Genomic DNA, 121896 nt, shown 5'->3' on the forward strand with positions numbered 1-121896 from the left:
TTTCCTGCTATATTTATATTCTACAAGAATCCAATCTGATTTTAACTTCCTAAATCTTATTTTTTTCTTCCAATGTTTGGGACCTATTGGGTCATTCAAAGTTCCCTTACTTTACCATCCTTGTCCTTACTCCTTATCAGAATATGCCAATCCTGAACTTTGGTCTTTAAACAATTCCCACTTATCAGATGTGGACCTTGACCAAAAGCAGCTGCTCCCTGTCAATACCCTTTACCTCCTTTCTATCCCGTGATAGTTTGCCCTCCCCAAGATCAAATTTTATCCTTACTCAAAACTATCTTAAACACAATAAATTTGATCACTATTCCTAAATTACTCATCTTTCACCTGGCTTGGCTTATTTCCCCAAAACCAGGTCCAGTATATTTTCTCCTCTAGTTAGAAAATTCCAGATTAGCCTGATGCTGTTTTAAATGTATTCATTAAACCCAAGTTCATTGCTTTGTTTTTCTACAGACATTAAACTATGAGAATGCATTGCCAACAGTGACAAAATTCAGTTCTCCTCCTGAATTGTATCCTCATATGTAAGGAGCCTACAGTATCTCGTGGATATCCAGTTTAGAGCTGCTGCTTTGATTCTGAATCTGTCCCATTGAGTACAACGGTAAAGTTGAACGTGATAAAGGTACGGTATCTTAAATCAGAAGATGTGACTTTCTTTCCAAGTGCCTACGCAGTGATCAGCATTAGAGATACTGTCACATTATATTGAATTTGTGAGAAGCAGATAAGGAGCAGGTCTGGAAGGGTTTCCCTTCTTCTGTTCTGGACTATACAGCTTGTTTTATGCAGATAGATTGAGCAAGATAAGCTTTTTGACTTTGGAAGATGAGAGGGGACTTGAAAGAGGTATACAAGATGATAAGAGGCATAGATCCAGTGGATAGACAGGGACTTTTTCCCAGGGTGGAAATGACTAATACAAGGTGCATAATTTTAAGATGATTGGAGGAAGGCATACGGTGAACATCAGAGGTAAAGTGTTGGTTGCGTGGAGACCCTGCCAGGGTTGGTAGAGGCAGATATACTAGGTGCATTTAAGAAACCCTTAGGTATGCACACTGAAGATAGAAGAATGGGCAATTATGTAGGAGGAAAGGGTTAGATTGATCTTAGAGTAAGTTAAAAGGGCAGAACATCATGGGCCAAAGGGCTTGTACTGTGCTGTAATGTTCTATGTTTGTTCACAGTTCTACGCCTTTATTTGCTGGTTATACCCTTGAGGACTTGGGTTGTACTGGTATCGAAAGTTATCAGCCTGTAATATTTACAATGCTTCTCTCTCCACAGATGTGGCCTGACCTGCTGAGTACCTGCAAAATTTGTTTTTATTTCCAATTTAGAGGATCTGTAGATGTTTTTGACTTCAGATTAATAGATTCATTTTGATGTTCATTCACTGATCTGTATTATAAAAATGTCATCAATTTACTGCTAAGTTAATTATCAGTCAATAACATCATATCAAGAAAGAATATCAACAGCGGCTGTGGAGAAAGAACACAGGACTCTTTTACATAAGCCCCATAGTATCCTTTGCATCGATCTATGCTGACAAGAAGGATTTGCATTTAAGATCTCATTGAAAAGCAAAGGGATGTGTGTGTGTGTCTCTCTTACAGTAATTTATAATTTTTAAATATATTGCATTGTACTGCTGCTACAAAACAACAAATTTCATTATATATACTAGTGATATTAAACCTGATTCTGAAGTCACTACAGAGTTTACAAACTAACATTTCAATTCAGTGTAAAGAATACTATCAAATGAAGTGCAGCAATTCATATTATGGCATTTAAAATGTTAATATCCTTCCACTACTTAATATTTCAGGAGATGGACGTCACTATCTAGGTAGTATCATTAATCTGCCTTGGAAGGTTGTTGGTGAGATACATTCCATAAGACATATAGAAACATAGAAAACCTACAGTACAATACAGGCCCTTCAGCCCACATAGCTGCACTGAACATGTCCTTACCTGAGAAATTACCTACGGTTACCCATAGCCCTCTATTTTTCTAAGGTTCATGTATCTATCCATCTCTTAAAATACCCTATCGTGTCTACCTCCACCAACATCACTGACCGCCCATTCCACACACTCACCACTCTCTGCATAAGAAGTTACCCCTGACATCTCCTCTGTACCCACTTCCAAGCACCTTAAAAGCTGTGCCTTCTCGTGCTAGCTATTTCAGCCCTGGGAAAATGACTATCCTCTCATCATCTTGTACACCTTTATCAGATCACCTCTCATCCTCTGTCGATCCAAGGAGAAAAGGCTGAGTCCACTCAATCTATTCTCATAAGGCATGCTCCCAAATCCAGGCAATGAACTTGTAAATCTCCTCTGCACCCTTTCTATGGTTTCCACATACTTCCTGTAGTGAGGCGACCAGAAGTGAGTACAGTACTCCAAGTGGGGTCTGACCAGGATCCTATATAGCTGCAACATTACCTCTCAGCTCTTAAACTCAATCCCACGGCTGATGAAGGTCAATGCGCCATATGCCTTCTTAACCACAGAGTCAACCCACGTAGCAGCTTTGAGCATCCTATGGACTCATACCCGAAGATCCCTCTGATCTTCCGCACTGCCAAGAGTCTTACCATTAATACTATATTCAGTCACCATATTTGACCTACCAAACTGAACCACCTCACCCTTGACTGGGTTGAACTCCATCTGCCACTTCTCAGCCCAGTTTTGCATCCTATCAATGTCCCACTGTAACCTCTGACAGCCCTCCACACTATCCGCAACACACCCAACCTTTGTGTCATCAGCAAATTTACTAACCCATCCCTCCACTTCCTCATCCAGGTCATTTATAAAAATCACACAGTAGGGGTCCCAGAACAGATCCCTGAGGCACACCACTGGTCTCTGACCTCCATGCAGAATATGACCCATCCACAACCACTTTTTGCCTTCTGTGGGCAAGCCAGTTCTGGATTCACAAAGCAATGTCCCCTTGGATCCCATGCCTCATTACTTCCTCAATAAGTCTTGCATGGGGTACCTTATCAGATGCCTTGCTGAAATCTATATACACTACATCTACTGCTCTTCCTTCATCAATGTGTTTAGTCACATCTTCGAACAATTCAATCAGGCTCATAAGGCATGACCTGTCTTTGACTAAGCCATGTTGACTATTCCTAATCATATTATACCTCTCCAAATGTTTCATAAATCCTGCCTCTCAGGATCTTCTCTATCAACTTACTAACCACTGAATTAAGACTCACTGGTCTATAATTTTCTGGGCTATCTCTACTTCCTTTTTAAATATGAACAGATTTAGAACATGTGGCCCATTGAGATTACTCATTGGTTCCAGTCCAGAGCCACAGCTTCTAGTGAAAGTACTAACTTCCTGAGTAGGGAGTTCCAGGGTGAGGAAGAAACAGCAAATATATTTTAATCTCAAAATGCTGCAGAACCTGAAGGGGAACCTGTAGATTGTGGTCCCCCTACCCTATCTTTCTTAGTGATGGAGGTGACATGTTTGGGAGATGTTGGCAAAGTAGCCAAAGTGAGTGGTTGCAGTGTATTTTGTAGATGGCATAGACTGCAGCCTCCGTGCAATGTACTGGAGGGAACGAATGTTGGATGGAGCGAGTTCAGAAGACTTGGCTGCGTATTGATAACCATGTGCAAGTTCTTCAGCATTGTCAAGTGCATCTAGAGCCCAAACACCAAAGGCACTGTCCGCTGAGATCTAAGAACAGGAGAGAACTCATCAGAGGCAGGGATGTGGTCAATGAATGCTGAAAGGGAAACCTGAAAGATCTCACTCATTACTTCATTATTGACATAACCACCCTTGACTCCATTTCACCTGAACCTAGCCGATCAGCCTTTCCTGAAGCACAACATTGAAAAGGTCCTATTCAAGCTCAGAAATAACAAAGCCTTAAGAACTGATGGCAGCCCCACCAAAATTCTGAAACTTAACAGTGAAGAGTTTCAGACATGAATTTATAATTGCTTTGCCCATATCTGGCAAGAAAAGAGACCATTTCAACTGTCATAATTATGGAGATCCCTCCCACAGAATCCTTCTCAACTGCATCCTCCCAATAACAGAGGAGCTCCTTACTTAATCACAATATGGATTATGTCCATACTGGAATTGATACATGAGCATTATTGCCTAACACCTCCAAGAAACATGCAGAGACTAGCATCAATGATTAGACAGCCTTTGATCAGCTCTGCAAAAACCATCCCTGGAGTGGATCTGTAGAATACTCTTCTCAAATTCAGCTGCTCACAAAAATTCATTTCCATTTTATGTTTGCTTCATAGTGGCATCTGAGCCATAATCATAACTAATGGTCTCAAACAGAACCAATCTCAGTGGAAATCAGTATCATAAAAGGCTGCGCCATTGCCCCAAAATATTTCCCAATCATTCCTGCTGTAATCTTGCACCTCAGCTCCAGAACCTTCTTGTGGGAATGGGGTAAGTCTTCCAAACTATTGAGAAACTATTTTACTCCAGAAACAAGGACATCCATTTCTCTGTATTTGAGCTACAGTATGAAGAGAATGCTTGCGTTTTTCATACCTAGAAGTTGAGCTCCATGTCATTAACAGCTTATACACCAATGTATACAAGAGGATGGCCTTACACTCAACATCAATTCACCTTCAAAGCACCAGCAGAGATTTTGATTTATTGAGGTAGTGGGCAGTTGAAGTTGCAGGACGCAGACCTGTCTTGATACTCATTGGGAAGCGTTGATTGCCTCTCTTCTATTTGCTTCTGAAACCAGTGCTACCTATGCCTGACACATCAAAATACTGGACAGATGTCACCAATGCTGACTCCACAAAATCTTCCGCAGTTAATTGGAAGAGTTAAGGACACCAAAGTCAGTGTCTGCTCCCAGGCTGACATCCCCAGAATAGAAGCTGTGATTAAGAGGGAAAGGTTCAAGGATGTGCTCCACATCCTTGTGTGTCTCAGAAGTTCAGTGTGGGAGAAGAACCTAGATTAATTGCCTCACAATCGCTGCAGTGGATCTAATGAAGTGTGGAACCTTTGACTTAAATGAAAGGGAATGGCTGAGAGTTGGTTAACTCAAATTGTGGGAAGACTTTCTAATAGCCTATTAGTTTAAAAATATTCCTTTATAACTTTAGGCAGTTTTCTCTCAAAAATCACTACTTGTAATTTAGGCAATTTAAAATATTTAAAAAAACATTTAAAAGCATAACTTTGAACTTTTCAAAAAAATCACAACCTAATCTCTTGAAATAAAGCTTTTATGATTCAACTACTTAAGTATTTTAGCAATATATTTAAATATGTGCTTGCACATTTTGCCTTTTATTGAAATAGTTTTAATGTCAATAAGATGGTATACATATAAAAGTCTACTGGAGGCTGGAAGCCAGGAAGCAGCCTATCCTGGGGTTGGAGGACTATCTGTGTGTATGACTGAGTGGGTGGATGGTTGTGAGGGAAGAAGGACATGGGCTGATTTTGTTGTTGTTGTTGTTTTGTTGCTGTTGTTATTGCTGCTTATGTTGTTCTGCTGAATATTGTGGGCATGCTATATTGGCGCAGGAATCTGTGGTGTCACTTGTGGGCTACCCAGTTCACACCTTTATGTTGTGTTGTTTGTTAACGCAAATGGCTTATTTCACTACATGCCTTGATGTACATATGATAAATAAATTAATCTGAATCAGAATATAAAATGTATTTCCTTATTCTGATTTCTTAGCATTCAAAAGATCTGCCTGTATTTTTTTCAGTTTTTAGGTTTTATTTTAAGTTTACTGAGCTTCTCCTTGCTTCATAGAAGGCCTATATGTTGTGCAAGACTACATCACCAGGGTGCCTCACCAAACGTTCTGCAAGATCCCATTGTAAGTCGTTATTTTTTCACTGATGTCAGCAGCAACTGCCAGCACTTTCTGTTAATTATACTGTATGAATCGTTTATGTTCAAAGTATTAACATGCTTTTTACTTCCTTGCACCACAATGAAGTTAAAAAGAAGCATATCATTTAAACCTTCTGTAACTATTTTTGCTCCAATTTCCTGAAAGGAAAATAAAATGATATTTGATATGGAGGAAATGTGAAGCTGCCTTTGTTTATTATTTTACATATACAGTATGCCTCTATGATAAAAGTTCAAGTAGGCTCTTTAAATACTGATAAACCGGAACAAAGAAAACTTGTTCTGGATTTTACATGTATATTCCAACTCATTGGAGTTGACATTGAAATGGGTTCAGTTGAAGACAAAATTATTAAATGCCATAAGACCATAAGATGTAGGAGCCGAATTAGGCCATTTGGCCCATCAAGTCTGCTCCACCATTTCATCATGGCCGATCCATTTCCCTCTCAGCCCCAATCTCCTGCTTCTCCCCATATCCCTTCATGCCCTGACTAATCAAGAACCTATCAACCTCTGCCTTAAGTATACCCAATGACTTGGCCTCTACAGCCGCCTGTGGCAAGGAATTCCACAGATTCACCACTCTAGCAAAAGAAATTTCTCCCCATCTCTGTTCTGAATGGTCATCCCTCTTTTCTGAGGCTGTCCTCTGGTCATAGACTCCCCTACCATAAGAAACATTATCTCCACATTCACTCTAAGAAGGTCTTTCAACATTTGATAGGTTTAAATGAGAACCCCCCCCCCCACCCCCTCCCCCATTTTTTTTAAAGTTCAGCAAGTATAGGCCATCAAATGCTCCTCATATGATAAGCCTTTTAATCCTGGAATCATTTTCGTGAAGCTTCCTGAAACCCTATCCAATGTCAGTTGGTATACAAAATGTAGTATGTATTTAAGTGGTTGAGCCATAAAGGAAGCACTTTTTCAAGAGGCTGGTTTATGATTTGTTTAAAGGCTGAGAATGTATAAGAAATGATTTATCAGTCAACCATGGATATCAATGGCAATTGGGAAATGGAGGATCCGCCTTCACACTAAAGACAAAATGGTGAATATAAGTTATGGTCTAATCTTTCATTTTCATTTTGCTGCTTATTCTACTAGTAGAATGTTAGGGAGGTAAGAGAAATTCAGCACCATTTACCTTTTCAAATAATGTTCACCACAGTCTGAAATGACAGAACTTCAGATTCTTGCTTCCTAACATTATGTGTAATTTAAGTGTGTCATTATGGCTCCTATTACCTTAATAGATGGTATTATTTGTAAAAACATTTGAATGTTTTCATCTTGTGCCTTGATGTGTATTGTGTTATTGAACTCATTTTTACAAAGGATAGAAAAATGTGGGACTGCTCATGCTGTCCAGTATGATATATCATGATTCAGAGATAATTGTCAGTTCTATTACCATGAACATGTTCAAAAGATATAGATTTCTTATAATAACACTCTGCTTGGATTTTTTTTTGTGTGAAGTTAGTATTACGTAGAAAGAATCTGAAGTGTTACATTGATAGTGAACATTTACTATTAAGACATAAAAGGAAAAATCAACTGCATTTTCTTGGAATATCTTTGACAATAACTTGTATCTGGTTTTTATTGTGATGCAGGAGCTATTTGTTAAATGCAATGAACCAAGGCAATTATTCAAGTACCCCAATCACTCTAATTATGCACTAATTTTCAAAACAAATTAAACATTCGGTAACAGTATATATGATGAACTTAAGTCTCCTTGTAAATATATTTTCCATTAGTACACTGAATTTCTATCAGACTGTCTGTGACACTTAACTAAAAGGCAAATTATAGACATTTCATGTTCCCTGTATTGGAACCATATGAATTCACGGTCTAATACACAAAGGGTATGATAAATTGGTTTACTATTGTCACATGTACTGAGGAAAAGTGAAAAACTTATCTTGCATTCAATCCATACAGACCAATTCTTTACAAGAGTACAAGGTAGAACAATCAGAGTGCAGATTAAAGTGTTACAGTTCAGACAAGGGGCAGTGCAGGTAAGGCAGTAAGGCGCAAGGTCACAACAGGGTAGCTTCAAAGTCAAGAGTTCATCTTATCGTACTAAGGAACAATTCAATAGTCTTTTAGCAGTGGGATAGAAGCTGTCCTTGAGCCTGGTGGTACATGCTGCAAGCTTTTATATCCTCCACCTGAAGAGAGTGGGGGAGACGAGGGAAGATCCAGGATGGATAGAATCTTTGATGATGCCACCTGTTTTACCTGAACAGTGAGATGTGTAGGAAAGGCCGATGGAAGAGAGGCTGGTTTAGGCGATCTGCTAAACTGTGGCCACAACATTCTACATTCCCTTGTAGAGACAAGCAGAACAGTTTCCATACCAACCTTGAGGCATCTGGATAGAATGCTTTCTATGATGCATTGATAAAATTGTTGAAGGTCAAAGGGGAGTAACCTCCTGAGAAAGCAGAGGCACTGGTAAACTCCCTTAGCTGTGGCATCAATGTGGTTTTATTACCCATGATTATTAAACACTGTTTTATTCATGTATTTTATATCCAAATTATCAGTTACAGCTTCTAAAATATTTGCAAAATTAGGATCACACACAAAATGCTGGGGATACTCAGAAAGTCTGGCAGCATCTATAGAGGGGAATAAGCAGTCAACATTTTGGGCTGCGACCCTTCATTAAGACTGACAAGGAAGGGGGCAAAAACCAGAATAAGAAGGTGTTTGGACAAGAAGTAGTACAAGCTGGCAGGTGATATTTAAGACCAGACGAGGGGCAAGGTGGTGGGTGGCGGGGGGGGAGATGAAATAAGAAACTGGAAGGGGGCAGGTGGAAGAGGTAAAGGGCTGAAGAAAAAAGAATCTAATATGAGAGGGAAGTAGACAATGGAGAAAAGGGAAGGAGGAAGGGAACCAGAGGGAGGTGAGGAGAAAGTATGTGGTGGGAGGATTACCAGATTGGAAAATGGAAAAAGGAGAGTGGAAAATGGGAGGGTGGAGAAATTATCAGAAGTTAGAGAAATAAATGTTCATGCCATTATGTTAGAGGCTACCCAGTCAGAGAATAAGGTGTTGCTATTCCAGCCTGAGTTTGGTCTCATCATGGTCCCTCCATCGATGATACCTGACTTACTGAGTTCTTCCAGTATATTGCATGTGTTGCTCAATAATTCCAGCACTTGCAGAATCCCTTGTGTTTACAAATTTAGGATGGCAACTTTGAACTATCATTTCCAGTAGTCCCCTGAGAACAAATATCTGTCATATTTTCTTATTACATAGAAGGAAGCTATTCTGCACATTGAGACTTTGCTGGGATTTCCATCTATGCCATTCCCCAAAATCTTCTGTAATCAACTCTCTCTAGTATACTAATGACACATCTTACCCTACTATCAACCATTTATATTAGGAGAAATTTACAATTAACTAATGAACAAGCACACTTTTTGCAGCAGAAACTTCATCGAGAAATCATGTAGTGACATGCAAACTCCACACAGGCAGGACTGGAGATCAAGTTCAAATCCAGGTTGTTGGAGCTCTGAAAGATCAGCATTCCCACCTATATCACTGTGATTCTTTTAGACTTTTCTGACTGTTTTGTTTTTGTGACTCAACAATATAAGAACTAGTCGTCAAAGATTAAGGAGTAGCTTTATTTCTCACGTGTACTTTGAAACATGCAGTGAATTGTGTTGATGGCATCAACGAACAACACAGTCCAAGGGTTCTGTTGGGGGAAGCCCACACATGTCGCCATGCTTCTGGCACCAACAGAGCATGCCCACAACTTACGAACCCTATTGCGTACGTCTTTGGAATTTTGGAGGAAGCTGGAGCACCTAGAGGAAAGTCAAGCGGTCATGAAACATACAATTGAATTGACTTTATTACTTAAATCCTTCAAACTCCTTATAGATTGCAGGAATACATCCAATGATCTGTATTCATACTTGTGAGATATTGCCTTTATATTTTTAAAACAGTCATTCAAAAATTGGGTGTAATCTGATTTTTGTAAAATAAGTAGTTTACAATTATGAATTCAACATTTCACCATATTTATCAGACCCATTTATTATCTTATGATATTTTGAAATACTCGCAATTTATTTGTCTTCCTGTTGCAAAATACATTTACATTTATCTGTGTATTTTGTATTAAATAATTGCTGATCCCTGAAATAAATGCATGTCATGTTCTATCTTAATTAATATGTTAATATGTTTCTAGCGTTCTCCGTTTCAGCTTTTTCCAACTGTTTCCAAAAGTCTTTCATGTTACAGCTGGGTACTTTATCCTCAGTGTCTCCTACTTCAGAGGCAGCTTGGACAGCATACCAAAATCCCTGGCTAATTCATTTTTCTTCAACCTCATCTGGCAGAGCTTTTTATCCTTTGCTCGGACTTTCTTAAATGGGCCAAGATATTTACATCCAAGCAGCTGTTTAAATATTTGATGGTCAAGAAATGTTATTTATTTTTATATATTTAGTGACACAGTGGGGAGCAGGCACTTCTGGTCCTTCAAACCACAGTGCCCCAGCAACCCCCTACAAACTTGGTTAAACCTAACCTAATCATGGGACAATTTACAATGGCCAATTAACCCACCCAGCACATCTTTGGATTGTAGGAGGAAACAAGGGTCCTGGAAAAACCACACGTTCCACGGGCAGGACATATGGAGACTCCTTGCAGAATGGCACCAGAAATGTGCTCCAAACTCCAGAACGCCTCAAACTGCAAAATGCTACCATTGCTTGTGTTTCATGACAGAGACATTGCAGAAAATACATGAAACATAGTTACATGTTAGGGATATATATACAGTAGATGTGAATCAGGAAAACCTTTAGGTGCCAGAAATCTGAAATGAAAATGGAAAATACTGGGCTAGACAGCATTGTGGAAAGAGAACATGAGTTGAATGTATTCTCTAACTGAAATGTTAATTCCATCTGACCTTTTTGAAGAAGATTTGATACTTTTTGCATTGTAATACAACAAATAAGATTACAAGGCCAGAAAACCATATAGCATATGAGCAGAATTAGGCTATTCAAGTATGCACTGCCATTACATCGTGGCTGATTTATTATCCCTCTCAACCCCATTCTCCTGATTCCCCGCAAAACCTTTGATGCCCTTATTAAGAACCTATTATCCTCTGCGTTAAACATCCCCAATAACTTGGTCTTCACAGCTATCCAAATCCCATAGATTCACTAGCCTCTGGTTAACTCTATTACTCTCCTAAAGCTTGCTTAAAGAGAGCTACTTACAAATTCACTTTATATTGTTTCAAAAATATGCCAATATTTGTGTTATATTTTCATTATGTTCAGAAAATATGACAAAATGCAGAATTTGAATATTAAAATTGGATGTTAAATGGAACATCTAGTACTTAAAATTAAATGTTGCTTAAAATTAATTATTTCACATAGCCTTTTACTTTGGTTAAGAATCTTCCTGCAGAAACTGACAATAGAGTCAAAGGAGGAACCATTATGGAAATTCTAATGACATTTCAGTTCTACTCAAGCACACCTAGAACAGTCGTTAAAGACTATTTTATAAAATTGTTATTTAGAATTCTGTAAAGCAGTTTCTGGTGACATTTCTGAAAGTAGAGGAGTAAATAATAAATGGTTATATGGAAAAAATGATATGAAGAAGGATTGGCAGGATTGTGATGCACGAATGCCAGCGTTGATTGATGAAAGGAAATTGCCTGTTTCTGTGCTGTCATTTCTACATAATTTATAATTACAATATCCTCTTTCAGATGGGAACTCATTCTCTCAACATTGTTCACTTAATTTACATCTGTAGCCATTCAGAATATTGTAAAAGATTTTCTTCCTTAATTGCTTTTGATATTTGCAGAATAATCGAGTTCTGGCAATAGTGAATGTGAAAATCTGAACTTTGCTATAAACTGACAGCATCAGGTCCTAAAAGGCTTCAGTTTTGTTTTACAATGGAAAAGCATAAAACATGACATATAAACTCATCTACAATATATCACAAACCTAAACTAAGGAACTATTAATTCCTAAAAAAAATCCATTAAAAATTGAATGATAGCTCTACAAAAGATGGTACATTTTTTGTTTAGCTTCAGAAATACCCTCAGCCATTGCATTATTCCAAATAATACAACAATGCTACAGATTTAACATGATCAGCATCACTACAAATCAGTATTAAATGTTTGGGTAAGGGAAAGGCAATATCTTTAGGGCATAGCAGCTCATGAGATTATTCTGCAGAAAGTGCTGGGCAAGAAACTGTCATGACAAAAGTTATTCCCCTCAGCAACTCTTTCCAGTTAACTGAGAACTGTCTTCAATATAGTTTGAGTGGAGTAAGAGTCTACATATAGGCTTAGAACAATGTAACTCTATCTCTCCACCATCACTTGTTGAAGATTAGAAAGATCAAAGACTTCATCTTTAGCCCTGACCACAACCTTTGCTACTGACTCCATCATCAGTGACCTGCTCTCTCATGTCATGCTTCCAAGGTTAGCTGTAACAACCTGGTATGTAAACACCAATACCCTTGAATGGAAAATCCTGTAAAAAGTAGTGGATGCAACCCACTCCATCTCGGTAAAGCCTTCCGCACCACTGCGCACATCTACATGGAGCATTGTCACATTGGGAAACTTTGTCACATCGTGCAAGCAGAATTATCTGCAGCTTAATGTGAAAAAGACTAAGGAGCTGGTGGTGGACCTGAGGAGGGCTAAGGCACCAGTGACCCCTGTTTCCATCCAAGGGGTCAGTGTGGACATGGTGGAGGATTACAAATACCTGGGGTTACGAATGGACAATAAACTGGACTGGTCAAAGAACACTGAGGCTATCTACAAGAAGGGTCAGAGCCATCTCTACTTCCTGAGGAGACTGAGGTCCTTTAATATATGCCGGATGATGCTGAGGATGTTTTACGAGGTTGTGGTGGCCAGTGCTATCATGTTTGCTGTTGTGTGCTGGGGCAGCAGGCTGAGGGTAGCAGACACCAACAGAATCAACAAACTGATTCGTAAGGCCAGTGATGTTGTGGGGGTGGAACTGGGCTCTCTGACAGTGGTGTCTAAAAAGAAGATGCTGTCCAAGTTGCATGCCATCTTGGACAATGTCTCCCATCTACTCCATAATGTACTGGTTAGGCACAGGAGTACATTCAGCCAGACTCATTCCACCAAGATGTAATACTGAGCGTCATAGGAAGTCATTCCTACCTGTGACCATCGAACTTTACAACTCCTCCCTTGGAGTGTCAGACACCCTGTGCCAATAGGTTGGTCCTGGACTTATTTCCAGTTGGCATGATTAACTTATTATTTTATTATTTATGGTTTTATATTGCTATATTTCTTCACTATTCTTGGTTGGTGCGGCTGTAACGAAACCCAATTTCCCTCGGGATCAATAAAGTATGTCTGTCTGTCTGTCTGACTGTCTGTCGCAGGAAAGAAGCATCCATCATCAGGGCAACACACACAAAATGCTGGAGGAACTCAATAGGCCAGGCAGCATTTATGGAATAGAGTAAACAGTCGATGGTTTGGGTCGAGACCCTTCATCAGGACGGGAAAAAAGGCAGACCTTTATCAGCAGATTTTCTCATCTTCATCCATCATCAGGGTCCCATATCACCCAGGCCATGCTTGCTTTTCTTCTGCCATCAGGAAGAAGGAACATGAGCCTCAAGACTCACATCACCAGGTTCAGGAACAGTTATTACCCCTCAACCATCAGACTCCTGAACCAGAGGAGATAACTTCACTCAATTTCACCTGCCCATCACTGAAGTGTTACCACAAACTGTGGACTCGTATTCAAGGACTCTGGATGTCTTGTTGCCTTTTACATGCCGATTCACCACTCTTACTGGTGTGATTCTATTATAGTTATTGTATTTATTGAATATGCCCACAAGAAAATGAATCTCAGGTTTGTATATGGTAACGTATATGAACGTTGATAATAAATTTACTTTGAAATTTGAACTTTGTAGATTGTAAGATATTATACACTGGGCTAGATATTGTTATCATTGCAATTCCATTTGTAATGGCGTATGCATGACTGAATGTACATAAATACATCAAAGACTGACAATTGCTATGCCAACAAGTGTATAATGCATTTAAATGCAATCTTGTACATGAATGCCTTGTTTCCCGCTTGTGCAATTTATTTACTTATTGAGATACAGCACGGCCCTTCTGGCCCTTCGAGCTGGCCTGCAACCCCTAATTTAATCCTAGCCTAATCATGGGACAATTTGTAATGACCAGGTAGCCTGAGCTCCTGGCAGAATGCCACGCAGTGACAGGGAGAATTAAAAACTTCTTCCAGGCAGTGGCGGGAATTGAACCCACATCGCCTATTCTGTAAAGCATTGGGCTAACCATTACACTACTATGTTGACCTTTATCTTCCAGTGTACTTATTTCTGTCATATCTTTTATGTTGCTATTCCCGACATATCATTAGACAGCACTTTCAATGATACTTTCATCTTCTAGAGCTAATCGCTTACAACTCTCATGGCTTTCTGTTCCATTAGAGTGGCATAGTATTACATCTTCCTGTAATGTTACCCAAACAAGAACAAAAGAACAAGATTCCGGAGTAAGGTAGGAGAGTGATGCACCCTCAATAACTCTCAGAGACGGGAGGCAAACGACAGGCTTTTATTAGCTGCAAGAAATGACCACACAACATCCTGGAGACTGAGGGGGGAGCAGTGCCTCCAACCGCCTTTATAGAGGGGTCTGTGGGAGGAGCCAGAGGAGCAGTCAGCAGAGGGGCATGTCCAGACAGGTATATGTAGTTCACCACAGAGTGATTACCTATCATTTCGACATTATATTTGACTGATTGTGGCATCAAGAAACCCAAGTAAAAGTGAAATAATCTGAAATTGCTGTGGAACATGAAAGGATGGAGTGGAGTGTGCGGTGAACTCTGTTCACTGTCTGGCATCACACCAAGCACAAAGTAAGATGACTAAGATTTGGACAGCCAGTGACAACCATCTCATTTAACAAAGGGAGGCTTTCCTGTCAATGTGTGTTAGAAATTCTTTGCCTTTGCTACATGGAAATTCCTTTCCTCCAATTTTTCTGTCTCAAGTTCTCGTGGTTGGATACTTAAATATGAACGTGAAATGAAAATATTGTATAAAAATAAGGACTGGAATTCAGCATGGGAATACATTGTAGTTACCTGTCCTAATTCAATTAACTCCAAATCACTTGAAGACAACTTTTGTAAAATTTACAATTAAGTTTCATGTAAAAGTTGCCAGTAAACTTACTGAACTACAACCATGCCCAAATTAATGAAAGGGTTGCATTCCTGGAAAATGTTGCGCTGAATGATAGTTTATAAATTGGAAAGTCTGTGTGGTATATTATGGGCACTTCAGTACAGCTTTTGCAGAGTGACAGATTTGCAGACATACCCAAGAGTAGCTCTAAGACATACACCAAGATGTTAATGGCATCATTGTGAAACTTGTAAGTAGAATGATTGTAAATCAATGAATATCTGTAACTAGAATATAGAAAAACATAGAACAGTATAGCATGGCATGGACCCTCAACCCATCATGTACCTGTCTTCTAACTTACTTCACAATCAATCTAACCCCTCACTTATATACTGTCCATAACCCTCCATTTTTCTTTCATCTGTGTGGCTACCTAGAAGTTTCTTAATTGTCCCTAGTGGATCAGCCTCTATTACCACACCCACCAGTGCTTTCTAGGTCTGACATCTCCCCTAAACTGTCCACTGATCCCCTTAAAAGTATGTTGTCTGGTATTAACTATTGCCATCCTGGGGAAAAAGTCCTGGCTGTCCATCACCTATAATTTTATACATATCTATCAATTTGCCTCTCATCCTCTCTCGCTCCAAAGAGAAAAGCTTCTCAGATGACATGTACTAGAATTGTTCAAAATTACTTTTTTAAACAAATAATATGTTATCAATAACTGAAATGCACAAGTTTAAGAAACAATGTTTAAGCAAACTGAAATATTTCAACAAGGTTAAATATTTCATGTGATGCAATTTAGTTCTCTCAGTAGTACAGTAGCTCGCTGTTACGAAAGACCTACATTAGTACCGGTTTTCACTAACTAAAGAGGATTTTCGCTTTTATGAGAAAAAGTGCCCATTTTATACAGGTGTTTACCCCGAGAAAGACTACCATGACCGTGAAGCCTTGTGTGGGCAGTTGTGTGCGCATGTGTGTACATGCGTATGCATGTACGTGCCAATTTTTTTCTCCAAATAGATTTTAGCTCACTGTCTTCCTGATTTTGATAAGTGAAACTACACCGTACATACAATATTTCTACTTTATATATGCTGTGTATTTATCATATCATTCCTGCTTTTACTATATGCTCGTGTTATTTTAGGTTTTATGTGTTATTTGTTATGATTTGATAGGTTATTTTCTGGGTCTGGGAACGCTCAAATATTTTTCCCATATAAATTAATGGTAATTGCTTCTTTGCTTTACGCCATTTCGGTTTACAAATGGTTTCATAGGAATGCTCTACTTTCAGATAGTGAGGGAAACCTGTAATTTATTCCTTCACAAATATTCTTAATAGTTGGCTCACTCTACCGCAAAACCGGCCTTTAATTAAATATTGTTAATCAAACAATAACTTGGATAAAGTATTTTTATCTTATATGCTTTGTAAAAATGTTCACCAAACTCTATTTTTTGAATTGAAGAAAGGTATTTGAAGGCAACACATGATTACGAGCTAGTCCCAGATTGGATACAGAAAGTTACAGGAAGTTGATTGGAATGAGCTAAATGGAACATCCCAGATCAGTTTGAATCACCCTGGGTTTGTTTCTGTACTTTCTTCTTCTTGTCCTGAAAGAAGCTTCCATGACTACTGGATGGATGAGAATGAAGAGAAGAAGAAAGCAAGGAAGAGTAAATGTATATCACCATGATAATCCAGGCACCCTAATATGCAGCTTGGTGAACAAGTTGTCTTTTCTTTCTATGATCAGAATAGATTTCATGACTGTCTTTTTGTGGTTCAGATGAGGACTCCAGGTGTGACTATCAAATTCAATACAGTGGTACCAAAGGACATGAATTGGTTTAGGTAGTGGAAAAAGGTAGGATTTGACATCAACTTGGTTAAGAATGAGTTGTTACACAAAATTTGATGTTACTCTTTTGCAGACCACTTTGAAAGTCCAAGATGCCTTTCTGCTTGCTAGGTACTGTAGAAAATGAAATATCAGAAAATCGAGAAAGGTTTAAAATAAAAAAGTTTTTTTGGAATCCTTTTCATGTTTAGTTACTAAGAGATTGGGAGGCTTAGATTACACATGTTACTCGGAGTCTGTTTCTGTATATGTTAACCATTATTAATGTAATCCCGATTTTCTATTATTATCATTGTTATGTTTATCTACTCAAAACTTAATAAAAAAGATTGAGAAAGGTTAGGACGGAAGTAAGAAAGCAACCCGTTTATCATTAGTATAACACTTAACAGTGTAGACAAAAATAGTCATGGTAAAACAAGTGTAATAAATTCGAAAGTAGATTTAGGAACATATTCAAGATTAAAATTATCTGGATTATAACATGTAGTAGAATAGGAAAAGAAAGGAAGATTACTAAGATTCCAGAAGATATCATTTACACAAGTAAGGGCATTATCAAAAACCTGAGAAAATTATCTAAATGCTTATAAATTTATCAGTGATCCAGTGCATGTTACTTATAACCTCATGGGATTTATTTATACACTCATTGTGATCAGCTGTGATCTATGATAAATAATTTATTTCCTCACAGAGGCTATTTATCATTCTAAGATTAAGATTCGTATAGTCATAGAAAACAGTACTTATCAGTGTACTGGACAATGGGATATGATTTATTCACCCAAGGGTATTAGCTATCATCAATGTTACTGAACTGTATGTGCAAAGTATTCCTCCTTTCCATATCTGAAGGTACATAAAATAAAATGAAAACTAGTTTGTTCTAAAATGTACATTTGATGTACATGCTTTGCAAGCTAATGTATAAATATCTGTGGCCATTTATTTAATTCATCCATCAAAATTAATCTAATTTCCTTCAAATAACAGGATTGAAATTGGACAAGTATTTTTCACAAAAGCACCATAGTGACATCTTGTGGCATGAAGATGATGTTATGGACCTGTAGATACAAACGATTTTTTATTAACATACGGTACGGAGCAGGACCTTCCAGCCCTCTGAGCCGCACCACCAATCAATCACCCAATTTAGTTCTTACTTAATCATGGGACAATTTACAATAACTCCCAACCAGTACACCTTTGGAACATGGGAGGAAACCAGAGCACCCAGAGGAAACCAATGTAGTCACGGGGAGAACGGACAGGCTCCTTACTGGCAACTTTTTAAAATCCATTTACGGGATGTGTGTATCACCAGTGGCGGGAATTGAACTCGAGTTACTGGTACTGTAAAACAGTTGTGCTAACCACTATGCTACACCTTGTGCAAGTTGCAGCCATCACCTACAAATAATGAATAAACAAGCATTTATAAAACACTTGGGATGTGCCAAGTATAGTCAAAAGTAATGAGAGATAAATAGATAAATAATGTATTTATAAACAGAAGAGATTCTGCAGATGCTTGAAATCCAGAACAACACACACAAAATGCTGACTTCCTCCCACATCTTCTAAATAGTGTATTTGGTAGTTTCAGTTGAAGGACGTTGAGAGAGCTTCCCTGTTCTTCAGTGCCATGGATGTAGTGTACATCCTTGATAGAAGGTACCTCTTGGTCTAAAAATCTCTTATTGAAAAAAGCTCTGACAATTCATTCCACACTACATCAGTGTGTCAGTCTAGATTACGCACTCAAGAAGAATGAATGGGGTGTGAAACCATGCTCTATTGACTGAAGCAAAAGGTCATTGTAAGGGATTGTTAGGCAAATTTTGTCCTAAATTATGAGGACAGAGGCCAGTAATACAAGCAGGAAGTGACTTTAATTAGTAATACGAACAAAATTAGCTATCTCACACTTTCAAAAGTAACACTTATACTTTAAGGGCACTGAAACAAACAATTAGCATGGGGCATCCTGAGATTTCAACCACACAAGATACAATTATTATTTGATATACACTGGAACCCCTGGGATGGGATCAGTCATATTATCAATGTCGGAGGTATGATGGGAATGCTCGCAGATGACATGAAAATTGGTAATGGTATTGTTATTGAGGAAAATAGCATTTGGTTACAGTTGATAAAATAGGCATAGGAAATTTAATTATGATAGTCTAAAGTGTTGCACTTTGAGAGAGCTAATAAGGGTGGGATGTATTGTACACTATCAATTTAGGGCCTTGGGAATATTGAGGAACTATGAAGGCAACAAAGGTAGTTAAGATGGTGAAGAAGCTATCCCTTCATTAGTAGGAGCATACAAGAGCTGGGAGGTTATGGTACAACTTTATAAAACATAAATTAGGCCACAACTAGAGTACTGATCTAGTTACCATAGAGTGGGAAGGATGCGATTTCTTAGAGAGAAAGCAGAAGAGATCCATCAGGATGTTGCCTGGGATGGAGCATTTCAGTTAAGAGAAAGAGGAGGATCACGCAAAATGAAACAAGATGGTAAGAAACATTTCTGAATATCTGTAATGATAGAAATTGGAGTCTGAAGGCATTAGTTGTCCTCAAACATATTTTGAGTTTTATTAGAGCAGTATAGGAGGCAAGGGAGAATAAAATGAGAGTAAGGGTGAGATAGAGAATTAAAGTGACAACTGAAACCTCAGAGTTATACTTGTGCAAGGAATTCAGCTGTTCTGTAGAGCAGACTCAGATTCTGTGTTTGGTCTCCCCACTGCAGAGGAAACCTCATTCGTAATTATTGAATACAGTATGCTTAATTGAAGGAAGTATATTATTGTTTCATCCAGAAATGGTGCTTGGGATCCAGGACAATGGGGAAGAAAGAGGCAAAAGGACAAGTGCTCCTACATTTGCATAGCAATGTGCTGTGGGTGGAGGAAAGAAATATTAATACAGTGTGATCCAGCGAAACATGAGTGCTGAAAGTAGAGGGGTAGGTATGCCTGGAAGTTACTTTTAAAAATAATTTTCAGAACCTGACCATAAGACCATAAGACTAGGAGCAGAATTAGGCCACTCAGCCCATTGAGTCTGCCCTGCCATCCCAGATTCCACACAGATCCCACACCTGTCTTCTTACCATATCCTTTGATGCCCTGACTAAGCAGGAAACAATTAACTTCTGCCTTAAAAATAGCCACAGACTTGGCCTCCACCATCATCTGTGGCAGAGCATTCCACAGATTCACTACACTCTGGCTTAAAAAATCCTTCCTTATCTCTGTTCTAAAAGGTCACCCCTCAATTTTGAGGCTGTGCTCTCTAGTTCTGGATACCCCCACCATAGGAAACATACTCTTCACATCCACCCTATCTAGTCCTTTCAAATTCAGTAGGTTTCAATGAGATCCCCCGCCATTCTTCTAAATTCTACTGAGTAGAGGCCCAAAGCTGCTAAATGCTCCCCATGTGTTAACCCCTTCACTTATGGCACTAACTCTTACTTTAAACCTATGAACTAGTTCCTCCTCACCTCTGTTGTGCTTCCCTAGATGAAATTCAAATCTCCTGACTACTAATTCTAGATTCAGAATTTAGTTCAAATCTTGGAAACAATTGTAGCCTTAGGTCCAGGGGAACTGCTCCTTTCTAAGAGCTCAGTTAGTTCTCTGTTGAATTGTTGAGGGTCTCGTCAAAGCAGTTGCGGAGTTTGCAGGGTTGTTGCCGTGAACACTCAATTCGGGCTGAGATACCTTGAAGGCTTGACAGAACCCTAGATGTCCTAGGAATATCTCACTTACGTACAATCCGCAGCTATGCTCTGCATTACCCTGAGCATACTCTGGGTGTCAATGTGAAAGGGGGCATGTAGAAGTTGGTATCCTCTACTTGACAGACAGTGGAGTTCATTAGACACTTGCAGATCTCTTCCCTTGCCTTCCTCAGTGCATTGCTTTTGGCTTCAAATTCTTATTCTGATACTTGCTGTAGTTGTTGAGCTGAGCCCAGACCCTCAAAAGGTGCTTGTTTCTCCTCAGCAGAAGGTTGGTAATCCAGTTTTCCTTTTTAGTATTTTGGCTGTAATCATGAAAGAATATTGGATGACAAGACCAGAAGGTGCTGTAAAACCTCAGAAAATTGGCATTCTCTGCCACACTCTTCCTCCATAAGAGCTTGCTTTTTTTTTAGCAGGGCTTCTATCTCCATGACCATGAAGTCAATCTAGTTAGTGTTTTTTTTGTATTGTTCAACCTGGAAGTGCTTCATACAGATGGACAGGGCAGGGTTTTACTTGGCACATTGAAGCTTCAAACATTTCTAAGGTTTGAAACAAATTCTCCTCTCCATGAGGCAAGTTAATTCCCAGAAAAATGAACCTACTGACTCAGAGATACAATGGAGAGCATTCTGACTGGCTGCATCACTCCCTAGTATGGAGGGTCCAATGCAGAATATCAAAAGAGGCTGCAGAGGCCAGCTACATCATGGGCACAAGCCTCCCACCATCAAAGACATCTTCAAAAGTTAGTTCCTCAAGAAGGCGACATCCATCATTAAGACCTTCACCATCTGGGACATGCTCTCCTCTCATTACTACCACCAAGGAAGAGGTACAGGAGCCTGAAGACCCATACTCAACATTTTAGATTTTTCCCCTCGGTCATCAGATTTCTGAATGGTTTATGAACCCATGAACACTGCCCCACTATTCCTTTATTGCATTATTTATTTAATTATTATTGTAACTTGGAGTCTTTTTTTGATGTTGTGCACAAAATAGCACATTTCATAATATATGACAATAATAATAAATCTGATTCTGCTTCTGATTAACTGAGGAGAAGGAACCTTCCTGAAAGCTCCTTCGAATCATTGAGCAACTCTAGATAATTCCAATACCTATAGACAGAGTTTAATCATTCTATGGACTTTTGCCTCAGCCATTGTCAGAAGAACTTGATGTACTTGAGTTAAAATTTTTAGAATGAAATCCAGTACTTGAGCTACATTTCACAGAGGCATAGTTGATTGTGTAGTTCATAAGTATAGGGATTGGAAACCGATTAAGTGGACCTTTGACAAATTAAGACAACAGGCCAAGGGAAGTGACTCACCTGCATGAAACCAAAGCAGCAATAATTCTATTCCAAAGATGTGAATAATGTTGTTTGTTTCCTTTTTCTCCACTCCACTCCCAAAGCACAGATTTATATTAATCCATGGTTGCCAATCCAATTGAATATTTGATATATGTATCTGTGAATTTAGATTCTAAAATCTGCCTATTTTACACTTGTTTCTCAAAATGATTGATTGGATTTAAGTTTATTTTCAGAGGTATAGATTTTGCAGAGGTTGAAAAATCTGATATAACAGATTGGCTCAACAGGAAGTTTGATTGAGATCACAGCATTCAGAATAGATAGGGTATGTAAAATTTTCCAGAGAGCAGAAACCTGGTGTCAGAATTTCATTCTAAACCTTTGGTTGCTGCACCATTACCTCTGATTTTGCCTGCACGGCTTCCTAAACAAAGAAATCAATAGCTCATAGGAGCTTAACATCCAGGGATAGATATTGTATAGAAAAGATGGTTAAGTAGACAGAGCAGATGGGGTGGTTCTGTTGATAAAAAATGAAATCAAATCCTTAGAAAGAGGTGACATTGGATTGGAAGATTGGAAAATCTTTGTGGGCAGAATTAAGAAACTGCAAGGATAAAAAGAACCTGGTGGAAACAGTAATCAGGATGTGGAATACAAATTACAATGGGAAATAGAAAAGGCTTGTAAAAAGGGTAATGTTATGATAGTCATGGGGGATTTCAATATGCAGGTAGGTTGGGAAAATCCAGTTTATTGCTGGTTCCCAAGAGAAGGAATTTGTTCAATGCCTACAAAATAGCTTTTTAGAATAGATTGTGACTGAACCCACTAGAGGAAAGGCAATTCTGGATTGGATGTTGTGCAATAAAACAGATTTGATTAGGGATCTTAAGATAAAGGAACCCTTAGGAGACAATAATCAAAATATGATGGAAATCATCCAGCAACTTGAGAGAAAGAAGCTAAAGTCACATGTATCAATGTTTATCGATATTATAGTGGAGTGAAGGGAATTACAGAGGAGCTGGCAAAAGTTGATTGGAAGGGAACACTAGCAGGGATGATGGTAGAACAGTAATGGCTGGAGTTTCTGGATGGAATTATAAAAATGCTGGATTAATACATCCCAAAGATGAAGAAATATTCTAAGGGTGGAATATGCAACAGTGGCTGGCAAAGGAAGTCAGTGACAGCATAATATAGCAAAAATCAGTGGGAAGATGGGGGGATTGGGAAACTTAAAAAAAAACAACAGAAGGCAATTAAAAGGAGAGAAAGATGAAATATGGAAGTAAGCTAGCCATTAATATAACAGATGATATCAAAAGTTTTTTTTTCTGATGTACAGTATAAAGAGTAAAAAAGAGGTGAGAGTGGATATTGGACTGCTGAAAAATGACACGGAGAAGTAGTGATGGGGAAACAAAAAAAAGGACAGATGAACTTAAGAAGTATTTTGCATCAATATTCACTGTGGCAGACACTAGCAGCATGTCAGAAATTCATGAGTGTTGGGGCAGAAGTCAGTGTAGTTGCTATTACTAAGAAGAAGATGTTTGGGAAGCTGAAAAATCTGAAGGTAGATAAATCACTTGGACCAGATGGACTACACACCAGGGTTCTGAAAGAGGTAGCTGAAGAGATTGTGGAGGTATTAGTAATGATCTTTCAAGAATCACTGGAATTTGGAATTGTTCTGGAGAAATGGAAAAATGCAAATATCACTCAACTCATTAAGAAGGGAGGAAGGGAATTATAGGCCAGTTATCTAACTGTAGTGGTTGGGAAGATGTTTTAAATCCATTCTTAACAACCAGGTTTTGGGGTACTTGGAGGCACCTGATAAAATTGGCCAAAGTTAACATGGTTTCGTTGAAGGTGACAAATCTGTTGGAGTTATTTAAGGAAATAACAAAGGAAGGGAGAACACATACAAAGGAGAGTTAGTAGATGTTGATTACTTGGATTTTCAGAAGGCCTTTGACAAGGTGCCAACATGAAGCTGCCTAACAAGATAAAAGTCCATGGTATTATAAGAAAGGTACTAGCATGGATAGAAGATCAGCTGCCCGGCAGGAGGCAAAGAGTGGAAATAAAGGACGCTTTTTCTGGTTGGCTGCCAGTGGCTAGTGCTGTCCTGCAGGGGTCAGTTTTCAGACCACTTTTTCAGATGTTAATGATTTAGATGATGGAATTGATGGCTATATGGCCAGGGTTGTGGATGATACAAACATAGCTGGGGGACAGATAATGTGAAGAAGTATGGAGTCTATAGAAGGATTTAAATTGGGAGAATGAGCTGTTATGAATGTACCACAGCTCTGAGGGGCCGAAGGGTGCGGGGTAGCCCCCTCCTTTGTGAGAATCGCAAGAGCATTATTGGGTTGGGTCAGAGGACCCAGGAAATGAGAGAGAGAGAGAGAGAGACATGGCCATTGTCTCCTGGAGACAACGTTTGTGGATTGGGGACTATGCTACGTGCAAGCCCTCGGGCAAAGTGGGCTGGTTGAGAGAGAGGGATTGCATCACCCCAACCTGATTGACATCTACTACCCTGCGAGTTAAGATAAAAGAGGGGCTGTAGGGACATCCCCTCAGACGCACCAGAAGAAACGCTAGTGATCCCGTAATAGCAGGAAGCCATTTGAAGGAAGCCATGTGCATTCGGTTCCCTTGCCAGGGAGCTGGTGGCTGGTACCACGGAAAACGACTTGGAACTAACAACGGGGAACCAACTCCCCCGACTCAACAGATTGGCCTCATAAAAGACCCAGGCAAGTTTAAAACCGTCTCTCTTAAACCCAAAGAGCTGCAACTTGAAAGGACAGTGACTTTTATCTTTCCATCAGACAATACAATATCCCCTAGACAAACGATAGAGCTATTGCTGAATTGATGATTATTATTATACCTGCTTTTTTAGATTGAGTATTGACAACGTATATTATCTGAATGTCTGTATTAATCTTATTTTTGTGCCCCTTTATAAATAAAGACTTTTAAAAATAGTACCATCAGACTTCAACGGACCTCTCGATCTTTGCTGGTAAGTGACCCAGTTACGGGGTTCATAACAGAGCAAAGAGGTAACAGATGGAATATAGTGTAGGGAAGTATATGGTCATGCATCTTGGTAGATCAGGAAGAAAAATCAGAGGTACAAAAGTACAAAGGGACTCGGGAGTCCTTGTGCTGGATTTCCTAAAAGTTAACTTGCAGGTTGAGTCAGTGGTAAGGAAAGCAAGTACAATGTTAGCAGTTGTTTTGAGAGGACTAAAATAAAAAGCAAGGATGTGTTGGTGAAGCTTTATAAGACATGGGTCAGACTGTGATTGGCATATTATGAGCAGTTTTGAGCCTATTATCTGAGAAAAGATGTGCTTGTATTAGAAAATGTCCAGAGGAGGTTCACGAGGAAGATTCCAGGAATGAAAGGTTTAACGTATGAATTGCATTTGATGGCTCTGAGCCTGTACTCACTGGAGTTTAGAAGAATGAGGGGGGATCTCATTGAAACCTGTCAAATTTTGAAAGGCATAGATAGATTGGATGTGGAGAAGATGTTTCCTATAGTGGTGGGAATCTAGGACCAGATGAACAGCAACAGAATTAAGGGATGTCCATTTAGAACAGAGATAAGGAGGAATTTCTTTAGCCACGGGGTAGTGAGTTTATGGAATTCATTGCTACAAATGGTTGTGCAGGCCAAATCTTTGGGTATATTTAAAATGGAGGTTGATGGGTTTTTGATTAGTTACGGCATCAAAGATTATGGGGAGAAGGCTGAAGAATGGTGTTGAGAGGGAGAATAAATCAGCCATGATGAAATGGCAGAGCAAACACAATAGGCGGAATTGTTTAATTCTGGTCTTATGTCTTATGATCTTATTAATGAATAACTTCCACTGTTATTTTAGTATGGTTTGAAGTATTTTGGGTTCTGACACTCTTATAATGTTGTTTCATTTCTTTTAACATTCTTCATATGTCCTAACTTTTTTTCAGTTTCAGTGGGACAGCTCCAATGTTATCAAGCATCTTCCTCTCCTAGTCAGGGACAGGGGTAAACAATAAAGTATGGACTTAAGTGGAATGGCTCTCTTGGCAGCACTTGAACTTGTTTGTATCCCCATGCATCTGATAGCACATATAATGTGGTTTCCAGACTGTTTGTTTTAATATGGCCGATTGTGACATTAATTAAATCAAATTAACTTCATTTAATGAATAAGCAATTAACCTGTAAGTGCTTAATGATCCCTTTGGAAGTTGTGATCAGTTGTTGAATATTTAATTCTCCATGAATGATGTATATATTTTGTTAGCTGCATCTTTGAGTTAATTCAGAGTTGCTTATTGATTGATCTCAAGATATGTTGACTTTGTACCTTTCTCTGGACATTAACATTTCTGTTATATCCACTGTGTGATCATGCCCTTCCCAAATGGAGGCTAACATGATTTGCATTACATTTGCTGGAACGCTTCACTTGCTATTATTGGTGGGGGGGGGGGGGAACTGAACCCTTTGCAGCAAAATTTGACATCCACAAATTGATTCTAAATAAACTAACCTAGATATAGCAGAATAGTAAATTCGCTCTTCAGTTTCATGTTGAACATACACATTAATTCACTTAATGTAACTGGATTTTACAGCTATGATTATAAAGTAATGTGTCATGAATACTCCTCATAATTCACCATTTGTTCAAAGCTTATTGGATTGGTATGTGCAGTTGGAGGTTCACAGACATAACAGGCATATTTAATGCCAATAATCTGCACATGTTGGAACAATTTTATTGAAGGACAACCAGTAATACAATAAGTACATCCAGCGTTAACCCATATTGGTAGAGATGTCTTTAATCTAACCCGTGGCTATAAGATGGAGAGTAAAGATATGGAGAATGTGGTTTCTTCTGGAAATAATAAAGTCTTGTAAAGTGGCAAATTGCTACCAGAATATACTGTATATCCTGGTAAAATACTGAACTCTTACTGGAAATATTCTTCTTAAGTAAATTTGTTACTGCAAATGAATTACAAAATTACGTGGAAATATTTAAAGTTTTAAAATCGACCAGATGATAAAAGGGAAATGTTAATGTTTTAGTTTGTGAAGAGAGGACTATAACTGCTACTAGCCCAGTAATCAAAGGTAAGAAAATTGGCATTTAGGAATCTTTGGCAAATAAGCATTTAAGCTTCTTGTTGCAGGAACTGTCTTTCAATAATGGACATCAACAGGAGTAAAATTGCCATATCCCATTCTTTAAATAGAGTAGACAAGATGAAAGTGATTAAATGAAACTTCATAGTAGCATTTTCCTCCTGTCTAAACTGCCTTTTAAATGCTAAATGAGACACAACATTCTAATTGGAAAGAATAATGAATATGTTGGGAGTTGCCTGTAGCTGAGGTTGCAGCTGTTACTGTATTCATTCACATACTATAATCTTCATTCAAAGCCTTTGATTATTGATCAAGACAACATAATAAAAGCATCCAGGAAAACTGTCACAATCCTTTTACTTTTGAAGTTTTAGCAATAACAATCATGCATGGAAATTTAAATATAGTGAAAATCTAAAATTGGATCAATGGTGTTGCATTGTTAAAGATATAGTCTAGTATTAACTCAAAGCTATTAAGCAGCATGTGGCTGAGCTACAGGCCTAAGGTAAACCAGAGATAACCCCACTGAAATAACAAACAAGAGAAAATATGCAGATGCTGGAAATCTGAGCAACACGCACAAAATACTGGAAAACTCAGCAGGCCAGGTAGTATCTACGGAAAAAAGTATAGTTAACATTTAGGGCTGAGACCCTTCGGCAGAACTGGAGAAGAAAAAGATGAGGAGTAGGTTTTAAAGATGGAGGAGGGGAGAGAGAAATACTAGGTGATAGCTGAAACCAGAAGGGGGAGGGATGAAGTAGAGAGCTGGGAAGTTGATTGGTGAAAGATACAGGGCTGGAGAAGGGTGAGGCTGTTGGGAGAGAACAGAAGGACGTGGAAGAAAGAAGAAGGGGGGAGGGCGGAGGAGCACCAGAAGGAGGTGATGGACAAGCAGGGAGATAAGGTGAGAGAGGGAAAAAGGGATGGGGAATGGTGAAGGTTAGGGGGACCATTACTGGAAGTTTGAGAAATTGATGTTCCTGCCATCAGTTTGGAGGCTACCCAGACGGAATATAAGGTGTTGTTCCTCCAACTTGAATAACCCTATTTAAGTTAACCTGCTGACTGTGATTAGTTTGCAGTCATTTGCGCCCGAGAGAAAAGCAAGCTGTAGGTACCTGGTTGGTTGGCAGCAGGATCTACAAAAAAGTTCTTGAAAGAATATTTTATGGAGAACTGAGGATTGTGGGATGTTGGCTGAGGCACTGAGGATTCCTGCTTCATCTAGAACAATAGGTTGACTGTGGTTAAGAGGGCATACGGTGTATTGGCCTTCATCAACAGTGGGATTGAGTTTAAGAGCCGAGAGGTAATGTTGCAGCTATATAGGACCCTGGTCAGACCCCACTTGGAGTACTGTGCTCAGTTCTGGTCACCTCACTACAGGAAGGATGTGGAAACCATAGAAAGGGTGCAGAGATTTACAAGGATGTTACCTGGATTGGAGAGCATGCCCAATGAGAATAGGTTGCGTGAACTTAGCCTTTTCTCCTTGGAGCGATGGAGGATGAGAGGTGACCTGATAGAGGTGTACAAGATAATGAGAGGCATTGATCATGTGGATAGTCAGAGACATTTTCCCAGGGCTGAAATGGCTAACACAAGAGGACACAGTTTTAAAGTGCTTGGAAGTAGGTTCAGAAGAGATGTAAGGGGTAAATTTTATATGCAGAGAGTGATGAGTGCGTGGAATGGACTGCCGGCAATGGTAGTGGAGGCAGATAAAATAGGGTCTTTTAAGAGGCTCCTGGATAGGTACATGGAACTTAGAAAAAGTAAGTACATATTCGGCACAGCATTGTGGGCAGAAGGGCCTGTATTGTGCTGTAGGTTTTCTATGTTCAAATAGAAAGATTTGATTTTAAAAGAACGATTAACTTTAGTGGAAGGCTACTGTGACCCCTGAGTATATGACAGCTGCTTCTCTCATCATTAACTAATTTTCTTTAAGTTTTTTCCACAGGTAGATTACTTTATATGGCTAAAAAATGGGCCTCAATAGAACTGATGTCTAGAAAATTCCAGTGTAAGCACTTCTTGAATTAAATTGGAATACTTGAAACTGTAAAGCACCAAATTTTTCATCCGGTATTTTGGAGCACTGACGTTGCTCTTACTGTAGGGCCTCACAGACAGCCAGTGGGGGATCTTCATGTCACAGCAGTGAATTCATATTTTTCACATTAAGACACTTGTTCATAAAGCTCTTAGTACAATCATTGAATTATACAGTACAGAAACAGAACCTTTGGCCCACCTTGTTGATGCCAAATGCGATGCCTATCAATGCTAATCATAATTACTTCCATGAGACCTATATCCCACTATTCCTTTCCTGTCTAAATACCTTCATTGTATCTGCCTCTACCATCTGATTCCAGCTCATTGTGTCAGGAGTTCCCAACCTGGGGTCCACAGATCCCTTGCTTAATGGCATTGGTCCATAGCGTAAAAATGGTTGGAAACCCCTGCTCTAGATAAATACATTGCTCTGTATAAAGAATTAGCCTCCCAGAACTCCTTCAAGTTTCTCTCCACTCATCTTATTCCCTCCAGTTCTAGACTCCACTGTCTTGAGAATAAGATTGACCGTCCATGCTATTTATGCTGCTTATAAATTTTACAAACCTCTGTAAAGTCATTCTTCAGCCTCCTTTGTTCCAGGGAGAATAAATCCATCCTCTCCAATCTCTCCTTGCAACTACAGCCATCCATTCTAGGCAACATCCCAATGAATCTCTACTAACTCTATTGCTACCAAATCCTTCCTGCAGTGTGACCAGAAATGTACACAATACTCCAAACGGGTTTTAACTAATGTTATGTGCAGCTGGAACCTGACATCCCAACTTGTATACTCTAAGGCAATACACAAAAAATGCTGGAGGAACTTAGCAGGTCAGGAAGCATCTATGGAAATGAACAGATAGTTGACGTTACAGCTATCTATACATTTCCATAGATGCTCCTTGACCTACTGAGTTCCACCACCATTTTGTGTGTGTTGCTTTGTATTTCCAGCATATGCACACTCTCTCGTGTTTATGGTTTTATACGCTTAGCCTCAGCCTACAATGGCTAGCATACCAAATGCCTTCTTCATCAATGCACCTAAGATCCTTGCCGTTTACTCTCTATGTCCTGTCAGAATTTGGCTTCTCAAAATGCACTAGCTTGTACTTGTCTGGAATAAATTTCAGCAGCCAACTTTCTAGCTGATCTATGTTATATATATCTTTGGACAGTGCAATGCAGATCAACTGGAAAGTTGCCCATCCACCAGGGTTTTACATGCAGTGCTGATGAAGAAAACATGCTCTGGGACTAATTTCATTTTTTTGTAATTTGTTAGTGACTATGTTTCCATGATCTTGCTTCTTTTGTCCTTTTACTAGTGTTGGAGGTAGAGCTTGTGGAGCTGGGTGGGGCTTTTGAAGTAATCTTGATGAATTGCTACAGTGCTGCAATTGATGATAAATATACCAAACACATTGCAGCAATGGGTTGAAATTCAGCCTGTGGATCAACACTGATAGCTGCCATATAGCCTAAATGCATTATCATGTACAAGCTGCTCTTTGGAACAATACTAAAGCATGTTGAGTCTGGACTTGCTGAAGAGAGTGAAAGGATAAATGCAGAATGTAAAACTCTTTGTGCTGTCTTTGAGAAACATTGCCAAAGTAAAACTGAAGTTTAGTAATTGATCTGTGCAACAACATAAAATAACTGCACTATGAGATGAACTTTGTATAATGAATTTTACAGCACTGAATTTTCAATGGGACTTAATGCTCGTTATTACAGATTTTGTTTTGGTGTGAAAATTTCACATCTTTATGTTGTGAGTGAAATTGGGGATAACTTTACTCAACTTCACTTGCCCCATCATTGAACTGATCACACAAATCTATGGATTTAATTTCAAGGACTTTTCATGTCATGGTCTCGATATTTATTGCTTAGCTATTATTATTATTATTATTATTTCTTTTGTATTTGCACAGTTTGTTGTCTTCTGCTCTGTTGGGTGCAGTCTTTCATTGATTCTATTATGGTGCTTCGATTTACTGAGTATGCCTGCTAGAAAATGAATCTCAGGGTTGTATATGGTAAACTTACTTTGAATTTTGTTGGCTTTCTGACACTCATGCTGTCCAGGTGGCATCAATAGATCAGTGCCCAAGTTTGGTTCTGATAATTTTTTTTTACCTTGTTAATATTAATAAAAACCAAAGCTGTTCTTTCACAGTAAAATCAGCTTTCAGTACCACAGAAGTCTTGAACTGTATATTAATTTGAAGCAACAGACACATTTCATGTTTCCACTACATTTGTAAGTAAAGTTCAGTTCTGATTCAACCTGTGATCATAGACATCAGATTTTCAAGTGGTTTCAACAGGCTCCCCTGAAAAAGTCACTGACCAGAAATTCAGAAAGCACAAAATAGTTCACTTCAATAGATCAGAAGCAAAGACTTAACTGGGTAAAGACTTTTGACAAAAGAGGCAGCACCAAGGAATGTCTCCCCATTTTTCTGAACTCAGGATGTAGTCCTTGAAGGGTTGCAACCAGAACCTGCAGTCATTATATTACTGGGAGAATTGATGGGTAATCCATGCTGGTGTATCTGTGCAGGTTCCCTAAGAAGAGTGTGCAAAGGAGTCGAGCCCCCGTGCAAAATGTCCTCATGGTGGAAAGTTGCCAGGGACATGCTGAAAGGGCATTAGTGGCTTCTAAGAATGTCTGCATTCTTGAATGGTTTTTATTAAATGCAGAAATGAAATGTATTAAAACAGGTTTCCCCTTTCCTGTTTGAGCTTTACTTGGATCTCTGCAATGCAGCACTGAGCAATAAAGTGCCACGTTACATTTTCTTAAACAGTTCTTTGTAACTGAAATGACTTATTTCTATTCTGGTTGTGTGGGTTCTGAGGCCAATGCCGGGTCTGCAGCACAGATGGGGCAGGAGAAGGTTGAAGGTATTTTGTGAGAAGGAGACCTACTACCATTTACACTCATGTCCTGTCAACCCACAGACAAGGCTCTCAATACAATCTTGAATGCCCCTTCTTCACTTTGAGTAAACATGGTCTGAGGATTCTAAGTAGCAGAGTCGTTGCTCGTTTTCAAGCAGGCTTCAAGAATGTCTTTAATTTTCTTTCTTTGTTCACCTGATAACCTCTTCCTATGACAAAGCTCAGAATAGTTTGTCTGTTTGGGAGTGCCATGCCAGGCACACACATGTAAGTCACTGTGCAATTTAGGTCCTTAGTACTAGGAAAGTAAGCTTGGAAGAGGACGCTAACATAAGTTGATTTCTCATTTGCAGAGATAGTGGTTATATTTTTCCAGTGTTTTCAGGGCAATCATGACGTTCATTATTGTTTTCAGTACACCAGCAGTTTTTGGCTTAATTAGAAAGATTAATACTTGCAGTTCATGTCCTCAACCCTGGCACAAAAAGTATGCTCAGCGGAGGTTTCCTGCCTTCCTACACACTTCTAAGACAACAATCATGATTTTTACAACGTAACTCTCCAAAGGCAGTCTTCAAAGTTCCTGTCAAGTTTTCTGAAGTGGGGGGGGGGGGGGCGTCACCTTGAAGAATACAGGCACCTGTGTGATATTGTACTTGTGTCCCTCCAACAGAAATCACATAAAAATATCTGGCTGACTGACCCAAACTGAGATCTCAGTCAAAACATCTCCAAGTAGTTTCTGCAGGTCTTCCCTCAAAAATCAGTGGCCTGAAAATAATTATGTAAGATCAGCGATTCCATTTTCATTCGATCTAACGTGTCTGGAAGAGAGCAACGTTCAACATGCTAACAACTTCTCTGCACACGCTTTCCAGGAAGACACCCTTTAATCAGCATTTTATTTTTTTGCAGAAGCAATATCTCTACAGACCACCCTCCCACAGGGATGTCTTCATTCCCATCTGTGATCGCAAAACCACAAGTACAAGCTCACACAAGTGCCTGTGCTACTCTGAAATTCAGTTACACTCAGCCCTACTCAACCTTTCCCCAAGATCTTGATAACTTTGCTCGTATAGATATGCTAGGCACGATGACAGTGCTGTTAAATTCATGACTGGGGCGCTGTCCTACTAATGCCAGAAATGTATTTAGTAGGTGTTGAAGGTAAATCATCTCAGGTACCTAGAACTGTTAATTGCGGCCATTGAAGACGGCAACATCCAAGAAATATTCCTCCCCCAGAGGACGGGCGACACGGAACCTCTCCCGGGCAGGGTCAGCTGACCCTCCGTCTGTCATGCGCGGTTCGCCAGCCGCTGCCCGCCTCTCCGCTTCCTGCGAGCGCGGCGGCAGTTCCGGTGCGCACGGGCGGCGGGACCCGGCTGTAGCCGAGGCCGTCGCGTCGCGGTACGGGCGGAGCGGCCGCTTGATGTCGGGCATGATCTATCGCCAGAGTCACCATGAGAGCTGCCTGCGAGAGCCCGCCGCCTCCAGAGCGGCGGCACACTTCCACACTCGCACCGACTCTGCTTTAGGGGATATCATCAACGGCTGCTGCTCAATGGGAGAGGAGGCGGCGACGGCGGCTAAGCCGCGGGACACCGGGCTCCAACTCACTCCTGCCGACTCGCCGGGGCTGTCGCGGCCTCGGACCGGTGGCTCTGCCTCGTCCTCCTCCTCCGCCTCGTCGCTCTCCTCCTCGTCCTCCCCGAGGGAACCTAACACTAACACTCCGACCACTTCTACCTCCACACCCGGGCCCGATGAACCGGGGAAACGGCCTGGCGCCGCACCTCGTCCGGAGCTCAGGACCGAAGACACTAGCGGCGAGGATACCGCCAGCCCAGATCGAGAAACACCTGACAGCCCCGGGCCCGTTGGCAGTGAGACACCGGAGTTGACGGACGTCAGCCTGAACTCCAGGAACTCCCTGGAAGTAAGTCGAAGGCAGAGCGCACCCGAGCAGCTGGCGGACGGGGTCGATCTGCCACCACCAGCACTACCCAACGGCGAGGGAGCCAAGCCCAAGAAGCTCGGCATCGCCGACTACATCAGCAGGTAATGTGACCGAGACGCTTGCTACAGCCTGTCCTGTATCCAAAGGTCAAAGGCTGAACCCGGCGTTCCCTTACACAGGGACACAACCGGCGATGGTTGTCACTGGTAACCTTCTGTTGTTAGCTATTGCGCTAAAAGTTATTGCCCGTTTATCATCCACACCAGCTCTTTTCAGTTAGGTGGCAAGGAGTTAATATACATCGCTGGCAAGGTCGTAATTATGAATTAACAATGCTTTTCAAAAAGCAAAAAACCGAGCAGTGTTTTTTGCAGAAATAATACTGTTGCATCGCATGGAATAGATTCCCTTCTGACAATGTCTTTTTCGGATAATTTCAAATGTTGAGTTCGCTTTCTTTGTTTCAAAGAAATCAAATTGCAGATTAAGGCGTGGTGTAAATGCTCTTGGACATCTGGAGTGAATGGGGTTTTCATCATAAGATCATTAATTTCAAGCCTGCGCATTTCGTCCTCTCAAGTTACGGGACAGCTTTTGGAATTGCTGAATCCAGTCCCAAATCTACAACGTTTGAACGTTTGGATCTACATTGTCTCCTCGTCCTTCTGTATCGTACGATTTTATGACTTCCTTTCTGAAAAAAATATTTTAACTACTTGGCTGTAAAGCATACCCACAAGGTTTATATGTCCTTGTTAAACAACTGTTTAAAAACATTAGACTTCTAGAATAATGAAAGGTGCAATATTATAATCTCTAAATAAATAACTATTTGACGCTTCTAGCAACATTTATAAAATGTTGGAATATTTTTACGACTTTTATAACTAGATTTAGGAAGGAAAACGGAGGTAGTTCAAACAGTACAGTGCAGGGGTCGCAAAAAACTGAGGCTATGGGGTGTGGCCTTGAAGCAAAGAGATTAACGGTTGGTCGATTTCTTTTTAAAAATCGGAGGATTTTCATAAAGTAGATAAGTCTTAACCGATACTACAAACAGAACATTCTCAAAAGGAAATGTATAGGATGGCAGGTTAAAAAATCAATAAAAACATCTACTGAAATTCTATGGAGTACAGTATAAGTAGTCGTAATTAATTAGAAAACAATGTTTGGAAAAAGACAAAGTCAATTCAATAATAACATTCAAAAGTGAATTTAGTCTCTTTTTGCAGTGCAAAATTAAAGCAGAAGGGGAGAAAAATGATTAAGACCAATTAATAACTCTCAGACCTAGCAAGGACCAGCTGTATTATACAACTTGTATTGCATGCATATTAACTTTATTCTAACAAGCAGCTAATAAAATGTATAACTAATTTTCTTTTGCAAATAAAAATAGTTCATCTGGCTCTAAACAAGTGTAATGCCAGCATATATTCTGTTATTTGTTGGCTGGGTTGTTGGATGGAAGCATTGTGGAGACCATTTAATTGTTGGAAAACTGAGTCAAGCCAGTCTACCCACTACAGCATGTTGGCTGGCTGTCAGTTCTGTAACTGCCAACTCTGTGCCAGCACTTTTAGGAACTCTGATGTTTTCTCTTGTACAGTAGTATGAAAGGGGGCAAGAAATCAGATGTTGGCATGTCTGTCATTGTTCTGCAGTTGAACTTGGTGCTACTTGCATAAGGCGTGGAGATGTGGGACTGAATACACTTTGTATCCAGCTCCTCAGCTTCATATCTTTCAAAGCTGATATTTTCAGGGCTGCAATGTTCATTGGCATCGAGTTGTTAATCATCATAAAAATGGGTGGGCAAGGTAGCGTAGCAGTTGTGTAACGCTATTACAGTGTTAGGTTTTGAAATATTTGAAAGCACATGAAGGCCAAAGTCATCATGGTTTCCAGGAGAAATCTTACCTGACAAAACTGTTGAAATTCTTTGAGAAAATAACTGGCAAGGTAGACAGAAGAGTCAGTGGATGTTTACTTAGATTTTCAGAAGGCTTTTGCACATGAGCGAGGTGACCAGGGGCAATACGGTAGCATAGTGGTTAATACAACACTTTACAGTGCAAGCGACACAGGTTCAATTCCTGGCGCTGCTTGGTTTCCTCTGGGTGCTCTGGCTTGCTTCCACAGTCCAAAGGTGTGCCAGTTGGTAGGTTAATTTGTTGCTGTAAATTGTCCCTTGATTAGGCTAGGATTAAATTGGGGGATTGCTGGGTGGAATGTCTCAACGGGACGGAAGGGCCTATTCCGCACTGTCTCAATAAATAAATAAAACGTGAGGCTGCTGAACAAAATATGAGCCTGTGATTTTATAGGAAACATACTTGCCTGGATAGAGCATTGGCTGACTGGCAGGAGGTGAAGAGTGGGAATAAAGGGTGCATTTTTGGATTGGCTGCCGGTGACTAGTGGTGTTCTGAAGGAGTTGGTGTTGGGGCAGCTTCTTTTCACATAATATATCAGTGATTTGGATGAAAGAATTGTTGGTTTTGTGGCCAAGTTTGCAGAAGATACTAAGGTAGGTGGAAGCACAGGTGGTGTCAAGGAGGCAGAGAGACTGCAGGACAAATTAGGAAAATGGGCAAAGAAGTGGCAGTTGAATACGGTGGTGGAAAGTGTATGCTCATGCGCTTTGGCAGAAGGAATAAAGATGTAGAGTTTTCTAAATGGGATGTTAATTCAGAAATAAGAGTTGCAGAAGGATTTAGGAGTACTAGTGCAGGATTCCCTAAAGCTTACTTTGCAAGTTGAGGCAATAATAAGTGAGGCAGATGCAATGTTCGTATTTTGAGAGGATTAGAATACTAAAGTAAGGATGTAATGCTCAGGGTTTTTTTTAAGGTAATGGCCAAATTGAACTTGGAGTGTTGTGAGCAGTTTTGGACTCCTTATCTAAGAAAGGATGTGCTGGCATTAGAGAAGGCCCAGAGAATGATCTCTGGAATGAAAGGGTTAACTTATAAAGATCTTTTGATGGCTCCAGGCCTGTACTTGCTGGAGTTTAGAAGAATGCAGGGTAATCTCATTAAAACTTATTGAAAGGTCTAGATAGAGTAGACGTGGAGAAGGTGTTTCCTATGGTGGGGGAGTCTAGGACCAGAGGACACAGCCTCAGAATACAAGGACATCGCCTTAGAAGAGAGATGAGAAATTTCTTTAGCCAGTGCTGGTAAATCTGTAAAATTCATTGCTGTGGAGGCTGAGTCATAGAGTACATTTAAAGTGGAGGTTGATGGGTTCTTGATTAGTAAAGGTATCAAAGGTTGCAGGGAGGAGGGGGGTAATAGATCAGCCGTGGTAGATTGGCAGAACAGACTCAGTGGGCTGAATGACCTAATTCTTCTCCTTTGCCTCATAGTCAGGGTCTGATTCCTGTTGCTGTCCGTAAGGAGTTTATGCATTCTCCCCGTGACCACGTGGGTTTTCTTCTGGTTCTCCAGTTTCCTTCCACACAGTGTTAGTGCATTGTGGGCATGCTGTGTTGTTGCTGGAAGAATGCAACAACTGCGGACACAATCCTCGACTTGATTTGACACAAACACTGCATTTCACTGTATATTTCAATGTACATATAAATCTACAATACTGTTTTGAATTTTAATGGAAATCATTTCAACTGTTTCCCTGATCAGAGTCATATGGAAGTAGTGTGAAAGGTCATCTAAGAACATGAGCATTTAAAGGCCAGTGTGTGGATGTTGGCACAGATTCTGGTTGTGCTCTGCTGCACCTTGCAGACCAACCACTAAAGCGAAGACAGCAAAAGGTTAGTACAAGCTTGAGGCATGGGTGGTATCCAGTAGATATTTATAGTTGTGCATCTATCAAAAACCTGGTTTTCCCCAATGCCATTAGTGACCTCAGTACGTATTTGGCAGGTTTAAGTTGATTACAAAAACAGTGTGGCGCATGAGGTAAGTAAACTGTATTGTTTCAAATGATAGAGTGTGAATTAATAACTCCAGCTTCCCTGCCCTAGATGTCATTGCTGTGCTGCTGAGAAGTGCTGAACAATGATTAGGAAATGGAAGAAAGTTAGAGCTTGTTGCTGTCCCTTGCTCTGGGTTACTTGTTAATGCATAGCTTGACAGACATTGTGAGATGATCCTTTAAGATTGTGAAAGTTTCTGCCTGTTGTATGATTAAGAGGGCAAAGGAAGGCATTTCATTTTAGAAAAGAAAGGTAAAACACTGAGGAAAAGGCTGTGACCATCTACTTATCTAATACCCTCATGACTTAAAAACCTCTACCCATCCGTCTCCTTCGCTCATGGAAAGCAGTCCCTGTCTGTGGTGCTGTTTAAATGCTAATGAGTTGTCTGGTTGGTCTTGCAGCTTTGCTGTGAAACAACAATGCAGTAGTGAACCCAGTGTGTCTGAGCAGATAGGCAAACTGCATCAGCAATTCTCATCTATGATATGTATAATTAGGTAAACCAAATTTAAACTGAAGTGAATTATTTATGTGGCAGGAATTCACATTTAAAATGCCAGTTACAGAATATCTTTTAAATAAGTATATTTGATAGATGATTCTATATGTACTGCCTAGGTATTTTTTACATATTGAGAAAAAGTGTGGAATGGATCCTTCTGGGCCTTCCAGCCATGCTGCCAACTTAACTCTAGCCTGGTCAATGATCAATTAATCTACCAAATGACTATAGGAGGAAATCGGAGAAAACTTGTACAATCTCCTTACAGATAGTGGTGGGAATTGAACCCTGGTCACTGGTAGTGTAAAGCATTGTACTAACTACTATGCCACCGGCTGCCCTTTTATGTTCAATAGGTAAGCAATCTTTAATCACTCCAGATGTGTAAAACTAATTGGCATGCAGATGTGTAAATCAGTCAATTATATGAATAACAGTATGAAAAGGGATATTTCATAATAGTGTTGAAATCAGTAAAGCATCAGAAAACGGTATTGAAAAAAGTTAAGAAAAATCTGTAAGTTTATAAGCAGAGTCGTAGAATGTGAAGTCCTAGCAAAATATATTTTTGAATCACCAATGATTGCTTCAGCTGACACATGATTGATACGCCTCAGGAAGCAAGTAAAGAACTTTTAAATGGATTAAAAGAGGATAAAAGGAGGGATAACTTCAGTCATGAGGAGAAATTCAGGAAATGTTAATACTTGTCACCTTTGGAACAGATAACTGACAGGTGACTCTATGAGTAGCTGGCAATAGAAATGCCTCTGGGATGGATATAACATCATTTAAAAACATTATTCTGCATTTCATTCATTATCAGCATCCACATTAGCCGTTAGCTAGATGGTGTAATTTTTCCAACCTGTCAAATATCTGGATTGGGCAAATGCAGGTGGTTTTCCCTCAATTTTATTTGAACTTTTCTTTCCACTTTTAGCTAGTAGTTTAACTATTTGATAAACTTTGCTGCTATAACTCGATGTTATTTTTGTTTGCAGTGTATTTTCTGTGGTCAATTTTCCACATAAATGCAAATTGTTTTAATCTTGATCTTAAAAGGCAGTGTACTTTTATTCTATTTGGACTTTGGTGCAGTTTTCAGATGAAAAGATTTCTTTATCAAACTTTTCAATGGAAGCAGCTGCTTTTAATATGCCTATTAGTGGTCCATGACTTGTTAGATTGAAAGATAGATATTACCAAACAATAACATCAATGGAGTTTAGTCAGTGAACTCATGGGAATTTATGCTTCAGATAGCAGTTCTGCGTTTCAAATGTGCAATTTAAGAAATTGGGCTTTCCATTAATAATGGCAAGTAGTGCTATAAACATGTCATCACTTCAGTTTGATCCTTCCATCAACACATTATGCAGTCTAGCTTTTAAGCAAAGTGTGAATTATTTTGTTCAAAGTTAATCAAACACTTCTTGCAGTCCAGCGTAATAATTACAAATTGCTGTTGGAGTGTGCAAAATGTAACTAAAAAAAAATCACAAAATCATTCTCCAAGTTGCCTAGACAGAAATGAAGTGTCAGCAAGGATCTCTGATTTGAGTAAATATCTGTAGCTCTTTTACAACAAATATCTGGCATTCTTCCAGGAATAATACTGCTTTTATGATGGGTGATACTGCCAGTTTAACTAGGTTTCTGATTTCTTGCAGATTGGATTTTAACAGATATAATTATTTTTAAAATGTTGTTAAGCAATTTTAATGCTTACATGTTCCTGAAGCATCTAAGCTATTTAAAAATTGTGTTTTAAAAAAAAAATGTCTTGAGTGTCTTGACTTTCCATCAAAGGCAGTCAAGCTGTTCTGGAATTTGGGGCACAGTCATAAGCAAAATGGCACTGGCGAACCAAGGTGACATTCTGTAGGTGACGAACAATTCCTCTCTTGAATTACTCTCACTGCAATTTGCAGCATGTAATTTCCCTTTAAGCAATGTACTTAAATCAAATTAATGAACTACAGTTTTCACAGTCTCCTCAAGGACTTGACAGGCTTAACTCTCAAACAAGCTGGTACGGCACCTTTAAGCGGGTGACCAAGAAAATTATAAGAATGCCAGGTACAATCTCTAGAAAGCCATCTCATGAGCAAAGTAGCAATTCCGAACCAAACTCGAATCAAGCAAGAGTGATTGACAATTGTGTCAGGGCCTAAATGCTTTTACCTTTTAAAGTAAAATCAAGCGACAAAGGTGACAACAAAGCTTCACTTCCAGATGAGATTAATGCTTGCTATGCTCACTTTGACCATCAAACCAAGGAGGAATCATCATGACCTCCCACAGTTCCCAATGGTCCTGCGATTTCGGTCTCTGTGGCTGATGTGCAAGCATCCTTCAGTGGGTGGGGAGGGTGAACACACGGGAGGCATTCCGTCCAGATGGGGTACATACCAAGTACTAAAGACCTGTGCTGTTCAATTGGCTGGAGTGTTTACCGATATCTTTAGCCTCTTGCTTCGGTGATCTGGCGGTACCCAATTATACCAGTGACTCCCTAAGAATAACATGGTAATCTGCCTCAATGACTATCGTTCATTGGCACTTGTATCCACAGTGATGAGGTGCTTTGAGAGGTTGGTGATAAAACTTATCAACTTCTGCCTGAGAAGCAACTTGGATCTGCTCTAGTTTCTCTACTGGAACAACAGGTCCACAGCAGATACCATATCATTGGTCTTCATTCAACACTGGAAATTCTGGACAGTGAAGACGCATACATCAGAATGCTCTTTATTGACTACAGCTCGACATTCAATACCACCTCAATAAGCTTCAAGGCCTTGGCCTCAGTACCTCCTCAATTTCCTTACTTGCAGTTCAGATTGGCAACAACTTCTCCACAATCTCCATCAGCTCAGGTGCACCACAAGGCTGTGTACTTAATCCCCTGCTGTACTCACTTTACATATACAACTGTGTGGCTAAGCACAGCTCCAATATCATATACAAGTTTGTTGAAGACATCACTGTTGTAGGCCGAATCAAAAGTAGTGACCGCCATGTTGTTCAGCTGCATACCATAAGCTTTGTACACTTTTAGTTGCCATGTTATAAGGAGATGATTAGAGTGGAGGACATGGGAGATTCACCAGGATGCTGCTTGCTGAAGCATTGCAGTTATGAAAAGAGATTGAAAGAAGCTGAAGAGAGACGTATACAAAATTACGATGGGTGTAGGAAGGCTATATAGTAGGGAAGCTATTGCCATGGCAGATCTATCTAAATCTAGTGGGGTTAAGTTTAGTGTAAGAGATAGGATGTTTTAAGAGGTTTTGAGGAAAAACTATTTAAAATAACCCATCTTGTTGTGTAACTTGTCTCCATACTGTGGCTTTAGCAGTTTCATCATTCAAACAGATTGAACTTTTAAAGTGCCAGGTAGCTCAGCCTGCTAAGTTTATGCAACAGCACCTTATCAATACAGTTTGGGCTAAAGATAGAGACTGCCTCACTCAGTATTTAGAGCAGGGGTTCCCAACCTCGGGTCAACTGACTCCTTGCTTAATGGTATTGGTCCATGGCATAAGAAAGGTTGGGAACCACTGATTTAGAGGATTCATGATGTCCCCAGTGAAAGTGTAATAATCTTGATTCTTCCATCTATTTGCCTAATTACTTATATAGTAGGACAGAACAATTAGAGCCATACTAGCCAAGTATCAAAAGGGAGAACTGTGGGATTATGGAATTTTTGTGGGACTTCAGTCAGACCTGATGGGAGTGCAAATTATAGCAAATGAGGAGCCTGCTGGATTGTTCTCTTGTAGGTGATATTCCTCTCAGAGCTGTAGGATTATAGGAATCTGAAAGTTAAATCAATGACAATACAGATGAAAATCAATAGGAATGACTTCATCAACTATTTGGCTTCGAATAGGAATGCTAATTATTAACTACAAGATGAAAAAGAGATAAAAGGGGCCTTGTTCCTAAAATGTTTCATCCCTGCAGGGAGAGGTGGTAGAATGTTAGTACAAATGATCATCAGAATCAGATTTAATGATACTGGCAAATGTCATTAAATGTTGTTTTCTGCAGCAGTACAGTGATACATAAAAATAAAATAATAAATTGCTGTAAGAATATATACTTATAGAAATTAAATAAGTAGCACAAAAAAGAGAAAAAAATAGAGGTATTATACATGGGTTCGTTGTTCATTTGGAAATCTGATGGTGGGGAGGAAGAAGTTGTTCCTAAAATGTTGAGTATTCAGGCTTCTGTAACCACCACCTTGATGGCAAGAGAAGAGGCATGTACTCTTCACAATACATCTGCAGAAATTTGCACAAGTCTTTGGTGACACAGAGTCCCCTCAAAATCCGAATGAAATATAGTTGCTGTCTTGCCTTCTTTGTAATTACATCAATATGTTGCGCCTAGGATTGATCTTCAGTGATGTTGACACCCAGAAACTAGAAACTGCTCACCCCTTCCACTGTTGTTCACTCTAAGGGCTGGTTTGTGTTCGGTTGACTTCCCCTTCCTGAAGTCCCCAATCAATTCCTTGGTCTTACTGATGTTGAGTGCAAGGTTGCGGGTGAGATGCCACTCAGTCAGCTGAGGTTTCTCACTGCTGTAAGTCTCTTTGTTACCATCTGAAATTCGGCCAGCAATAGTTGTGTCATCAATAAATTTATGACATTTGAGCTGTGCCTAGCCACACAGTCAAGGGTGTAGGGAGAGTAGAGCTGTGGGCTAACAACGTATTCTTTATGTGCACCAGTGTTGAATGTCAGCAAGGAGGAGATATTATTTCTGATCCATATTGACCGTAGTCTTCGGATGAAGAAATCAAGGATACAGTTGCAGGAGGAGGTATGGAGACCCACCATTTTGGAGCTTATTGATTAGTACTGAGGGTATGATGGTGCTGAATGCTGAACTGCAATCAATAAACGGCATCCTGACTTAAGTATTGCTATTGTCCAGGTGGTCCAAGGGCAAGTGGAGAACCAGTGAGATTGTGTCCACTATAGACCTATTGTGACAATGGGTAAATTGCAACAAATTCAGGTCCTTGCTTTAGCAGGAATTGACTAACCATTACTATCTTCTCAGAGCACATAATCACAGGTGATGTAACTAGACGATAATCATTGAGGTAGCTCACACTGCTCTTGGGCACTAGTACAATTGTTGCCCTTTTGAAGCAGATGAGAACCTCTGACTACAGCAGTGAGAGATTGAAGATGTCCTTGAACATTCTTCCCAGTTGGTTAGCACAAGTTTTCAGTGCTTTACCAGGTAAACTATTATGGCCTGGCACCTTGTGAGGGTTATCCTTTTGAAAGATGTTCTGACATTGACCTCCCAGGCAGAAATGCTGCAGGATTCACACAGATGTAGTTTTATTCTCCCTTTCAAAACATACATAAAAGGCATTGAGAGAAAATGTGTTTGCTGATCTGCAAGCACAGATAACCTTTGAAGAGATGTTGGTTGCATTGAGTGATTGATTAAATCAAGGATATTTTATAATCAGATACTGACCAAGGCAGATGTGATCAGATACAGAGGCAGGAGTGAAATAGGGTAATTCAGAACTACTTTCTTCAGTTTTCTCCGTTGTCTTCACCAGATTTTTAAATTTTATTTCAAAAGTTGCAAGGGTTGTTTTAACAATACTATGATAAAACATTTCAAGCCACAGTGTTTTTCAACAACACTTTATGAATGCTGTTCCTTTTTTGAATTTGAGTTCTTGTATTTACATGGGCCCCTTCAGCATAGTTTCTTTACATCAGTTCCTCTCTTTCATTTCTTAAATGTAGGTTGTTACATTTATTCATACTAAACCTCACTTTATATCTGTGTTCATGGTGGTATATGTCTATCATCAGATCTTATCAATGTTTGTTCAAGCAACATAGTATTTCAGCTGTTGTCATTATACAGTATGTACCTTGGTTAATAAAGGTCAATCAACGTGCATTTTGAGAGTTGCTTCCTCTGTCCATTTGAAAATGGATTTTGTTCTGACCCTTGAGGTATAACATCTGCCATTCCTTAAAAAGTCCAACAAAGCATATTCTTCATGGATTAACACTCCAATTGTTTTTTTCCCCAGATCCTTTTATACACTTCCTAATTTAAAATTTTTACTACAGTGGGTTGCATTGCCAAATAACAACATAAGATGCCTTGCATACAGTTTATCCACCTTGACCTATGACTGGTATTAGTTCCTAAGGCAATTAGTTTAAGTCAAAGTTGAGAGTTTAGGTGCATTTATTATCAAAATACATATGCCATCATATACAACCTTGAGATTCATTTTCTTGTGGGCATACTCAATAAATCTAATAACCGTAATAGAATCAGTGGAAGACTGCACCAACAGGGCATACAACCAGTGTGCAAAAGACAACAATCTAAAAGAAAGAAAGAAATAATGGATAGAAAGATAAAGAACATGAGATGAAGAGTCCTTGAAAGTGAGTCCATAGGTTGTGGCAACAGTTCGGTGATGGGGCAAGTGAAGTTATCTCTTCTGGTTCAGGAGCCTGATGGTTGAAGTGTAATAACTGTTCCTGAACCTGGTGGTGAGAGTCTTGAGGCACCTGTATGGCACCAGTGAGAAGCCAAACCTAGATGGTGGGTCCCTAATGATAGTGGTTTTAATATGGGCTCTTTTATACAAAAAAAACAATGTTCCAACTTTTGGCTCTGTCCTATGGAGCTACAAATCCTGCAGTGAATCTTTCACAGATGGCAAAGGCATCAGCTGCATCTTTAAATTGCACCTCTCTGGTATGGAAGTTCTTTTTAGAGAGGCAGGTAATCTTAAGTTTTTGACATCCATGTTTCTAGCCAGCATTATTATTTCAATTCTTGCCTCAAGTAAGTTGCCCATTCATCTCATTGTTATTCGTTGAGTTTCTGCATTTAATGCTACTGCTAAATTTGCCTAAATTGTAAAGTGACTGCATCCTATGGGCTGTGAAGCAGCTGGGTATTCTGAGGATATGGTAAATGTTGCAAAAAATAAATGCTTTCTTTATCTCTCATCACTGTTGATAATTGCCCATACATGACACTTTGACTTTGCTTTGCATCCAAAACTAAAATAGGTATTGCAATCAAATAAGAATGTAAGAAAACAATATCTGGAATATACTTGTTAATTGAGCATCCGTAGCCTTTGGGAATCCAAGTTACTTCTCAGTATTAAACACCAAATACCAACCTAAATCTGACCAGTCCAGTACCTCTTCGGTAAAGGACAACAAAAGCAGTAACTGGTTTAGACAAAATACTTGAGCTTGGTTTGTGAATGAAACTATTGAATTCTGTTTTTGATTGTGAACAAGGAAGGGTTCTTTTGATCTATTAAAAATCTGGAAATAGATTTCTAGAAGGTCAAGTAAAATAAAATCATATGTATTTCAGAACCATGCCATCTTTGTAGTTGTATAAATTGCTCATTTGAACGAATTGTTTAAATTTCAGCAGTAATTTGTGCAGTGGTTAACATTTTGAATTTGTTCATCCAAATTTAATTTTGCTTTGCCTGTAGAATCTCCTTTAAGGTATCATAAACAACAAGACATTTCTCAAAGGAGCAGTCACAGCTTGCACAATTTTTCCTTATGGTTTGGCTTGCAGCTGTTTGACTCCAGTTGTGATCATTTCCTGTTACTGGTCTTCCTTTTCCAAATGATTTGTTTTAAGCATCTATGTGAAAATGTTTGGTGATTTTCTTTACCTTCCCTACCATTCTTTTCTGGGTCTCTTAATTTTTATTGGTGACTACCTGTTATATTGTAAATGTACTACTTCTAATAGTTTTATAGAAATATTGCCAGGAAGTTGGATGATTTGTGTGATTTCACACTTAAGTGGGAAAAAAACTGTTTCCACAAGCCTGTGAATTACATCTAAATTTAGTTTTGATTTTGTACATTTCTAAAGAATGCTTTTTATTATTCTGGTATTTGAAATGCCATGCCATAATTGAGGCAGTGATGAAATTGAAGGTTAAAATAATTCATTTTTCTTGGTATAGTTTTGGATTTTATTTTTCCTTTTCTGAGTGTTTGCTTTTACGTTTCCCATGTTAACCACAAGTCCAGAGAGGTGATGAATTTAGTCAAGAAGAAAAAGGAAAAGCTTTGGAAGTTTAGATCAAACGAGCACATGAGGAGTATAAAGAGGCCAAGAAAGAACTAAAGAGAATTGGGAAAGCCATGAGTGGTCCATGGAAAGCCCTTGGCAAGTAGGATTTGGGTGAATCTCAAGGCATTCGAGTCAAGAGTAAGAGGATAACCAGAGAGCAGGTGGGACCACTCAAGGATAAAGAGTGGATCATTTACTTGGATGTGTGTGAGGTACTTAATGAATGCTTTCTTTCAGTATTTACCAAAGAAAAGTATATGGAAGACCTGGAGGTTGGTGCTGTGTGTATAAATATGTTGAAGCATTTGGAAGTCAAGGAGGAGGAAGTATTAGACCTTCTAACAAGTATTAAGGTGGATAAGACCCCAAGACCTGATGGGATTTAAACCAGGTTATTGAAGGAGGCAAGACATGAGATTGCTCGGTCTTTGACCAGTATCTTTGTGTCCTCTCTAGCCACAGGTGAGGTCTCAGGGGAATGGCAAGAGGCTAATGTTGTACTTATATTTAAGAAGGGAACAAAGGAAAATCCTGGGAACTATAGACCGGAAAGTCTCACATTAGCTGTAGGAAAATTGCTGGAGAAAATTCTTAGGGATAGGATACATGAGCATTTTGAAACCTATGACCTAATTAGGGACCGCCTGCATGGCTTTGCGTGGCAGGTCGTGCCTCACCAGTTTGGGTTTTTTGATGAGAAAAGTTGATGAGGGTAGGGCATTAGATGTTGTCTACGTGGATTTTAGTAAGGCATTTGAAAAAGTGTCTCTTGGGAGGCTAATCCAGAAGATTAAGATGCATGTGATCTGCAGTGAATTGGCTGTTTGGATTCAGAATTGGCTTGTGCATAGAAGACAGGGTAGTGGTTAAAGGGACTTACTCGAGCTGGAAGTCTGTAATTAGTGGAGTTTTGCATAGATCTGTGCTGCGACCTCTGCTATTTGTAATGTATATAAATGACCTGGATAAAAACGTAAATGGGTGGGTTAGTAAACTCCACCAAGATTGGTGGAGTTGTGGACAGTATAGAAGACTGGCAAAGAATACAGCACAATATAGATCAGTTACAGATATGGGCTGAGAAATGGCAGATGGCGCTTAACCCAGATAAATGTGAGGTGTTGCACCTCTGTAGGGCAAATGCAAGGTGATGGTACACTGTTAAGGGTAAAATCCATAACAGTGCTGCTAAGCAGACAGATCTTGGGATCCATGTTCATAGCTCTTTGAAAGTGGTTGATAAAGTGATTAAGAAGGCTTATGGAATGCTTGCTTTTATTAGTTGGGGCAGTATCTAAAGACAAAAGTCAGGAGTTTTTGTTACAAAATTATAAAACTGGTTAGGCCACATCTGGAGTTTTGCATACAGTTCTGGTTACCACTCTATAGGAAGGATGTTGAGGATTTAGAGAGGGTGCAGAAGACATTTACCAGGATGCTGCCTGGTTTAGAAGGCATGTGCTATCACGAGAGGCTGGATAAACTTGAGTTGTTTTCTCTGCAGCGTCAGGGACTAAGGGGAGATGTGATACAGGTTTACAAGATTGAGAGGCATAGATAGAATGGACAGAGAGTATCTGTTTCTCAGGGTTGAAATGTCTAATACCAGAGAGCATGAAGGTGAGAGGGCTAAGTTTTTTACTCTGGGAAATGGAGTTAAATGAAGTTTTGAACATCAGTATTTATCAATGTAAAGGTCCTGTCATACAATGGTCTAAGTTGAAAGAAACATTTATAGTTTTGGCTTTAAAACTTAACTGCTTAGTAAGCAAATATTATTTTTAATAAAAAATGGTTTATCTGTGGGAGGGGGTGCTAATGGTATTGAAGCAGAATGATATTTTGTCCCAGAGATCCTCCTTTTTCAGTCATGTTTGTGGCATCACAACAGTACCATTCAAACAGTTTGGTGTGTGTTTTGGACGTCCTTGTATGGTGTCTAAAGTAGATCTGAAAATATGCTCATTTACTATTTGCCACCACTTGTCACACAATCCCAGTAGGTAATAATTAGATAGCCACAAGATCTTGAGCCACCCTGCTGTCCTACCCTAGTGGTCTTCCATTCATTACTTTCCTCTGTTTCCCAGCTAGCTTCAGTTATACATCTCCATAGGCAAGGCACATTATTATACTGCATCCTTTTTTATTTGTAGTTGCAATACATTTTTGTTTTGAGGTAGATACTGCACTGATGAAAATACCTGAGTTTTTTAATCTACTGGACATAATTTATATGTTTGTTGGTCAGATGATTAAAACAAGGGTTGGAGAAATAAGCTACATGATTGTATGGATGGCTTGTGGCCTTTGTTGCTTTTGCTGAATGTATGATCAGCAAAAGTTCACTGAATTAATCTGTTCTTAACTAATACAGAATACATTAGGGTAGAGTGAGTTGAATACCCTAACCATTGTGTTGTATCATTTAAACATCTGTTTTATATATATTTCAATATGTGGTTGATATCTTGAATTCTCTGCCAGAGGAAGTTCTGGAATGAGATGCAATTTCTGTTTGAAAGACATTTAGACAGACATTTGAATAGTAAGGATTCAGACTGAATACAAGCAAATAGATACTGATTGATGCAGATGACACAAGTTGGTATTTGCATAATGGACAAAAGAGCCTGTCCTGTTCTGATTTTGTACAGCTCTATAAATCTAGTGTAGCGGTTTTGTTGTAATCTCAATAATAAGCAAGTCTATTACTGGTGCATTGGGTTTGAATTTACTGGCTATATGATTAGTAAATAAAACTTGTTAGGAAATATTAGATTCTGATTTATGACATGTACATCAAAACATTAGATGAGATGAGTCATTTGCGTTAACAGCTGATATTCAAATGGACACACACACACACACACACACACACACACACACACACACACACACACACACACACACACACACACACACACACACCCCCCCCCCCCCCCCCCCCCTGATTGTGGGCCTCCAGTTCCTGGCCATGGGCTCTCAGACATTGGTCCTCCAGCCTCCAGTTGCTGGCTCCAGACTCTCAGACATCAGTGCTCCAGCCTCTAGACTCTGGCCCTAGACTCACAGATGTCAGTTCTCTGAACTCCAGCCCCTGATCTGGACTTTCAGACTAGCAGACATTGATTTCCCAACCTTCAATCCCTGGCCTGGACTCTCAGTCATCAGTTCTCCAACCTCCTGTCTGTGAATCCAAATGCTTGGACTCGAAGACATCCACTCCCTGGCCCAGAATCATGCTAACTGTGGGGTCTGTACCTCCATACTCACTGACTTCAGGTTCCACCTTTTGGCTTTCTACCTCAAGACATGTTGAGGTCTGGACTTCAGCCTTCAGCTTTGTCCTCTGGACTTCAACCTCTGGGTATTGACCCCAGGACTCATCAATCACAGGTTTGACCTTTTGGGCTTTTGACTGACCCAACCTCAGGGATCGCTGACCTTTGACTGTGGAGTGTTTTGGGCCTCAATTTCCAGACTTGCATGGACCTCTGATTCAGGATTTGCCAAACTGGGAATTTCTGGTCTCAGTGCCTGCTGACCCAACCTCCACAATTTTTGACTTTTGACTGCAGAGTGCTCCAACCTGCACTTTGACATTGGCTCCTGCTCTTATCTCTTCATTCTGTCTCATCCCTGACCTCAAATCCCCACAGTGCCCCCAAACCATCCTTATGAACCTTAAAAAAAACACTTCAGTCTAAGCTGCAACAGCAGATGTGGCAGCTCGGTGCCAACTTGACATGATCTCCTGCCCTGACCTCTATCGCTTTCATCTTTCCCTAAACCCTAACCTGATTCCTAACTCCCTGTGCTGTCCCCAAAACCATCACTACAAATCTAAACACTAATGTCTGAGCCATGACATTTGTATTGATTTGCATGCTCACCCGATAGAGGAGCAAAGTTGAAAGACCAGTTAATTAGATGTAGTCAATTTTATGAGAAAAATTCTAGATTTTGGAAGGAAAATTTTGATAGAAACTAAAGAGTTTAAAAGTTGAGATCCTGGGGTTGGAAATGTAAATGATCCTCATTTCAGGCTGGAAAGGGGAATACTTTAAGACTGAACTAGAAAAGAAAATTTGAACAACAGTAATAAAATGAGTTCTAATTAAGAACAGACTAATATGCTGGTGATATTAAACTTGATTCTGATTCTGTAAAGTAATAAATTGGTTTCTTATTTCACCTAAGTAGTTTTGGAATTCATTGTTGGTGTTTTTGATCGAGCTATGATCCTAAGAATTGCGTAACTGCTTTTTATTCATGTTTTTGAAAGCTTGTGGGATTTGTGAAATTTTGAAATATTCTCAACAGTAAAGCACAATTTCAATTCTCTGTAAATATTTCAGCAGTTTTTAATACCATTTTGCTTTCACTGAGATATTATCTTCACACCTTAACTTGGATTAATTCTGTTCAATATAGAGATTAAACAAAATTGCATGTGTAGTTGCATATGCATGAAAAATTAATGGTGGATTTATTAAGTCAAGGAATCAGATATAAACCACATTTGATCTTTTTATCTTCAAAAGCTGAATACATAAATATTCCTGGGAAGTAGTCATCCTTCTGTAGCATTATGAATTCCTTTGATTTCATCAGAACTGGCTTTCATGTGAGCCGTGTTCTTGCTGTGTGTGAAAACTTGTGCAATACTATTTTTTTTTTTGAAGCATGGTTTTTACAAATGTTCTTCACTGCTTGACCTGAAGCACATACTGCTTCAAGTCAAACAGTTTTGTTTAAATACAGTAGGTCTTTTTTTAAAAGCCTTTTTAAGTATTTGATTGTTACAGATGTGTTGGTAGTCATCCACTCAACTCAGGAACTTTTGTGGCATCACTTCTATAACTAGGACACTGGTGTCTTATATTGAAATCAATGCAAAAGTAATTATCCAGATAGAACTAGAAATTCAGTCTGAAACAACACACAAAATGCTGGAGGAACTTAGGTTAGACAGCATCTATGGAAAAAAAGTACAGTCGATGTTTCAGGCTTAGACTGGAGGAAAAACAACTGAGGAGTAGATTTGAAAGCTGGGGGGAGGGGAGGGAGAAGTTCCAAACGATAAGTGAAAACTTGGAGGGGGAGGGATGAAGCAAAGAGCTAGAAACTTGATTGGTGAAAGAGATAGAAGGCGATGCAAGAAAGAAAAAGGGGAGAGGGGGAAAACCACCAGAAGGAGGTACAGGTTTCCCCCGCTATCCAAAAGTAGACCGTTCCTGTGCAACCATTCATAAGCCAAAAGGTCTTAAAGTGAAGAAGCAATTATCATTAGTTTATATGGGAAAAAATTTTGAGCGTTCCCAGACCCAAAAAAAACCTACCAAATCAAACCAAATAACACATAAAGCCTCAAATAACACTAACATATAGTAAAAGCAGGAATGATATGATAAATATACACCCTATATAAAGTAGAACTATTGTATGTACAGTGTAGTTTCACTTATCAAACTCGGGAAGACAGCAAACCAAAATCAATTTGAGAAAAAAAATCGGCACGCACACGCATGCGCAAATAACTGCCCACACAAGGCTTCACGGTCATTGTAGTCTTTCTTGGGGGAAACACATGTATAGACCGGGTGTCTTATTTTCGTAAAAGCGAAAATCCTCTTTGGTTAGTGAAAACAGTTTCTAATGTAGGTCTTTCGTAACAGAGAGCTGTCGTACATTGAACATTCAAAAAACGGGGGCCATGTGTAACATGAAAGAGGGACAAGGGGTTGGGAAATGATGTGGGGGGGGGGGGAGGCATTAATGGTTGTTTGAGAAATCCATGTTCATGCCATCAGATTGGAGGTTACCCGAGTGGAATATAATGTGGTGTTCCTCCAGCCTAAGTGTGGCCTTATCCCAACAGTAGGGGAGGCCATACATGGACATACTGGAATTGGAAGTAGAATTAAAGTGGGTGGCCACTGGTGATCCCGCTTGTTCTGATAGACTGAGTGTAGGTGCTCAGCGAAGCACTCTCCCAATCTACGTCAGTAACCCAGTCTGAAACTCACATGGCTGTTCATTGTGCAAGGGGTATTTTATCATTTATCCTGTTGCTGAAATGTGTTTTTTGATGAGCAAGTAAAATGCTTTTTGGAATAGTAGCCCAGGATTATGTATCTTAAGAAGACTAATGGAAAGAAGAATCCCACAGTTGAAGAAGAGGCCTATAACATTACATGACAAAACATAGTGAAGATATTTATAAACAGTAACAAATCTGCAAGCAGTCTGACTAACATCCAGCTTGTTAAGTGACTATCTTAAGAAATATTTCTTTGAATTATAGTTTTGAGTGGCATTACGTAAGTGTAAGTTATTTCTTTGCATCTATGGTGTCTTTGTCCAGAAATTATGCAGGGGAAATGTAAATTAATTCCGCTTCATTCTTGTTACCATTGTTTTATAGAGAAAATAATCAGTTTTCTTCCTCTTAACATGGAAGTTGTGAATATTATTTCATCAAGTCATTTAATAGGTATGGCTAAAAGTGGAAGTTATCAATACTTTTCAGCAGGTTATGTAATTGGCATATCTAAATATTTTTAGATGAGTACAAGTTCAAGCCAAAATGTTCAGGTAAGCTAATGGTTAGCTCTAGTGCATATTTATGAAATTATATATAACCAATAAAGGAGCAGTGGTATATTAATGTGTCAATATAGTATAGTGATACTGCAGTTTGTGGTGTATTTGTGCATGATGTTCTTGTCCTTGGTGGTGGAGACTGCACATTTCAGGTGCAGATGGAGTAACTCAAGTGAGTAACTGCAGTGCATTTTGAAGGTGGTGCACACTGCAGGCACATTGTGTCAATGTGGAGGGAATGAATGTTGAGCATGGGGAGTGAGGTGCCCATAAGAATAAAGCAGGAGGGCCATTTGGCCTTAAGCCACAGACAAAATCATGGATGTGTCTTCTATCACAACACTATTTTTTCCCCTTTGATTCCTCCAATACTCAGAAATCTATTAATATGTTTTGATTGAAGCTATTGTCCTCTGGGATGGAGATTTCCAAAGATTTGTCAATGTTTGAAGAAATTCCTCTCAGTTTCTTTCAGTTCTAAATGGTCTTCGTCTAGTTTTAGTCTTCTCAGCTAGGGAAAGCATCATTTGTGCAACTAACTAATCAAGCTTTTCTACAACTTGATAAAGGTAATTTCTTATTCTTCTGAACTCAGAAAATAGAGCCTACTCTGTTTGCCAAAACCTGAGAGACATGCCATCACATGCACAAATCCTCTTGCAAAAAAAGGCCAATATCCTATCTACCTTCTTAATTCCCTGCTGAACTTGCTACATTATTGGGATTGGATTTCTTGTACCATTTGTGTTGTTCAGTTGCCTATTACCTTTCATGGGTAGGTTTGGCAGGACTGTAAATCTGTGCATGTATTAGTGAAGTTATTGTCTTTTTTTTGCTGTTGTGCACCATATGTTTTGGGAATATTTGATGCTGTTACCAGGACTCCCTTCTGCATTCTTCATAGAAACCAGAATATAGAGTCAGGGACATTCCTGGTTTATTATGGTTGAATACATTAAGATTTGAGCTAGTTCCCAGGTCTGTCCCATTTAGACTGATAGCTGGTGTGTGTGCGCGCACAAAGTACAGGCTATTTTTTTTGTCCTTATTGGACCAAGGTCATGTGTCTTGTGCTCACCACCTACTGTAAATTCAGGACTCAGCTAGCTCATTCAAAGGTGGTACTGCCAAGTGATTTATGATATCGTGATCCCATATTCAGATGGCGGTTGTTTGGTCAGTGTTTCAACTGACCTTGTGACATAAGAATAGAGTTGACTTTGAGGGTGGCTAGGGAATGCTCACCTGTTTGTATCCCAATGTGGCACCACATCTGCTGAACCTATATTGCTAGCAGGGCTGAATGTACTTGGGGATTGGTGTTTTCTTGGTGTTCACCTGGCGGAGAATCTCACCTGGTCCCTCAACACCTGCTCCATAGCAAAGAAAGCCCAGCAGCGTCTCTGCTTTCTGCAGTGGCTGAGTAAAGTCCATCTTCCCTCCCCATCCTAGTCACGCTCTACAGAGGTTGTATTGAGAGCATCCTGAGCAGCTGCATCACTGCCTGGTTTGGAAATTGCACTATCTTGGATTACAACACCCTGCAGCAGATAGTGCAGTCAGCTGAGAAGATCATCGGGGTCTCTCTTCCCTCCATTACAGACATTTACAGCATTATGAAGGACCCCACGCACCCCTCATACAATCTCTTCTCCCTCCTGCCGTCTGGGAAAAGGCTCTGAAGCATTCGAGCTCTCATGACCAGCCTATGTAACAGTTTCTTCCCCCAAGCCATCAGACTCCTCAATACCCAGAGTCTGGACTGACACCAACTTACGGCCCTCTACCACGCCTATTGTCTTGTTTATTATTTATTGTAATGCCTGCAATGTTTTGTGCACTTTATGCAGTCCTGGGTAGGTCTGTAGTCTAGTGTGGCTTTTTCTGTGTTGTTTTTACATAGTTTAGTGTAGTTTTTGTATTGTTTCATGTAGCACCATGGTCCTGAAAAACATCTCGTTTTTACTGTGTACTGTACCAGCAGTTATGGTCAAAATGGCAATAAAAAGTGACCTGACTGACTTGGTTCTAGTTGACAGGAAGGCAACGGAAAGCCTTCTCAAATAACTACTTGTTACAACAGTGGTGTGCAGAAAAGCATCTCTGAATTCACAGCACATCAAACCTTAAAGTGGATGGGCTACAGCAGCAGAAGACCATGAATGTACAGAAATGCTCACTGGTCACTTTATTAGCTATAGGAAGTGACATTTGTAGTATTCTAGAATTATTTCCATCCAAAACTTCATAGTCACTTGAAGATTAAAATGAGTTGATTTGTGTGCGTTGCTAAATGCTGTACTAGCTTGCATGTCATATATTTGAACAGACATGTCAATATTATTAAAGCTCATGATTTCATGATGCCCTTTGGACAGCAATTTGCAAGATGTGCCAACAGCTTCATGCAGCCATGTGAGCATTTCTTTATATATGTGACTTTAAGTTAAGGATTCAGTATGAAAGATCTGTCTTATTAAAAGTGATGCAGGCATGGTGTCTCAATTCAATTGAGTGGTGTATCTCTAGAAGGAAACCAATTAAGTATTAGGCAGTTTACTGTTTTTTTATTGTTATAATAATTATTAGATTCTTTTGAGGGCTTCCTAGAGAAAAGGATAAGGTTTAGCCATTAACTGTTTTATTGGCACCACTTGTTCTGGTCCCTGAATTGATTTGCTTAAATGTTCAAATTGACAATGGTGGATCCACAAAGTTCAGTCCCTATTTTCCAAATAGGTCAGGAGAAATAGGCTGCTACAGGGAGGAAATTTTAAAGATATTTTTCCATTCTTTTTTCATGCATATTAGAATTTTAAAGTTGTTCTTTCTTTATATTGGCTTTGCTGGCAAAGGGCCTAGAGAGAGTTTTGAGGAATGATTGCACCAATTCAGTTCCAGATGATCGTTTCAAATCATAGTCCTACCGTGATGTTTAAGGGGCAGGGTGGAGGTGCGTCTCTGCCAAAGGAGTTGTGAGACACTCCTTCCCTCCAGTACCCTGCATGGCAACCTTGGGCAAGGTGTAGAACCTGCTTAGCACCCCCTCACCCTACTCACCCCCAGTCCAGACTGGGTTACATTGGGCATTAGGAACAGGTGGTCATATGAGCAGCTGGTGCATATCACAAGAACTGGTTATGTGACCACTGATGCCAGACAGGCAATCTCAGAAGATTAATGTTAATTGCTGGGGTCACCCATGTTGTAAAAATTTGCCAAAGACAGTCATGGTCAAGGAAGGATCACCTATGTCATACGACATTGCACAGAACGAATGAAAAGAACTGTGCTGTGAGTAGAATCATTCTGGGAATTGCATTCCGTTGTCAACAGAGACTGATATTTCTTTGCAAGAAATTTAATTGTCTAAAGGTGATTCATAAGGAATATTCTTACAATAAAATTTCTCATTTGTAGGCAGGCACAAGGTTCTTGGTTTTCAGCATTGAATCATCTGGTTGAATATCTTGTTACAAAGAAACTTAACTAGCAATCCTTCTTTGTTATTTAAACTACGTCTGTGTCTTTGCATGTGCCAGCACATACTTTTCCAATCCATTTCAATGTAGGTGGTGAAAATATTTACTAGGGCAAGACTGAATACCAATTAAGCTATTTTATTTCACAAGTGAGCTTTAGTGCATCTGTCATGATAGGACTTGCTTAAATAAATCAGTACTGTTTAGAACACTGTGTTAAAGTTTTGATGTTGAAAGACTTTTTTTTTACTTGAGTACAATTTTTAATGAACCTTCTGAGTTTGGTGAAAGCTTTCCCTTGTGTTTTTCTGGTTAAACACCTAACTGACTACATGTGTTTGCTTATCTCATTTTTAAAAATCTCCATGTTCAGAACCTTGAAATTGTACTTGACATCATTTCTCTTGTGCCAGGAACTAGGATCTCCTAATACTTGCTGTTGATAGTGAGAGGCATCATTGTTAATTGTTTACACTCTTTAGGCAAATAATTTTTGAAGATTAATTCACTTGTATTTAACCACTGTTTGACCTTTACTTGTTCCATTATAGGTTGCTTTAAAACAGAGTCCTAATTTTTTTTTCCCCATTCAAATAGTTTCTGTGAAATAATGCCTAAAACATTCTATAGCAAAGGGGAAGGCATTTAGGTTGGAAGTACACCCAGTGGCCACTTTAATAGGTCTGTAGTTTAGTGTAGCTTTCTCTGTTTTTTTTTATTACGTAGATCAGTCTAGTTTTTTGTACTGTGTCATGTAACATCATGGTACTGGAAAACGTTGTCGCATTTTTACTATCCTCTGTACCAGCAGTTATGGTCGAAATGACAATAAAAGTTGACTAGACTGAACAGGAGTGGAACCTGGTATGGGCTTCTGCTTCTGTAGCTTGTCCACTTCAGGGTGAACACGTTGCTCATTCAGAGCTGTTCTTCTGCATGTCACTGCAACAGAAGTTACTATCACCTTCCTGTCAGCTAGAACCAGTCTGGCCATTCTCTGAACTATTACAAGTTGTTTTCACCCTCAGAACTGTTGCTCAGTGGTTGTTTTTTTTTTGTTTTTCACACCATTCTCTGTAAACTCTAGAGCCTGCTGTGTGTGAAAATCCCAAAAAGTCAACAGTTTCTGGGATACTGACACCAATAATCATTCCACAGTCAAAGTCACTTAAATCACGTTTCTTCCCCATTATGAAGTCTGGTCTGAGCAACAAATGAATCTTTTGATTATGTCTGCATGCTTTTATGCATTGAGTTGCTGTCACATGATTGGCTGATTAGATATTTGTATTAATGAGCAGTCGTACAGGTGTACCACTGGCACACGTAAAATGCTGGAGGAACTCAGCAGGCCAGGCAACATCTATGGAAATGAATAAACAGTTGGTGTTTTTGGCCGAGACCCTTCATCACAACTAGAGAAAAAAGACACAAAGTCAGAGTAAGGGGGGGGGGGGGAGGAAGGGAGGAAGAAATACAAGGTAGTAGATGATAGGTGAAACTGGGGGGGGTGAAGTAAAGAGCTGGGAAGTCAATTAGCAAAAGAGATAAAGGGTTGGAGAAAGGGGAAGAAGGCCATAGAAGAAAGGAAAGGAGGAGGAGCATTGGGGGGGTGATGGACAGGTAAGGAGATGAAGTGAGAGGGAGAAATGGGAATGGGCAATGGTGGCCATTACTGGAAGTAAGAGATACTAATGTTCATGCCATCAGGTTGGAGGCTACTCAGACAGAATATTAGGTGTTGCTCCTCCAACCTGAACATAGCCTCATCGCAGTAGTAGAGGAGGCCGTGGACTAACATATCGGAATGGGAATTAGAATTAACATGGGTAGCCACTGGGAGATCCCGCTTTTTCTGGCAGATGGAACGTAGGTGTTTGGCAAAGTGGTCTCCAAATCTATATTGGTTCTCACCAACGTACAGGAGGCTACACCAGGAGTGCAGGATACACTAGCAAATTAAATACCTTTACTGTGGTCCTTTGAAATCTTGTCTACGATGTCATGAGAAACGGGGGAAAAACTCTCTAAATAAACATACATTTTGCAAAGACATTAATCTGTGAAGGACTTTAATACCTTCACCTTTTGGAATGCTGAAAATGAACGACTAACAGTAGGAACTACGGTAACTTTATCAGTGTTGGCCAGGAAGTAGAACACCCATTTTATTCAAAGCTGGAAAATGCTGTAAATACCAGACAAATCATGAAACAAGAAAGGCTAGGTTTTTCAATGATAAATGTTTTCAAAATGCTTTTGGCTTTGAACTTGTCATTACTGGAATTATTTCTGATTACATCAAGATCATGTCATTAATGATGCAACCATTCTGCTGTATTTGACATAATGCAATTGTTGCCTGTTATAATTTTAATTATGATGATTTCCAAAAATTATTATTGGTTGTACTTCAGCCAGTGCATTTGAATGCAGATGTACCTGAGTGAGGTAGTGAATCTAGGTGCTCAGTGACTGGATACATTTCAAGATTCAACATTCAGGGTAGTTTAATGTAATTTCCAGTATGCAAGTGTAAAAATGAACAAAATAATTGTTACTCCAGGTCCGATGCAGTGCAAAAAAAAAACTCTAAGATAAGAAACATAGCAATAATGATATACCTTTACTTGCCTTTTATACCTTTTCATCAGTTAAGCTAAATCAATTAATTCAAATAGTAGAACTATTTTCAAAAGATATAAACATGAATTCTGGACTGGATAAATGCAGAACATTAAACATAAAAGTGTAATAGAGTAATAGAATACGGAACAGAACAGCAAGATACAATGCAACCAACGGGCGAATATGAAACATAGAAGTATCTGGAATATCAACAAGGAAAGAAAATTGACCATTGTGTGATAAAGGAAAAAACTTTTGACAGAATTCACTTCAAGGCTTAAGAAAATCTGCCAATCATAGCTCAAAAGTAAAAATATAACAAAAGCAATAAACACTTCTGCTATACCCCTATTAACATATTCTTTTGGCGTAATAACTTTGTCTGAAACCGATCTGAAAAATTTACAAAGGAAAATAATAACTGAAATGACAAATTTGAGAAAACATCATGTATATTCAAATACACTTCGGCTAACACGACCTAGGACAGAAAGGGGAAGAGGAATAACAGATATTAAAAATCAATGTAACAGTCAGATAAAACTTCTAAGGATATACTTTCATCAACACAAGTGGAAAATAGCACTCCATGCAAGCATAAGAAGTATATATCACCAAACTTAAATGAGACTACAACCCAGAAAAATGAAGATATTATCACTATTGAAGAAAAAGTTAACCAAAGTTAACAATGGAGGTTATCCCACGATGTGAGCAAACTAAATTGGTTGAGGGGGAATTGATAGAGGTATTTAAAGTTCTGAGGGGGATAGATACAGTTGACGTGGATAGGCTTTTCCCATTGAGAGTAGAGGAGATTCAAATAAGAGGACATGAGCTGAGAGTTGGGGGGCAAAAGTTTAGGGACAACATGAGGGGGAACTTCTTTACTCAAAGAGTGGTAGCTGTATGGAACGAGCTTCCAGTAGAAGTGGTAGAGGCAGGTTCGATGTTGTCATTTAAAGTAAAATTGGATAGGTATATGAAAAGGAAAGGAATGGAGGGTTATGTGCTGAGTGCAGGTTGGTGGGACTAGGTGAGAGTAAACGTTTGGCACGGACTAGCAGGGCCAAGATGGCCTGTTTCCGTGCTGTAGTTGTTATATGGTTATAAATGTCTATAAGGAAGTGTTGGAGATCTCTTCCCAGTAGCAGGTTTCCTTGAGGCAACACAAAAAGTTATCAAAAATACATAGTAAAAGACCAACAAATTCAAGATGATAAATATAGAAAATGCCGAGGAAAAACCAGAAGCCATCCAACACATTACAAGATTTTGCAGCAGTTTAACACAATCTGATTACTTACACAGGCATAATCAAGTGGCAAACGTCATTCTTTAAAATCTTGTTTTAAAATACATGCTCATAAATGAAATCACATCTTTCTATAAATCCAAACCTGATCCAGTTTTAGAGTCAGACTACCACAAATTATATTATAACTTATTCATAGTAACTGTAAGGATACAACAGTACAGGATAAACAAGTAAATACAACATATTTAATAGATATAGTCATTCCAAACACGCATAACTTACCAAAATCAGTAAGGGAAAAACACCAGAAATATGATGAATTAAAAGAGGTATTTGAAGGACTTTGGAACTTGAACAAGATATACATTGTTCTGATAGTGATATCTACAGCTGGTGTCATCCAAAGGCACTACACAATAGCATTAAACAATTAGGGCTACACAGTAATATCCATTTAAATCCTCAGAAAATCAAAATGCTACTAGAATTGTCCAAAAGTTCCTAGCACTTGACAAATAAGCATGCTTGGCTACGCCCGTGTCTCAGGTTTTACAACCATAACCCTACAAACTCCAAGCACACCCCGATTAACCCTTGCTAAACCCCCAAAAACCTGATGTCCTATGTCAAGAGGGGCAAGATTCAACGTGGCAAGTGTTGGACCTGGTTAATGAAGGCGTGGGCCAGTTCAAAGTGGCAGGATCGCGTGAAACTGAATCTCAAGTGACGAGATCAAAAAGCACAAGAGGGCTAATTCGCCCACTGCCCGCATAATCTCAACCTAACCCTAACCCCTCAGACATCACCACTCAAAAGTCTGCAGCCTAACCTCTCCCAGCCAAGCATATACATCCACCAGCCCAACACTCAAACCTAATCCTAAAGTCCAGAAGGGGTACACACCCCCACAAACTCCAGGCACTCCCCGATTAACCCTGGCTTCAGCCCCACAAACCCAAAGCACACCCTGATTAACCCTTGCTAAACCCCCACAAACCCAATGTCCTATGTCAGGAGGGGCAAAATTCAACAAAGGCAAGTGTTGGACCTGGTTAATGAAGGTGTGGGCCAGTTCAAAGTGGCAGGGTTGCGTGAAACTGAATCTCAAGTGACGAGATCAAAAAGCACAAGAGGGCCCACTGCCCACATAATCTCAACCTAACCTTACAGTGACACGCTCTTCATTCTCCCGGCCCACGAAATGCCAATAAGGCCCAGATACCCACAAGGCAGGAGAGAACCAGCAAATTAAACCCAAGACGGGGCTCAGAAAAGTAGTCAGTGCTAAACTCAGGTGCAGTTCTGCTGAATGCCCAGTAAACACTGTCAATTTAACCCATGCAATCCCAGGCATACAGAAACACTGTCAATTTAACCCATGCGATCCCAGGCATACAGAAACACTGTCAATTTAACCCATGCGATCCCAGGCATACGGATGCCAGGTAACAATGTTTTAAAAATATCATTACCCTCAGAATTACATGCCTGTCATTATCTTGGTCCCTGGGAAAAACACAAGCAGTGTCTGAGCCGGACACTGTTGGGCCACCTCGGGGAGGATATATAGTGTTTAAAGGCCCGAAACACCTGACGATCCGAGGATGCATTACTGACGATGTGTCCCAGTGCACACCAGGTTCGTTGAACCAAGTGGTGTCGGACCACGATAATGAAAGGCATAGGCCAGATTAACCTGGCTTCACCATACTAGCCCATCCGCCATAGCACCTCAGACATCACCACTCAAAAGTCTGCAGCCTAACCTCTCCCAGCCAAACATATACATCCACCAGCCCTACACTCAAACCTAATCCTAAAGTCCTGAAGGGGTACACACCCCCACAAACCCTAGGAACTCCCCAATTAACCGTGGCTTCAGCCCCACAAACCCAAAGCACACTCTGCTTAACCCTTGCTAGACTCCCACAAACCGGATGTCCTATGTCAGGAGGGACAAAATTCAACAAAGGCAAGTGTTGGACCTGGTTAATGAAGGTGTGGGCCAGTTCAAAGTGGCAGGGTTGCGTGAAACTGAATCTCAAGTGACGAGATCAAAAAGCACAAGAGGGCTGATTCACCCACTGCCCGCATAATCTCACCCTAATCCTAACCCATCAAAAAGCACAAGAGGGCTGATTATGCCCACTGCCCACATAATCTCAACCTATCCCTAACCTATACCCATGATATAAATACAAAAGGTAGCTTGAATGCATGTACAGTACATACACTGATTATATCCAAAAAGTGATGCTAGCTGGACTCGGGAGTGTATGTACATAGATATAGTATTGGAGGTTAGGGGTGAGGAGTGGTGGGTTAGTAGGTGGTGGTGTTGATGAGCTCTTACTGCAATGGGAAAGTAACTGTTTTTGAGTGTGGTGGTCCTGGCGTGGATGCTACGTAACCTCCCCCCTGGTGGGTGTGGGATAAGCAGTCCATGAGCAGGGTGGGTAGGATCCTTCTTGACACCTTTTTATATGTATGTCCTTGATGGTGTGTAGGCCGGTGATGCACTGGGCAGTTTTGTCAAACTGTAGTAGAGCCTTGCTGTGTGCTAAATGCAGTGATGCAGCTTGTTAGGATGGGCTCTACTGTGATCTGCAGAATGACTTGAGTCTAGATGTGTATAGTCCTGCTCATTTCAGCCTCCTCAGAAAGTAGAGTAGGTGAGCTTTCCTGGTTATGTGTACTGTGTTCTGGGATCATGAGAGGTTGTGCAAGATATGCATTCCCATGAGTTTGAAACTGTTCGCAGTTTCCACTGCTGTGCTACCAATGCAAAGAGGGGTGTGAGTGGTGCGAGTGCTCATGAAGTTGATAGCCATCTCCTTTGTTTTGTTGACATCGAGAAGAGATAGTTGCTTGGCAGTAGAGCTCTTCTAACTCCTCTCTGTAGCCTGCCTTATTGTTTGTGATGAGCCCCACCACCACCGTGTTATCAGTGAACTTGAAGATGTAATTATTTGGATGTTTAGTCATTCAGCCATGTGTGAGCAGAGTGTACACAGCCCTGGGGGGCATCCGTGTTGATGATGATCAGGAGGGAGGAGCAGTTGTGCATCTTGACTATCAGAGGTCAGTTGGTTAGAAAGTCCAACACCCAGTTGCACAGAAGTGTATTCAGACTGAGGACTGGTTGCAGCCTGGTATAGAAACCAGTGCTCTTGAATGGATAATCCTACAGAAAACAGTGGCTCCCTCCCCACCATTGAGAACATCTACACAGAACACTGTCGCAGGAAAGCAACATCCATCATCAAGGACCCCCACCACCCAGTACATGTCCTTTTGCACATTGGTTGTTTGTCCATCCTGTTGGGTGCTGTCTTTCATTGATTCTATTGTGTATGCCTTTTAAAAAAAAACTAATCTCAGTGTTGTATCTGGTGATATGTATATACTTTGATAATAAATTTACTTTGAAATTTGAAAGTCTATGGGACAATAGGAGGGATGCTGAACTGAAATCCAGAAACAGCATTTTGACACACGTGCTTATTTTCCCGGTGTATCAGGGCCAGATGCATCTATCATAGAGTGGTTCTGTTGCTAAGCATATTGGTGAGTGTCTATTGTAGCAAGAAAGAAGTCTTTGATGTCTGTCATTACCAGCCATTCAAAACACTTCACAATGATTGGCATTAGTGCTATTGGGCAGTAGTTGTTTATTTCTAAAGATAAAGAGTTCTTTGGTACAGGGATATAGTTGCTGATTTGAAGCATGTGGGGTCTCTGTAGAATCCTTTTCACATCTGCTGTTGTTACAGAGAGTGGCTGGTCACCTGGGAGAGGGGTAGCTTTCATGACTGGCATTGTTACGTGTCTTGAAGTCATACCTCTTGATGCCTAAGACTGAGACATAATACCTTGAGGTCTGGTTTTGAAGATCTGCCAGTTAGTCCATTCAAAACAGCCTTGAAGCATATAAATTGTACAGTGATGGTCCTCTTGTCTGGTTCCTCCACTTTCAGCAGTAGTTGGTCTGTTGTGATTGACTTCATGTAAATCTGGTCAGAGAGGCCAAAATGAGGGCGTGGGATGGCTTTGTAAGTACTGTGCCTGCATGTATAAACACTGTCCAGTCTGTTTGTTCCCCTAGTGACCATGGTGATGTGTTGGTGGAATTTGGGTAAAATGTCTTGCAGGTTAACATGATTGAAGTCTCCTGCAATTAATTATGAAGAGACCATCCACATGTTTGTTTTGAAGAGAGTTGATGGTATTGTAAGGCTCTCTTGGTGCATCCTGGGCATTTGTGGTCTGGGAGATGTAGACAGCATTGATGAACATAACAGTAAACTCCCTAAGCAGGTAATGTGGCCAGCATTTAATTGTAAGCTGTTTAGTTGCCCCAGAACAGTGATTGCTACTACAGATGAGTTTGTGCAACATCACTTGCTAATGTACACATAGATTCTACCTCTTTGGATATCCCAGATGGGGTTTCTGTCTCCATAGAACAGTCAGTGATGTAAAATGTCCATCATCAAGTCAATAAGGCTGTTCATAGTCTTTCATTTTTAAAAAAAATGTGAATATATGAACAGTAGAAAGGAGGGTAATATAGCTGAGACTTTCAATGTCGCTCAAAGAAGTATTTGGAGATTTATTTGGCCCCTTGTTTTGTTAAACTCCAAAAGTGAGAGTAATATGACTTTGCAATTATATCTTTTTTGAATTGTCATCAATATATGTAGGTGATGGCAACTTATAAAATTCACTGCTATATACTGATCACTTTCTTAGCTCTCCACAAACTATGGTAAAAATGCTACCCATTTTCTGAAGTATAACAGTAGATATGCTCTGTTGCTTAATATAGATTTCATGAAGAAGAATAGCCCTTAACTCGACAGTGGAGTTATCGGGGCATCGTCATGACGGTGTTTCCGTAGCAAGCTATTCTTGTTTTTACGAGGCCGAATTGCTAGCTTGACGCTCAACCCGACTTGGATTCAAACTCGGGAACCTTCGCTCCGGAGTCTGGCGCTGATATTATTGCGCCACCAAGCGGGACATAGATTGTATGGATTAACTAATATTACTTAACAACTGTTTACTTTATGCCATGAAGCAGTTGAGAACTACAGTAAACATCAACATGGGTTAATGTAGTACTCAATTAAAACTAGTCCTGTCAGCATCTGAAGAGAGTTTATCATTTTGAATGTTGTTACTTAGAATTGTGGCCAGTGACTTATGTAAAGATTAATGTTCAAATTTTCCAGCTACAGAGTGTGAGCTAAATTTAAACATGGCTATTGTGGCAAAATGAGGTGTTCCTTATCTGCTTTTAAAAACTTCAAAATTGTGCAAGCACGTGAGGTCTTTAAAGTTGTTTTGTCAATAGAAAATCAGTCTTGCCTCTCTGTTGAAGCCTCTAGTAGAATTTTGTTAAATCAAGTTTACCATGGCAAATGGTAACTTCTTGTTATAGTAACGTAACTTGTCTCAGTAACTCGCCATGTAGAATAACTACATGAATGACACATCTTGCACAAATGTAACCACCACTGTGGGAATTTCATGACCTTAGGTAGAATCTGTTTCACTTGGAAAAGCAGTGCATCTGTTGTAGACAGTACTGTTCAGCAAAAGCATAATGTAAAGCTGGAAATAAAGAAAGACGAGGGAGGACAAAACCTTTCATGGTGGCAATAAATATAAATGGTGACTGTTTAAGGAGACTTGGCAGTAGAGTACTGGTGATTGGAAATATTGCAGAGCTTAGTAATGGTGGGGCTGGGGTGCCTGTTGTACAGCTGTTAAAACAAACTAAAAGTATATTTTTGATTTGGAAAAATTAAGTGCTTCTGGTACATCCACCAAATATGTGGCTTAGTTTTGTCAAATTTGTCTTAAATTTTACTGTTTCAAAAATGAGGACTACACTTTCAATGCAGTAACTTTTTTTCTTTTATTCTCTAACTTTAGTAAAAGATGTGAAAACTAACTTATTATGTTGGTACTTGCATAACCTTATGATTTGATTAAATTCTTAAGTAGGGTGTAATGAGTATTGTTACATACAATATGCTATATATTATATAAGTCATAAGAGCAGAATTAGGCCATTCAGCCCATTGAGTACATTCTGATCATGATTGATTTATTTTCCCTCTCAACCCTCCATACCTTATCCCCGTAACATTTGATGCCTTTACCAGTCAATAACATGTCAATCTCTGCTTTAAGTATACCCATTGATTTCCCTCCACAGCTTTTGTGGCAATGAATGTCTCGGATTCACAACCCTCTGGCTAAAAGAATTCATCATCATTTCTGTTCTAGAAGATCATCATTCAATTTTGAGGCTGTACCCTCTGGTCCTGGACTCGCCCACTATTACAATAACAACACAGAGCAGCTATCTTTTTAGGTGAAGCTAAACAGTAGTATGATTGACAATGATACTGGTCAAGAAACGAAGCTGTTAATACACATTGATTGGGCCTTATAACCAAAATAAATGAAAATTGTTAACTTCTGAGCAGCAAAGTAAAAATCACTTAATGAAACAAAGGGAAGGATGTGATGTAAGTACGAGATTGAAATCAATGTTTGAAATGATCCTTTTGCTGGGAAAAATGTTGTTAGAACATTTCTTATCTTTTAATAGCTAATGATTTTTTCTCTAAAAGGATCATTAAAATTGAGTGCCAAGTTTCAGATTTTCATTTAAATTTGATTTAATGCTACACACACAGTTGGAATTTTACAACATCAGCTCTTTAAAGACAGAAAATTGCTCAGCAGGATCTGTGGAAAGAGAATAAAATTAACTCTTCAAGTAGATGCTCATTCATCAGAACAGGAGAAGTAGAACATAAATGAGCTTTAAGGACCAAAAAAGTTATAGAGTATGTGGAAATGGTGGAAAGAAATAAAAGGCTAGGTCTGTGGAATGATTAAATTACAAAATGGTATGTGGAGCTATGTGGAAGAGAATGGTAAAGACATGGGTGAATGACAGAGTTGGTCAGGAAGATATGCAAATCACTCAAGATGAATAAATGTGTGAAATTGCCATCAAAAGAGAAATATGCTGTATCTGACCTTTGTCTTCAGCTTACTACATTGCCAACAGAGCCCACACACTACCTCCAGGATAGTTCTTTCATGGTGTCCTTCCATGAACACCATTCTTGTTCAATTTTTTCTTATAGTGGACACGAGTGGAGACTTTGGCAAGTTCTAGAGATTGCTGCAGGTCTCTTGATGTTATCCTTGGGTTTATTTTCACCTCCATCGTTGCATGTTGTGCTCTTGGTCTGATCTTTGCAGGATGCTTACACCTAGGGAGGGTGGCAACATTACTGAATTTCCTCCATTTGTAGACAGTTTCTCATACTGTGGTCTTTACACTCAGGTCTTTAGAAATGCTTTTGTAGCTTTTTCCAGTCTACAATAAATAAGAAAGATAAGATAGAATTAGGAAAGTTGTTTCGATTAGTAGGTAAAACTAGAACTAGGGGACCTTGCCTCAAGATTCTGGGGAGAAGATTTAGGATGGAGATGGGAAGAAACTGTTTTTCCCAGAGAGTGGTGAATCTGTGGAATTCTCTGCCCAGGGAAGCAGTGAGGCTTTTTCACTAAATATATTTAAGATACTATTAGATAGGTTTTTACATAGTAAGAGAATTAAGGGTTATGGGGAAAAGGCAGGTAGATGGAGCTGAGTTTACAGACAGATAAGCCATGATCTTATTGAATGGTGGGGCAGGCTCGATGGGCCGGATGGCCTACTCCTGCTCCTATTTTTTATGTTCTTATGTTCAGTTCTTCTTCTAAGGTCAAAAGTTGTTTCGATTGAGGCATGCTGCCCATAAACAGATCTTTCTTGAGAAGAGCAACCTGTAACTTGACTTTGCATGTCTTTTTTATAGAGCAGAGCACCTCTACAGCCTGCACTTAAATCTCAACTCGTTTGGGATGCCTGACTCCAAATAACATTTGTAGAAGGCATTACCCCAGAGGTTCACATACTTTTTTGGACCTGGTCTGTGATTGTTTTAATGGTGCACTCAGTATTGACAAGAAGAAGTACAATTGTGTGTTGTTAGGTTAGGCAGATTGTGTTTGTCTATTATTGTGACTTAGATGAAGATCAGACCACATTTTATAAGTAATTATTGCATTAAGCCAGGTAATTGTAAAGGGTTCACAAACTTTTTCTTGCAGCTGTAATTATAATAAAATCAGAATAATTTGATGCCAGCACTGCCGTTTTACAGCTCGCACAACAGCAAGCACACCTTAAATAGGAAAGTCTGCATTTAGCAGCAAAAAAGACCCATTTCCTCAGATCAGCAGTTTCTTAAGAGATCTTGCACTACTTCCGGGATAGTTGCTGGCTAATTTCTTTTGTCTGTTGCTGATATTCAAGTATTTGGGGACATCTTCAATTCTGTACAATACATCGTGAACTGGAAGCAATGTGACAGGTCCTGAAGAACTGTTTGCTCTTTTCTGGGCTCTATAAAAATGTGCATTTTTGAAGGTATTCCATTTGCAAATAATGATTTTGAGAATGAGCAGAAGTTAGCAATCAAATTTAGCTGCAGGGGATAGTAGGAGAGCAGCTTTCAGAAGTATATTCGTCATATCTTAGAATAATTCTTCCATCAAAGCAAAGAACAATGTAAGAAGCCATTTCCATAAGGGTATTTGCATTTTAATTCTTGTGACTGCTACATGTTTAATTTGAAACCGCAGTGGGCCATCAACTGTGATAACCTTTTACACAAATGCCTTACAGGTTAAAGTTGGGAGATACTTGCAAGATCTTGATGTTAAACATCCATGTGAGAGATGATTGCTGTTCAATATCTCCTGAATTAACTGTAGTTCATTTTCTTATAGAAGGGACTATTAGAGAGCTTTTGGCTTTACTGAAATCCAAGCTCCTCATTATACAAGTTGTTCCTACTTAGACCTACTGAAGTCCTTATGAAATCCAGGCTTCTTATTGTATAAGCTACACATACAACATGCTGGAGGAACTCAGCAGTTCAGGCAGCATCCGTGGAAACGCACAGTCAGCGTTTCCACGGATGCTGCCCGACTTGCTGAGTTCCTCCAGCGTGTTGTACGTGTTGCTTTGACCGCAGCATCTGCAGTGTACTTTGTGTTTACTTATTGTATAAGCTGATCCTACTAAGCCCTACTGAATGCTGCACCTAAAGACTTTTAACTCTCTTTATCTAGCTCTGCTACTTGGTGCATTTCAGTTGCCACAGCATTGCTGGGGGCTTGAGCTGTGCTGTTCACCATTTGGCTCTTATACACAGATAAACATATGCACATCATGCATACAACAAAAGCATTGCTGTCACCCAGAATCCAATTACAGTATGTGATATGCTTAAACAATGTTTCTACTGTCTGAAACATTTTGGAGGGACCTTGTGTACTGCTGGGCAATGAGGATGTCTATATTTTTGTAAGCCTGTTATATGTTTAAGCTACATTTCCTTCCCATCATGAAGGTGTAGCTCATGCCTCTCTGGAAACTTGAGGTGAAGGAAGTTGGTAATGGATCTCAAGAGTGAGTTTGATGGCTTTTTAGAGCAGTTTCTTGTTGAGCCTTTTAGGGGATTGGCTGTACGATATTGGGCATTATATAATGAACCAGAGGTGATTAGGGAGCTTACGGTAAAAGAATCATTAGGAGGCAGTGATCACAATATGAATGAGTTGAACTTAAAATTTTGGAAGGGAGAAAGTAAAATCTGACTTATATAAGAGTATTTCAGTGGAGTAAAGGAAATTGCAGTGGTGTGAGAGAGGCATCGGCCAGAATAAATTGGAAGGAGATGCTGGCAGGGATGACAGCAGAGCAGAAAGGGTGTGAGCTGGGGAAAAAAAGAGGAAGGTGCAGGATAGAGGTATTCCAAAAACAAATACTCAAATGGCAAAATAGTACAACTGTGGCTGACAAGGGATGTCAAAGCTAATGTAAAAGCAAATGAGAGGGCATACAACAAAGCAAAAATTAGTGGTAAGACAGGATTGGGAAGCTTTTACAAACCTAAAGAGAGCAACAAAATGAATCATTAGAAGGGGAAAAAAATTGAAAGCAAGCTAGCAAACAATATCAAAGCTTAGTAAAATAGAGGGCTATAGGTAAGGGACATGTTCAGCACAACTTTGTGGGCTGAAGGGCCTGTATTGTGCTTTAGGTTTTCTATGTTTAAATGTTTCTATGTAGAGATTGTGGGGGCATTAATAATGATCTTTCAAAAATCATTGAATTCTGGCATGCTGCCAGAAAACTGTGACGGTCACTCCATTCTCTAAGAAAGGAGAAAGGTAGCAGACAGGAAATTATAGACCAGTTAGCCCGACTTCAGTGGTTGGGAAGATGTTAGAGATAGTTAAGGATGAGGTTAAGGAGTACTTGGTGACACAGGATAAGATATGGCAGAGTCAACATGGTTTCCTTAAAGAAAAATCTTGTCTGACAAACCTGTTGGAATACTTTGAGGAGATTACAAGTAGGATAGATAAAGGGGATGTTGTATATTTGGATTTTCAGAAGCCCTTTGACAAGGTGCCATTCATGAGGCTGCTTACCAGGTTAAGAGCCCATGGTACCACAGGAAAGTTACTGGCATGGTTAGAGCTTTGGCTGATTTGAAGAAGGCAGTGAGTGGGAATTAAAGGATCCTTTTCTGGTTGGCTGATGTTCAGCAGGGGTTGGTGTTGGGCCACATTTTATTATGCTGTACATCAATGATTTAGATGATGGATTAGATGGCTTTGTTGTCAAGTTTGCAGATGATAGGAAGATTGGTGGAAGGGCAGGTATAATGTTGAGGAAACAGGCTGCAGAAGGATTTAGACAGATTTGGAGAATGGGTAAAAAAAGTGGCAGATGAAACACAATGTTGGAAAATGCATGGTCATGCACTTTGGTAGCAGAAATAAATGTGCAGACTATTTTCTAAATGGGGAGAAATCCAAAAACCTGAGATGTAGAGGGATTTGGGTATCCTTGTGCAGAATATCCTAAAGGTTAACTTGCAGGTAGAATCATTGGTGAGGAAGGCAAATGTAATGTTAGCATTCATTTCAAAAGGTCTAGAATACAAGAGCAGGGATGCGATGCTGAGGCTTTATAAGGCATTGGTGAGGCCTCACCTTAAATATTTGTGAAGTTTTGAGTTCCTCATCTAAGAAAAGATATGCTGGCATTGAAGAGTTTTCAGAGGAGGTTCACAAGAATAAATTCAAGAATGAAAGGGTTATCATACAAAGAACATTTGATTGCTCTGGGTCTGTACTCATTGGAATTTAAAAGGATGAAGAGAAACTTCTTTGAAACCTTTTGAATGTTAAAAGGCCTAGACAGAGTAGATGATCTGGAAAGGATGTTCCCCATGGATGGGGAGTCTAGGACAAAAGGGTACAGCCTCTGGATAGAGGGTGTCTATTTAAGACAGATGTGGAGAAATATTTTTTAGCCAGAGTGTGGTGAATTTGTAGAATTTATTACCACAGGCAGCTGTGGAGGCCAGATCATTGAGTGTATTTAAGGCAGAGCATAATAGGTTCTTGATCAGACACTGCATCAAAGGTTACGGAGAGAAGGCTGAGGAGTGGGGCTGAGATTGGGGGGGGGGGGGTGGAGGATAGCCATGATTGAATGGTGGAGTGGACTTCAATTGGCCAAACAGCCTAATTCTGCTCCTATGTCTTATGGAAGTGAAGGATATAACATTTGTCTCCAGTTTCTGTTGTTGCAGTCTGTGATGAATTTGCTCAGAGTGCATTTGTGATAACTGTCTGCATTTGGCTTTTTAATCACTTGTGTCATGCCAACTTCCCCATCAGTGGATATTACAACAGCTGATCAACCACTGATCATGGTATGGCACGGTAGTGTAGAAGCTGGTGTAGCAATTTACAGCACCAGTGATTGGGGTTCAATTCCCACTGCTGTCTGTAATGGGTTTGTAAGTTCTTCCAGTGACTGTATGGGTTTCCTCCAGGTGCTCCGCTTTCCTCCTCCTTTCCAAAGACATAAGGGTTAGTAAATTGTTGTATGCTTGGTGCCCGTAGCATGATTCTGCACCCAGCACATTCTCAGAATGCTGGTCATTGATCCAACTATGCATTTCACTGTGTTTCAATATACATATGACAAAAAGCCAGTCTTTAATCTTTATAGAATTTTAAAACCATAATAAATCAAATGTTTTCATTCTGAAGCTGACTGAGAGCTTCTTCAGGATTTTCAAGCCTACATAACATAAAGCAAAGTTGACTTTGGTGATTCAAGTAGCACTTGATTCAGACAAAGAAATAACAAAATTTGATATAAATTTAAATGACCTGTTTTATAACAGAGTTAATATTCTGAAAATCTTATGCTTAGTTATATAACACCTTTGTTTTTAGTGATACTGTGATCCAAAATTTCAATTTAGCACAACTCTGGACCTTAAAATACTTGTACCTTATAATTGTGTGAAAATTTAAAAATATGGTGCATATTGGAGTTTTTAAGTCTATTTCATGTTTCTTTTTTGAACCTTATTTGTGAGTATGCTTCAATTTTACTTGTGTTAAAGATGGCTAAATTAAAAATTTTGTCAGGTGAGCTGTCAGAGATTAATTTTTGTAATGTGATTTTTTTGGGTAGTTTAATAAAATTATTGCTGGATGCCAGGAATCTCCTTGAGTTCCTTGTTCAGGAAAATAGTATTTGTTTACAAAGTTCCCTCACTGGCTTTCCCAAGATTTTACGATATTAATATTCTCTAATTGCAAATGATCTATCTTGGGGGTAACTTTTTTTGGTAAACTTAAATGCTATTTGTATTCACATTAACAAAGACTTTGCACATATTGCTGTCTGTTAAAGAGATATTGAAATGGACAGTCAGTAGTTCAGATCAAAGCCCTTTATTCGGACCCGAGGAGGGAATTGACCTGGAATTGACAGTCCAGATGAAGGATCTTGACCCAAAATGTTGACTGTCCATTTCCCTCCATAGATCTGCCTGATCAGCTGAGTTTCTCCAGCATTTTGTAGGTTGCACCATTTTCCCAGTATCTGCATTCTTGTCTCTTCAGGGTTATGCTGGGGATTCACACAACTTCATACTTTGCCACTGGATTTTAGACATCAGTGAAAGGAACTGTGGCATGTTCAAAATTACTTGCTTTCCCTTGTAAAATGCAACCCAATAATATAAAATGTTTTTTCTATACTACTGAAGCTGTGGTACAGAAATAATTTATTCTACTTTGTTTAAGAGCATAGAATTACTGAATCTGAAATTATTTGCAATTTTAAGGCAATTCTTGCAAGTTTGGGTAGGCTGAAATCAATGACCGATATTTCTTTGTTCTTTTTCAGGAACTTTTTTAATAAGAAAATAAAGGAACCCATTCCTTCCACCTTTAGTGCTCCTGGCTGGAAATTATTTGGGAAGATCCCTCCAAGAGAAAATTCGCAGAAAGATGCCAAAACAATACAGCAGGTATACTTTTAAAATAAAATTCTAAAGATATTAAATGTGCTTTACCAAGTCTGTTTGTAAATTGAAAAAGACTTTACTGTATAACTTATTAGCAGCATCCATTTTGATTATTTAATTTTAGCTTGTGGCAGTATTCTTTAGTTGCAAACAGCCTGATTGTGATTGAGCATTATAGTGATGAGAGCATGTCACCAACTAGTGGTGAGGATAAAGAGAAATTGTTGAGAACATACAGTACAAAATTTCAACAATGCTTGAGATAATCAGTAAGACCCCATCAACGGGAAGAGATAATAGATTTAAATTTTTGAGTGAAAAGCCCTTGTTAGGCCTGGCATGCTAAGCATTTTGAGCACTTTCTAGCAAGAAAAAATCTGCAAATGCTGGAAATCAAACAGCACACACAAAATCCTGGAGGAACTCAGCAGGCCAGGCAGCATCTGCGGAAAAGAGTACAGTCAATGTTTCAGGTCCTGCTGAGGGGTCTTGACCTGAAACATCGACTGTACTCTTTTCCATAGATGCTGCCTGGTCTGCTGAGTTCCTCCAGCATTTTGTGTCAAATATTCTCTGTTTCTGTTTCAGATTTCTGTTATTTGCAGTTTTTAGTCTTTAATTAGAAATACTTTGATAATTGAAATGTACCTAATTGATTTAAGGATTCCCGAGTTTTGTAACATAAGTAATCTTCCTTAAAAAAATAACTACAGCATTATGTGGCTTGGCAGAGATGGCTCATCTGAAGTTAAAGATGCAGGATAAAGCAACTATTCTCTCTGTGTAAAGTAAGTCACACCATGTGGAGTGTTTTAGTTTCTATCCTGTTAGGTTACCTGGACTTGATTCGAGATCATTTCTATCCTGTTAGGTTACCTGGACTTGATTCGAGATCATATATCCTCATTCATAGTTTATTAAGATGGGAAGGTTATTAATATTTTATTAATATTTGTTTTATTTGATTACTAGAAGTTGAGATAGATTTGTTGCTTTGGCATTCATATATTCTACTCATTTTGGCAAGTTGGTTATTGTGAAAATGTAATTTAAGCATTCATGGATGAGAATCTGCAAAGGTCAGTGAAAATGTATATATTCAATGAGATTTTAAGGACATTCTTGAATATTTTCCTCGGTCCACATTTTTTTTCCCCAAAACAGTCTTTGGAACAGAATGCCTGAAGGTAAAATTTGTTAACAGCAGATATATGCTTCATTTAAAGGATTAGTACACAGAACTAGATAGCGATAGGGTAGGTGGGGACAACTGTGATTGTGATGTTATGTTTTTTTTCTGGACATTGGCAAGCATAACTTGGTTGATTGTTGTGACTATTAAACCTTAATACTGACTGCAGAAGGCCTAAGTGCTAGGTAGTGTTAAAGCTGTGGGCAGTTAAAGAATGACCATAGAGTTGTTCATTTTCAGAACTGGGGAATCTACATTGTCTAAATAGACCATGTGAAGATATTCTGCATTGTCTGAACTGTGAGGAGTGCTGGCTATGACATTCTAAACTGTACTTGGTGATTTTTGTTTGTATTTTCGACATACTACTGTACTTAAATATTTTATTGGCTGCCAGATAGTTTAGGATTTCATGGAAAGGATGTTAAAAATGTTTTATGAATGGACAGATTTTACATTGGTAACAATATCTGCATCAACAAGCAGAATTTGAACTATGTTCTTTAAGCTGAAAGCCTGATTAATATTATTTCATGTGTATATTTGAGGCAGATCACTGAATAACTTGTCTTCATTTGCAATGCCCACTTATATTGTCTGTGAGTGCTTCTCATGCCTGTATTTCTTCCTATTGCCTCTAATTTTCCTTTCCTCTTACATCTGTTCTTTCTTTCTCTCTTACTCCTCTCTCCCTCCCTTGTTCTGATTTGCTCGTTCCGCCATATTTATGGAGAAGATCATCCTTAGTTTATCTAGGTCAACAAGAAATCTATATTCAGACTCTGAAAATTATTCTTATAATATTGAATCATATTGTGTATGCAATTATATGCTGAATTTTCACTCAATTTCTACATCAGTAAAGAATAAACTTGAAACTTTCCTGAAAAACACCACCATAAATTAAGATTAAACACGTGAACATCAATAAAGCTAATGTTACTTTCTGTAATGTGAAGCTGATGTATCAGCTACAGAGATTTGCAAATTTCTGCAGAGAAGCAAAAGTAACTGTATGAATGCAAATTTTAATATATGAAGACGTCCCTGAGGAAAATTAGTTTTGAGTTGTGGTAAGAAAAAAGTGTTACTTGAGTTGTAGTCAGAACGTAGAATGATGTCCAGAAGTTGATGGCAGGATAAATGACCTGCTTAACATAAAACTAAATGGATGTCCCTATGCATTTTTGCTCATTTTTAGATTAAGAAAAATTAAATTCTAAAATGTTGATTAAGTTTGTTAAATCACTTTTGGAATGAAGGCCAATCTGATGAATAATACCACAAAGTGTACTTAATATGGTTGCAAAGTTTTGTCAGTTCTCCCCAAGCAAAGTTGATCTATTATTTCTGATTAGTGATTTAATTAATCTCTCTGCCATTCTTGCCGGTTACACTTTTATCGGTGAATGGACGTGAATTGAATAATAAATAGCACAGGCTGAAAAAGTAGTAGTTTAGGACATTTTTATTCCTCAGTGGTATAGGAAATAACTAATTTCAGGGGATGGATTATTTTATATGATATTGAATTATATAGAAATAGTCATTTGTTCAGAAATGTTCCTGATTCTTTATATTTTGTTTTGTTAAAGTGAACTGGAATACTGTTTCAATGATAAACAAAGCTCTTACCTTTTGGGATTTGGGTAACAGCATCATCAGTGAAAATGATCAATGGTTAAAGCCAAAATTGTTTTTTGACTAATTACTTCATATCTATGAAGGTTAATATCTATGAGGTTAATCTGAAAATTTAGCTGCCAGTGTAAAAATCCTTGTGCTGGTTGTAAACTGTACCTTTAAAGCAAATGTCATTATTGATTTTTTTATATGCGAGGCGTTTGAATACTTTTGCTTCCCTTCAGTACAATTTGAAGATTTTTTAAAATCTAAGAGTGATCCTTTATCTGCATTTGAAATATTTCTCTCTTTAATTTTTATTTATTAATACTCCATTGAGCTTGAGCGTATTATCTATACCTACACAATCACTGTCAATACTGTACGTCTGGATCCTAGCCTGCATCTGTTTTTAGTGACACAATAATCTTATTCTACTTTCAATCTAAAAATTAACAATTTATAGTGAAATAGTTTATAATCTACAGCCAATTTTGCCAGTTTCCTCTGCTGTGCTTGCAGAATTCGATAGTTTCTGTTTTTGGCTTCTTGGCTGCAGTAATGTAAGGCATCAGGCAGAAAATGTAGTTAGTGACATTTCCTTTGGAAGTTAACAAGATGGAAAATTCCACTATTGTTGCCAAAAGTTGTCTCATGCATTCTTTTGATTCTATTGTTGAAAGTAAGTTTATCTATCTCCTATTGTTGTAATGTGCTCCTGCATTCAAAATTAGCATTCTACAGTGAGACTTCTGTATACTGATCTTCTAGAATCCAGTCTAGAGTATCAACTGGCAGAATAGTAAATGATATTTTAATTTAGAATGAATGCTTATTTGTTGCCGTGGGAAGGATAACAAAGTTAAAATAGACAATGTTTCAAATATCTTTGTCCATATAGTATTTCAGTTACTTGAATTAAAATTGTTTACTAGTTGACTATAGCATTATGTTAGAAAGCTGAAAAACTAAGTTGTTTCATATTTTAAACCCTTTTAAAATGTCAATGAAGTGCAATCGCATTTAGTGGGAAGAACCTGGGCGTTCCATTTATACGATAGTCAATTGTCTTACAATTATTAAAAGTGACCTAAAATTAATGCCTGGCTTCTAACTAATATACTGAGAAAGAATGAGTTTTATTTTGTTCTGCAATTATTAGAAAAATATTGGATGACCTGTGACCAAATGAACAGTGGGGGAAGTGATTTTCTATTAAATTAAATTAAAAATCATAGAAAATATGTAATGGAGTGCACTATTCATCCCTTAATGCCTCCCTTACCATTTGAGGCAGTTGTGGCTGCTCCTTTATCTCACTATTCTATTCCTAGTATTTTCCTATAATCCTTGATGCTGTTTGTTTCTGTAATCAGTCTCCATTTTAAATATATTCACTAACGAACTTCACGGCATTCTGTGATAGAGAATTCCACAAGCTACTCTCTGCTAATGAAGAATCCTAACATGTTATTGCCACTCTTCTCTAAAGCTCCTCATATGACAAAATTATAAATTATCACTTCTTGGTGTGTAGTGCCCAATCAGGGAAAGTTTACTCCCTAGTTAACTCCTCTTTGAACAGATCTAAACAAAAATTGGGTGCATCTTGGTAGAAAGGATGACCAAAGACAATATAGTATGAAAGGGGGCTTCAGAAGGATCATTGAAAGTCAAAGATGTAAGTGGGTTTTGGAAACCATAAGGCACAGGAGTACAAAAGCAAGAAAGTTATAATTCCTTTATGAAACACCTGTAGTAGTGCAGCTGGGATTGCATTTAGTTTTGGTCACTGTACTTTGCAAGGATATGAAGACTTTGTAGAGAAGATCTATTCAATTAATTCTGCAATGAGCAAGTTGAGAAAAATTGGGAGAGACTAGGATAAACCCCAGAGGATGTTGAAAACAGTATGTCAGACAACATGTGTGGGACAGGAAGCAATTGCTGGCTCAGATGGAAGACTCTACGGAAAAGACTCTCTGGGAAAGAGAGAAAACAAGTCTGTTTTAATTTGTACAGGGGGGTAGGGGAGATATAGCTGGGAATGCTTCTAACCCAGAGCAGCCAAAATTGTCATAGTGATATGTGATTGTAAATGAACAAGATCTAGAAGATGACTTGATAAGTAGCATAACTGGAGCAACTTCAGAAATTAGATGGTGGTAAATGTAACTCAATGACTAACAAAATGGTTTCTTGTTGTGAAGTACTCTGGGCCATATCAGGAGATGACATTGAAGATAGATGGTTGACTGAAGATCTTGAGCAGATGGTGCTTTCATGAAATGCAAATCAAAGGCTGGTATTGCATGGAAACACGGTTAAACAAAGGGCAAGGCAGACTAATATACTGGAATGTAAACGTTTCAGGTGTGACAAGGGCATTCAAAGGTGCAGGGGGAAGGGGTTGATTAGGGAGAGCAGTATGTAGAGAGGATATCATGGAGTGATCATCCGGTGAGGCTGTATAGTTAGAAATAAGAGTGACAATCACTTTTCTGGGGTTATATTAAAGGCCTTTCAGTAGTCAATGGAGATTAGATCATTAGATATGTAAGCAATTCACTGAAAGGTGTAAAAGCAGTGAGTTTGTAAAATGGGGGAATCTTAACTTGCCTAATATTGACTCTTAGTGTAAGATACTTAAGGGTGGAATTTGTTAAGTGTGTCTAAGAAAGTTTTGGAGGCTGTATGTAGATGACCCGATCAGAGAAGGGGCTGCGTTTGACCTTAACCTAGGAACTAAACTGGGCAGGTAGCGGTTGTATTGGTTGGGAAACAGTGTGTAATCCATGATTGTGATTCTGTAAGTTTCATGGTAGTTATGAAAATAGATGAAGTTTATCCAGAATTTGAAGTCTGAGGTTGGGGAAGCGTTGATGTAAGTAGTGTGAAAGAACCTGGCAAAAGTATGGTGGGGGCATCTTTTATAATCAAGTTGGCAAGAGCTTGGGGACAACATGTTCTGGTAAGGATGAAAGTGAAGGGTGACAAATGTTATAGAAGTCTTGATCAGGTAAAATAAACATTGACAGAAATAGACAACACAATTAACCAAGTGTCTATGGGGAAAGTAGCTAAGAAGGAGATTGAGAGAACAGATTTCTTTGGCAAGTAAGATCAAGGACCATTCCAAGTTGTATAAGAATATTAGTGAGAGTGTCCTCCTATGGACCAAAAGGATAGTCAGTGCAGAGTGAATGCCAGTGAATGTAGACCAATTCATTAAAGGAGACCAGCTCATCATATTCACCAAGGAGAAGAGCATGGAGGATACTGAGTTCAGAGAGGAATGCACTGATTATTTGGTTCTTGTGGTTATTAAGATAATGATGGTGTTGGATGTCTTGGAATGCATACAGTTGGGTAAATCTCTGGGCTGGGTGAGATGTGTCTTAGAATGTTATAGGAAATGAGGGAAGATATTGCTAGCATTTTTGCATCTTCATTAGCCACAGACAAGATAACCAGAAGACAGGAAGATAGCTAGTTTAACTTTTTTCAGAAGGGCTAGGTAACTACCAGGTGAAAAGCCTTTGTCATTGATGGGGAAATTGCTAGGGACGGATTTAGTTTTCATTTGGAGAGGCAGGGACTGATTTGGAGTAATCTGCATGATTTTGTGAGGGGAAGAATCTTGCCTCATTCATCTGATTGTCTTATGAGAAGGTAACAAAGAAAACTGAAGGCAGGGTGGTTGATGCTGTCCATATGGACTTCAGTAAGACACTTGACAAACTCCTGCATGGTAACCTGATCCAGAAGATGAAGTTTAATCAGATCCAAATCAAGCTGGAGCATTAGATCCAAAATTGGCTTGATGGGAGGCTAAGAATAATGAAAGGATTTTTAAGGGGGAACACCGCTGGGAATTTTGCCCTTTGTAATATATATTAGTGACTTAGAGGTCGCTAGTATATATAATATAATATGAGGCGTGATTCATGGCTTGGCTTTGCGAACAAAGATTTAGGAAGGGGGCTGCCCACGTCTGCTACAGGCTCGCTGGTGGCTGACAAGGCCAATTCGGGGCAGGCAGGCCCGGCTGCAGCGGCTGCAAGGGAAGATCTCTTCTGGGTACCGTAGATGTGGCTTGTCCTTTGGTCTGCGCAATGGGTTTTTTAGGTGGAGTACAGTGTGTGTGGTACTGTCCCCACCCTTTACACTTGGGGTTCATCTGCCATAGCCTAGCAAGCTGGGACGGTGACAGCGATGTCCTCAGGTCGTAGAAGTTACATCCGAGTGCCCTTCTCCTAGGTGGATGGCCTGACAAATCTGATGAGCCCCACCTGCCTATGTTTGTAGTCAGAGTTGTCCTTCTCTTAGGCTGGCTGCTAACCAAGGGTACGAGCCCAGCCTACCCCATCCAGTTATACCGCCGGACACTCGGTTGTGCCATGATGTAGCAAGCTCGGTAGAAACGGGGGGCACCAACGAGAAGGTGTTGCTATGGATGCAGTAGTGTAGGAGAGGCCATTTGGCAGTGCCCTCCTGCCTAGCAAGCCAGACAGCGACCATGCGGCAATCACACACCGGGAAAGGAGAGGCGATGTATTGCGCGTGCACTTTCCCTGGATGAGCGGGACTTCAGGCCCAGACCTCATCCGCCCCTGAGGCATGATTAGAATGTTCATTAATAGCATGAAAATTTGTGAAAGCAGCAGGATATAGATAAGTTCCAAAGCTTAGGTAAATGAAATTCAATTATGACAAGTGCAAAATGATGCTTTTTGGGAAGTTGAACAGGGACAGGATATGTTCAGTAAATTGTGTGGATCCTTACTTCTGTACTATAGAGCATAGGAACAGTATGAATAGAGGGACCTAAGGCTTCAAGCCATAGTGTGGTGAATGTAAAAACAAAGGTGCATAGAGTGGTAATGGCATGCTTTCCTTAATAGCTTGAAGCACACAATGTAAGATTTAGGAAATTAACATGTATTATACGCAGATTAGGCTGCATTTGCAGTATGGTGTGTAGCTTTGTTGGCCACACTATAGAAATGATGTAATGATGCTCAAGTCTTCAGATAAGATTCACCAGGATTTGCCTAGATTGGATGACTTTAGCTCTGGGAAAGATTGGATAGTATGGACTTGTTTACCCTGGGACAAAGAAGGCTGAATGGTGATCTTGTATAAGAATAGGACAGTCAAAACTTTCTAATGTAGTAGGAGTTTCACGAGAAGAGGCATAGTGGCATGATGCACTGCCACAAGAGGTTCTGGGAATAGATAAAATTACACTTTCTTTAAGAGGCATTCAGACAGACATTGGCAAACCTGCTGAAGGATCTTGGCCTGAAACATTGGCTGTACTCTTTCCCATAGATACTGCCTTGGCCTTGTGTGTTTTGCTTGGATTTCCAGCATCTGCAGATTTTCTTTTGTTGTGGGAGATTCTGCAGATATTGGATATCCAGAGCACTACACATAAAATACTGGAGGAACTCAGTAGGTCAGACAGCATCTATGGAGAGGAATAAACAGTTGATGTTTCAGGCCAAGACCCTTCATCAGGACACGTTCCGAAATCTCAACTGTTTATTCCACTCCTGACCTGCTCAGTTCCTCCAGCATTTTGTTATGTTGTTTTCCCTAATGCAGGCTAATCATATTAGTGTTGACAGGCAAAAAGTTTGGCTTTAATGTGATTGGCAAAAGTCCTGTTTCTTTGTTGTACAACACTGAAATCAAAACAATCAAAACAAAATTCTGGAAACAGTCTATAGATCAGAAACAGAGTATAAAATTTCAGTTTTATAACACTCTGACAGATGCTGCCTGACCTCTTGCTCTTTCAAATTGTTTTGTTTTTATTTCAGAGGATGCAGATGTTGACTGTACTGTAGATCCAGCATGGGATGCTTCTGTTTGCACTCACTAAACTGACTTTGCCTTCAAGCAGGCTGCGAGGTGTGTCCTCGAATAACAGGCTAATCTAACCCATCCCTGAAGTTCTATTCTCTTTCATTCACCTGATCCAGATGTAAAAGAACCAATTGCACTGGCCATCAACATTATGATGCTAGGTGGAGAAGTTTAGTCAGCAGTAGACTTCCTGCTGTATAAAATAGGTATCCCAACCCCAGAACTCACTGATATTTATCAGTAAACATATGTGGGCATGGAACTTTCAGAAGCAGCTATAAAGATTACTACTATTGATGTAAATAGTTTATTTATAACTTGTCTTGAAAACATTAAGGCATTTGTACTAGATTGCAAAAATTTCTACATCTTTTCTGTTCTGAGTTATGTCTGAGCTGGTGTAGTATCAAGGAAACTATTACTCCAGTGTATTACAGGGGGATTCCAGGAAGGCATCATGTGGCATGCAACAATAGTGTCAGTGATGCCTGCCATTTGATAAGTTCTGAACTTGGCACTGGGTCATAAGTGTAATTCTAAGTCAATTACCAACCCGAAAATTTTGTATTCACCAACATTTCAGCTATCTAAGGAGTAAATGGTGCTAACAATGAGAGGAAAAAATATACTGCACATGTATTAGCATTAGCAACAAAACTTGTTTGACAAAGATAAAACAAGAACTACAGAAATATTCTAATATAGAATTCTCAATACAAGATTGTGGAATAAGTTGCTCAAAGTGCTGCGTGTGGTTAAGTATCCAGTCCCAATAGTGATTCATTGGGCAGTGACTAAGTGGTGGCAAAACGTTGTTGTAGAATAAGTCATAATGGAATTATGGACTTGAGATCTATTGAAAGAAAGGGAGCATTTAATTTGTTAAAATATAATTGGAGCAATTCAAAATTATGACATGAGTCATCCTGATAGGTCAGAAGCACTACCAGCATACTGGTATGTTACTGAAGTAGCAAAAAAAATCATATTAATCAGCATAATGTTGACTCCCCAACTTAAGAGACAGTAATACACTACTTCATGGACGTTAATACTGTTCCAAATTTTGCTGGAAAGTTTTCTCTTCTGTAATACTCTGATCACTCAGATAGCCAAGTAAAAATTATTGCTTTCATTGAAGCACTAAATGAGATAATTAATCTAAATTGGCCAAGTGAAATTAAAAAGAAAAATGAACCAACTGATGTAATCATAGTTCGTGAGTTCAGAAGTGATTTGTGCGATGTCTCCATACATAAAATTAAACCTTAATTCTTTTCTAAAAATAATTAATGTCTTTTGCCAGATCCATCCTCACATTTTAACATCGCTCATAACCAGAAAGCATAGCTGTGGTTTATGACCGACTACTGCCGATCAGGGCGCATGGTTTTAAGACTCCCAGAATATGGGGTTGTTAATGCCATATTTGCTGAAGCGCTGGCAAGCAAAAGGAGCAAGTTGCTTTTCCCTGTCTAAAATGTCAACTTTCATGAGAATAGCAGTTCCTTCAACAAAATTTTATCTGCCATTAATTATGCAAAAAAATGGAAATATTTATTTGGTTTTCTTATTCTGTGAGAATTAGGATGCAAATAATTTTATTAGCCAGTTAGTAAGAGCTCTTCAATTTTTGGCTGATTTGGTGGGATATTGGAGAGAGCTTAAGGGTAAAATGCAATTTTCATTAACACTTGGGTGTTTTATTAAGTCCTTTTATTGATATTATGATATTAGATCATACGTTTGGATTGTCTTGTAATGAATCATCCTAAAATAAAACTTTATTTTCAGCCTTGGAGGCTTTTAATATCAAAGAAACGTGTCTTAGTTTTTAAAAAAAAATGCGATTGTGTGTCTCTCTGCTTTTTGTTGTCGATGACTAAAGTTGTACTGTGTTTCTTTCATCAGGACAGCAATGGTTGCAGTCTTGCGTCAGTGTCTGCACCTAACCTGTTCAATACAGGGGTATGAAATTACTACATTTCTTTCCAGTCAGTCATGAACCCATGCATGATGTAGCTGTTGGCCTGTTTATTTCCCATCTATATATCCTTTATTTAAGCATGATGCTTACCATTCACATCACTTTACTGGCATTAAAACATTGAGACACCCATTTGAATGCAGTGAAAGAATGCATTGAAACTCACCATTGTTTTTAGTTCAGAAAATATTATTGATGCAGTCATTAATGCACTTTGCAATAGTATCATGCTAGATAATATATATCGAGAAATTTTTTTAAAAACTTGACTTCAGATCTAATTTGTTTTGAAATTAGGAGGCATTTGTTTTGAAGGTAAGCATACTGGCTTAGATTTAATTTAGTTTAGGCAAAAAAAATTCCAAGTCAGCATGCTTACTTTTCACCTAAATTAACACTATATTTCCTGAAATATCTTGTCTATTTAAACAGAATGTTGCAAAGAGCTTGCATGTATTTATGTTTTATGTAATTGCATAACTATATACAAATGCGTTTTGAAAATAATCTGCAATTGGATGAAATAAGGAAGTATTAAATTCCCCTTCCCAGCACATTTTGCAATATATACCTACTAGAGGATTGGTATATATGGATCATGAAACCACTTTATCATTTGCTTTGGGAAATTACATTTTTGCTGATGTACAGAAATTTTAATTGTATTTTTAGCATTTTAATAGTTTTTGTTTTACAATCCTAATATTTTGACAAGATTTTGACAAGATTTGGCCTATCAGTCAATTTAAATTTGGTTCTTTGTATTAACACAATAACAATTTTTATTTAGAGATTATCTACCATATTTTCTACATTTAGCTGGTTCCAGATCCATAATGCTAAAGTACAGAACACAAGTTTTCATGCTACAAATATGTTTTAACTGTTCTTTCAAAGTAGAATACACTAAAATTTTCTGTATTCTTAAAATGTTTTTGAAAATCTTTATCTATCTTTGTGTTTACCCTATGAAGGCAACTTTGTTAACGCTATGTTGTTGGAACTTCATAACTAAAGTTACAAAAAAGCATAATATCTTACAATATTTGAGTTGAACTTTCACTGGAACTATTTCTGGCATAAAACTGGTTTAACTACCCATTTCTAGACTTCTCTGGACCAAGTGATTTTGCCTTTCATTCTTCTGGTTGAGGTCAGTCTGAAAAGTAAAAGCTCTCACCCTCAACCCGCTTAACCAAATGTTTTTCTGACTTTTTCCCCTGAGCCATCAATATTGGAGTGCTCAAGACCTTATTACTAAGATTGTGATGATTTGATAGCTGTGATTGCCTTTATCCCATTAACCAACCAGCCAGCCCTCAATGAAGATTGTATTTAACTTATTCCTTAACCCTCATCATCTTTGTTACTCTTTTTTGCTGCCCTTTGAGCCTTCCCTTTCTCATCTTGTCGCACGATACTTATTTCTACTTCCGTGAAATCTTATACGGTTCCCCCTCACTTCCATTCCTTATTGCCATTCTACCTGACATTTTAAGTTCACCTCTCTACATTTGACATGTATACATTTTCCTGAAGCCTCACTCTTGAGCCCCATGTCCTTGGAACTCAATCAACCTAGTCAAAACTTTAACTATCTTCAGCTCCCAAATCCACACCAATCTTTGCTGTGGCTGTCTCTAAATTCCAGTGTTCCTGTTTTCATTCTTCTGAGAACTGAGGAAACCAAAAACAAAATCACAAATAGCATCTTTGACCTTGATGCGTAAAATCCCCCTTTTGCTTTTGATCACTTTACAGTCTTTGTGTTTAGCTATTGCACCTTGTTCCGCCCAAGGGAACCATCTTTCTTCATTTCCATTGTTAATAATCTAGCTGAGTTATCTTTCGGCCCTTGTACCTTTGCCCGCAAAGCCTTTTTGATCAGGCTTTTGTCATGCATCTTAATACTTCCTTTATCAATATTTGTCCAATTTTGCTTCTGTGTTGGGCATTGTTCTATGTTCAGCATTTTTAATGAATGTACTTTGTTCCTTTGTGCTATAAGTTTTCAAGAACTTCAGCATACTTTTTTTCTAATCTTAATCAGTCAGTCATTTGATATATATAATGACCTGGATGATGTGTTCATTTCTTTCATAGGCAGGATGGTCCCATTGTCCAGAAAATTCTTAAAATTTTTTGTCTGAATGATTAAACCTTTGACATCTGGCATGCTATCTTACTGTTTCTGAAATCCTGCTAGAATATGAATAACTAATTTTAGTTATCTCTGCATTTGATTTTTGAAAGTGAGTTTTGCATTAAATATTTCAATTGAACAAGATGCTCTTTGGCATATTAAAGCACCAGTAGTCCATTGGCACATTTTGTAGTTCCCTATCTTGAATAGGCCACTCAACTGTATTTAATTGGCTTAGTTTCATGGAATATAGAAAGCTTTATAGTAAAAGCTATGAATAATGTTTAAAAAATAGCTAACACCTATTTGAGGAGCTGACTGGCATCACATACTCTTAGTCTTGACTCAGTGTTTGTGCTGTTTTTCAGAAAGCCGTTTAGTTTGTAGGACCCATATTTCTTTGGTTTTGGTGGCTTTAAAATGGCTTTGGTTTTAATTATTTATCTAGAATAGAATCTATTGCACTTCAACAAAGCAGCTAGAAAACAGAACAAATATGATTTGTTTATCATGCGGACAACCTGACAGATACATGTCTGTAGGGCTGTTAATGTTTGTTGGTCTTTAGTGTGACTAAATTTTTCCATAAGGCATGAGAGTTGCAGGCAAAGCTAGCATTTTTTGCTTATGTTGTGATTTTTCTGTAACACAAAGCCACATTTGTGCATGGCCAAACACAAATCTTGCATTGATATATCTACTTCTCTTCACACAAAATCTGTGAGAGCAAATTTTAACCCCATTTCAAACTTTTGGTAGTTTTTTGTGAATTCTGCAAAGGCAGATTTCCACACCCCAAGAGATGGTAATGCAAGGGTTGCCTATACTCAGCTTCTAATTTGTTCTTGTTGTCAAAGTATTCATTGCCAGGCTTGTTAAGTTTCTGCTCTCATTGTGCTAAATGGACTGCTTGATGCCCTAGAAGAGACAAGAGGCTGCATGGAACCTGGAGCATAACACAAAATGATAGAGAAACTTAGCAGATCAAGACCATAAGCTATAGGAGCAGATTGGGCTATTTGGCCTATTGAGTCTACTTCTCCATTCCATCAAAGCTGATTTATTTATCCCTCTCATCCCTATTCTCCTGCCTTCTCCTTGTAACCTATGACCTTATCCCCCTTACTAATCAAAAATCAATAAATTTCTGCTTTAACCTATAACTCTTGGCGAACAGCGGGGGGGGGGGGGGATCGTGGGGAAGCTGCACATCCTTGGTCGTAGGACTGGATGTCAAGTTGCAGTGTCACCCTGTTTGCAGCTTCCTTGGGGGGGGCGGGGGGGGGTGCTTCACCAACGTGCCAGAGGCGGTGCCCTTCTCCCCCAGACAAGTCGTTTTGTGTTTGACTGCAGAGTGCCTTAACATTCATGGACTTGCTGTCTTGTATATGCTTGCTGTTTATATGTGCTGTATGTGCCTTGTGCGGTGTATGACTGTTGGTACTGTGTTTTGCATATTGGCCCTGGAGTAACACTTTTGTTTGGCTTTATTCATGCATGGTTGAATGATAATTAAACTTGAATTTTAAATATACCCAATGACTTGGCCTCCACAGCCATCTGCGGCAATGAATTCCACAGGTTCAACACCTTCTGACTAAAGAAATTCCACTTCATCACTGGTCCTAAGCTCCCCCACTATAAGAAACCAACCTCTCATGTTTACTCTAGGTACTTCAATATTTGATAGGTTTCAATGAGAACCACACCCCCCCCCCCCCCCATCCCTCTAAACTCTAGCAATTGCAGGACCATAGCCATCAGTCAGTGGACAGTCAATATTTTGGTTCTAGACCTTTCTTCTGTTCTGCATTGTCTATTTCCCTCCTGATCTGTTGAGTTCCTTCAGAGATTTGTGTGATTACTCGAGAAGTTGTGCATGAAATTAAATACTGGAGTCATCACTGAACTTATCCACTTGAGTGTATGGTGCTGGTTAATTACAGATTAACGAGATGACTTTAGTTGGGCCTCAGACATTGCAATGAACTGAAAACACTGTAGAAAAGTAAGGGTGTTGAGATAATTTGTCTTTAACCACAGCCTTGTTTCCATGTATATTGTTAAACCACCTTAAAGTATTTTTGTTTGAAGTATATTGAAATGGCCCTTGAAAACTTCTTTGAAGTTGTGCTACTTGTTCCAGTGCTACATCATTAAGTTATGGAAGTAGTTTGAGATACTTTTACCAACCTAATAAATTGAATAGTAGCATTGTGTCTCCAGATGCACAAGCATGTTGCTCAGTAGGGGTGGAGGGGCTGTGGAATGTGGCTCTTGTTCAGAATACAACAAAGTTCAGTTACTGGAACCTTTCTTGTATCTCAAGTGGCATTAATGCTTTCTGTATTTACATACATAAACTGAATAAGATCATGATTGTTTGTCTTCAGCAAACTTGGGAGCTTTTGTTCTATCTACTATTAGGCTACATATTTTGAAATATTTTCTTTGAATAAGACAATTAGGAGAGGAGTAGGGTTAGTTCTGAAAATGAAGCTAGGCCAGAAACGCAAAACCATCTTAGTTCAGAAGACAAGAAAATTGAATAGTTTTTTTGGGGGGCGAAGGGGTGAATAAGGATTATCAAGGGGGTAAACACTGAGGATTATCTCTCAGCTCCATAAAAGTAGCTATTGTCAGACTACTAATTATGTAATGGCTTTTGTAGGAAAGGTAATTTAATAATCTTGTTCACACATTGGACAAATTTACAAAGACAATGTTGAGGATGAGACCATGGAATGCATTTGAACCTGCTTCTTTAAATATGTGAACTCAGGGGAATAGGCTGCTTTGCATCCAGTCACATGAAATAAGATGGGATTAAACAACAATGTGTTTGTAAAGAATGCTGTGAGGAAGAATGATCATAATATGATAGGCTTGCTATTTAACTTGAAAGTTACAAACATAAATCTAAAAGTAGTCTTTAACTGTATAAACTTGAACGGACTGGGTATAATGTATCTAATGTTTGCAAGGTAAATACTGTATACAAGTTATATGGAGCACACGGTGATAGGACAGAAGAGCAGAAGATTTAAGTAGTGTGAGACTATTAAATGGTAATGTTAGAAAATTTGTCTTTATACAAGAAAGGCATAGTTCTGAAGAAACAATAAGTAATTAAGCCATATGGAATGCTGACCCTTATTGCAAGGGGGTAGAGTACAAGAGTGAAGAAGTTACTTTACAGCTATACAAGATTGGGTAGGCAGCTCCTGGAATATAGCTTACAGTTTTGATCTTTCTTGAGAATGGATGTTGAAGTTGATTCAGTGATAACTGGATTGATTCTGAAGGTTGTCATGAGGAAGTATTAAGCCAAATATATTCCTTGACTCCCTGTGGTTTAAAAGGAAAGTCCATCTTCTCAAAACAGAACTTTCTGAGTGTGTTTGTATGGTAAGATGCTGGGAGGAAGTCAAGAATTACAAATCAGTTTTTGGGTCCTTCAGATATTCTTAGAATGCTAGTCTGAGCTTGCCTATGGAAATGTCATTTGACAATTTTTCACTTTAAGGAAAATGCATTTTATACATAATATGCTCCAATAAAATATCAAAAATACTTTTATGCATTTCTTTTGGATGTGCAATGAAACATGGAAATTTGAATTTGCAGTTGTAGCTTAGTTTTTACAAATGGGGGCAATAGACATTTAAACTATATTACAAAATAATTGAATAATTGCAAAGCCTCTGAGAAAATTCTCCCGCCCTCTCCTGCCCCTCTCCCTCCCCTTCCCCCCCTTGCTGAATTAAATACACAGAATTAGTGGTGGACGCAAACCCATACAAATGTCTCCCTGTCTGCCACACTACCATGGTGCTCGTGGTATCAGTCAATAGCAGTGACATCACAAACTTGGTCAACAGTAGAATCACTAGAACAGATGCCACAGCCTCCATGGAGCAGAGTGTTTCTGGAGATACAAAGCAACAAATCTTGAAGATAGCTGGGAATTTTTTTTGAAGTAGAAGATTTGCTTTTAAATCTAACTTTTAGCTCAATTGTTCAGGCTGTTGTGAAAGCTCTTATTTACATAAATCCAATTATGCTCTGACTTTTAAATTAGATTGTATTTAATTCTAACTAAAAATATCTTTTGAATTAAATTTTGTAAATAAACATTGCAGTTCAAAATGGAAGAATTTGTCTTAATACATTATGATGTGGCAGAAAGTATTTTGTTGAATATATCAGATTTACGTTTTTGTTTTAATTAGTCCCGTTGAAAAATCCCAAAAGCCATTATATTTCAACAAAAACAGTGGTATTGCAATCAGTGATATTTGACCAGACTTGCAGTTGCCCTGTTGAAACCAAAATAGATCATAATTATCACAGAAAATGTGAGGCTGAGTTAGTAGGTTTGGAATGTTTACTGCAGCTGGTTTGTTAGAATGGCAGAGGAAGAAAGATTCTAACTTGTAAACTAGAAGTGTTTGCAGTGCTACTGTAAAATGATGTTTTACATTTTCAAATAATTTGCATTAATGTACCATGATCATTAACTTGCAAGAAATATTATAAAATTGTAATACAGTCCTTTCTCATTGAAAATGTTAACCTTGTAACCAAAGTCAGGACCTTTGATTCTGTGACTATCAGAAATTATTGTTTGAGCCATAGTAGATTTGCTCAGTCAATTGGCTGTTCTTTTTTCCTTTAACTTGAAAATGGCTTGGTGGTGGGGTGGGGATGTAAACAAATTTGATTAATGTGTATTTAATTGCTACAAGTGCATTTCGTAGGTATTAAGTTGTTTTTTTTTGTTGAACAAAGGAATATGAAGCCCGAATTGGCCGGATGAATAAAACCTCACTTCAGTCTGGACGGCGACGTAATCTTGAATTTGAGCCACTATCTACTACTGCGTTGATCCTAGAAGATCGACCAGCGTAAGTTTGTTATGCTGTATAGTTTATAAAGGTGATTGGTGCAGTTCAGTAATTACTTTCTTGTATTCTTTGCCATAGACAGCAACAAGATATAGAGCATCAAAATTTAGTATGTTAATAACACTTGAACCAAGTTCTTTGGCAGATGGGTAAAATAGCACAAGAAAAGCTGCAGATACAGGTGGCCCCCGTTTTTCGAACGTTCGCTTTACGACAGCTCACTGTTATGAAAGACCTACATTAGTTATATGTTTTCGCTAGCCGAAGAGCGTTTTCACTTTTATTTAAAAAAAAGCTAGTGCGTGCCCTGAGCAGCCAAGCTCCTCCCCTGGAACTGCATTCTAGCTGCCATTGCTTAAACACCTGCCTGTGAACATCTGTGATTTATCTCGATTTATTTTGTGCATCCATTAGCAAGATGAGTTCTAAGGTATCGGAAAAGCCTAAAAGAGCTCTTAAGGGTGTTAGACTTAGCATAAAACTAGACATAATTTGTTTCAATTGTGGTGAACAAAGTAAGGACATTGTACGCGTGTTGAACTTGCCTGCGTCCACGATTTGCACTATTTATACACAGAAAGAATCTTGAAAGCTGCCAATGTTACTGTTGGTTTTGCTTGTAGCAAAGTGATCTCTTTTAGTCGGCATCCAATAATGGATAAAATGGAAAGTCTATTGCTTGAGTGGATTGATGGGTGTACAAAGCATGGTGTTCCATTAAGTTATCTTATACTTGAGAAATCAGTCAGTCTTTCCAATAAGCTGAAACAGAAAGCATTGGACGATGGTGATGAAAGTGTTGCTAAAGTGGAATTTAAAGGTAGTCATGGGTGGTTTGATTGGTTTCTGAGGCGAGGAAGCTTCATAGTTAAACGTTTACTGGAGAGAGTCTTTTGGCTGAGAGCGCTTGTGTGAGACTGTTATTTTAGGTTTTATGTGTTATTTGGCATGATTTTGTAGATTACTTTTTGGGTCTGGGAACGCTCACAAATTTTTCCCATATAAATAAATGGTAATTGCTTATTCACTTTACGACATTCCGGCTTACAAACCTTTTCATAGGAATGCACTGCCTTCGGAAAGCTGGGGAAGCCTGTACTAGAAATTCAAGCAACACACACAAAATGCTGAAGGAACTCAGCAGGCCAGGCAGCATCTATGGAAAAAAGTAAATAGTCAAGGTTTTGTGCTTCTTGGCCTGAAATGTTGACTGTTTACTGTTCTCCACAGATGCTGCCTGGCCTGCTGAGCTCATTCAGCATTGTGTGTGTGTGTGTGTGTGTGTGTGTGTGTTGTTAAATAGCACTTTTGTTTTATAGAATGTGTTTTATTTTGTTATCCAACCCATCTATTTCCCCTGTCTCACTCTCATTGCACAGTGCATTTTCCTTGGACCCATAGCAAATGAAACCTTGGTCCTGGTAACTTTTAGGTTTATGTGCTCATTTGAAAAATGTTTGCACAGTTTTTGAAGGCTTTCTGGAATACTCTCAAGATCGTTGCCCCTTTTATTTATGTATATTTAATCTACATCGAAAACTCATCAAATGACCTGACCAATTTAAATATTTTTTTCAAACAGTATGCTCACTACAATGTATAATTGCACTGCACAGATGGCTTGGAAAACAGCGCTATGATTAATGTAGAAATTTAGCCCTCTTGTGGTTCTCCCTTCAAAATACAAGTACTGGATTTCCAAATCAACAGATGAAAAAGTTTTCTTTAAATCTCATTTGCTCAGCATTTTCTCTTTAATCAAAATAAAAACTATGATGAAGTTAAAAGGAAAACACTGCAAGATAATCATTCTGCTTTACAGTTCTTTTGAATTGTATTGGATGATAAGTGGTTCAATAGTCAAATCTTATTGTCTTACCCTAACCCTGATAATGGGTATGAAATAAGACAAAACAGCATTGCTGATTCTGCCTTTCATGAGAAGTATTGAGTTCACCTTTAATGGTTTGATGTCCTTCTCCATTCTCAGCATATCAGCAGGACGAAGTTTGATAACAAAAATAAATTGAAATTACTTTCATGAAGAAAGTCTAAACAAAAAGATGTTACGCAGGTAGGCTGCTTTACATGCAGGAAGGCAAGACTGGGAGTGAAAATTAACCTGCTGGGCTTTTTCTATGTCATGTTTAATACCTTCTACAACATTCTTGCTTCGATAAACTAACAGGAAAACTATTTTTTAATCTAGTGTGGATCTAGAATGTGCTATTTCTGGTCTTCTAGAATGACAGAATATGTTGACATTATTAGTTCTGATTTACACAATTTAAAATGTATCTATAAAGGCTGTGATCATTTCTTGTACAACTGTTAAAAATGTCATTTTTTTAAAGGCTTGTAAAAACATTCACAGGCAATGTTTGTAGACATAAATTAGCTGGAAACAAATACTAATTCAGTTTTGAGGATTTAAAAGACATTGCCATCGGCCACTAAGTACTTATGTCTGTAATCTATTCCAAATGTCAAGGTCTTTTCACCCAAAGGAGAAATTCATTCCATAGGGCCAACTAGGAAATATGTTTTTAGGGTAGAGAAGGTTTAAATGGATTTGAGCCAAAAGTGGGTGGATGGGACTGGCTTAGGTAGGCATTGTGGTCAGCATGGATGCATTGAGCCAAAAGGCCAGCTTTAATGACTCTGTAATTCTACATTTGATCGCAGAAAAATGTAATAGAACTAGAAACTGCTGGGAATTGCTCAGCAGTTCAGGCAGCATTGTTGAAGAGAGCCATAATTTTGCTTGAATCCAAAATGAAGGCTTACAGATTTGTCATTTATCACTCTGTTAAAAGGTGAGATTTAATGGAGAGAAAGGATTAAAATTCAATAAAAGACAAAAGGTGGTGTTTTCATTGACTGTTTATATTTTCATCCTCATTCACATGTGGTTGCCAGTAAATTTATTTATCCTTTTTGTTACTAAGTTTTCCTGTGGAATTTATAGCCCATGTTCAGCTGCCATCTGGCTGTGGTCTTTTGGAAAAGTTTAAGTATTTTCATTGTGAAACTGGTCTGGCTACATCTGAACAATATTTTAATAATAAAACACTATTCTACATCATGGGATAAATCCAAGAGCATTTTATTAAAAAGTTTGATAGCTATTCTCAATAAATATTTACATTTTCAGTGTCATTTTTGTTGAAGGGAGGGGTTCTTGCTTACACAATGATGAGTGAATATCTTTTGATGTATACATGAGGGTTAGAACAATGAAATATAGTGGATTTTAATTAATTGGGCTAACAGTTAATGAGATATCTGCTTATTTGGGGCAATTCTTAAAGAACAAAAGCAAATTAAGAAAATAGTTGAAGTTCCCTTTAGTTATTTGGGGTACTACACTGCTTAATTGGAGTAGGAAACTGTTGCTGAATATTTTCTAACTAATGTCAGTTGTGTACACTTCTGTGACCATTAGACACTACAGAGCGAACGATTTTTAAATACATCAATTGCATGTGTTTGTGTTCAAAAAGCAGTGATTTTTGTCACTGATAGGTGGTGAGAAATAAGCAGTAAGACAATTCAGAACTGTTTTGCTCACTGCGGTTTCAAGCATTCAGGCATGGAGACGCCAGAAACAGATGGGAGTGAAAATGAAACTATTTCACTTCAGCAAGTTAGGAACTACTAAGAATTTGAAGGTATCAGCAATCATCTTGAATGTTACAATGAAAATTAAGTTTTAGAGGACAAAATGTTGACAGCATTGTATGAAGGCATTGCATTATCTATACTAGGTAGTCTGCATTGATTTTGTTCATTTACAGTCTAGCAAAAGAACTTGTCAGTGTAAAATGGATGAATTCCTTCATCGCTTATTAGGAACTAATAGACATTTTTACAGTGCTGTGGTAGTAGTGATTGTCTAATTTGTTCTGTTTATTGTCTAAATACATAATTTGTTACTCAGTTAAATGGTAGTCTGTCTTTTTTAAAAATACCTTTTTAACTATTTCCATGAAACTAGCTGATTGGGACAGCCACCTAATGGGCCAAGATGCTCTATTATTTATTTATTTATTGGGGTGTAGAGAAAGTTCTTCTGGCCTTTTGAGCTGCATTGTCCAGCAGCCTCTTATTTAACCCTAGCCTAATCAAGGGATAATCCCTCAGCTACACATTTATCCTCCACCTCATTCTATTCCTATACTCACTGTCACATGGCACAGGCAGTAATCCTGAGATTACTACCTTTGCAGTCCTGCTTCTCAACTTCCTTTCTAACTTCCTGTAGACTTTTTTCAGGACCTCATCCTTTTTCCTACCTATGTCATTGGTACCAATATGTACCATGACCTCTGGCTGTTCTCCCTCCCACTGCAGGATATCTTGGATGCGATCTGAAACATCCCGGACCCAGGTACCTGGGAGGCAAACTACCATCTGAGTTTCTTTCCTGCGTCCACAGAATCGCCTGTTTGACCCCCTAACTATAGAGTCTCCTATCACTACTGCCTTCTGCTTCCTTTCCCTACCCTTCTGAGCCACAGGCCCAGACTTTCTGCCAGAGGCACGGCCACTGTTGCTTCCCCCAGGTAGACTGTTCTCCCCGCCCCCAACAGTACTTATTGTCAAGGGGTACAGCCACAGGGGTACTCTCTAGTACTTGACTCTTCCCCTTCCCTCTCCTGACTGTTACCCACTTATCTGTCTCTCGTGGCCCCGGTGTGACCACCTGCCTATGACTCCTTTCTATCGCCTCCTCGCTCTCCCTGACCAGACGAAGGTCATTGAGCTGCATCTCCATTTCCCTAATGTGGTCCCTAAGGATACAACTGCCAGTTGTCAATTTTATCAAAATTATTATTAAATAATGTACAATTAAATATATTGTTTGGAAAAGATTTGGAAATGTGATTTTAAAGTCATTTTAGTATTGTAAATGCACATTTGTATAGTTTGTGTGATTTCTCATTTTAGTATTTGAAAATGAAGTTTTCATGCACATATTTACTAGAGAACTTTCTTTTTAGACACTTGCCTGCAAAATCGGCAGAAGAAGCTCAAAGACACAGACAAGAATACGATGAAATGGTGGCAGAAGCAAAGAAACGAGGTACTGGAGTTAGTTACTTTATTACATTCCAGGCAACCTAATGGATTTATCCTTTGGACTTTAAACAGAATGTTTTGGGAAGAATGTCCTTTTGCTGAAAGTTTGTTCGTATTATATTGCCTTGAGTTTTCTAATTAGTCTTTGTTTGCAATCAATAAGTTTGGCTGCACTTTGTTAATTGTGTTCGTGTGCAGAACGAATAAATACACAATTTCAATATCACAAGTTGAGTTTCACAGCCAAGTTCCAGGCTATCAAACAAAGGTTCTCATTGGCGGCAGGGTGATGTGAGTGATGGTAGTGGTAAAGAGAAGAAAAATAAGGGAGGTGTCTTTCTAGGACAGGTATTCTATTTCTGTCTCAGGTGATCTTGGGCACAATTGTCAGAGTTCTGAAAATAGATTAATTGTCTGCCACCTCAAGAGTATGAATCTGGGCTGATTTGCTGATAATTTGTAGCTTGTGAATGATAACTGACATACATTTTTTTGAATACAGAGGTGAAAGAAGCACAGCGAAGAAAAAAAATTATGAAGGAGCGATTCAGGCAGGAAGAGAGTATTGCTCATGCTATGATAATTTGGAACACAGATATACTTCCCAATTGGGAAACTATGTAAGTGAAGCAACTGTCATTCTGATAGGTTACTGCTGAAAAGCACATATTTAAATATTTATAGTTATAAAATATTTTCTTGTTTCTCACATACAGTCGAAATACTCGGAAGGTGCGTGAACTATGGTGGCAGGGTATTCCTCCAAGTGTTCGAGGGAAAGTGTGGAGGTTGGCTGTTGGTAATGAATTGAATATTACTCATGGTATGTACTGTGAATATCTACATAAATTCTTAATTGAGAAATAAAGTAAAAATGTTCTGCTTCAGAAGCACTATTTTGATAGTACTCTTTTCTCACGGATGCTGCCTGACCTGCTGAGTTCTTCCAGCATCGTGTGCATATTCTTTGATAGTATTCGACTGCCTTTCTGTTATATGAGATTGGTTCATGACTTCGGCCTGTATGACAAGAGGTTTAATTGCTTTTTGCCTTTACTCCAACAAATTGGGTAGGTGGTTTGCACAGAAGTGAGGTGAGGAGATTGAATTCTGATTTTGGTCACCACAGATCCAGAATGAATCTATATGACTTTTCCCATGGGGATTCTTGTTAATTCATTGCACTGTTATAGTTTGTGTTTAACTGAAATATCACGAATTTGATAATCCTTATTCCAATATTACTTACTGTATACTGCCATATCTCTTTATGACAAATCCTACCAAATTATGTAAGGAATTGGGTTCACTCAGGTATTAAGGCTTCTTCAAATAGAACTATGCCTAGAAGTGATCTAACAATTTCTTTAGCATAATTGAAGCTTCAAACTGAAATGTCAAGAAAAAGAATTGAAGTTTGAAACAACTTTGGGGCCACAAAGTCTTCAGGCTGTTTTCTGATCTTGGCTTGGCAAAGGATGATACAAATGATGTACCATTGTTGCCCAAGAAGAGAGCTAATTCTTCTGGGCCACTGTCACATTCCTGCAATGGCAGACTTTAAACTTTTAGTTGTCCCAGATTTGGTTGACTTAAGTGAAACTGGAAGAAATCAAATTGTTTTGAAATTGCTTAATTTTGTGGTGCTGTTTCATTTCTTAGAGCTTTATGAAATCTTCCTGTCCAGAGCTAAGGAGCGATGGAAAAACTTCAGTGAGGTTGGATCTGAGAATGAAACAGAAGGTAAATTTTGGTTTTTAAGCACCTCACTTAGGGCAAGTCAGTAAACTATCAATGCTGAAAAGAGGCCACATTCACTGTTGTCTCCGTGTATTACTGCAGGGTTTTTTTAAAACCTCCTCCATGTTAAATCAATTATATTTCCACTCAGTGCTACATTATCTTTCAACACTTGTACATTTTATTTCTCTCCTTTATTTGGCATTTGACAGTTTAAAAATGTAGCTATTTTGTTTTTTTTTGCTAATGCACCTGAAGGCTAGTATGAATACTGTTCATTATGCAACAAAATTGGTTGTCAGGTACAGTATTGTATACCCCTTTGTCCTATCTGCTTTCACTGCGCAGTATTTTTCAATACAGCAACTTAAAAATTGGCAATGTGGTTAAAGTAGCTCTGTAAAGTACATATGGATTTTAAAACTTCATTCATCCAGAGCTTAAAAACTTGTCTTCATGTGTTAATAATTTATGAAAAGAAAACATTTATTGTTGATATAACAAATTTTCTACAACATCCATGCACGATTTGTGCACGTGGCCTTTACTTCATATTGTGGCAACAGTAGGTCTAGTGCTACCTAGACAGAAAATGTATATACAAATCTTTTGACAAGAATGCTAGGAAGATCTTCACAAGACTGAAGCTAGACTGACACTCTACTTCCCTGTCCTCATTTACAACTCATTGTAATGTCTAAGTAAAGCAGTACTCAATCCAAAATGACATCCAGGCTTAATCAAATACATCTGCTTGTTAATAAAGCTCTCAATTCTTGCTGTCTCAAATTGAAGAAATATTTACTGTTTACACTGAAAACCTAGTAGATCTTCTAATTGAAGTAGTGGAAGATGTGAGTAACTGTGGAGCCAAGCATTGGTAGACCCTGCATTTCAACCACGTAGCTTCTCAGTACAATACAAAATAGAGTTTGTGAACATTGCTAGGACTTAAGAGTATGTAGTTACTAATACATCGTGAAGATAAAGCAGAGTGACTGGTGAACATCTAAGATATTGAGGATCTTGGGTACATTTGTCTGACAAGATACCTTTCCTGTGACAAAGGCCGTAGGGTAGGTGATAAACATGCATTTAATATCCAATCATGAAAAAATCAGTAGATACTGGAGATCCAAAGCAACACACAGAAAATGCTGGAGGAACATAGAACATAGGCCTACAATGTTGTGCCGACCCTCAAACCCTACCTCCCATATAACCCCCCACTTGAACTCAACAGGCCAAGCAGCATCTAAGGCAAAGAGTAAGTAGTCAATGTTTTGCACCGAGACCCTTCATCAGGACTGGAAAAAGAAAATACCCAATATTGCTCTTCAAACTGCAGTTTGAAATACTATGGCATTGGGACTTTTTAAATTGTTATATCATACTGGCTGGAGTTTATGCATTGTGCAGCTACTGAGAGAGCTGCTATCTTTGCAAATGTAGTAATAACAGAAATGCTAATTTTAATTAAAAATCAAAGTGCATTTGGGAACCAGTTTGCTCATGGTATTAATGCAGTATCTTTCCTACCATCTATTGTGCTTTTTCTGATGCTGTGTTGTTAATTGTCTTTATAATCTGCTGTTGTTCAAATATAAAGCAGACAAGTGCCAGTAAGTCCCTTTCTAAAGTTTTCAAAAATAATAAAATATAGTTGCATTTCATTCTCTGTTACCTTATATTTAAATACAAGCTTTCTTATCTTGGTACTCATACTGAATTTAAAGCTAATACCTTGAAATGTATTTTAAATATTAATAGGTTAAATCAATCCAAACAAAATAAGATGAAAACTCACTAGTCTGCAACATATAACATTGACAAGTGTCAAAATCTCTTTCCTTGTTAGTTTCATGTTACTTGCCAATTCTTACTCATTGTCATCTTTTTTAATAAAACTAAGTAAGATATTGTGTATTTGTATGGTGACAATTGAAAAATAAAATACAATTATTGTCATCTTATGAGCTAGTAAACCGTAAGTTCTAGTGCAATTAGAAGTAGTGTTACATCTACCGGTATGTCTGACTTGTGTACAGCCACAATGTAGGTTTCAGCATTTTACTTTAATAATTTTACTGGCATTTATTTATAGACCCTGGAGCATCAGGAGCTGATAGAGAGGCGAGTCTTGAATTGATAAAGCTGGATATCTCCCGCACATTCCCTTCTCTCTTCATTTTCCAGAAGGTTTGAAGTTTTACTTACAAGATGAATTTTAAGTCAGAATTATTTTATGCCAATTTATAAAATATGGCAACTGACTAAGACTGTCTGGCTTATTGAGAAATATGAATGTGCTAGAAATTATATGGTAAAACATTTAAAAGGCTTAAGAAATTCTGTTGACTTGAATTCTGAAACAGCTTAGTCAAACCAATATATTAAGGACCAAATACACTGGATTCCAATTAATTGGGACACATTGGGACCAGTACATGTTGGCCCAATTAAGCAGCTGCCCCCAATTAGCCAAAGTTTCATGGAAAGAGTTAAAATGGTATTTAAAAAAAGACAAACTACTGTTTAACTGAGTAACAAAATAGGCATTTATATGCAATACAGAACAAATTAGAGCACTACCAATGCTACTGTACTATAAAACTGTATTAGTTCCTAATAGTTATTGACAGAGGAATTCATCCATGTATGGGGAGTCCAGGGAGGGGTAGCAACTCTGGTGAAGGTGCTTGTCGTGTGCATTCTAGGGTAGCTCGCTCACTTTTGGGCCCCAACGGACACTCGGCTGTCACCTGTAGCTCCAGATAACTGCATGCAACAGCAGCCACATGCTGGCATACTGCTTCTACAGGAGGTTAAACCAGGTGAGGGGAGCCAGCAGGCTTCATACCCTGGTGAGATAGGGACATGTGAAGTCATTTCCAGCAGACTGGGCAAATGAGATTGACAGTGCAATCCAACAGCCAAGAAGACGATTCTGCAACGCTTTGTGGAGAGTGAAGGACATGTTAAGGAACAGAAGAAGTCATGGCTATCCACTGCAACCAAGGAAGACCCCAGTCATTGTTGACTACTCATACCACTGGACATCGACTTCCAAGGGGAAGGTCCGACTGACATGCGATTTTTGTCATTGAAACACTTGCGGACAGTGAATGTTACATTGAGAAAGGAATTGTGCTTTGCATTTGTTTTTCCTGTTGTCTGACAGTTATATGTTAATTTTGTAGGGTGGACCATATCATGATCTTCTCCATAGTGTTCTCGGGGCATATACCTGCTACAGGCCTGATGTTGGATATGTAAGTATTTTGTATTGTCTTAAAAGTAGGTTTGCAACAAATACTTCTGTTTCTTCTCATGGCATTGGTGTGCCTATGTTTTATACCTTGAGTGCATTGTGTAGCTTTGTCATTTCCAAATTTAGATTCAGAGAATGTCCTGGTATTTTGGGTGGACTTTAGAAACCTTTCTTAGACATTAGAAATAAAAACAAAAAATGCTGGATGCATTCAACAATTCAGAGAGCATTTGTGGAATGAGGAACAGACTTCATATTGCAAGTCGATGATATTTCTGACCCATTTCTAGCAATATTATGTTTCCTTTTCAGATTTGCATCATTTGCAAGTTTATAATTACTGCCATATTATCATGGTTCTTTCATGTATTACTGTTAGAATTTTGTCAGTGACTGCTTATTAAACCATAGAACATTACAGTACGATATAGGCCCTATGGTCCACGATGTTGTGTTAACCATTTAATTTACTCTAAGGTCAATCTCACCCTTCCTTCCTACATAGCTCTCTTTTTTTGTCATCCATGTGCCCATCTAGGAGTTTCTTATATGCTCTTAATGTATCTGCCTCTACCACCAATGCTAAACCATGCACAATCCCCCACTTCTGTAAATAAAAGTTACCTCTGACATCCCCTATTCTTTTATCCAATCACCTTAAAATTATACCCCCTCATATAAGCCATTTTCACCCTTTCAAAACATCTCTGGCTATCCACTCTATCTATACCTCATATTATCATGTACACAATTATTACTAACCTTGTTTTTTTTCTTTTCAACCTTGTGTAAGCTGCTATATTTCAGGGGTATCAGCTGCTCCACTTCAGGGGCATCAGCTGTTCACTACATGAATTTGGCCAGCTGCTTTATGAAATAACAAATGTCCTTTGCACTCTGGAGCTAACTTGATGCTATTCTGAAAATGCTTCCCAGGAGATCTAAAATATTTTCCCTTTGATATAATATAAATATTGTAAATTCCTGTGGTTCTTTAATCTTTCAATTGGCTGAACCTTTTTAAACTAAAAAAATTTGTTATTGAAGAAAGTTGTATAGTTATTACCACTTACAGTATGTTTCCCTGAAGCAGTTGGTGATAACCAAATAATGAATTGGACTTTGTGATAAAATCTTCTGCAAAAAGGATGCAATGTGACAATGCTTTAATTCCTGTACATTGTCACAGCAATGTGAAGATTGTATTATTAGTTTCAGCAGCATAATTAGTAATGTGTTCTGTTTTCTGCAGGTCCAAGGAATGTCTTTTGTTGCTGCTGTTCTTATCCTTAATTTAGAAGAAGCTGATGCTTTCATAGCATTTGCAAACCTGTTGAACAAACCCTGTCAGCTGGCATTTTTCCGTGTGGATCATGATATGGTGAGGACATTGCAGGATGTATCATGAAACAGATTACATGCTGTTATTTGTTTCCTATGAAACATGAACAATCTGGTATGTAACCTGTATAAATTCAACAAAAATTGTTCTGCCTGGATTTATTTCCCTTTTGTTCTGAAAGAAACGATGATGCGCCCTCATTCTTCAGTGGAACCCCCAACAATTGGTCTCTAAAACCAGTTCTACTTTTTTTAGTTTTTCATAACAAAAGTTGACTGTTATGCCAGTATACATGAACAACTGTGACATGCAGCCTTTTTCAGATTAAAGTTGCAACTTAATTATTCTCATAAGTGTCTTCGAAATTAACATCTAAAAAAAAGTTTAAAAAAAATGTTACTGCACCCAGTTTGAAAACTGGGTGAAATAACATACCCTGTCATATCTGCCGAATAATAGCTCATAAATAATGACACCATGGGACAGGGGTGAGGGGAAAAATTTTTTTTTAAAAAGTGGAAGGAATACTCTCAAGGGACTTTCATTTAGCCCAAAATGTGGAACACTGTATCTCCTTTCGATAGTACTTCCTTCATGTTTATGGACTAGCTACAAGAACTGAAAAAACTATTCTTTCTGGTTTTTTTTTGTAATGCATGTTACATTCTGTAATTATTCTAAACCAAATTGATTTAAAAATCAAATTAGAAATTTTGGAGCTTTTATTTTGAACTAATGCTAGAGTTTTTTTTTAGAAGCATTTAAGTATATTTTTTAATCAGGGAAATGATAAAATTGTATTAAAGGTTTTTAAAATTCATCAATTGGAATGTTAAACTATTGAGTATATGTTCTCCTCAGATGCTGAAGTATTTTGCATCATATGAAGTGTTTTTTGAGGAAAATCTTCCAAAGCTTTTTGCGCACTTCATGAAAAATAATTTGACTCCTGATATCTATCTTATAGACTGGTAAGTGAATAAAATTTTTTAGATGTTAAGTTGTTCATCTTAGAATAATATTTAGTATGCATATTGACTGATAATCATCATACTTGATCTAATTGTATTATACTGCTTGAATGACAAGATATACTTTGTGATGTATAGTATATATAGTGTTGTTAATTAATACTGCATAGTCACAGTATCCGCTCTAAAATTCATTTTCTGTTGTATTCTTTAATTGTAGGATATTTACACTCTATAGTAAGTCATTGCCCCTGGACCTGGCTTGTCGAGTCTGGGATGTCTTTTGCCGTGATGGGGAAGAGTTCCTTTTTCGGACAGCTCTGGGCATTCTCAAGTTGTATGAGGATATTTTAGTACAAATGGATTTTATTCACATAGCTCAATTCCTTACCAAACTGCCTGAAGATATTGCATCGGAAAAACTGTTTGCTTGCATTACTGCTGTTCAGATGCACAGCAGCAACAAAAAATGGACACAGGTGAGGAAATGCATATTTTGTTTTGTATGCAATTCACAAGTATTAGTAGCTCATAATGTTAAAATCCTTTTAGTTGAAGACAGTGTAGATTGTATAAAGCCTCCAAGCAATCAGAGATCACTCAAACGTTTTTACTACTTGTGATGAATGAGATTGTCATGTAAATGTTCCAAAGTATGAAACTTTAATGTGTTGTAAAGTGTGAGTTTAAGGAAATTGTTATTTATTTTAGATTTGTCTGTAAAGGAATTTTTAACACAATATAATAAGAACCTAAGACAGGGAGCAGACTCAGACAATTCGGCCCATCCTCCTGCCTTCTCCCTATAACCTTTCTCACCCTGACTAGTCAAGACATTATCAACATGCGCCTTAAATGCGGAGTGATCAGTGACTTGGCCTCCGTAGCCATTTGTGGCAACAAGTTTCACAGATTCACCACCCTCTGGCTAAAGAAATTCCTCCTCATCTCTTTTCTAAATGGACATCCTTCTGTTTTCTATTTTAAGGCAGTGCCCTCTGATCTTAGACGCCCCCATCCCCACCACAGGAAACATCCTCTCTATATTCACTCTATCAAGGCCTTACAACATTCAATAAGTTTCAATGAGATCCTCCCACATTCTTGTGAATTCCAGTGAGTATAAGCTAGAGCCTTCATTCGCTGCTCATATAACTCTTTCTTTCCCAGAATCATTCTTGTGAACCTCCTCTGAACCCTCTCCAATGTCAGCACATTCTTTCTTAAATAATGGGCCCAAAACTGCTCACAATATTCCAAAAGATGCCAGTGACTCATACCGCCTCAGCTTTACATCATTGCTTTATAGTCTAGTCCTCTTAAAATGAGTGCTAACATTGGATTCACCACCTTCACCACTGATTTCAAACTGCAAATTAACCTTTAGAGAATCCCAAATCCCTTTGCACCTCAATTTTTTTATTTTCTCCATTTAGAAAATAGTCTATACTTTTATTCCTTCTACCAAAGTGCATGAACATACACTTTCTGACACTGTATTTCATCTGCCACCTCTTTGCCCATTCTGCTAATCTGTCTGAGTCCTTCTGTTCCTCAACACTACCTTCTCCTCAACACTACCTTCTCCTCCACCTGTCTTCATATTGTCCACAAACTTGGCCACAAAGCCATCAATTTCATCATCCAAATTGTTGATGTGCAATGTAAAAAGAATTGGCCCCAACACAGACCCCTGTGGGACACCACTAACTAGCAGCCAATCCAAAAAGGCTCCCTTTATTGCCACTCTTTGCCTCCTGCCAGTCAGCCAATGCTTTATCCATGCTAGTATCTTTCCTGTAATACCATGGACTCAGTCTTGTTCAGCAGCTTCATGTTGGCACCTTGTCAAAGGCCTGAAAATCCAAGTACGTGATATCGACCAATTCTCCTTTGTCTGTCTTGCTTGTTATTTCTTCGAAGAGTCCTCACAGATTTTATCTGGTAAGATTTTCCCTTGAGGAAACCCTGCTGACGTTACCCTATTTTATCATATGCCTCCAATATCTCAAAACCACATCCTTAACAATCGACTCCAACATTGTCCCAACCACTGAGGTCAGGCTAACTGGCTATAATTTCCCTTCTGCCTCAGCCCCTTCATGCATATGAATCTGCTTACTTGTTCGTAAGCTTATATCTATCATCAATAATTACACATTTTCTTCTGAGGTAAAATCTACTTAAATATCACATTATTTTTGACAAATAACATTTCTGGTAGTATTTTGTTTTTTTTTGAAGTTGTTTAGGTATGATTGTAACCCTTTAGCAATGGCTACCATAATATTATGATTCTACCGCTCAATATATGGCAAGTTACAGTCCTAATTTCCTTTCTCAAATTACTGGATTTAATTACAGTATTTAAAGATTCTAATAGATTAGGAGATTAGAAGTTCTATGAGGGACATCACTTTACGTGATTAAAGGTTTCTCGTTACACTGTTAAAGGATAAGGTGACTGGCATGGTTGATATACAGTGGCATGCAAAAGTTTGGGCACCCCAGACAAAATTTCTGTTACTGTGAATAGTTAAGTGAGTAGAAGATGAACTGATATCCAGAAGTCATAAAGTTAAAGATGAAATATTCTTTTCAACATTTTAAGCAAAATTGGTGTATTATTTTTGTTTTGTACAATTTTAGAGTGGGGGAGAAAAAGGAAAGGAGCACCATGCAAAAGTTTGAGCACCCCAATAGATTTGAGCTCTCAGATAACTTTTACCAAGGTCTCAGACCTTAATTAGCTTGTTAGGGCTATGGCTTGTTCACAGTCATCGTTAGGAAAGGCCAGGTGATGCAAATTTCAAAGCTTTATAAATACCCTGACTCCTCAAACCTTGTCCCAACAATCAGCAGCAATGGGCTCGTCGAAGCAGCTGCCTAGCACTGTGAAAATTCAAGTAAGTGATGCCCACAAAGCAGGAGAAGGCTATAAGAAGAGAGCAAAGCATTTTCAGGTAGCCATTTCCTCAGTTCATAATGTAATTGAGAAATGGCAGTTAACAGGAACGGTAAAGGTCAAGTTGAGGTCTGGAAGACCAAGAAAACTTTCTGAGAGAAAACTGCTCGTAGGATTGCTAGAAAGGCAAATCAAAATCCCCATTTGATGCAAAAGACCTTTAGGAAGATTTAGCAGACTCTTGGAATGGTGGTGTACGGTTCTACTGTGCAGCAACACCTGCACAAGTATGACCTTCATGGGAGAGTCATCAGAAGAAAACCTTTCCTGCATCCTCACCACAAAATTCAGCATCATAAGTTTGTGAAGGAACATTTAAACAAACCTGATGTATTCTGGAAACAAGTCCTGTGGACTGATGAAGTTGAAATGGAACTTTTTGGCTGCAATGAGCAAAGGTATGTTTGGAGAAAAAAGGGTGCAGAATTTCATGAAAAGAACACCTCTCCAACTGTTAAAGCACGGGGGTGGATTGATCATGTTTTGGGCTTATGTTGCTGCCAGTGGTATGGGGAACATTTCACTAGTAGAGGGAAGAATGAATTCAATTAAATACCAGCAAATTCTGGAAGCAAACATCACACTGTCTGTTTAAAAAAAAAAAGCTGAAGATGAAAAGAGGATGGCTTCTGCAACAGGATAATGATCCTAAACACACCTCAAAATCCACAATGGACTACCTCAAGAGGCGCAGGCTGAAGGTTTTGCCATGGCCCTCACAGTCCCTCGACCTAAACATCATCGAAAATCTGTGGATAGACCTCAAAAGAGCATTGCATGCAAGGCGGCCCAAGAATCTCACAGAACTAGAAGCCTTTTGCCAGGAAGAATGGGGGAAAATCCCCCAAAGAAGAACTGAAAGTCTCTTAGCTGGCTACAGAAATCGTTTACAAGCTGTGATACTGGCCAAAGGGGGTGTTACTAAGTACTGACCATGAAGGGTGCCCAAACTTTTGCTTCGGGCCCTTTTCCTTTTTTGTTATTTTTTGGAACTGTAAAAGATGGAAATAATCAAGTAATCTTGCTGAAAATATTAAAGAAATATGTAATCTTTAACTTTATGCCTTTTGGAAATCAGGTAATCTTTTAATATTGACCAGGGGTAACAGAAATATTGACCAGGGGTGCCCAAACTTTTGCATGCCACTGTATATTTAGTTTGTGATACCTATGTGTACTCAGAACACAAACATTTGGATGATGCCCAGAATAAGTGAATAAAGTATCATTCTCAACACCTATGCTTACTATTGCAAGGATCCACAAGGAAGATGTACCCCATGTTGGTCAGTCGACTTGCTACATTGACCAGTGTTGGTTCTGGCTAGATTATTAGTAGCCACTGTTGTAAAAGCTGGCAAATACAGTGGTGCTGAGCTGTAAATCAAGCTCAGGGTGTGGTCAATAAACTAAATGACATGAGCCAGTAATTTTTACTCAATTTTTTTTTGTTATTGAGAGTTAACCAAGATGTTAAACAGCATACTGAGCCTGAATGCTGAATAACCTTGCTGACCTCACATCTTAATGTAAAATAATTTGAAAATACCATGGATTAAAAAAAAAGAAACAAATCTGTATGTTCTAAATTGGTTTATGTTTACTCATTTTACTTTTGCCTTCTGATCCCCTTAAATAGCACACAGTGAATTGGGTGATCAGTGGATGCCTGCTTTATTCAAACACCTACCCAATTAGAAAAGGGTTTAGGTACTATCAGTCTTGGGATCAAGATTCAAGTTTATTTACCACGTATACATCAAAACATACAGTGAAATGCATCACTTGCATTAACAATCAACGCATCCGAGGGTGTGGCAGGGCAGTCTGCAAGTGTCGACACACACTCCAGTGCCAAAGTAACATTTTCAAAATGCTCAGCAGAACACAGCACACAGCACAAGAAAACAATTCACTACTCTCTCCCAGCCTCGGCACCATCTTGGTCACTGATACTTTGAAAATGATTGATAATATGTATTCACAAGATTAAAATGGAAGTCATGTATCAGCCTTTGGGCTTTTAGGTAAAATCATAGGAAATGATTAAAGTTTGGACAGGATGAAATAATTTTTGAATTGGGATGACAAGGAAAGATGGTATCATATGAAGTAACAAATAATTAGATCATTGGGAAGCAAGATATTTGTCACTGATAAAAGAACCATCTCATAAATGTGCAGTGGGTCATGTGGCATGCATTTTCCCTTTCCCAGCCTCTTTCTGTCAGGTAGGCTGTATGACCAGAAAGAGCAATGTTGAGGGGACACTCAGACTGAAAATAAAAGCAAACCATAAAATAAGAAATCTAACTATATTTTATTTCATTTTAAAAGATAAAATTAACATTGGGGTTAAGAATCTTTTTTTATCTATAATTTTATAAAATTATTTTAAACCACATACTGTTAGTTTTTTTGGGGCTAGAGAGTCATTACTTCAATTTCAATTCAATTCAAATTTAATTGTCATTCAACCATACATGGATGCTCATGAATACAGCCAAATGAAACAGCGTTACTCTGGGGCCAAGGTGTGAAACATAGTACCAACAGTCACACATAGCACAAAGTAGAAAACACATATTGGTATCTCAGCCACGCAATAAAAAAAAGTCCAAACTTAAGCCATCGATCTGCAGTTGGCCACTATAGAACTTGTCTTCTGCCAAGTGAATGCTGGGGGGCAGCACTGACTCCATCGTGGAGTTTATTATACCTTTAACAAGTTGCACCTTATTGAACAAAGTGCAAATAATGGTATTTTGGCAGCAAAAATAATGAAGCTAATGGTTGAAGTTCATATTAGTTAAGACTTTATTAATTGCAACCTAATGGGGAAGTGTGAATTTCTGTATTGAGATTTCTTGTGTAGTGCAGAAATTATTCCGTTTCCTTCATTATATAGTGAGTGCTGACAGAGTTGTAGTTTTCTCAACACAAATTGCAATGTCATTGGAAAAAGGCAATAAACAGTTGTGTAGAAGGGGATAAAATTGGAATGACTGATCAGAGTTGGATGTTTATTCAAAGGATATTTAATATCATAGGACGTTAAATGAACTAGGAAACCAGCATCAGTGATAAGTCACTTGGAATACAGCAACATCATAGAAGTTCTAATATTCTAGAACAAAATGAAAGTAAGAAATCTACGTAAGTGTTGCCTTTTTAGTCTCTCTTTATATTTTGCCATAGGGTAGTTACAACAATTTGCATCTAATGTAGAACCAAGTAGAGGAACACTTGAAAGCACTTCAGTGGATTCATACAAAGACTGATTTTGCCACATGGTATTTTCTCCTTGGAGCCAATGTTTAATTAAAACACAAAGAACTTCATGAATGGAAATTCCAGAGCTTAGGGCCAGAGAGCCAAAAGCATCTCTGGCCCCCTCTATATGCAATCATTTAGTTAGTCTCACTGGTGGCAGAGTTGGAGGAGACTACAGAGAGGGATATGGAAACAGTATTTTAACTAGTATTAACTCGGGAGCTAACAAATGGAAATGATGGTAGAGCTATCAGATTTTTACACAGCAGCAAGATTTTGGTAAGTTAACTTATGGAAGGGTTGGGGGACAATGGACAGCATTATTATGACTGAGACTGGAGATAACTTGGGAATGGAAGAGGATGACGCGTTCCAGCAGTCTTGATGAAGTGGATATGCACCAGGAAGTTGCTTGAGATAGAAAAGTAACATGCTGTGTATATCGATTTTGTTCCTTAATGTATTAGAATATCACAGAACTGGGTGACTGTCAGGAAGTAGAATGGGGATAGGCAGCCAGTATAGAGTACCTCTGTGGCCATTTCCCTCAACAATGTGGAATTGAAAATCTAGTGTGTGTGTGTGTGGTGGTGATGATACACTACTGGATTGTCCTAAAGACCCATTTAATTCACAAATGTTCTTCATGGAAGGAAGATGTGCCTGCTAGACCTAGTCTATATGACTCCAGTAACAGAGTGACAGTTAGGAGGTGGAAAGGGGATAGGCAGCCAGTGCAGAGTACCCTGTGCCCCTTCTCCTCAACAACAGGTATACCACTGAATACTGTTGTTTGAGGGTTGGAGGGAGGGGCAGAGGAGAGCCACAGCAGAACTGCTGAACAGTTTTGGCCCAAAACATCGACTGTACTTTTTTCCATAAATGCTGCCTGGCCCGCTAAGTTTCTCCAACACTTTGTGTATATTGCAAGTGACAGAAATTTGTGTAGGGGAACACTCAGTAGGTATTGAACTTAAAATGCCGTTAGTTTCAAAGTAATTGTGGAAAAGGAAGGATAAGTCTGGTCCTCGTGTTGAGATTCTAAATTGGAGAAAAGCTGATTTTTTTTGATGGTATCAGAAAAGATCTGGCAAGTGTGGACTGGGACAGGCTGTTTTCTGGAAAAGTTGTACTTGGTAAGAGGGATGCCTTCAAAACTGAAATTTTGAGAGTACAGAGTTTGTATATTCTTGTCAGAATAAAAGGCAACGATAACAAGTTTAGGGAATCTTGTTTTTTTTCCACTAGAATGTGGAAGGTTGAGGGGAGATTTGATAGAGGTATGCAAAATTATGAGGAGTATAGATAGGGTAACTGCTAACAGGCTTTTTCCACTGAAGTTGGGTGAGACTACAACTAGAGGTCATGGGTTAATGGTGAAAGGTGATATGGTTAACGGGAACATGAGGGAGAACTTCTTCACTCAGTGATGAGAGTGTAGAATGAGCTGCCAACGCAAGTGGTGGATGTGGGTTCAATTCCAACATTTAAGGGAAATTTGGATAAATACATGGATGTGAGGGGAATAGAGAACTCTGGTCTGGGTGCAGGTCAATAAGACTAGGTAGATTAATGGTTCAACTGGACTAGCTGGCTGAAGGGCCTGTTTCTGTGAGGTAGTGTTGTATGACTCTAAAATTTGAACCTTTAGACAGCATTTCGGCCTAAGATGTCCATGCCAGTAAAAAAAAAGCAATTACCAATCACATTGTTTTAGTACATAATTGATAGTCCTGCAAGTTTCAACATACCAAGACACATTTTGAGTGTAGCAACAGATTCTTCCATACTCTCTGGCAACAATTTCCAGACCATTGCCATTCTCTGTATAGATTTTCTGTACTCATTGCTGATCCTACTTAAAATCTTTATCCCTTGGTTTTTTGACCACCTACTTTAGAAGATGGTATGTTTGACTCTAATCTCTCCTGTCAGTGTCTGTTCTAGAAAAATCCATCCCAGTCTGACTAATCTTAGGTACAGGTCCTCCCCATGTTACATATGCCTGATCTACGGATATCCTGCACATATGAACATGTGTTCAGGAGACCGCAATGGATGGAAAAGGACTTGCTGCTTACTGTGTGGCTGCAGATCTCTTCAGCTGCGTGGGAATGAGACATTTAAAAAGTTCAAAGAAACTAATACTGACAGGTTAACTGAAGTCCACCAGTGTGATCTGGACAGTGGGCTTCATTCTCACTGCCCATCTTATTTTTACTTAGCAATGTTCTTACCTGAACTACTCATCAGTGAGGTGTTACCTCTTTATATTTTTCATCATATTTTTTTATCACCTTGAGCCCTCTGGATTTCATTTCCTTGCCTTCCTCTGTCATTAATGTTATATCTAAAGTTTTGCCTTAATTTGGGAAATCATGCATCCGATATTCTTCTGCAAACAGCTGCCTGTTCTCCTGTGATGTGACTTAATCTTTATTCACTTTATTTCAATTCCTGGAATGCATTAAAACACTAAGAAAACACTTAAATAAAAGTACTCTTGGATCTGTGAACAGCCCAGGATGGGTAATAGTTGATCAGATGAATTATTTTATAGACAGATTAATGGCAGTATGGTCAGGGTAATGGCATTGCAAATTGATTCAGATTTTGAGGAGCATGCAATATCTTTTACAGTTTGTATAGAATGCTACCGAAGTTAATAATCTCTTCTCATGATTGAGCATTTCAACCACCAGAGGGCTACAACCACCAAGACACAAGGGTAGATCATTCCTCCTTGCATCCTCTGATAATTACATGAGAGAGATTCATAATAAAGAGGAAATTTTTTTGGTTCTCTCTTAAGAATTTGGAATAATGTAAAGTGTTGAAGTGCAACCATTAATAGTGGATGCCTAGTTAAAGCATTGATTTGTGGTTTTCTGTAAAGAATTCCAAGTTCCACGATTAGAGGTGTTTTACTTGTTTGATTTCTTATATACATTAATATATTAATGATACAGATCTTCTCCATTCTAGATTTATAAGCATCAGAATAATTTGTACATGATACCTCATTCTTCCCTTTTATAACCTGCAGGTATTTGCGTCACTGATGAAGGAAAACAAAGAAATTGAGAAGAATCACAACCCTGCCCTGAAAAGTTAATATTCCTTTGGAGATGTTGATGCTTGCAGGAGTATTTAAAAATTAATGGTGTAGCAGTACTACATGGAAATGTCTTCGGTGCATCTGTTTAAAATTGTTGTCAGAGTTAAAGTTAAAGAACTGAATATATTTGGACTGTTGATGACCCAAAGATCTGTGTGTGTTGCACACATTGATGGGAAGAATAATGGTGCAGATGAGCTTCTTGTGGCTTACGCCCAGCAAAAATGAAGAATTGTTTACACTAGTGTCAGTATTAAAAAAAAAAGTGGAGTCCTGTGCAAAGTAGTTAATTCTGCATTTATTAGCTGATTGCAAACTGAGATGTAAAATTTCTGAGCACTTATAGACCATCTTTCTATACCATGTTTCTGGTGCACAGCATACCTCCAAAGCCAGCTGATTCCCGGAAACTACCTAAAGTGGACCAAACTGATTTTGAATTGCTACCCTCCATTACGTGTAGCTTTTTACTGATGATCCTACATCGGAAATAGCTGGTTTTTACTTTTTAATACAGTCGTTTTGCTTTCTAAGATTCTGAGATAAAAAGCCTAACAGGAGAGAGCATTAAAACCAGTACCGTTCTGCTTTACAGAACCACATTTGTTAACCTGTAAAGTACTTGGTTTCAAAATATTGCACAACATTCTCTTTAATATTTCCATGTTTTCTGGAAACACAAAGATTTTTATTCAAGTACTGAGCTATGGCATTTTTGATTACTGAACTGTACTACAAATATTTTTTAAAATCTCATTTCAGTACTATCTGTTTTATTTTCGGGTGCTTGCAGCAGTGGAAATGTAGATGTTGTATAATCTCTGAACCTACAGGTGAATTGCAGACAGAATGGTAGAACTGTGAAATGTCCAAGTTTAGAAAATTCCAAATATACTCTTACTACAGTTAAGTTAGTGTGTCTCAGCTGAAAATTCTTTGTGATTGTCCTCAGGCAGGTGCTATGGGGCTTGACATTAGCAACTGTGTAAATGTTTTATAATGTGCAATACAGAAAACTCCCAAAATGATAGTGCTTTGCACTAAGTTTTGAAATGTAAACCCTGATAGCATTAACTAAAATTTATTTCAAATCAGGTGACGAAAACTGAGAACTATTGCAGTGTATACTATATTACATTGCACAGAACTGTTGTTTGCTCACAATGGAAAGAGGAGGCGAAGTCATTTGTTAGTAATCACTTAAATACCAGAGGGCTAATGATCAGGCTTTTTTTCTAACCTGGTGAAATTTATGAAGTGAAAGGTGATAGATGTTTGTGTAAATTTGAGATTTGTGTAGTGTGCAAATTACAGCTAAACTTTCTTAATTTTTTTTATTTGAAAGAATTTGTACTTTATTTTGTACTTCTAGCAAAATCAGCTCTATTCCTGTAATGCAAGTCATTATTGAATTATAAAACTGAATTCTGTAGAGATGTTTGCCATTGAGTTTGTTTTGAATTCTTTATTAAAAGAATTGGCATGTTCTATAAGCATTAATATACTACAGATGGAGTGCAAAATACTTTGAAATATACATTTTTTTATTTATATACCCTTACATTTAGTTAAATGAATTTCTTTATCTTACTTTCTATTGTACAGATTTCATATTGAATTTAAATGCAATGTATATGCAAATTGTAAATAGAAAGGAAACAGTCCACGGATACCACTAGACATCAATTTCATATGTAAATAAAGTATGAAGTCAAGTGCCTTCAAATGTGTGCTTTTGTTTTAGTTCTGCGTAATTTTTAATGGATTTATCTTCATTGTTGTAGTCCAAACATGAGAAAGGTTTGGTACTGGTATTTTTGAAAAAGCAAAATGACTCAGTTCACAATCTCGGCTTTGTACTTTGATATTTCTTCTTGCAAGACAACCATTCCTAATAATTATTTTTGTGTTGGGCTGATTAGTGAAAGTTTCCACAAAACCGTGTTTTTGTCATCAAAAAGTGAAACTGGGTAAAATGTCTTTGGTATATTTTATACCAAAATATAAAATTTTGGTATATTAGGTGGTTTATAGGTGGTTTATCAAACATTAAAAACCTCTGATGCTGGTTTCATTAATTATGTTGAGATCCTTAGCACACCTAAAATTTTGAATTTCCATTGTATTTGCATAATACTTAATGCAAAGTGGTCCAACAAATATGGGTTATGTGTCCTTTGGGTGTTAGTCTTTACAGTTTGTTAGGCTGGCAAATAATTTACTCAGATCCGTTTGTTAGAGTTGCCACCAAAAAGTACTTTTGGGAATACTATTAACCTAATGATGCAGCCAATTAACCAACTAAGAAAAAAAAATCTTAATCTAGTTTAAATGCGTGACCAAGTATTTTACAATTATTCCTCCAGGTTGATGTATGGACAGATTTTAGGATGCAGGTTTATAGCTCCCTGATGAGTTGCAACATAAGAAAAATAAAGTTTAAAAAAAAAGATGAATACCATACTTAGTTTCATCACCAGTAATGTAAATGTCAGGAAGGCATGTTACAGCTGTATAAAAGTTTGGTTAGGTCATGTTTGGAGTATTGTATGTAATTCTAGTTGCTGTATTACAGGGTTTGCAGAGGGTGTTGAAGGGGTTCACCACGATTTTGCCTGGATTGAGCTTTATTAAGATAGATTGGACAAACATCCACTGTTTACTCTGGAGTATCTGAGGCTGAGTGACCTAATTCAAGTATATAACAATGAGAAGCAAAGATATGGTAGTCTTATTTTTCCTGGTGGTGAAAATATCAGATACTATAGGACATAGCTTTAAGTGTAAGTGTATGTGTAAGTTTAAAGGAGATTTAAGGCATTTAGACAGACACATAAACAGTCAAAGGATATAGACCAAGTAGAAGCAAATGGGATTAAGTTTGATAGCTGCTATGATTGGTACAAACACTGTGGGCCAAAGGGCTCTGTCCCTCCATGCAATCCAAAGGAACGGCAGGGACCAAAACTGTTTTACACCAGTGGTGTTGCAGGAGTTGCCAGTCAGCGTTGAACTCAATGCAGGACTGCCTTAGGGTCTCCAGCCCCAGATATTCTCTCTGGGTTTACTCCCGAAGCCTTCCCCATCAGAAGCTATAGCCACATGGCAGTGGCAGTTTGTGATCAGAATTTTCTTTCTAGATGTGCTGCCAACCACAGCTGACAAACCCCATCTGGTTTTAAGGCACCAAATCCCATCTTTGCCCCTTCTGTCAGTAGAAACTGTCCCACTGGGCTTAGTTGCAAAGCCACATGTGAAGGCCAGGAGCTGGACTTATCAAAGGCTACTTATGACACATAACTACTGGGAGCATTTAGTAGATCGTGGGAGCTTATCCCCACTACTACCTCTGGCTATAACAACTTCAAGGAACCAAAATAACAACTTCAAAAATAACAAACATTAATTGTAAGACTTATACCTTTTGACTCTTTCCCTTAGCATTACTTAGTTTATTATTGTCACATGTACCAAAATACAGTGGAAAAACTTATAATGCCATCTATACAGATCACTTCAAAGCTGACGTATATCATGTACAAAAGGAAAAAACAGTAACATTGCAGAATGTAGTGAACAGTTACAGTAAGTGTGATGCAGCTAGACAATAGGTGCAAGGGACATGACAAGGTAGATTGAGAAATGAGTTCATCTTTATTATACAATAGCTCCATTCAAAAGTCTATTGACACTGGGATAGAAGCTATCTTTGAGACTGGTGTGCATTTGCAAGTTTTTGAATCTAAAGTCTGACGGGAAGGGGAAGGTCTTTAATTATTTAGATATTTTCCTAAGGCAGTGGGAAAGGTAGGAAGAGCCTATGGAAGGGAGGCTGGTGTTTGTGATAAACTGAGCTGTGCCTACAATTCTTTCCCAATTTTTTTGCAACCTTGGGTTGTACCGAGTTATAGTGCGTCCAAGTAGGATGCTTCCTACGAAGCATCTATGAAAATTAGTGTGTGTCCCAGTGACTTTGTATCAAATTTCCTTAGCCTTCTGAGGAAGCCTAGTTACTGGTTTGCTTTGTTAGGGTAAGGGACTGAGGATACAGACTTCTAAGACACCTGTGTTGAGGATAATTGTGGCAAAAGTTCAAAGTGAATAGTTAAAGTACAGATATGTCAGCATATGTAACCCTGAGATTAATTTTCTTGTGGACATCTCAATAAATACAAAGAAACAATGGAATAAATGAAAACTACACATCAAAGACAAACAAATCAACAGAAGGCAATTTATAAAAAAGAAAAGATTAAATATGAAGGTAAGCTAGCCAATGATATAAAGGAGGATACCAAAAGTTACTTTCAGATATTAAAAGAGGCGAGAGTGGATATTGGACAATTGGGGAAAATGACACTGGACAGGTAGTGGGGGACAAACAAATAGCGGACAAACGTAATAAGTATTTTGCATCATTCCTCACTGTGGAAGATGCTTGCAACAGGCCAGAAATTCAACAGTGTCATGAGGCAGAACTGATTACTAAGAAGAAACTTGTGAAGCTGAAAAGTCTGGACCAGATGCACTACACCCAGTGTTCTGAAAGAGGAGGCTAAAGAGATTGTGGAGACATGAATAATGATCTTTAAAGAATCATTAGATTATGGAATGGATCTGGAGAACTAGAAAATTGCAAACGTCACTAAACTCTTTAGGAAGGGAGGGAGACAAAGGAAATGAGAGGCCAGTTATCCTGACCTCAGTGGTTAGGAAAATGTTGAAGTCTATTATTAAGGATGAGGTTTCAAAGTACTTGGAGGTACATAATAAAGTAGGAAAGTCAGTTGATATTGTTTACTTGGATTTATAGAAGGTGCCATACGTGAGGCTGCTTGACAATGTATGAGTCCATTGTATTACAGGAAAGGTATTAGCATGGATAGAAGAATGGTTGATTGGCAGGAGGCAGAGAGTAAGAATGAAGAGGTCCTATTCTGGTTGGGTGCCAGTGACTAGTGACCCCCAGGGCTAAGTGCTGGGACTGCTTATATGTTATATGTCAATGATTTGGATGATGGAATTGATGGTTTTGTGGCTAAGTTTGCTAATGATACAAAGATAGGTGGCAGGCAGATAGTGTTGAAGAAGCAGAGAGGCTGGAGAGGAACTTAGACTAGGAGAATGAGCAAAGAAGTAGCAGATGGAATATAGTGTTGGGAAGTGTACAGTCATGCACTTTGGTAGAAGGAATAAAGGTGTAGACTAAAGGTTATCCATGCTGGTTCAGGAGCCTGATGGTTGTAGAAAACTTAAATATAGCATTGGAGCTGTACTTAGCCTTACAAGCATGTTATAACTCTGACGGTGGTGTCTGAAAAGAGGAAGCTGTCCAGGTTGCATGCCATCTTGGACAATGTCTCCCATCCACTTCATAATGTACTGGTTAGGCACAGGAGTATGTTCAGCCAGAGACTCATTCCACCAAGAGCATCATAGGAAGTCAGTCCTGCCTGTGGCCATCAAACTTTACAACTGCTCCCTTGGAGTGTCAGACACTCTGAGCCAATAGGCTGGTCCTGGACTTATTTCCACTTGGAATAATTTAATTATTAGTATTTAATTATTTATGGTTTTATATTGCTATATTTCTACACTATTCTTGGTTGGTGCAACTGTAATGAAACCCAATTTCCCTCGGGATCAATAAGGTATGTCTGTCTGTCTTACTATGATCTGTTGGTTAGGAAGTTAAGGATCTAGTTGTAGAAGGAAATAAAGAGTCCTTGGTCTAGGAGTTTGGAGATGAGTTTATTTAGAATTATGGCATTAAAGGTAGAGATATAGTTAATCAACTGGGGTCTAATATTAGTGTCTTTGTTATCTAGGTACTCCAGTGATGAGTGTTGGGCAGGGAGATGGCATGTACTGTGGACCTGTTTCAGTGATTGGTGAGTTGCAGTGGGTCAGGGTTCCTGTGATGCTGAAGTTGATGTGTGTCATGTCCAGTCTCTCAAAGCACTTCATGGTGGTGGATGTCAAACACACTGAGCAATAGTCATTATAGTATGGAACTTTCTTTTGTCTCCAAGGTCTTAAAGCAGGTGGGAACCTCAGATGGGAGCAAGGAGAGATTAAAAATGTCTGCAGATACTCTTGCCATATGATCAGAGCAGGATCTGAAGACATGGCTGGGGACACCATACTGACCAAACACTTTCCATGGGTTCACTCTGCAGAAGATTGGTCTGCTATCTGTAGTAGTTTAGGTACGTTTATGTCATTGTTTTATATGCCTTGCAAATTTCCACAACATCTTATGTTAATCATGTGCTTCATATATGCGGATGTTTCAGTATTGTACTTTGTGATCTCCAGTTATTCAAACAATATTTTGCTATTTCAATAAAGTGCAAGTCAAATTTCTCCATACTAATACTACCGCCAAATGTTTGTTTAGTCAATCTATACATACCTGTGCAGGTCTTTTTTCTGCTTTCATCAAAACCTTTGATCACATCTATCTTCATAATAACAGTAAACTGTGACATACTTATTTCCTTCAATATAGATGGCAGGCAATTGAGGACTGAACACTGATTACCATGATATGTCACTAGTTTTGGCTTCTCAGTCTGAAAATAAGCTATTTATGCTTACTCTATTTTATTATCTAACCAACCCTCTTTCCATGTTGCTGCATTATCCCCAGCAACATGAGTTTGTTCAGGGAATCTTTTACATACAACTTAATTGAAAGCTTTTTGGGAATGCAAATATGTTATGCTACAAATTTCCTTTTACCCAATCTGCTAGTTATATCCTGTTTCATGTCTGAAAAAAATTTTAAATTGTGATTTCCCTTTCATAAAAGCATGTTGACCCTTTTTTGGTTGTGATTTTCTAAATGGTCTACTATTGCTTCCTTAGAGATTTCCACCCATTTCCAAATTTTAGATGCTAGCAAGCCCATAGCTTCTTACCTGCTTTTTCCTTTTACCAATGACGAACAAGTGGTTTCCACGTTGACTATCTTATTTGATTATTTTGTGTAGCTTTGTACTCAAAATCTCACCATTTGGTTAAAAAGAACATGAGTGTATACATATACATTATATTTGGGCTGTAAAATATGAATCAGATTATTGCCTATTAAAATTAAATCAATGCAAATGCAACAGGTTTACAAATTGTATTAGAAGAATTCTTTCTTGTGTTCTTGTCCATGTCATTACTTAAATTAGTTTTGCTTTTTAATTAATAATTCTGGTGATTTAAAGCATACATCTGATTTTAAAACTTATGACAATTTGGATATAATATTCATCAATGATCTCATCTCGGGTTTCCAGCTAGGTACACTAGCTAACTCCAGCTCATTAAGTAACCCTGTAAAGTGGTCATTCACTGACCGCACTTGACTATTTATAATCTGAAAATGCCGTGAAAACCAAAACAATGATAAAGCATCAAAATGGAATAGCATTAGAGTTGAAAGGCATTTCCTGAAAACTTTACACAGGCAGGCAGCAACCCAGTGCTGTTAGCTAGTTTATATTTTCTAATCAATTTTACCTTTTCAACACTAAGGAATCCATTTATTCTGCAGGCCCGCCACAGTGGGGGAGCTGAAAGAATAACCCATGGACAAACTGTAATGGTCTATGTGTATTTCCCAGAACAGTAAACACTAGAATAACAGTGAAGGGGAATTTCCCTTCCTCCAGCTCTCCTTTGCCACTGGATAGAACAGAGAGGCCACTGCTTATTCAAGAACGACTGGAAGTGAATTGACTCATGACAAACAGGAATGAACTGGTCTGTAAGAGGACTGGTCTGTAAGCTGAAATGTTGGGGAGAGGATTGGTGAATGGGATAGAGTTAGAACAATAAACACAGATAGAGGCCCTTTGACTGACAAGTCCATGCTGACTATGGTACACACAGCTAGTACCGATTTTCTGCATTTGGCCCATATCACTCTAATACCTGCCTCTGCAAATATTTGACTAAATGCTTCTTAAAGATA

General features: G+C 38.6%; 1 protein-coding gene across 3 annotated transcripts; it reads left to right on the top strand.

Moving 5' to 3' along the window:
• Nucleotides 1–27080: 27080 nt before the first annotated feature.
• tbc1d12b (TBC1 domain family, member 12b) lies at nt 27081–115647 on the top strand. Of its 3 annotated transcripts, XM_059947567.1 has the most exons (14): nt 27083–34477; nt 74319–74442; nt 85040–85096; nt 92050–92165; nt 97169–97251; nt 97750–97867; nt 97964–98070; nt 98910–98990; nt 101092–101186; nt 102188–102259; nt 103511–103639; nt 104462–104571; nt 104792–105050; nt 113856–115647. In XM_059947567.1, the coding sequence occupies exons 1-14, from the start codon at nt 33717–33719 to the stop codon at nt 113922–113924; spliced, it is 2181 nt and encodes a 726-aa protein (XP_059803550.1). In that variant the 5' UTR covers nt 27083–33716; the 3' UTR covers nt 113925–115647. The 3 variants fall into 3 exon arrangements, with proteins under 3 accessions (XP_059803553.1, XP_059803550.1, XP_059803551.1); XM_059947568.1 differs by lacking the exon at nt 85040–85096 and having other exon boundaries at nt 27086–34477; XM_059947570.1 differs by lacking the exons at nt 104462–104571; nt 113856–115647 and having other exon boundaries at nt 27081–34477; nt 104792–104958.
• The last annotated feature ends 6249 nt before the right edge of the window (nt 115648–121896 follow it).

The sequence above is a fragment of the Hypanus sabinus genome, chromosome 22, assembly GCF_030144855.1.
Source record: "Hypanus sabinus isolate sHypSab1 chromosome 22, sHypSab1.hap1, whole genome shotgun sequence".
Lineage (NCBI taxonomy): Eukaryota > Metazoa > Chordata > Chondrichthyes > Myliobatiformes > Dasyatidae > Hypanus > Hypanus sabinus.

Bases quoted from the DNA above. Each gene is read 5' to 3' on its own strand.
- tbc1d12b (XM_059947567.1), top strand. From the start codon at position 33,717: ATGCGCGGTTCGCCAGCCGCTGCCCGCCTCTCCGCTTCCTGCGAGCGC. The intron at 97,252-97,749 runs GTACTGGAGTTA...TTTTGAATACAG, and splicing joins GGCAGAAGCAAAGAAACGAG to AGGTGAAAGAAGCACAGCGA. The intron at 98,991-101,091 runs GTAAATTTTGGT...ATTTATTTATAG, and splicing joins ATCTGAGAATGAAACAGAAG to ACCCTGGAGCATCAGGAGCT.